Raw genomic sequence first — 144,179 nt, 5'->3', positions numbered from 1 at the left:
GCCTCTGCCCTCCGCCCCGTCCTGGGCCGGGCTGGTCCAGCGCGGGCGGGGCTGCCGCGGCGCTCTGGCGGCCCCTGGCGGCGGGAGGAGAGGGCACACCCCGAGAGCTGGGAGCGCGGCGGGGCGGGGCGAGGGGGCGGGGCGTCGCCCGCCTCTGCTCCCGGGGGCGGGGCCGCTGGGGCCGCACGGCGCATGCGTGCCGGCGGCCCTCGGCGCTCCCCGACGGCCCGCGGGGGCCTCCCTCGGGCGCGGGGGGCCTGTGCGCATGCGCGCCTGCGCCTGCGTGGCCCGGCCTGAGGCTGGCCCCGGGAGAGACTGCGGAGATCGTGGAGGGGGGGAGGGGAGGGACAGCCCGGCGAGGCCACAGCGCCTCCCCGAGGCCGCGGAGCCTGGGTGCAAGGCCCGCCCGCCCCAGGCGTCCAGCCGCTCACCCCCCAGGAAGTACAGCCATTTCACTTCTTTTTTTTTAGTTTTTTCAAGGTTTCATGGGGTGAAGCGGCTTGCCCAAGGCCGCACAGCGAGGTCATGATCAAGCGTCTGCGGCTGGATTTGAACTCAGGGCCTGCTGACTCCGCCGCGCCACCTGGCCGCCCCTAAAACCCTGCCCTGCTAATGCGCCCCACTGTCCTCTTATTGCGCCCCCTCCGAGAGTGGCCTTGAGAGCACCTCCAGGGGCTCCCCATTCCGCCCCGGGTGTCCTCACCAGCAAGGCCCCCTCAGACCATCAAGCCTCGTGATGAGGGCGGCCGGTGGTCCCGCGGAGCCAGGAGGACCTGGGTTCAAGTGCGGCCTCAGACACGTCACCGTGACCTAGCTGTGTGGCCTTGGGCAAGCGCTTCACCCCGCTGCCCTGCAAATGAAGGAATGAGTGAATAAGTAGATAAATAAAGAAATAAAAATACAGACTGCAGAGGAGACCATGCAGCAGAACTAGAATGGACCAGAGGGTCCAAACCCCTTGATTTGACAAGTTGGGAAATCGAGGCCCTGAAAAGCCAGGTGATTTGACCAAGGGAGGATGCGCCAGTGCCAGGACCTGAACCCCGGTCCTCCGCCTCCAGGTCCAGGACATTGACGGCTGTGCCATGCTCTCCAGTGTCCTGTTGCATGACAAGAGCTCTACCAGACCAGAACCTTCATGGCACTACGTCTCCAGGAGGATGACCATGAATGAACAGAGAGGAAGCGCCTCTGAGCAGTTGATGCTTAAAGTGGTGGGACTGGCTTGGGACAGCATCAGGATTATCCCAGAGAAGAAGGCAGCCACCTGGACCTGGAATTCCTGCCTCTCCTCCATCTCATTCCTGCCTCATCCCCACGATCTGCACTAAGGTCTCAGTGACAGTCTGGTTCCAAGGCCAAGAAGCCCAACCTCCATCCAGCTTCGGTAGACTCCTCCAGCAACTTTCCACTGGAAGAACAGCTTCTCCTGCCACCATATTGGGGATGGATCCGGAGGAATCCATGGGGTGCTTACACAAGTGCTCCCCAAGGGATGCCTGTGAAGGCAATAGTCACTTGAGACTAAATAGTTGATTGAGTCTCTGTTTCCCCCTAATTATTGCTTGCCGATTGATTGACGTCTCAGAGGAGACATCAACCACTCAGGGAGGGAGTCATTACAGATATCATCCCTGTTCCGGAGACTCTCAATAAATGTCTTACTAGATGGTGATGGCTTCAAGGGTCCAAAAAAGCAATCTTCCAGCAACCAGCCCACTCTGCTCCTCTCTGGTCTCAGTAGACCGGTCTAGGAAGGACAGACACAGAGACCATCAAGAGGCCTGTTGCCAAACGGTTCAGCCTCTTTTGTGTTTCCAGGAAGCAGATCTAAGAAGTTGCCAGCAAAAATTAGCCTAATCAGAGATTGAGGCCTACTTTACCATTAATAGAGAAATGTGGCCATTATTTCAGAGGATGCTGAAAGCATTTATTCCCTGACAACAGAAGCCCTTGAATGTTGATGATTGGGGCTGGTATTTATTGGCTAAAATTAGAAAGATGCCAAGGGCCTTCTCACAAGCCTGTTTTCTGGCCAATAGCTTTCAATGTTCTATCGAATGTGCAGAAAAAAGGTTTTTTTTTCAGCATGAAACTGAATTCTGCTACAAAATATAAGATGGCCACACAAGGCAAGGAATAAGGTTGCTTTTTTTAATGCCATAATAATAATAACATGTATAGGGCAGGTAGGTGGCAAGGCAGATGAACTAGAGTCCAAAAGACCTGTGTTCAAATCCTGCCTTAGACACTTTCTAATTGTGTGACTCTGGACAAGTTACTGTATCCTGTTTGCCTCAGTTTCCTCATCTGTAAAATGAGCTAGAGAAGAAAATGGCCAACCACTCCAGTATCTTTGCCCTGAAACCCCCAAATGGGGTCACAACTGAAATGACTGGAGAACAAATTTAGAATTTGTTTTGTGTCAGATACTGGCAAAGCATGTTACAGACATCATCTCTCTTGATCTACACCACAATCCTGGGAGGTTTATGCTTTCATTATCCCTGTTTTACATACAGATGAGGAAACTGAAGCAGGCAGAGATTAAGTGATTTGCCCAAGCTAGGAAGTATCTGGAGCTGGATTTTATTCTGAACTTAACAAATATGCCAAATAAATTGTCATTATTGTATGTGGAGTAGAACCAAAAAAGAGGATTCTACATGAAATGGAATCTCTATTATACACAGCTTTTCTTTTCAAATCTATAATAAATTCAACCTATAGCTTTCAAAGCTGTCCTGTCTTTTGGGCTTCTTTCTGGCCTTACTGAAGAAAGGAATAGTAAGGATCACTGACATTTATTTAATTTCTGTGGTGAGGATTCCAGGGCATCCCACGGAACTGAATAAGCCCCCAACCTAGGTCACTTTGAGGGGGTTGCCTTCAGGGGACGTAATATCTTAGGCAGTTTTCCCCTCCTTCACCCAGTCTACATTCCAAACAAACTCATTTGCCACTTACAATATTTTCCGATCCTCTTACCAGACTCAAAACCTTCCCTCCCACCCCCAAGCTTGGCCTATATTTTTGCCTCTTTAGAATCCTTCTCTTGGGGTCAGCTAGGTGGTCCAGTGAATAGAACACCAGCCCTGGAGTCAGGACTGAAGTTAAAATTTGACCTTAGATACTTGATACTTTGCTAGCTGTGTGGCCTTGGACAAATCACTTAATCCCATTGCCTCATAAAACACAACAAAAACAAAAAGAAGCCTTATCTTGCACAGTTCAAAGTTTAGCTCACCATCTCCTACACATTTCTGATCTAAGGAATTACTACTGCTCTCCCCGTGACATCTTTTAGTTTCAATTTTATATTTGATTTTCTAGGTAACAATTGTTTTGCCCAGTAGAGCAGAAGACCCTTCAAGGCAAAGCCTGGTGGTGGCTGTTTCTTTGTCTTTGCAAACTCAAGACCCAGCATAGAGCAAGTCTTAAGCTGATAATTTATTGAAGGGAAATGTAGTAAAGTCTCTCATTTTCTCATTCTAATAGTTGTTTTCAATATCCAGGATTCCAAAGTGGGACATAAACAGGCAATTATACCATATAAGTAATGAGGGAACCTCCATAAAATCTACGCTCTCCTTCTCTCCATAGACTCAGAATCAATCTCCTTATAGGTTAGCGATAATTATGATGATAGTAAAGTGTCCCCCTTCCTCATTCTTCCTACAGGGTTCAGAGTCCACACACACACACACACACACACACACACACACACAGCCCCCTCTGCAGACTCTGCACATTTTGTCTGGTCTTACATGAGCCTGTGACAGAGCTGTCTTCTCTTAGGGGTCTGGTGTTTATGTCAGAGAGAAGGGAGGGAGAAGCAGCTGAGGAACCTTCCTGATCTTTGAGTGCTGGCCGGAGGAGGTCGCTGGTGGAGACAATCTTGAAACCCTGAGGCCCTCTCGGCCCATGGGCAAGAGAGTGTTTTCACTCCAAGGGTCACCAGGTGGCGCGATGGCCCGCTGCAAGAACAGGCTGCTCATTTCAGCTTTTCCCCAATGCCTTTGGCCATGACCTATTATTCCCCATCAACCAGGTTTTGGCTTCTACAGTGTCCCAGATTCCCAGAATCTCTGAGTCACAAGGGATATCAGTGGTGATCTCAACCACTTTAAGAATTCCCTCCACAACATCCCAAACCAGTGGGCATCCAAGATACAGAATGGGAAAGGGAAACAACTCTCCCATAGCTCCAATCATTAGGAAGTTTGTCCATATTTAAATCACAAATCTAACTTTTTAAAGACTCTTTCCATGGGCTCCTGCTAACATGGGGAGTCAAGCAGGAAAAAACCATGATACAACATCATCTCTATTCTCTTGACCATGGAGCTGATGATAAGTATTACTATTGCTATCATCCTCCTCCTCCTCCTCACCATCATCTCTATCCTCTATGCCAAAGTGCTAACGATAATAATAATTATTAGTTATTATTATTTGTATCCACTACACCGTGCTGTCCCTATTGCTGCTGTTGCTGTTGCTCTATGAGCTCCCTGAGAAGAGAGATTGGTTTTGGCAGGCTTTGTGCTGCCATTGATTAACATGTGCCCTTGCCCTTCCACTCTCCATCCCTGAGTCTTCACTTCTCCAGACTACATACACCAAAGCTTCTGTGGAGCCCTCCACCAGCTTGGCTGGCTAGCATCCTCTGGATGCTCTCTGTGGTACCCACAACTGAACCTACACAACAAAACTGCCCTCTTCTCATTCATCCTGGGAAGCCTCCCAAGTTCTCTCCCTGAGATGATAATAAGCTTTTTTGGCCACCATATCTCACTGCTGACTCTTGATATGATCATTTAAAAATTGGCATTATGCTTCAGATCAAGGTTCCTGAATTCACTGTAGTTGTGTGTCAGCAAGATGAGTTCCAATAAGGTGTGCATCTACTCCCCTCATTTTACACATGAAGAAACTAAGGCTTCAGAAAGATTAAGTAATTTGCTCAAGGTCATAGAAATCCAAAATGAAATGTGAACCCAGATCCTACTACTACTATCATCCTCAGATTAAATGATGAAATCCAGTCTCTGTGGTCTAGGGGGAAAAAACAATGGCCTTAGAATTGGACTGGATTAAACTTCTCAGAGCTCATCTAACACTCTTCTTTATTTAACTGATGAGGAAAATGAGGCCTAGAGATGGAAAGTAACTTGCTTAAGGGGCTTAGAGCAAGGACCAAAATCCAAAATTTCCTCATTCCCAGGCTTGGGCTCTCTTCACTCTTTTTTACCACCAAGATAGAGAAAATCCCCTAGGAGAGTCCCAAACTTAAAAGTGGAAAAAGAATCCTTCCCTCCTCCCCTCCCCTCCCTCTGGGGCTTTGGAAGAACAAGAAGGTGGTTGAAGGACACAGAAATCTGAGTTTTCTAGCTCTGGTTGGAATTCTTGTCTTCATCTGTAGTCTGCCGAGTTGCAAAGGGAGCATGTCCCTTTGTGTAGATAGAAAATCATAATATTCCAGATTAATTTTTTTAGTGGGGAGAAAAAGCAGTAATTGCTTGTACTCAGGGATTTCAAAAAAGCCCCTTTGGGCTGATCAATGGGAATACTTTGAAGAGGATAATTATGCATGTGGAGGACACGAGGATTATTACTTTAATAGTATTAAAAGACTGATTAAGACTAAAGGGATTTGGAATCTGTTTGCTAGTTTCTTAACCAGTCCCTGAAGAAAAGGCTTAAAGTGTAAGGGATCTGCCGGGTAACGCCCAACCCAGGCAGAAGAGAGAACTGGCTGGACTCCAGTCCATTTTCTCCTACTCGTGGCCTTCCTGAGACTTGGCATTCTGACCCCCAAGGCTCTTAAGCTATCACAACTGCCAATGTGAAATAGCAAAAGAGCTTGCCATTTGGAGGCAAAAAGACCAAATTTGGCTTCCTCCACTGTGTGTGACCTTGGGCAAGTTACATACCTTCTCTGGGTCTCAGTTTCCTCATTTATAAAATGAAATGGAGAAAGAAATGGCAAACTATGCTAATTCTGCCAAGAAAACTCTAAATGGGGTTAGAACAAGTTGCACATGACCAAAACAACTGAACAATTCCATATGAATCTCCTCACCTAGTCTGTCTGATCCACCCCTTCAGCTCAATGGTGGGCAAAAGCTGGGTTCATTTGTTTTGTTCTTTAAAGATTGTATACACGTGTAAAGAAAATGTAGAATTAAGGTAACACGTGTTATAAACTTACTTCAATTTAATATAATATAATATATTACTAGTATAGTATAGCATAGCATAGCATAGCATGGGACAGGACAGGACAGGATACATAGTATGGTATGGCATGGTATGGTATGGTATGGTATGGTATGGTATAGTATAGTATAACATAATATAATATAATATAATTTAATATATGATGTAAAGAGATGGTAATTTAAGGTAGCTCCTGACCCAACCCAACCCAAAGACTATTGACCTCCTCCCAACTACCTAAGGAGTAGCCAAAGCATCCTCTTGCCCAGCACATCCAGCCTCCGCAAGTCTTTGCCCTAAATTGGTCATCATTGGCCACCCAGGTTTTAGTTGCCTCTTCTATTTTAGGTAGAGGCCCCTCCCTCACCTTCCTACTCACTTCCACATTCAGGAATCTGAGTTGCTCTTAGTTGGTCACATTAAACAGGGTTTTCTCAGTCAGGTGCAGTCATCTACCTCTCCCAGACAAGGGATGGTTCGTGGATGGTCCAGACCTCACAGAATGATGTGCTCATCCTCTTATACAATTCCCATTCCTCTGGCCACACTCTCCCTATTCTTCTAACATCTGGACAGCCTCATTGGCCACTTCACTACTCATGTTAATTCCTCTGGTCTTCATCACCATTCTTCAACCCTCTTCTCAGCCTAGAAGATGCCTCTTTTTCTTCCTCTAGTCTTGGTTGCCTGAGTCCTCTAAGGGAGTCACTTCTTCAGAATCAGGTGGAATGTGTCAGCCTCAGGGTTGGAATTCAAGTCTTTCTAGCTTTGACTTTTTTCCCATCATGCCCCTCAGATCCCAAAAGTCATAGGATCAACCTAGAAAGTCACCAGAATGTTTGCACCGGGGCATCTGGGTGTTTCAATGGATCCACTGACTTTAAAGTCAAGAGGAGGGAAGTTCAAATCCAACCTCAGGACACTTAAAACTAATTAACTGTGTGACCTTGCACAATTCACTTAACCCTGACTGCCTCACCTCTAGGGATATCCCCACATTGGTCCTGGATTCATATCTGGCTACTGGACCCAGATGACTCTGGAGGAATCTCTTTCCAGGAAGGGTAGAGACCAGTCATCCGTCCCTCATCTCCCCTCTCTGCTCTGACCCTTCATATTCGGCCATTGTGCCCCTTCTAATCAGTCCCTCCTCTTTTAACTCTCCCCCTCTCCCCCTTTTTTTTTTTTTATCATTTTCCACAATCAGTTTTCTTTATTTCTTGTCTGTGTTTCTCACAATGTCCTTGATAAATGGGTTTGGACATAATGACATCAGAGACCATCTCCTAGAGATTTTCACTTTTTCATCTTTTGGAACTTCACCCAGGGCCCCGGATGTCAGGATTAGGAAATGGCCCTCTTGACTCAATAGTTCGGAAAGGCCCATGGCATGCTCCCCTTTGCTTCCCATTCCCTGGCCATCTTTTAGAAATCATCAGTCAGTGGCCTGGCCATGTCTCCTATTTCTTTTAAGGCTCCATTCCAAGGCCCCCACTCTGGTTTAGGAAATCTTCAGTGGTCAGTCAGGACCTTTCATGGAGCACTTTGTACTGTGATTCTCAGATGTACTTACTTCATGTGATTACTACGGTCTCAGATTGTTCTTGAACACCCAGAGGGCAGGGAAGATGTATCATATAAATTGTATTGCCCCTAGCACCTCATGGACTTTGCCCATAGCAGCTCATTTGTAACATAGAGGAGCCAGAGTAGTACAGAGTCAGAAAGAACAGAGTTAGACTCCTGTTCTTGGAGCTGTGGGGGATCCTCAGAAAATCATTGCACATTTCTGAGCCTCAGTTTCCTCCTCTGTGAAAAGGAGAAAATAGTATCACTATTAGGCCTATACCCAAAAGAGATCAAAGATACAAGAAAAGATCCTCTGTGTGCAAAAATGTCTATAGCAAAAATGTCCTGTGTTGTGGGAAAAAAAAACAAACGTGGAAACTAATGAGATGCCCATCAACTGAGAAATTCCTTCATAATGGATGTGGTGGAATTCAATTGTGGCATGAGAAATGAGGAAATTGATGATTTCAAAGAGGTGCAGGAAGATTTGTGGGATCTGATGCTCAGGAACCATTTCCATGATAACATCAGTATTATAGAGATACACAGTTGTCACAACTTTTACAAACAGGTGAAGAATGACATGAGCAGAACCAGAACAGCTTAAATAATAACACTGCAAAGACAAATAACTGAAAGCTATTTGTCACAGACCCCTGTAAGAATTATGCTGAATTCAGTGATCATCCATGATTCTAGAGGACAGAAGAGAAACATTGCTGTCCTTCTCCTAACAGAGGGAAGAGAAGCACACATAGGCACACACATTCATACACATACATACATGTATGTGTATATAATGTGTATCCATTTTTATAAAACTTTAAAACTCTATATACATATTAGATATCATGATCATTATTATAAATATTTGTTGATTTAGTTGCTGAATTGAATCCCCTCACCCTCCTGTGATGATGATGATGTTTGTCCTTCATTTTTGAAGACCATGACAAGTCCATGAATTGAATTTGAGTGGGGGGGGGGGGGGGTTGTGCTAAGTCACCAGACACACTTTCTCCTCCAGAATCATCTAGGTCCAGTGACCAGACATGAATCCAGGATCAATGGGGATAGCCCTAGAGGTGAAGCAGTCAGGGTTAAGTGAATTGCCCAAGGTCACACAGCTAATTAGTTTTAAGTGTCCTGAGGTTGGATTTGAACTCCCCTCCTCTTGACTCCAAAGTCAGTGCTCTATCCATTGCATCACCCAGCTGCCCCAGTGCAATCATTCTGGTGACTTTCTAGATTGATCCTGTGACTTGTTGGATCTGAGGGGCATGGTGGGAAAAAAGTCAAAGCCAGAAAGACTTGAATTCCAACACTGAGGCTGACACATTCCAACTGTCTGATTTTGAAGAAGTGACTCCTTTAGAGGACTCAGGCAACCAAGACTAGAGAGCTTGTGCAATAGTTGTTCATCTGCATGGGTGGAGGGAGTTTGCTCACTGGGAGCTCCCCATGCCAGTGAAATTGCAGACCCATTACGAACAGAAAGACATATTTGTTATTTAGATTTTTGTAACCACAAACTCTGTTCCTTCTTTATATATAATGTGTATATAATATATGTGTGCAAGTGTGTAAACTATATAAACATGAAAAGTTGAATAATGCTTGCTTTTAGGAAAACCCATTTCCAAAGCCTTATCTTCTCCCTTCCACCCTTCTCCATTGTCTGGTCTGACTAGCATGTGGTCCACCATCTTAAGTCAATTCCTTGTGACCTAATTTGGGGTTTTCTTGGCAGAGATACAAGTACTTTGTCATTTCCTTCTCCAGCTCATTTTACAGATGAGGAAACTGAGGCAAATAAGGTTAAAGGACTCATTCAAGGTTACACAGTAAGTATCTGAGACCAGATTTGAACTCAGATCTTTCTGACTTCAGCCCACTGCATCATCTAGCTGCCTATAGCTAAAATAGTCTGAAATTATTTAGTTATCTACATATATCACATACATATAAACATATATTATGCTAGAGAAATTTGCTATTTTTTCTATGTGATTAAATACTACTACTTTTCCCTCTACATTTTAATCTCTAAGAGCTAAAATCCTATTAAGAGTATCTTAGTGACCATCTAATTAGAAAAGGGAGAGTCCATCTTACAGATTCCCAGTCCTCAGAATTTAAAGATGAAAGTCTCACAGACCCCCATCCAAGGTTATAAATAAAGAGAAAGGTTAAAAATCACCTTTCTATGTCCTGTAGTCTGTCTTAATGATTTATTGCTCTAGGTAAAGTGGAAAGCTGTAGGGGCATCACAGACATTTCAGATATAAGATACTTTTTCCTACATAAAAGCGTACTAAAATGGTGATGCTGTCAACCTATGAACTGAGTCTTGGGGTACTGGATATTCTCTGGTTTCTGAATTATCTACCACTTCTAGGAAGGTCACCCTTCAAATAGAAGTAAATGATTTATAGTAACCTTGTGCTCCACTCTTAAGACCTAATCAATTATAACCAGATTCTTCAAGAAATGTTGTCAGTTTACCTAAGTTTTGAGTATTTCTCTTCTTTTTTTTTTTAGGTTTTTGCAAGGCAAATGGGGTTAAGTGGCTTGCCCAAGGCCACACAGCTAGGTAATTATTAAGTGTCTGAGACTGGATTTGAACCCAGGTACTCCTGACTCAAGGCCGGTGCTTCATCCACTATGCCACCTAGCCGCCCCAAGTATTTCTCTTCTGACAAACTTATTCCATTAGCATCTTTTAGAAAGTATTCAATACTAAATGATGATGAATGAATAAGAGAGTCTGTAACACCTCTCCATCCTCAAAAAACTGGTCCTACAAACTCAGAACAAGTCCTTTAAATGTTCCTTTAAAGGAACTATCCTTTAAAGAATTCTCAGTGATGTTCTGGTCTCATCAGCTACGCTTAAAAGATGAAGAAAAGGCTCTTGGTGGAAATTAAATCCCAGATAGTATAGGACTACTTGACAGGGCAGAGGGCCATAGCAGAAAGAGTAGCAGCCGTGGATTGAAATCCCAATTCGGATATTAATTTACTGCTCACATTTCACCTTTTGTTTCTTCAGTTATGAAAAGGGAGGTACATTTCCCTTTACCGTATATGAAAGAAGCAAAAGGAGTTCTTTATAAGCTTTCAAGACCTCTAGATAGTGGAACTCTTATGGTTAAGCCAGAGTTATTCTTCAAATTGGAAGACTTCATGAGGCTCTCACATACTTTTGATGACAAATTGGGTCATATCCATACCCAGGCCACCAGCAAGCAGGGGCCCCAAAGTGGGTAGCCTGGGGTAGTGGAAAGTAGGCTCTCCAAGGTTTGTATGAGCTGCTTCAGAGGAAAGTGTGAAAGACCAAAAAAATAATTTATGCAATAATTCCGAATTTTGAAGAAAAACAGTGGTACAAGGTCAAAGAACTGATTAATGCAGTAACCAATGAGGGTTCCAGAAGACTGATGCTGAATCATGCTTCTTGCAAGAGAGGGAATGGATAAGAAGCATAGAATGAGACATCCATACACTCTCAGCCATGGTCAATGGATAAATTTGTTTCCCTTGACAATTCTCATTGGTTTAGGAAGACTTTTTTTTCTTTTTTGGAGGGGAGAGTTGGAGGAGAGTGGGGAGCTTTGATAAGGATGCTTTTTAAAAAAAATAGTAAGAAATTAAAGACTCAAATCACTAAAAATATACAGAAATGAATAAAAGGAAATTAAGAAGGGAATGTAGACAGGCAAGTCAGTATTGGAATAAGTTGAATAAGTTGAAATTGAAATCTACTTTAAGAAAAAGCTGTATATAATGGAGACTCACTCTCATGCAATCTTTTCTAATTCTTTGTATGGGGAAATTCTCATTTTTGTTGATTTTTCTTAACTTTGTGAAAATAAAAAGTATTTTTTTCTAAATGGACAGGATTAAAAATCCTCTTTTCTATTTGTGGCTCCTGGACTAACTCACTGTTTGACTTGGGGCCAGGCATTTTGTTTCTCAGGGACTTGGTTTCCTCCCCTGCCAAATGAGGGGGTTGGACTCAATTATTTCTAAAGCCTCTTCTAGGTCTCTATGTCCCTATGATAATAGATAGGGCCTGAACCATGAGTGGGTGGGACTAAACAATCTCTAGCTCTTATGATCTTGCAGTCAGGACTGGAGAAGAAGATTTAGGAATTCATGGTCTGGCACCAAGTGCTCTCAAGTAGATGAGTCCCCTGGATTTCCGTTCTCCATTCATCTTTCAAATTCTACCATCAATGAGGTCACCCTCATGATTTCTGTCCTCAAGAAACTGTTGTTGTGTTTGTTTTTTTGTGACCTCATTTCGTTCCCCAGCTTATTTTCACAGATAAAAAAACTGAAGCAAGCAGAATGAAATGACTTGCCCAGTATCACACAGCTACTGTCTGAGACTGGATTTGAACTTGGGTCTTGCTGACTCTGACCCAGTGCTCTATCCACTTAATTGCCTTATATAATATTTACTAAGTGCTTACTTGACTCTGCATCAACCCTGGGATAAATATTGCAGATGGTAAGCATCAGGACATGAATCTGATCACAGAGGTCTTCTTGCCTCCAAAAGCATTGGACATAAAGAAGCAGAAGATGCAGATTGGAAGCTTACGTTTACCACTTAAGACTTGTTTGACCAAGGCACTTCCCATTGGACCTCAGTTTCTTCATCTGTAAAATGATGTCTAGGATCCATTGACTTCCAATCCAATACTCTACCTACTCTGCTATGAGTAGGACCAGCAGGTGCTCATTTGGATCCCCTCTCCCATGCCTATCCCAAAGGTCTGCACAGAGAAAATGATGGATAATTGCTTATTAAATGGATGATACAATGAATGGATGAACTGGAGGAAATAACGATACTAAAGAGTTAACATTGATCTAATCAAACTAAACATTTTCCCAGTTCTCCCAATGAGTCTTCTGTCCTCCCCTCTGTTAAACAGCTTGTTAATTCTTTCTCCTGACTGCCACTGTGGATGATCATTTCGACTTCCTCCCTCACAACTGCTCCCCTGAAGCTTCCCCACCCCCACCCCTGAAATTTCCATTTTAATTGAGTAGAACATGGATTTGCTCAGGCAGTAGAAGGATGAAGGAAGGGAGGGCTGACTCACAGGTCTTCCGATTTCCCAGCATCAGTTTGTTCTCTCCACCCCCAAGCCCAAGTTGCTTCCTTGAGCTAGGGGGAAGAACCATAATGAAGCCCCTAGTGGCCTTTAACAATGACAGAAAATGGTTACCAACCAGAAAAATGCCCACCAGGATTTGCTCTTGATTGGACAAGAAATCATAATGGTTCCAAAAAGGCCCTTTTAGAAAGCTTTTTTTTTCTGTTTCTATAAACATAAGCTTCATTCACAGTCCCTTCCCTGCTCATCTTGTATCTTTTCAGCATTATGTCTATGCTCATCACATGCCAGCTCCTTTGAACTGTCTTATCGCTGCATCAGGAGAGGGGAATAAGTAAAAACATGGAAGGGGTTTCTGTCTCCCCATCTCACTTCATCAGAGTGGCAACCTCTCAAACTCCCATGTCTCATATTGAACTCCTTGTATTTCTTTTAAAAATAATGGACTTAATTGATTAATTGATCTTTTGTTTTCACATCAGTCATTTCCAGTTTTATAAATGTTTTAAATACAGAAGCAGAAAAGGCAGTTTAATTCTCTTAGAAGTTCCTCCAAGAATTTCTATTCCTAATTCAGGAAACCAATAGGAGAAATATAAATATAAGATATAAATCTATTTTTAAGATATAAATTTCCACGGACCTACCTTATCACAAAGAAAAAATGGTTACGTATACAGACGCCATTTTTATAAATGCTTCTAAAATGTAACGAATCGACAAGGACTTATGATGTGCCAAAGTAAACCCATACCATGTACAGTGGAGGGGAAAGCTGATCAACTGGTTTCTGTTGTGAACTGGACTGGATAGTGGGCCAGAGCATCAACTGTTTAACTTCTCTATTGGAACAAAATGAACCCTTTAAGGGTTCCACAGTTAACCAAAGGAGAGTTATGTAGCTGAAGATGGAAAAGGATATTCCACCAGCTTGCCTGCAGGATATCCTGAGTCCAGTCAGTGGATTGAAGCTCTTGTGTCTCCGTGGTGTCTCTTGTGTCTCCACTGTACTCAGGAGATAGGGAAATGGTACTGTTGGAATGAACCATGAGACAAATGCCTTATTGAACCCTAATTTATTTTAATAGTATTAATCAATTCAGTGTGATGCCACAATGATTATAAACAATTATTAATGATATAATTTTCTAATAACATATATTTAGTCTAGTCAACTAGTATTAGTGAAGAATAGCATATTAATGCATATTTCACACATATCATATAGGAATAAAACAGAGATGATGGGATAAGATAGAATCATTCATACAGGAGGTCTCAAACTTTGAAACTATGATTTTCTAGTTCAACATTTATTTATCAGTTATAAAATGAATTTGCAGGATCACTGGAATACTGACCAAGATACTTCCATCTTGTTTTCCTGCAATCACCAGGGCCAAGTGAAGTTTGAATGAGATGCCCTGAAATGATACAGCAAGTTCATCTCATGTTTTTTTGAGGCAGTCAAGGATAAATGACTTGCCCAGGATCACACAGCTAGTAAGTATCTGAGGCAGGACCAACTTGGGTTTTTATCTCCGGACCACCCTCTATTGCCAAACTTAAGGAGGAACCCATGTTATACTCACTTTTTTAGTGGAGGTGACCCTTCCTTTGCCCATCCTTGCTTATAAATCATTTCTAGCCCTCTCAGAAAGTCAAAAACAATGAGATTTTGTAATTTAATTTACTGCTTCTGTATGTCAAGCCCTATAAAACCAAGGCCCTGAGGACAAAGGAGCATCTCAGTGACAAAGATCTGAGATCTATTTCCTTAGAGGGGTCAAGGACCCTTTAATAAAGTCCTATTGACTTGGAGCTCAGCCTCAGTGGTTTTTCTTGCAGATTGGACAATTTTGGATTCTATATTATGGAGAGCCTAGATGGATTGGTGAAATATGAACCCCTATCACGTTCAAATTCTCCAAGGCTGAGGTAAGTATAAGCTGAAGATTGATATGCTTGCCTTTATTTACCCTAGATTCTTTTTAAAGAAAGATTCCTGATTGGGCTAAGGACTGTTTGAATTTATAAGCTCTGGAACACTTAAATTGAATATTTATAAAAAATTATATGGCCATGATTTTAACTCTTAAGGCATAAATTAATATTTTTCCTCTCTTTGCTTTCATTTGTTATGACTAGGGAGATTCAATCTGCAGTGGAACTGTTAGTTCTTTATTTTTTGGCCAGCTAGCAGAAGCTTAGAAAAACTTCCTTTTGACAGAGCTAACACAGGTCCTTATCTTTTAAAGAATAGTTTTCAACTAGGAACAATTAAGTCAGTTTTTTCATTAGTAGAGAAATTTCTCAAAATCATTGGTCAATCTCTTAAACTCTGAGCAGAGGCTCCCAAAGGGGTAGAGACCTTTTCTCAAGGACCCCATACCCTGCCCTTGGATGAGTAGGGCTTGGGAGAGTGATTCCCTCCCTCCACTTGGAAGGAGCAGTAATTCAGACTAGATCTAATACCTTAGGGTAAAGATTCCCCTCCTCTTTGGTAAACTGTCAAGTTGTATGACTGTCCTGGGAACAATCCCACCTTCTTCTGACTAGAGAAGGTTCATTTGGATTTTATAGAAATGAGGAAAAAAAGAAAGCTCTCTTTCAGTTAGTGAGTAAGGCTATTTTCATTTATTTTTACTGAGGATTAAGTCAGTTGCTGATAATCCTAAATATTTTAGGAAGCTATATATAACTATATAAGCTATGGTATAAATCTTGATGAATTATAATTTGACCTCAATCAATATTACCTTATAAAATTAGTCTCTGGATGTTTTCAGTATACTTAGTCACAACATGAAAGGGAAAGGCTGAATACTGCTGACAGCTACACCAGTGACTGGATGAGCATGTTATGTTATTCAGCTGCAACAGCAAGGGCTAATAGTAAAATCTTGTGATCCTTGAGTGAGAAAACGACTTAATATATAAATTAACTTTCTGGGTATCAGGACTGATTATAGCCCCACCAACGCCCTCCTGAGCATTTCACAGTGATGGTAGCTTTGAAAGCCAGGGTGATCATTCTGAACACCAGGAATAGCCAGGAGGGTGTCCTATTAGGGTTGGGGATGGACCTCTCCAGGACAGGGATTTCCCCCCTACTCCCCAAAACCCAAAGATAACGGGAACATTTTAGAGACCCACAAGCATTTCCAGAAACCAATCACCTAATTTTTTAAAAATTTTTCTAAATTTTACAATTTTCCCCCTAATCTCACTTCCCTTCCCACCCCCCCCAAAGGAGGCAGTTTGTTAGTCTTTACATTGTTTCCATGTTATACATTGATCAAAATTAAATGTGTTGAGAGAAAAATCACACCATTAAGGAAAAAATAAAATATAAAAGATAGCAAAATTACATAAGATAACTTTTTTTTAAAATTAAAGGTAACAATCTTTGATCTTTGTTTAAACTCCACAGTTCTTTCTCTGGATACAGATGGTATTCTCCATCGCAGATACCCTAAAATTGTCCCTGATTGTTGCACTGATGGAATGAGCAAGTTCAACAAGGTTGATCATCACCCCCATGTTGCTGTTAGGGTGTCCAATGTTCTTCCGGTTCTGCTCATCTCACTCAGTATCAGTTCATGCAAATACTTCCAGGCTTCCCTGAATTCCCATCCCTTCTAGTTTCTAATAGAACAATAGTGTTCCATGACATACATAGACCACAGTTTGCTAAGCCATTCCCCAACTGAAGGATAATTACTTGATTTCCAATTTTTTGCCACCACAAATGGCTGCTATGAATATTTCTGTACAAGTGATGTTTTTACCCTTTTTCATCATCTCTTCAGGGTATAGACCTAGTAGTGGCATTTCTGGATCAAAGGGTATGCACATTTTTGTTGCCCTTTGGGCGTAGTTCCAAATTGTTCTCCAGAAAGATTGAATGAGTTCACAGCTCCACCAACAAAGCATTAGCGTCCCAGATTTCCCACATCCCTTCCAATATTGATCTTTGTCCTTTCTGGTCATGTTGGCCAGTCTGAGAGGTGTGAGCAACCACCTAATTTTTTAATACTTCTATTCATTTAAATAGAACAGTTGACCTGTCTTAGGACCCCAGAGGTTAAGCCCTAAAGTTAAAAATTAAGGAACTAGAGACTTTTCCAAAACAAATCCCTGAATATTTGAGTGTTAGCTGTAGGAAAGGATTCCCATAAGGATGGTCTCAGATGCTTTAGTTTTATAGATGTTTTAAATACAGAAGCAGAAAAGGCAGTTCAATTCTCTTAGAAGTTCCTCCAAGAATTTCTATTCCTAATTGAGGAAACCAATAGGAGAGATATTAAGAAGAAACATGCATCCTAGAGGATCCCCAAGGAGCCTTGTTCTCCAGTCTTGTGATATTTGATAGCTGATGGGCCAGAGAACATCAAGTTTGGGGACACAGACAGACTCCCTGTTGAACAGAACAAAAAGTCGGTATAAGGAAAGCCATGTAGTCTAGGGTTTGAGGATACAAAGAGATCACAGGATTGTTTTGACCAAAGCATGGAACTTTTGATTACTTAGAAAGTTAAAGAATTTAATTGAATGATCTCCCCTGACCAGTTTAGAACAAATGAACTATTGATATTGCTAAATCCTTCATCTTCCATTGTTTGAAACTGAGTGTTTCAGTTAGGACTAAGCTTTTTGTGGATCCATGTGGATTTAAAAATTGACAGTATACATTAATATTCATTTTCTAGTCAAAGAAAAAGGAAAAGTTTATAAAGAAGGTAAGAACTAGAAAATAATTTCTAACCCTAGAAAGCAAGGCTCATCGTCCCCTTTTTAGATAAATAAATAAAAAGCCTAGAATGATGAGACATGTCAACTGCTCCTTAAAGTGTTCATTTGTGTAATTCTCTACGGTATATAATCCCTACTTCCTACTAACCAAAGCCAACAGTGTCTTTTTTCTTTTGGCATGATCAACCAAAAGAAGTAGGTTATAAAAAGTAAACTTTGAAAAAAAAAATCTTAAAAGAAGACAAATCTCTCTTTTTTCCTCTATTTCTAGCAGTGGCCATGTTGGAGACAGTTGAGATGGAAACATACAGAAAATTGATCAGAAACTACAAAAAACTTATTGGAATCCAAATTTGTGAAAAAGATTATTTCTTTTATTTCTAAATTGTATTTTGAATATATTTTTATTTTTAAATAAATATTTATTTGTTTTCCAATTGTGTACAATAGTAGATTCTACCTATCATTTTTGGTAAGGTTTTGAATTTTATAATTTTTCCCTCACTTTCCCTTCCCTCCCACCTCCCCATAGAAGGCAGTCTGATAATCTTTACATTGTTTTGGATATATTTTTAAAGTATTTTGATGATCTTAATGAGGTTCTAGCAAACTCTGTAGAGTTTATTGAAAACAAAAACTTCACACATCAGTTATTCCATAAAGAAACCTTTAAAATGACTGGAGATTGATTTATGTTCAGAAGAGATTCAGTGAAATAGTGATTCCGGGGATTGTTAAAATAAGAAAAACTTAGGAAACAATACAGGAGTGATTAAAATAAAACTCTTGGGCACCTAAAAACATTCCACAACTCAGAATTTAAAAAGAAACACATTGGCTAAACCTAAAGAAGTTTCAGTTAGTCATTCTCTAAGTCTGAAGTTTGGGAGCATCAATCTGTGGAATTGGTCTTAATTTTAGTATAGGATAATTGCATATTTATTTGTTTGTTTGTTTGTTTGTTTGTTTAGGTTTTGCAAGGCAGGTGGGTTAAGTGACTTGCCCAAGGTCACAGCTAAGTAAGTATTAAGTGTCTGAGACTGGATTTGAACTCAGGTCCTCCTGACTCCAGGGCCAAGGCTCTATTCACTGTGTCACCTAACTGCCCCAATAACTGTATATTTAAAACTGTGCTGAAAAGTTGGGATGTATTTATTAAAGGAAATAATTTTTATTATAAGGTGGCAGAATAAGAAAATTTTAGACTTCAGAAGAGAATAAAAGTGGAAAGAATCAGAGTTCATTTCACCTTCTGTTGTTTACTTCTTTTAAATTAAACTGAAAGCACCAAGCAAAGAAAAGCTTGTTTTGAAATTATGATGCAACTGAGAATAAATGAAGTTTAGTGATGTTACTGATATTTAAATCAATTATTTAGTGAAATATGTTCAAAATTGTATAAATATGGTTTTGGAAAGTAGAGGAAAAATTATGGAAGATGAAATTAAACAAGAATGTAAAAGAGAATTGTAAAAATAAATTCAATGTATTTGCACCTGATAGAGGGTGCTCAGATTAGAAAAGATCAAATTAAAATGAGCATATAGTTTAGAAAAGTATACAAAGAGAGCAGTTTTTAAAAAGCAAAGCAGAACATGCAAATTATTCTAAAAAGAGAAACTTTAAATCAAGAAGTTATTATGCCACAAATAAAATTATCTTTCTAATTCAAATAATTATCAAATACACATTAAAGTGAACACATCAATGATTTTGGACCCTGGAATTTGAAATCTTGGCAGTTTAATGGTCTTTGGGAAAGCTGAGATTTTCAAAGTACTGAACAATACCGTTTAGATCTATTAGTTCAATTAGTGTAATGTGAATTTCTGTTCACTTATAACCATAGAATATTGATTCCTCTTTTGATGACAGGTTGATCTAAAATTTCTAATAAGGAAACCTACAGTTCTGGAAACTATCAAAAGTTTGAAAAAGAAAGAGGCAATTAGGAATCAAGATTCATATCCAACATTTTCTCTCATATTATGAAGGCCTTGCCTTTTTTGATCTGAATGATCATAAATGTTATCTGATATAGATAAAAGATAAAAGAGAATGATAAAAATGTTTGAAACTGTTAGCATTTATAAGGACTGACACAGGTGATCTCTGTCCCTGGGAAAGTCAAGGAACAACTTTGCCAAGGTGAATGTAGGATTCTCTTGACCTATCCTCATCTTGGTAAACAAGATGTTTTCCCTCCTGATTAATTCTGAGCCTGGCTATGAAATCCTGTCATAAAACTGTCTGCCTATGACCACATGAAGATGATGATGATGATGATGATGATGATGATGATGATGATGATAATGTCTATCCTTCATTCTTGAAGACCATGTTATTGGGAAGTGTCCCTCATGAATTGGATTTGAGAGAGGAGATGCTGTACTAAGTCTCCAGTCTCATTTTCTCCTCTAGAGTCACTAGAGTCACTGGGTCCAGTGGCCAGTTATGGATCAGGATGACTGGAGATGTTTCTGTATGCCAGGCAGTCAGATTTAAGTGACTTTCCTGAGGTCACACAGCTAGTAAAGAAAAGTCTTAAGTGTATGAGGTCAAATTTGAACTCAGATCCTCCTGATTCCAGGTGTTCTAACCACTACACCACCTAGCTGCCCTATACCTGAAATCAAACACAGCTAATCTTTCTCCTGACAAAGTAAATTCTATTGATAAGGGCAAACATAAAAGAGATGAAACTTTTGATTAAATAATATCTGCGGGGGCGGCTAGGTGGCGCAGTGGATAAAGCACCGGCCTTGGAGTCAGGAGTATCTGGGTTCAAATCTGGTCTCAGACACTTAATAATTGCCTAGCTGTGTGAGCTTGGGCAAGCCACTTTTAACCCTGTTTGCCTTGCAAAAACCTAAAAAAAATAATAATAATATCTGCTAATATACTGTATCTACTATAGCTATCTACTATAGTGAGGAACCATTTTGAATTGGTCTATTTTGTCAGAGATTTTCAACAGAGAAGGGGATCTCTGCAAGTCACCTAAACCAGAGAAGCAAATGCCCCAGAAGCTGCTCTGAAGCCCCCCACTCATTCCAGTGTCCCTAAGAGAATATCTCCAGAGCACCAGAGGATTGCATCAGTCTCAGAAACCAGAAAACTCTAAGAGATGAGGTATATGAACCTTAAGATATGACAGACAGGGGCGGCTAGGTGGCATAGTGGATAAAGCACTGGCCCTGGAGTCAGGAGGACTTGAGTGCAAATCTGGTCTCAGACACTTAATAATTATCTAGCTGTGTGGCCTTGGGCAAGCCACTTTAACCCCATTTGCCTTGCAAAATTCTAAAAAAAAAGATATGATGGACTAATGAATGGTCAGTGAGAACAGGTTACTAAGAAAGAGAATTAATTATTATCCTCTGTAAAGTTTACTTGTCAAAGGGGACTTCCTCCAATGGCTTCAGTCAGTCGATCAGTCATTCTTTCCCCCTTTCCCCTTACCCTGTTAACTACCCATTCTGGTTTTGCCTTGCCCATAGAGGATTGACCATAGAGGCCTTCTATGCATCTAGATTGTGATGATCTAATCCATAAGGAGATAAGGTTTCTTTGTATTGAAGTTGGAAATGAGGAAAACAATTAATTTAGATTCCTTATTTTATTCCAAATTTATCTCTTATTGGTAGTAATCAATTTAGTGTGATTCCATAGGGATAGTGATTCTTGGCAATTAATTTTATGGAATCATACTAAGTTGATTACTACCAATTAGAGATAAATTTGGATGCATAGAAGGCAGTCCTCCATGGGTGAGGCAAAACCAGAATAGGTAGTTTAACAGTGTGAGGTTGGGTCCCTTGATGGGGACAATGGAGTCAGGGACAACTCCCTGGAGTCAGGAGAACCTGAATTCAGATCTGGCCTCTGACCCTTGATAGCTGTGTGACCTTGGGCCAGTCACTTAACCCTGTTGCTCCAGAAAAACAAAAATATGGACTATTGAAATAGTTGCTGATAAAGTCCATCTGACTCAAGTCTCTCTCCACCCCTGTCCATCCTCCATTCAGCCACCAAAAGGATTTTCCTAACTCACAGGTCTGATCATGTATGTCCCCTCCCCCAATAAACTCCAATGACTCCCTATTGCTTCCAGTATCGAATACAAAATTCTCTGTTTGACTTTTTAAAACCCTTCTATGAGAATATGAGAATCAGAATAGTTCTTCTCCCCTTGCTCCCCATTGCCACATCCTGACTCTCCCAGGACTATCATCATTCAGTAACCTCTTATCATTTGAGATTCATTCAATCCCTTTTTGTCACCAAACAAGAGTCTGGCAATTGTTATACTCCTTCCTTCTTCAAATGTCCAGGGATTAGCTCGTGATCTTTCCTGTCCATCTCCTGCCCATCATGTCTATTGATCCTCCTTCAAAAACATTTATAATTTCAGTTCCTCAATTTCCTCATTTCCCATGACCCGTGACTCCTTCCCCCGAGATATTTGTATCTATCCTCTCACCATCATTCACAACTATTCTACTTCCATGTTTATGAATGCTGACATTTCTTGACCTGATCATAATCTTCTATCGTTTCTATCATCCTCTTTATGATCTTTATTCCCTCCACTATTTAATTCTTTTGCCATCTCCCTGGCATCAGGTACATTCTCCTACCTTCCTCATCCTCCCTCCCTGATGAACCAATTATATACTATTCTCCTCCCTTGTTACCTTTTCTAATTACTAATAATGCCCTTTCAAACTCCAATCTTGAATTGCTTCCACTACATAGCTACACTATTTTTTATTTTTTGTTTTTGTGGGGCAATGAGGTTAAGTGACTGACCCAAGGTCATACAGCTATCAAGGGTACTCCTGACTCCAGGGCTGGTGCTCTATCCATTGGACCACCTAGCTGTCCCCATCTAATATCTATACTTAACACACTCATGATGCTGATGGGAACTGGAGAAAAATCACAAAACCATGATAATTGGGTCCACTAGAAAGTTATCTCAACTGGGTCCACACTGTAGCAAGGCAATTCTCTTATATCTCCGTAACTGAATCACTATGCAGCTCACCACATGGGCTTTTCCAAACCTTACCATCCATCCTCAGACTTCCATGGTTCTCTGTCCCCTTTCTCAGCTGAGAGCTTTGTTTCATATTTCTCTGAAAAAATGGAGGCCATTCACCATGAGCCTGGAGAGGAGGAGCATGGGGAATGCGTTCAAGCCTTGAAGGGCTGCCATATGGAAGAGCCATTAGGCTTCTCTTGTTTTGCTCCAGGAAGAAGCCGGAGTAATGGGAAGATGCTCCCAGGAGCACCAGGGTCTATACAGTGAATTTTGCAGATATTAGCTTACTTGATCTTCACAGCAGTCCTTGGAGGAGGGCTATCATGATCCCCATTTTACAGTGGAAGAAACTGAGGGAGACAGATTAGGTGCTATGTCCCAGGTCACACAGATAGTAAATGTTTTGATCTCTCCACTTTATCACCCCACTGGCTTAAGTTTAAGTTTAATGTCAGAAAAACTCCCTAACCATTTGGTATTGTTCAGTTGTTTCAGTGATGTCCAATTCTTCAGGATCCCATTTGGGGTTTTCTTTGCAAAGATACTGAAGAGATTTGCCATTTCCTTCTCCAGCTCAATGTATAGATGGGGAAACTGAGGCAACTAGGGTCACACAGCTAGGATGTATCTGCAGTCAGATGTGACCTCAGGAAGATGAGCAGGGAGTTCTGCTCTTCCACTTTGCCACCTAGCTGCCTCTTTCCTAATAATTAGACCTTTCCAAAAAGGGAATGGCAGCTCTGAAGTGAACTTATGAAGCCTTTTTTCAACCCAAAAGGGACCTTCTCCAATAATGGTTGCAAGATGAGAGTGAGGGATGCAGTTAGTTGGTGAAAGAGCTCCATGGGCAAAAAAAAAAAAAAAACACCAAAGAAGAAAAAAAAAAAGGAATTGTTTAGGTATGAAGAACAAAATGTTGGTATTTTAAAAGTCTCAGTATGAAGGAATCTCTTGTGACCTGGAAATCAGAATTAAAAAAAAAAAAACAACAAGGCAGTCAGTTCTTTGAAAGGAGCCTGGGTGGACAGGTTGTGACTTGTTGGGGAGCCACACCTTACTGGCACTACCACCACAACACTCCCCTTTAGGCTAAGCCAGGGCAATGAACAAGGTTACCTCCTTCTTAAGTGATTTTTGTGTTGAGTTGGTTAGTTAAACCCTTGTAGACAGATACCCACATCCTGGAAGTCCCCATCCTAAGTCACACACCTTTCCAGAGTAAGCAACTTGAAACCGGAAACCCAAGGCTCCTGCCTCTCCCTTGAGAGTGTCTCCATGCCTGTGGGTGAGAGTGCCTCCGGTAATGTCTGTCTAGTGGGGAGATAATAAATACTGTATCTTTCTGAATATGGGTCACCCCCAATTCAAGTCAAACCTCCCCAAATGAAATTTGTTTGAAAGGGGAAAAAATAGAAAAAACTAAAAAGAAACAAATTCTGGGGCAAACTGGAATTTTCTCCAAGAGAGATTTTGTTTATTTTCAGACCAATACAAACATTAACCTGGAGTCCTTAAGGAAAGCTAAAAGAAACTCGAATTGGGGGAGGAATGAAGTAGAAGAGCTAACACCTTCTCTCTTCTGATCCCATCTCTCACCTTTTTATAGCTTCATTTGTAATTTAATATCTCACTTAGGATGGAACTTTGTGATTCCAAAGCATTTTAGAAACATTACTTCATTTGCTAATCATCAGGGCAGGTGATTCATGGGTTTGGAAAGGGAGCTCTAAGGGAAACCATATGCTGTAATGAATCCCAACTAGATGGTGCTCCATCTGCTCAGGGATCAGCACAAAGTCATTTGCCCCTCTTAACCTCAGTTTCCCCATAACAGCAACTATTTCCATTTCTATATTACTGTAAAGTTTACATAATGTTTCCCTCACCACAACCCTACAGGGAAAAGGTGGCACAGAGAAGCAATATAGTGAGCTCAGGGTCAGACCCAGACAATGCTCCTCTTGCAACATCCACGATGGTGGTCATGGTGATGGGCAGGAACTTTAGAGGGCATTTTGTCCAATCTCTTCATTTTCTTTTTGAGGAAACTGAGACTAGAAAAATGATATTTGCCTGTGGCCTCACAAGAAATATTACAATTTAGTTGTTTTTTGTGAGGCAATGGGGTTAAAGTGATTCACCCAAGGCCACACAACTAGTAAGTATCAAGTGTCTGAGGTAGATTTTGAACTCAGGTTCTCCTGTCTCCAGGGTCAATGCTCTATCCACTGAAGCCACCTAGCTGCCCCCAACAATTCAATTTTAACCTCTTCTTCATGATTCTCAGTCACACAGGAGGTTACTACTTGGGGAATATTAATCAAAACCCAGCACCTTTCTCACTGGCCCCACGATGTCATTGGGTTTGGATTCCATATCTCTCCTGACTCAGTGATTTCATGGGAACCATCGACTGAATTAAAAAAACAAAACCCAACATGGGCCTCTCAGGCTCTTAGTCTCCTGACAGACCCAAGTTTCCAAACTTAGCCAGTCCTACCAAACCTGCTTAACTCCCCCCTCCCCTTGTCCTTTCCATTGTGGCCCAACTACACTAATTCTTTTAGTTTAGTTTAGTTTGGTTTTTTTTTTTTTTTTGGCAAGGCAAGAGGGTGAAGTGGCTTGCCCAAGGCCACACAGCCAGGTCATTATTAAGTGTCTGAGGCTGGATTTGAACTTAGGTCCTCCTGACCCCAGGGCTGTGCTATCCACCGGGGCTGCCCCCGCTTTAATTCTTTTTTTAAAATAAATTTATTTTTTCTCCAACTTCATATAAAGGCAATTTTAAATTTTTATGCTTTTTAAAATTATTTTGAGATCCAAATTTTAACTTTGCTTCCTCCCCTGGGATATTGAAAAATCTGCTAATAGTGTTTATATTACACTTGAATTCTAATAATAATGAATATTTCATCGGAGCCTTGGGGTTTACAAATGCTTTTTGCCTTGTAACCCTAGGAGACTGTGCAATGCACATATGATCGCGCCCGTTTTACAGAAGAGGTGAAGGGCTGTAGGCAGGCTCACCCGCGAAGAAGCGACAAGTGTCCGAGCCTGAGCCCAGCTCTCTCCAAGACGAGCCCGATGCTTTTGTCACTGCCTCACACTTCACTTTTCCCCCTGCACATTCTATTAAGACTCAGTGCTCAGCGAAGTGTAAAATTTGAAATTGGACCCCCATCCCGTTTAGAGTGAGACTCGCCCCAACCTGAAAGTTACTCGTGGGGTCACAAAACCTAACAGCAACCTCGATGGACTCCACATCCCGCCAGGGCAGCAGGCAGGGACACCTCGGGGCCGTCTGCCGGGGCGAATCCCGGCTGTGCACCGAGAGGGAACGGTGGGCTTGGAAGACCAAGGACTAGAGTCTTTAATTTAGGGAAAGCCCCTGGCCTTGTCCTGTAATTTTGCTGCCCGCCGCCCTTCTGCCTTAAGCATGTGATGTCTCTCATCACAGGCAACTGAGACCAGCGGATGCCAGGGAGCCGATGCCAGGCAGCCCGCCTTCCGTGGCAAACAGGATTAGGGGAAATTGCACAAGTCAAAATCACAATTTATTTAAAAAGCCCCCAGAAGAATGTAGTGGCGTGCCCCGCCTCCCACCCCGCCCCCCGGGGCACCAGCCGCGCCAGCCTCTCTGGGGAGCGGGCTCCGAGCTCGGGCTGGCAGCCTGCAGTCTGGGGGGCCGAAGGCCAGAGGGGTGGCACGCCGGGTGGGCTGAAGGGGGGAGACCAGAAAGGAGGAAGAGAGAGGGAGGGGCGGGGGTCCCGGGTGAGTGGGGGGGCTGCTCCGCCCGAGGGAGGGGCGGGGGTCCCGGGTGAGTGGGGGGGCTGCTCCGCCCGAGGGAGGGGCGGGGGTCCCGGGTGAGTGGGGGGGCTGCTCCGCCCGAGGGAGGGGCGGGGGTCCCGGGTGAGTGGGGGGGCTGCTCCGCCCCAGGGAGGGGCGGGGGTCCCGGGTGAGTGGGGGGGCTGCTCCGCCCCAGGGAGGGGCGGGGGTCCCGGGTGAGGGGGGGGGGCCGGGCCCGGGGCGCCTGGGTTCAGGGCGCTGCGGGCCGGGGGGGGGGGGGGGGGCCGCGGCCTTGCTTCACCCGATCCGGCAGCTCAGAGCCGGCCATGGCCAAGGGCGCCCCCCCCCCCCGGGCCGGCCGCATGTCTGGGTGTCGGGCCGGGCTCCCCTCAGGGGGCGTCACGGCGCCCCCGCCGGGCCCAGCCCCGCCGCAGGGGCGCGGGGGAGCCGAGGGGCGGGCAGCCGGGGCAGGGCTCGGAGCCGTGGCCGCCCAGGGCAGCCCGTCTTCTCCCCCCGCTCCGCCTCCTTTCTTGATCCTCTTCCCCCTTTCTCTCTCCCTCTGCCCCCTCCCCTTTATTGTTTCCTCTCTCCCTTTTCCTTCCTTTCCCCGCTTTGCTCCCTCTGCCTTTTTAGCCCTCTTTGCCCCTTGCCCTCTTCCCTTTTTGCTCTCCCCCTTTGCTCCTCTGCCTCTTCTCTTCCTCACCCACCCTTTGCTCCCTTCCCCTCCTTCCCCTCCTTTGCCTCCTTTTCTCCTCTCCCCGCTTTAGCAGGGCTTCAGGAATCGTGCTGGCCCCAAAGGCCCGCTGCCTTGAGGTTAGGGCAGCGGAGTCAGAGTTCGAATCTGCCCCAAATTGCACAATGGGTGGCGAGCAGCCCCTGCCTCCTGTGCCAGTGCTGAGGATCCAACGCTTCCTCAAGTGCTCATCACTGAGGTGGGCACACGGTAGGCATTTAATGAATGCTTATTTCCTTCCTTCCAAAAAAGAGATCACTTTGCAGCTAGCATTTTAATACTTACCGAGGGTCTTAGCATTTCAGTTGGGCTCCCCTCAAACAGCAGGTGCCCAGGCCCGTGCTGAGCCCTACCTTCCTGTCTCTGTAGGACAACCGAAGGATCTGATTTCTCCAGCACCACATTCAACTGAGATCAGTGTACACCGTGGAAACAATGTAAAGATGGACAAATTGCTTTCTGCGGGGGGCAGAGGGAGGGAAGTAAGATGGGGGGGATTGTAAAACTCAAATACAATCTCTAATTTAAAAAAAGAGATGGCGGGTTCTCCCAAAATGGAACTCGTTGGAAGTTGTTCCCAGAGTCACCCCCATGCCATGCCATGCCACGGTACCAGAGTAGGACGACAAGGTTCAGATGGGAAGAACAACTGACTTGATGCTTCATTTTAAAGTTGATGACGGCCTTATCTACTAGATCTGGGGTCTCCACAGCCCCCTGAGGGAGCTGGCACGACTGTGATGCCCATTTTACAGAGCAGATAACTGCCTCAGGGGAACCTTCTCACAATCACACTATAGGAGGCTGATTAGAACTCTAGTCTCCCAACTCTTGCTCTTCTGGTAAATAACCAGGTGCCCCATCTGGTTCCCAGTCAGTGGTAGGAACGGGCATAGACAGTCAAACTCTTAATTACCCTGGGCCACCACCCCGCTGCCACTCACCTGAGTCCCTTAGGTGACCAGCCAGTAGAAGGGATTTGGGGCTGGGGACTGGGGGGCCCTATGCCTGGCCCTGAAAGCTGAGTGTAAAAGGCAAATAGGACTGATCTTCAAGTTAATTGGTCTCTGTGAGCTGTGATATGTTATCAGGAATCGTCAGTTGATTTGAATTATTGATTCCCTATCATGGAAGATAATAATGAACCTACTGTGTGTCAGAGGCATGAACAGAGGGGAGGGAATTGGAATAGGAACTGGGCAAGGAATGATATAATCTCTTTGGGTTTCAATTTCTTCCCTTGTCAAACAGGAGAATAAGACCAAAAAGATCCCTAGGGTTCCTTCATGTCCTAACATTCGATGTCTTATGTCCCAAGATCCTATTTTCTCTTGTCCCTTCTAGCCCTTCCACTAGCACCTAGATCTGGAAATGGAAGGTCTGTTTTAACATTCTCTCTAGGGTCCCATCCATTTCAAACAGTCTGTGTTCTAAGATTCCTTTTAGCTCTAACTTTATTATTTTCTGTGTTCTTTTAAAAAACCTTTCTAGCTCCAGCATGCAGCTTTATGTTCTAACGTTCTAAGAGTTAAGGTTCCCTTCAATTCTAGCACATTATGTCTAGCATCCCATTGTTGTAAGGCTAATAGTCTGTTCATTAGTTACCTCTCAAGGTTGAAGGGAGGAACCCCTGAATTGATAGAATAAACTGCTTCCATTGACTGGTTTGCCTGAAGAAGTCTATTCTATCCCAGGCAGCCTGTTCTATGTAAACACCCTCACATGGGGGTAGGAATCCCATATTGTTAATGATTTTCTCACCAGGAAACTCTCCTCAGCCTTCTGTGCCCTCTCTCTCCCTCCCCCTCCTTTTCCAGTGACGTTCCCCGCAGAGACTCTGCTTTGAGGAGTTCCCTTCACCCGTGACTAACTCCCTTCTCACTCTCTATGCCTCTGGGGTTCATGGCTGAACAGGGCTCTCCTTTCTCCAGATCACTTACTTTCTTTGGGAAGGACTCAGCTGTCATACCTAAGGGAGCTTCCCATGACTACAAAATACTAGAAGCCCATGAGACCATTTCCCCCGTTTCTGCTATTGATGGTAAAGTAGATGGCACAGAGGATAGAGCCCTGACCTTGAAATCAGGAGTGAGTTCTAATGTAGTCTCAGACACTTGCCACTTACCTGCTGACTTCCTGGACAAGTCACTTCACCTTGACTGCTTCACATGCAGGACCATCCCCAGTCATCCTGTTTCATATCTGGCCACTAGACCCAGAAGGCTTTGGAGCAGAAAGTGAGACTGGTGAGTTAGCACAGCCCCCCTCTACTCAAATCCAATTCATGTGCTTATCATCGCATCACCTCCCTGATGTTGTGGCCTTCTAAAATGAAGGACAAACATTATTAATCATTCTTATGAAGCATGACAGGCATCCCAGGACAGTGGGAAAACCTTTGAAACCAGAGACCTAGATTCTAATCTCCTCTGTGCTACAGTTCTAGTTGTCTGATCTCAGGGAAGTCAAGATCCTCATCCAGAAAAGGGACTATCTGGAATAGAGAAGGGCTTTGAGATCATATACCAGGACAGTTGGAGGAAATGGAGATTTTTAGTCTGAAGGAGTGAAGACTGAGCAGGGAGGGGGCGTGATAATTGTTCTCAAGGATTTGAAGGACTTTCATGTGGAAGAGGAATTTGACCTGATCCATTTGGTCCCAGCTGGTCTATTCTGCCCAGTAACAATGGGTAGAATTTGCAGAGAGACTACTCTGGACCAGATGATAGGAAAAGCTTCCCTGCCAGTTAGGGCTGCCCCAAAGTGAAATGGATTGCCTTAAGAAATGGTGGGTTCTCCAGAAAAACATTGCACACCCTGACAGCAGCATGAGGGTGATGATCAGCCTTGATGGACTTGCTCATTCCACCAGTGCAACAATCAGGGACAATTTGGGGCTGGATGAATGGAGAAGACCATCTGTATCCAGAGAAACAACTGTGGAGTTTGAAGGAAGTTCAAGGACTATTTAATTTAGAAAAAAAACCCTGATATCTTATTGTCTGATCTTGTTATCTCTTGTACTTTATGTTTCTTCCTTAAGGATATGATTTCTCTCTCATCACACTCAACTGAGATCAGTGTATACCATAGAAACAATGTAAAGATAGACAAATTGCTTTCTGTGGGGGGCAGGGGGGAGGGAAGTAAGATTAGGGGGAAAATTGTAAAACTCAAATACAATCTTTAATTAAAAAAAGAAATGGTGGGTTCTCCAAGCAGAAACTGGATGACCACGGGGTTGTACTGTAGATTCTTTTCATGCATTGTGTGTTGGACTAGATGACTACCCTAACAAATCCTGGGATTCTGAATTATTTTATCAGAGCCTTGATTTTCCTCCCCTATAAAATGGGAGAGGTGGACTAATAATATGGCATGTTCCTTCCGATAGAATAGTTTGTGTTTTAAGACCCTCCTTATATTAAGATTGAAAATGGAAGGCCAAGAGCTTATAGGATCAGGACTTGAGAACTGAAAGAGACTGCTGAGGTCATTTCATCCAACCCCTTCATTCTATAGATAAGGAAACTGAGGCCTGGAGAAATTTGACTTGCCCAAAGACATTCAGGTATTATCAAGACAGGTATTAAAATAAGATTTACTAATTCCAAAGCCACTTTGGAAATGCCAGATTACTTCTAGGGCAGTTGGTGGCCCAGTGGATAAAGCCCTGGACTTCAGATCAGGAAGACCTGAAATTCAAATCCAACCTCAGGAATTTATGTTGGGATACCTGATATTTGACTTTTTTTTTAAATGAATTTTATAAATTGCTTTTTGTTTTTGAATTCCAGCCATCTCCATCATCTCCACCACCTACCACTGATCCCTTCCCTATGTTTTGGTGCCCAAAACTGGAATTCCTGTTTTAAAATGGTCAGGTTAAGGGGTGGCTAGGTGGCATAGTGGATAAAGCACCAGCCCTGGAGTCAGGAGTACCTGGGCTCAAATCTGGTCTCAGACACTTAATAATTACCTAGCTGTGTGGCCTTGGGCAAGCCACTTAACCCCATTTGCCTTGCAAAAAACTAAAATAAAAAATAAAAATAAAATAAAATGGTCGGGTTACCCTGAGTGTGAGCACATTCCAGAGCTCACAGATTCAAGGTCCGTCAGCTGTGTCTGTCCCTGAAACATGGCGGTCATTGGGGAATCACTTGAGTTGGGGCTGGAAGCTGCCTTCTTGGAGATGGTCTTGGCCAACCTCCTGAGTTGTGAGAGGGGAAAAAACCCACAGAGGGATAAAGACTTGCCCAAAGCTTGGCCTTCTGGTCTGCCCACTGCCCACCTGCCTTCCTCCTGTGCCTTGCCCCTTTTCAGACAGCAAGGATCATAATTTTCCCAACCAGCTATTTCCTAAGGGGAAAAGGCCTGTCCTTGCACCCGTTCCTTCAGATTCTCTGCTTGGAGCTTTGACATATTATCTTTAAGTGGCATCAATGGGAAAGAGCCAGGCAGCCGGTTTGAGTCACTGAGGTAGGTAGGACCTGACCAGAGAGTAAGCAGAGACCACCGGTTGACAGCAGTGTTCATCTTGTGCCAACCATGCTCAAAGTTCTTAGTCCTAACTCTGGATACTAAGGACAAGTTAAAAAGAAAGGGGAAAAAAGTGATTACAGCCAAGAAAACATGCCATGACTTCAGAACACTTAATGAAGCAACTTCCAAACTAGTGAGCCTCTCCAACAAGATTCAGGGAAGTAGGAAAAAGACAGGCCTAATCCTCCACCTGGAAAAAACAAAGTGTATGCAATATTTATGATGTTCTTTTAGATGGGGCAGCTTGTTGAGCTAGTCTGTGGCTTCATATTGGACAAACATTAGAGACAGACAGAAGGTTGGGAACTCAATTTTTCAATTCATTAAAAAGAAAATCATAGGATTTAGAACTGGAAGGGTCTTTGGAGATCAACTCATTTTATAGAAGAAAGTGGGACCAGGAAGTTTAAGTGACTTTCCTAGGATTTTTTTTTTATTTTATTTATTTTCATCCATTTGTACACGTATATTTCCAAATTACAGTTTCCCCTCCTCCTTCCCTTCCCAGGTTAGCATTTTACATACATATTTTGTTAAACATATTTGCAAATTAGTAATTTTTGGCATGAGGAATTAGGATTAAGGGAAAGATTCATAAGATTATTTTTATAAAGTGTTCATCAGATTTAGTAGGGGTGGTTTTTTTCTCTGTGTTTTGTTTTGTTTTTATTCCTCTGGTTGGGGATAATAGAGTCCATAATCTGTCAAATATGGTTGACCTAGCTCTCTGGACTGCCGAGAGGGGTTGCTTCCATCAAGATTGTTCATCTCATAATGTTGATTGTGTACATTGTTCTCTTGGCTCTACTCCCTTAGCCCAGCATCAGATCCTGTAAGTCATTCCATGCTTCTCTAAAGTCTGACCATTTATTGTTTCTTATAGAACAATAATATTCCATAGTATTCATGTACCATAACTTGTTTAGTCATTCCTCAGTGGATAGGCATCCCCTCAATTTCCAGTTCTTTGCCACCATAAAAAGGGCTACTGTGAATATTTTGGAACATGTAGGACTTTTCCAACTTTTTTATAATTTCTTCTATATGTAGTCCTGGAATTGGAATTGCTGCGTCAAAGGGTATGAACAGTTTTATTGCTTTGTGGGCATAGTTCCAGATTGCTCTCCAGAAAAGATGGCTCTGTTTACAACTTCACCAGCAATGCATCAATGTTGCAATCCTCCCACAACCTTTCCAACATTGATTATCTTCCCTTTTTCTCATCTGGGATAATCTAATAGGGGTGAGGTAACAACTCTTTGTTGTTTTAATTAGCATTTCTCTAATCAATAGTGATTTGGAGCATTTGTTCATATGTTTATAGATAGCTTTAATTTCTTCATTTGAAAACTGTCTGTTCATATCCTTTGACCATTTATCAATTTTTCCTAAGGTTTCCTAAGCAATAGGTGGTTGGGTGAAGAGTCATATTCTCAAGTATTCTCAAGTCATAGACCTAAGTCATAGACACATAGATCTTTAGAGGTCATTGTGTCTAGCTCTTTCACTTTGCAAATGAGGGAACTGAGGCAAACAGAGGCTAAGTGAATTGCCCAGACTTATACAACTAGTAAGTGTTGGAAGTCAATTTAATAAATATTTGTTAACTGGTTGATTGAAATAATAGGTTGAGGTTTGAAAAGTACATTTTATATATATATATATGTATATATATACATATATATATATATATATATTATTTGAACCTCTCCCATACTATATAGGTAAGATATGCAGGATTATCTCCATGATGAAGAAACAGGTTCAAGGTGACCCATGTCACACCTCTAATACCAATGGTGGAATTTGAACCCAGGTCTTCTTGACTTGATCTAGGGCTCCTTCCACTTTACCATGTCTCTGATTGTTAGTTCGTTGTAAAATCATTTTGTATTTATTCAGTTTACTTGTTCTCCTATTGAAATATTAACATTTCATTTTTTTGTCTTAAATCCCAGAGTCTATCACAGTTCCAGGAACATGGGAGGCTATAAGCAGTATGGTATATAAGCAGTATGGTATGTTGGGAAGTATTCAACTCAATTGATTCTCTTGAACATTTCTAGGGACCAAAAACTCACTACCTTCCAAGGTCATAATTGGACATTCTCCATCATTTGGAAGGTTGGCTAGATGGAGGAGTGGATAAAGCAGATGCCTGGCATCAGGAAGACTTATTTTCTTGAGTTTAAATCTGGGCTCAGACATATACTACCTGTATGGCATTGGATGAGTCACTTCATCCAGTTTGCCTCAGTTTCCTCATCTGTAAAACGAGTATGTTATGTAAGGCTTCAAATGACAGAGCAGTTTGTATTTGATCCTGAGGCCAAAAGGAGTCACTGGAGTTTGCTGAGGAGGCGTGACATGGTCAGACCTGCTCTTTAGGAAAATTGGAGGTTGAGCTGGAGTGGGACCATAATCCAGGTGTGAGGTGATGAGGGCTTGCACCAGGGTAGAGGTGGCATCAGAGGAGAGAAGGGGGTGAATTGGAGAGATGCTACAGAGTTGAAGCAGACAGTTCTTGGTATCAACAGATGGATATAGTAGAAAGAGCTCTGGCGATGGAACCATAAATCTTGGGTTTGAATCTCACCTTGAAACTGCTAGAAAGCATCATAGTGCATATGGAATCAGGACTGATGTCAAAGATCTGAGTTCAAATGTATTCTCAAACATTTAGCTGGGGAAGTCACTTCACTTCAGTCTGCCTCAGATTACTTGTCTCTAAGTTGCTGTGAGGGTCACACTAGATAATAATTGTAAGGGGCTTATTCCAGTATCTGGGGCATCAATGCTGGGAGATAGGGATTATTAGTATCTCCATTTTACAAATGAGGAAATGAAGGCAGAGGTTTCACATCTAGTAAGTGTCTCAGACCAGATTTGAACTTGGTTCTTCCTGTCTCCAGCCCCAGTGCTCTACCACTGAGTCACCTGGATGACCGTGGGTAGGTCATTTCTCCACAGGCACAAAATAGGAGATAATGAAACTTTTCCTACCTCATTGGGCAGTCATGAGGAAAAGACTTTATAAGATCAGTTAATTTCAGAGGTGTAAGGGACTTCATTGGTTGAAATCCTGAACAGGAATTTTTACATAGCAACATTTCCAACAAGTGGTCAGGCAACCTTTGCTTGAAGACCTCCAGTAAGGGAGAAGTCATGTTGCCTCCTCCAGGTAGCTCAACTGGATTTGGGATGGATGTTAGGAAGTCCTGATAGCAATTTACTTCTTTGCAACTTTCATCCATTGGTACTAATTCTGCCTTCCGTGGACCAAGCAGAATACCCTTGACCTCTCTGTCTTGTGTCACCCTTTCAGATATCTGAACAGACATCATATCTCTCTCCCCTAAATCTCCTCTCCTCTTCCAGGCTAAATGGTTCTCATTTCCTCAAATGTGATCATTTGATTGATTGACCCCCCTGTGTTAGGAATTCAAACATCTTTGCTCTGCTGATTTTCGACCTCTTCGAATCATCTAACTGTGGAACCCAGGTTGGAGCTACAGCTTCCAGGCATGGTCTGACCAGGCCAGAATGCAGGAGACTTCTTTCTGGAAATCACGTCTCCCTTAGCACAGTCCAAGATGGCCCTAGATTTCTTGGTTGTTGGAGCTCAGTGGTGACTTAAAGTACCCTACATGGGAGTTATGACTTATTGAACAAAGTTTTCTGATGACTGTCCTTGGGTCCTACTTGGCATTCCCATTTCCATGATTTATGAGCCATCATGGGCACGTCTTCCCTTTGGCCTCACCTGGGGCAGAGGCTGGGGCAGATAGAAGGGTGGCTAGTCTCTTTTCCAGGTCTGGGGAAGCCAATAAAACAAACAATAACTTTTCAGGCTCACTCTGTTTGCCTCAACCGTTGGTTCCTTAGTTCCACAGGCAATTTCAGGGGAGGTTGTGCAATGAAACCCGTTTGGGAAACTTCTCCCCGGACAACATTCCTATGGCTGCCAAGCATCTCGGAGCCCCACACTTGGTGACTCATGGTGCTTTCCCTCCCCTTGCTGGTTGCCCGAGCTGAATGGCCTCCCAGACTCCTAACAGCAGGTAGAGACAGGGAACAGGTATAAGCTCTCAAGTCAACCTGTCTGGGTGTTCTGAGTGGTCCAAGTCCCCACTAGGCTTACAGAGGTGCAGAAACATGGGCTAGGAGGTCCTCCTAATTATAGAGAGAAGGAAAGAAACTCAGCAGCCACTCAGAACAATCCCTACCTGAAAAGGGATCCCACTCTGACGCACTCCATGGGGAAGGACCTCACCACTTTAAGCACAGGAAGGGCTGGTATTTGGAAAAATATTGGTCTTCTGTTTGACATCAAATGGGAAAATTAGGTCAATGGGTGGTGATGGGGAGGTCGATTTCTTCTCAGTGTAAGGGAAGAGAACTTCCTGACAGTGGGGAGGGGGAGAGTAAAGAGAGGGGCCGCCTCAGGAGGGAGTGACTTCTGACAGACACTGGACCAGTGTGTTGTACAGTGTAAATATCAGGCACAATTTGAGACTATCTGCGATGAAGAATCCCATCTGTATCCAGAGAAAGAATTGTGGAGTTTAAACAACGACCAAACATTATTACCTTCAGTATAAAAAAAAAAAACCGTTCTCTTATTACATAATTTTGCTATCTCATAAATTTATTTTTCTTCCTTAAGGATATCTCTCTCATCACATTCAACTGACATCAATGTATTACATGGAAGCATCATAAAGACTAACAGAAAGCCTTCTGTGGGGGTGGGGGGAGAGAAGCAAGATTAGGGGAAAATTGTAAAATTCAAAATATATAATTTTTTTTAAAAAAACTGTTGTAGAGAGGATTCTTGTTCAGGCACTGATCTGACCATCTTCAGACAGATTTTCTTGGTCAAAATAAGTATAAAATAAATTCTAATTGACAGATCACCTTGATTATAGGAGGCCATAATAAATGCTTATTGGATTGGTTTTGCTTGTGTGACAAAAGCCTGGCCAGTGGGAACTCATCATCCCAGCATGCTATGCAACATGCTCTGTTTGTTTCCAGTCCATTGGGAAGAATCTGAGAAGTTTATTTCTGTACAGACCTGATGATACATCTGTCATAAAAAGGTCCTGGTCTGTGCTGGAAATATGCACTGCCGTTCTAGACTTCTATGAAGGATCCAACTTAAACTGGTTCAGAAGAGCTGAAGTGTTAACCTTTAAACCTTAGAAAATGGCAATTGTTAAATCAGGATCTGATTTACTGTTTTGTTGGTTGTCTACATTTAAGAAAATGATGGATAAAGTGTCAACAATATGGATTAAAATTAAAAGTGTGTTGTGAGTACATTTCCCAAATCTCTACATTGAGAGCCTATTGTTAAACTGACCAGCACAGTCCTGATTCCAGCTATGTAGTGAAGAGACTGTTGATGACTATTGAACCAAAAGGCACCAGTGGTGAAGGGGAGTTTCTTTTTTTTCCTGGTGAGAAGAAGATGGGAAGCAAAAAGATCAAATAATGTATCTTAGGAGCAGCTAGTCAGCCAGTGTGTGTAACAAATAAAAAAACTGGAAATGTAAGAGAGAGTCAGGTTGGGAAGAGCCTAAAAATTCAAACAGAGGACTCTAGCTTGGTGATAGGGAGCTATTAGAGATTCCTGGGTTGGGTTGTGGGTAGAGCTATGAGTTGTTATTTATTCTTCATGCTAGAAGAGGACTATGGCATCAGGAAGGTGGTGCCATGACTTGCAAGTGAATTTGATTTGAGTGAGAAAGGGAAAGTCACTAGCCTTACTCTTTCTCCAGACGCATCTCTTCCAGAACCAAGATATGGATCAAGACAATTGGATATGGCCCTGGATGATTTGTGAGTATAACATAGACCTACATATGAAGAAAATCCCTTTGGCAGCTCTGTGGAGGATGGTTTAAAGAGGGAACGGACTGGAGGTAGGAAGTCCAATTGTCCAGGCTAAAAGTAATGAGGGTCTAAATGAGAGTGGTTAGCTATGGGAGAGGAGGAAAGGGAATGTAGTTGACAGATGTGAATAAAGAAATGACAAGATTTGGTAACTGATTGGTTATATGGGATGAAAGAAAGTTGGGATTCAAGGAAGAGGGCCCAGGATAGAGACTCAGGGGACACCCCAAGAAGAATCAGCAAATGAGAGTAGGGAGTATGAATAGTCGGGTAGGAAGAGAACCAAGAGAGAGCTGAGTCAATGCAACCCAGAAAGAGGAGAATATGAAGGAGAAGGTGGGATCAAATGATTCAGAGAGGTCAAGGAGGATTGAGGAAAAGATTGGCAATGAAGAGATCTTTGGTGACTTTGGAAAGATGGTAATTTCAGTTTAATGGTGATGTAGGAAGCCATGGTTTCAAAGAGTTCAAGAGAAGAAACAAAAGCACCAAGTAAAGAGCTTTATGAAGAAGTATGGCTGAGAAGGGAAGTAGAGACAAGATGATAGTTAATGGGCATGGTAGAAAGTAGTGAGGTTTATTTTGGTTTGGTGAAGATGACATGTTTGTAGACCACAGGGAAGGAATTGGTAGCTAGTGAGGGATAAAGTCAACAAGTTTTTATTAAATGTCTTCTATGTGCCAGATGGTGGGAGATTAGAGAAACAATAGGGTGATATGGGAGGCAATCTGCTGGAGAGCAGGAAGGGATGGCATCAAGGGTGTGTGTAGAGAGCTTGGTTTGGCCTTGCCAAGTAGGACTACTTTGATAGACTAAAGAGGAGATGGTGATGGATGATATAAGAACAATGGGAGATGAGGAACAGGGAAGAAGAATAAGTTCAAGGGACCTCAGTTTTTTTTCCCCTAAGGGAAAAAGCAGCAGAGTTCTGGCAGCAAGGTAGGGAGACAAGGGTGATTCTAGGATTTTAAAGGTTACACCAACAGACTAAAACTCTGCCAAGTTCTACCAAGTAGAAAAGGGCTTTGTTGTGAACTGGGTGATGGCTGTTATCCACGTCCTCATCATCTTCAATTGGGCTGAATTGGACAAATGTTTTGCCATGGCAACTACTTTCTAGGGGGACTGGTTGGAGAGGGGACCCACAGATAAAATTACAGTTCACTGAAGTGTAAGTGGAATCAAAGGCAGGTGGGTGATGATAGGGTGCCCCATCCCTGTTCTCCCACCCCCAATGAGGAAAGAACAGAAGGAAGTCCAGATAGACAGGCAAGTTTTGAAAGTTACATATTGAATTTATGATCCTCTTAAAAAGGAGAGCAGCTTCTATATTGAAGAGAGATTTGCAGTTTCATCTATAATACTCTTTTTTTTTGTTCCATGCTATGCTTTTTTATTTGATATTTTGTCAAGTCTGGGATAAAAAAAAATAAATGAAAAAATGGACCTAGTGTGACACCTTAAATTTTTAAATAACTTTCTAGGTTCTCTCTTATATTAACCTGAAAATTTCCTCCCTTTTTAACTTTCTGCCTTATGAATTGAGAGGGATAAGCCCCCTCTTCAACAGGACTTCTTCCAGAATTTGACAGGGATCTAGAGCTACACATCTGATAGTCTTCCCTTTGTGCCGAACTGGCCCTCTGAGATGGGGAAGAAGTTGACTCCTCCTTATCTGGATCTGATAAGAATTTCCCTACCTTTCTCCTGACCCAAATGAATGGCATTCGTGAGTCACCTGGGTTCACAGCTGGACTTGGGGGATGGTGGGGAAGGAGGAGGAAGAAGAGGAGGAACAACTGGAGATGAATGAAAGGGAACCCAGAAGGGAAAGGCCCTTCAGCCTTGGAAGGAGGAGTCCTCATCAGAGGGACAAGGCACTAGTGTTCCCCATTCACCTTGGACATGGATGGGTAGGATATTAGGGAAAGAAAGGGTTTTTTTGTTTGTTTGTTTCTCTGGCCAAAGTGAGATGGAGAAACTGGACCCATTTTCTTGGAATATAAATGGGAAGTAGGTAGATTGAGACATATAAGTCTGATGGGTTGAAACATTTTAAATCATGATTGTTATAATGAAGCCTCAGCTTCATGGAATCTCTATTTCAAAAGAATTTGAAATCAGGAAAAAACCAAAGTCCTTCCACTACCATCTAATTCCCTTCAAAAAGATGAGGCTATCCCCACCTGACATTTCACTGAAGAAATTTCACTTAAGAATCAGTGATTGGGGTGGCTAGGTGGCGTAGTGGATAAAGCACCAGCCCTGAAGTCAGGAGTACCTGGGTTCAAATCTGGTCTCAGACACTTAATAATTACCTAGCTGTGTGGCCTTGGTCAAGCCACTTTTAACCCTGTTTGCCTTGCAAAAAAAAAAAAAACAACCCCCCCCAAAAAATTAAAAAAAATCAGTGATCATAGAATGTCAGAACTACCAACCTATCAATTAACAAACATTTTTCAGTGACTTTAAAGAAGTCATTTAAGAAAATCTATTTTTTCTCTTCTACTCCTCAAATCATTGGTTTAGAAAAAAAAGAAAAACTAATTTCCTTGAAGCAAATATATCTACGCAAGTAAAATAAATTCCCTCATCAACTGGAACTCGGAAATATCTCATTCTGCATGCACCCTTAGAACATGACTCTGACTAGGGGTGGGCTCCATTCTTCCTTACTGGTTCATCATTGAAATCAAGGATGATCATTGAACTGATCATAATTCTTATAATTTTCTAAGTTCTTTTTATTGCCATAGTGTTATTATTGTATACACTATTTTCCTCCTCTGTATTCTCATGTAGCCCTAGACCTGAGTTCTCCACCACTTGACTAACCTGCAGTTGAAAGGAACTCATGACTGGCCCAATTGCTCTTTTTGTGGCCAGGACAAAGGACTAAATATTCCTAACTAGTCACAAGGGGTTTCCTGTGAAGCATCATCTACCTTCCAATATTTAAAAAGTTCCATGATCCTTTCAAATTGACTAAGGGCTTATTCGTACATAGAGATGAGTTTATAGGAACAGTTTTTAATACCAAGTTTATTCTGTTGGTTGATTGATGGGAGGGATAGAATTCTACTGGTATACAGGTATATACGACCCCAAATGGGGTCATGAAGGGTCAAACACAACTGAAAAGATCTCAACAAAACTTAAAGGGGAAGCCACCAGCTTCTGGGGGGAGTATGAAAGATCTGCAGATGGCCTCTGGCCTGAATCTTGAAGGAACCAGTGCTTTTAAAAGATGCAGAGGAGAAGGGAAAGCATTCTAGGGACAAGGGAATCACAGATGAGAGCTAGTCTGCAGAATCCATTCTCTTTCCTTTTTTGAACATTAAGGCAGTATTTGTCCTTTAGTATTTTGCTGCTTCTCCCATTCTCTGCAATATTTCAAAGATTGGAGTGGCTAGGTGGCTCAGTGGATAGGGCACCAGCCCTGCAGTCAGGAGGACCTGAGTTCAAATCTGACCTCAGACACTTAATAATTACATAGCTGTGTGGCCTTGGGCAAGCCACTTAACCCCATTGCCTTGCAAAAACATGAAAAAAAAATTCAACGATCGCCACAGTAATGAGGCAGCCACAAATGCCAACATCCCAAGGCTCTCATTTTCCAGAGAAAGAGCTTTAGTATTGCAGACAATTCTTAGGGTGGTTGGGTGAAGGACAGAGAAGAAGTGAATGGAGTCAGTGGGCTCAAATTTAAATCCCTTTTCTTTCTCTTGGTATCTGTATGGCTCTACAAAAGTCACTCAGTTTTGTTCTTCATATGGTTAATTGTGCTTAAACTCTCTGGGCTTCTGGTTCCTCCTGTATCAAATGACAGGATTGTACAAGGTTCCTTCTCTTCATTTCCTCCCAGGTTTAAATCTATGATCCTCATTGTCTAGCTGTGGAAGCCAGTTTACACCCATCATGCTTAGCATGATCTTTTCACAACAAAAGTTTGTTGACAAGCTCCTTACTATCCACATTGTTTGCTTTAGGTCATTCTCTTTTCTCTTTCCCAAAATACAGAATGGCAGAATTTGCAGATGTGAAAAGATCTCAGCAGCCACTGGGGTCAACTCCTCTACTTTGGTACACCAACTTTGCTCTGAGCCTGTCAAGGTCAAGGCCATCCTTCTCCTTCTCTTTCAAACATGCAATAAGGAAAATTCGACCTCCTCTCAAGTTTCCCATCATTTCTACACCAGCATCCAGATCTTCCTTAGGGGTGATGCAATGGTAACAGACAGGAAAGCCAGAATCTAACCCCAGCTGTGTCCCTAACTAATCATTGTGGGTGTGGCCTTGGACCAATCACTCTCCCTCCCTCAATCTTAGTAGCCTCAACTATAAAAACAGGGAATTAGGCTAGATTATAATGTCACTCCCAGCTATAACATTCTGTTATGACCTCTATTCTAAGGATTCTATATAGGGTCTGATATTCTTTGTTCTACTGTATGTTCTAGTTTTAACCTTCTAGGTTCTAAAGTTCTTTTTGATGAGTTCCTGGGAGCAGCTCTCCTTGGGTCTTCTGTTACTTCTGTAACTTTCCATAACCCTGGGTAAAGTCTTTCTGAATACAAAAGATAGAAAATGACAGTAGTGACAGGCTTCACCAACCAGTTTCTTTCAAAACAAGGTAGGGCCACTGTCACACACAATGGTCCTGCCCCTCTCTGCTGGGTCACACCTTCTGCCTATCTCTGTCCTCCTGCATCCTGCTCCAGGGCTTCTCCAGGTGAAGCAGAATCGGGTCCATTACAGAAGGGACTAGCAGAAACTGGGCTGAGCAGACTCTGTCTTATCCGGGCTTCCCAGTCTGGGTAGGGAAAGAAAGCTCCTGTGTCTCATGCTTCTGAGTCTGGGTATCTGGGGGAGGCTGGCTGTCATTCCCCTCCTAGCTCCCAGCAACCAAGATCAGTCTATAGGGAAGTACCCCATGAGCAGGGCCAGATTTTGGAGCTGAAGGAATGTCGGAGATGGAAGGGAGCATGGACTGTAATATGCGACTTTAAACCAAATACCTAGAACTTAGAATGTCAGAGGTGAGATAGACCTTAGAACATAAACTGTCAAATCTGGGGGGAACTGAGGGATGTTGATGGTTATAACATAACATGTAAGGATTGGAAAGACTTTAGAATACATTTAGAACTTGGAATGTCAAAGTTGGAAGGAGATCATGAGGATCCATCTCTTGTTTCACTTTAGGGAAGTGAATAAGGGAGTCAGTGGGTGGGGGAGCCACAGTGATCAGTGTTGAACCAGGAGTTGGGAAGAACTGAGTTCAAATCTCTCTGCAAATGGGAATTTGCTGTATAATCTTAGGTAACTCACTAAACTTCTGCCTTCCTCAGTTTCCTCATCTGTAAAATAGGGAAAGTCATAGAACTGTTATGAGGAACATATGAGATAATATTGTTAAAATGCTTAGCACAGAGCCTGATACAAGTAGGTGGTTAATATTCTTGTTTTCTTACTTAAGGGATTTCCCCTTACATATTATGAGTTTCCATAATAAGTTAGTGATGAACCCAGGACTAGGCTCTAATACAGCCATGCCACCCTAAACAATTCACATTACTACTGAGCTTCAGTTTTCTCATTTATAAAATGGGAATAATATTTTATTTCCCTATCTCAGTGGGTAGTTACTAGGATCATGGGAAAATAGACTAGGAACTGGAAAGAGCCCGAGACATTGCCTAGGCCAAATGTATCACTTGCTAGATGATGTGTCTAGATTGATGCCTGGCAAGGCTAAATGATTTACCCAGCGGTCACAACAGCTGGTAAATAGAAGGTTTGGGATTTGAATCTAGGTCATGGGATTGGGGCTGTAAAGGACTTTTTTTTTTTTTTTGCAAGGCAATGGGATTAAGTGACTTGCCCAAGGCCGCACAACTAGGTCATTATTAAGTGTCTGAGGCCGGATTTGAACCCAGGTACTCCTGACTGCAAGGCCGGTGCTCTATCCACTGCGCCACCTAGAAGCCTCTGGAAGGGACCTGTTAAACCTTTTAAGTAAAACTTTTCATTTTACTGATAAGGAAACTAAGGCCAGGGGGACAGATAATAGGGATTAGAGGCAGAATTTGAAACTTGTTCCTTCAACTCTAGATCCCAGGCTCAAACTGCCCTGCTAAGGAGACATGGCTCACTTTGTGGGTCTGAAAGTGGTAGAAATGAGTTGTTTTTTTTTTTAACAAGTTTTTATTAAATAGTTCCTATATACAAGTTATTGTATTGGCTGTTAGGATATAAAATTGATCAATGACCCAGTCCCTGCCTTTGAGGACCTTACAAAAGGTAAAAGATGAGATATATACACCCCCAAATTCCCTATAATAAGCATTAGAAAATAAGGAAGTGGGGCGGCTAGGTGGCATAGTGGATAAAGCACCGGCCTTGCAGTCAGGAGTACCTGGGTTCAAATCTGGTCTCAGACACTTAATAATTACCTAGCTGTGTGGCCTTGGGCAAGCCACTTAACCCCATTTGCCTTGCAAAAACCTAGAAAAAATATAAGGACGTGCATAAGATCTGAGAGGCCTGAGTAATTTGAGGTAAGAATAACTAGCATGTAGAACACTTTACCACAACCTTGGGAGATAGGTACTAGTATTATTTTTTTTACTATGTTTACTCACTTTTTTTTTACTATTTGATTTTACTATTACTCTTTTTCAAGGGAGGAAACTGAGGCTGAGAGATGCTAAGTGACTTCAACTAAGTCAAAGAATCAGTATATTTGAGGCAGCATTTGAACCCAGGGCTTCTTGATTCCAAGTCTACTCCTAGCCAGGGGAGCTAGAAGGCACAGTGGATAGAGCACTGGCCTTGAAGTCAGGAGGACAGGAATTCCAATACAGCCTCCGACTCATCACTTACTAGCTGTGTGATGTTGGCCAAGTCACTTAACCCTGATTGCTTTGTATTCATGGTCACCTCCAGTTGTCCTGATTCATTGACCCACTGAGGAGAAAATGAGGCTTAGTACAGCACACTCCCTCACTCCAATGCAATTCATGTGCTTGTCACGGCATCACCTCCCTGAGGTAATGATCTTCAGGAATGAAAGACCAAACATCATCATCTTGCTGCCTCTGAGAAAGGATTCGCTTTTAACTGAAGTGTAGAAGAGGCTTCATAGAGGTGGTGGTCTCTGCAGTGATACTTGAACATGGAAATCATACCAATGAATATTTATTGTGAACAAGGTAGAGAGTCAGCATGAATAAAAGAAAGAGCAGAGGGCCTAGGTTCAAATCTTATCTCTGTTTCAAATTATCTTGGTGACCTTAGATGGTCATTTGATTTTCCTAGGTCTGAGTTTCTCCATCTGAAAAATGACCCTTGAATTCCATCTAGTTTTAGAACTACAATCCTAGGAGTCAGTTTCCAACAGTGTAATAATAATTAGTATTAGTAATACTAATAATTATTAATAATAGTTATTTCATATGTTTACTAAAATCACAGAAGTAGGAGGTAATTCAAGATTGGGGGAGAGGGGAGAGGCCAATTTGATTGTAGAACCAGTCCATGCTTGCAGTATTCAGGTGGCACGGTCTTGGGGAATGGGCCATCCCTGGGATAGGGGAGCCTCACATCCCCAATACACTGGTCCTGATGTGGCCAGAGTGAAGTCCTTGAAATCACCTGGGTCCCAGGACTTCTTGGGTTTCTGTCCATGAGCCTGTCCCAGGGAGGTCACAGGTTCAGGTTAATATTCAACTGGCAGCATTTCTTTTGATAGGAGAATTGCAAGATTGGCCCTAAAGCCAATAGTGTTGTGAAAGTCAGGATGGAGTGTGATCACATTTCACAGGGTCAGAGTGCTGGGGACTGACCTGCCATGGTCTACTGCTCTTACAAAACTGAGGGTTCAATTGAATAAAACAGACTTCAGTGGGACAAGACTCTTGCCTTGAGGAAGCTGGTAGGTGTGTTAGAAAAACAGGATTTGGAATCAAATGTCCTAGGTTCAAATCCTAGGTCTGATATCTATGACTTATGTGACCTCCTCTCTGCTTCTCAGTTTCCTCATCTTATAAAATGAGGGCGTTAGATTAGTCTTTAATATCCCTTTCAGGTTTGGATCTATAATCCTATTATCCATGTTCAAATCCTAGTTCTGCCATCTATTACCTGGAATTCAATTCTCCCAATCTCCTGTTTCAGAGTGATGAAATGAGGGAGTTGTCTTGCAGGACCCATAGGGTCTTTTCCATTCCTAAATCTAAGATTCTATGACTCTGGGCTCACTTGATAAGGGATATCCCCAGAAAGAGACCAGACAGGCATTCATGATGCCATCACTAGGCAGAGGTGTTCTAGGATTTTACTTGAAGTCTCTGATTTCCCCAGCTAAAGATGATCTCTTTCTCCTTAGATTTCTTGAATGCTTGTTGCCTTTCTTATATATTTACACATTTTAGAAAGTTAGTATGGTTTTCCTAATATTAAACCAGCTTTTCATGTAAATATAAACCACAATCTGATCATAGTGTATGTTCCTTGGGATATATTATAGCAATATACTTTTTAGTATCTTATTTTAAAATTTTGCATCAATATTCATTAGGGAAATTAGTCTATAGTTTTCTGTTTCTGTTTTTGCTCTTCCTGGTTTAGGTTTCAGCATCAGGATGATGTTTGTCCTTTGCTCTCAAAGAAGAGCATGACATCAGGGAGCTGATGCCATGACAAGCACATGAATTGGATTTGAGTGAGGAGGTGATGTGCTAAGTCACAAGCCTTACTTTCTCCTCCAGAGACATCTGGGTCCAGTGGTCATATATGAATCAGGACAACTGGATTTGATCCTAGATGCAAGGTAAGCAGCATTAAGTGACTTGCCCAGGGTCACAAAGTTAGTATCAAATGTCTGAAGCAGAATCTGAATTCCCATTCCCCTGACTCCAGGTTGCTCTAGCTACTGTACCATAATTGGTAAGACTTCTTAGCTTAATTTTCCAAAGGGTTTATATAGTATTGAAATTGTTATTTAAATGTTTGGTAGGATTCATATGCAAATCTATGTGGCCCTGGGGACTTTTTCCATTTCATTTTCTAAAATGGGGTTAGGATTTGTTCTTTGACCTACTTATTCTTTAGGATTAGATTATTTAGATTTCAATGAATTTTTAATCTATCTTTCTATGGCTCTTTATTAAATGTAATTTTTATTGCATGGTAATATAAAAGGATGCCTGCCATATTTCTGCTTTTCTGCATTTGATTGTGAGGATTTTTGTTTATATTTTCATCCATTTTGTTTAGATTTTTCAGATTTATTGTCATTTATTTGAGCAAAATAGCTCAGAAAATTACATTAATTTTCTCTTCTTTGGTGTAAACTCACCCTTTTCCTTTTTGACACGGATAATTTCATTTTCTTCTTTCTTTCTAAAAATCAAATTAACCAATGATTTATCTGTTTTTCTGCCCCCCCAAAAAACAGCTCCTAGTTTTATTAATTAGTATAATGATTTTATAACTTTTAATTTTTTAATCTCTCCTTTGATTTTTAGGATTTCCAACTTGGTTTTTAATTGGGGATCTTTAATTTGTTATATTTCTAGTTTTTTTTAGTTGTATGCCCAATTCATAGATTTGCTCTTTCTCTGTTTTGTTGATGTAAACATTTAGATATATAAATTTTTCTCTTAAGTATTGCTTTGGCTACATCCTATAAATTGTGGTATCTTGTATCATTGTCATCATTTTCTTTAATGAAATTATTGATGTGTTCTTTGATCCACTCATTCATTAGGATTGGATTATTTAGTTTTCAATTAATTTTTAATCTGCCTTTCTTTGGCTCATTATTGAATGTAATTCTTATTGCATGATTATCTAAAAAGGATGTATGTCATACTTCTGTTTTTCTGTATTTGATGGTGAGGTTTTTAATGCCCTAAATACATGATCAGTTTTTATGTAGGCACCAGGTATTCTCATTCAGTTTTCTCCAGAGGTCTATTATATTTAACTTTTCTAAAATTCTATCCACCTCCTTAAATTCTTTCTTGTTTATTTTTTGGCTAGATTTATCTAATTCTGAGAGGAGAAAGTTTAGGTGGTCTACTAGTATGGTCTGAATGCAGACTAAAGCATGCTACTTTTTACTTTATTTTCAAAACTGATTTTGTTTTATATTTTGGCCTGTTTTTTTTGTTTTTACAACATGATTAATATGGAAATATGAGTTATATAATTGCACACATGCAACCTATATGAAATTATTTACCATCTCAAAGAATGGGAATAGAAAGGCAGGGAAAGAATTTGGAACTCAAAATAAAAAAATGTTAAAAATCATTTTTAGGGGTGGCTAGGTGGCACAGTGGATAAAGCACTGGCCCTGGAGTCAGGAGTACCTGGCTTCAAATCCAGTCTCAGACACTTAATAATGACCTAGCTGTGTGGCCTTGGGCAAGCCACTTAACCCCATTTGCCTTGCAAAAAAAATCATTTTTATAGCAATTGAAGGAAATTATTCAAAATAAAAGAAAAGCAGACTTACCCCAAAGAAGTGATGAAAAAATGAACCTCCCTTCTTTTCAGATGTGAGGGAGAGAAATATTGCACATATTTTCACATTTAGTTTTGCTAAATAGATTTTTCTTTTTTATTACATAAGGACTAGCTGGGGGGGGCATTCATAAATACACAAAATATCAACATTTTTTTCTCTTGGATAAAGATCATAAGGAATAGGATATTTGTTTCTAGGAAAGTCCTGGATTCAGATCCTTACCATTGACACTTACTTGATATATGACCATGGATAAGTCACCTAACTTCTCAGTTTCTTTATCTATAAAATCTTCCCAGTCTTTCAGAGACCAGTGACAATGTCTTATCTATCATACCCACTAACAGACCAACCCTTTCACTTTACTGAGGACCTAAGAGTTAAAGTAAGCTATGCAGAGGCATACATTTGTTTCTTCAGGGTCCCCCCACCACTACAAAAAGGTTGGGGGAGGCAATTTCCCATTTTTTCATTGGGGCCAAGCTTGATTATACTAATGATGCAGCAGATAGTTTTGAATGTTCTTTCCATTTATATTGTTGTAGTTCTGATACACAGACTTTTTCCAGGTTTCTTCACTCAGCATTAATTTGAATAAATTTCTTGATCTTTTTCTTAATTTTTCACATTCATCATCTCTTGGGTTCTAGCATTATCCTTGTTGGTACAGATATCACAATTTATCATCCATTCTTAAATGGGTTCACCAGCATCTTCCAAAGATCATTCAACAGTGTCCAAGTAACCAAGTTCTTTATTTCTTTCTGTTCCCCAGGCTATGGTTGGTCTGGGTCAGATGACTTGAATTCATCAAGGGCATCCAGTTGTTTACTTGCTGTCTCTTTACTTACCTTGGGTATCATGTCTTTCTCAATCTTTTGGGTTCTGTTCACTCTACTCTAAGGGTCCTCCTATACAGTAGAAAAAAGAGAAACAAAAATGAGATGTGATTGACTCTACCTTTAAAGAGGTAAGATTCTATTGAATGGTACAGTGATACTGAGTCTAATCTCTCTTGGTTCTAACATTCTGTGAGTCCCAGGACCATGACAGAACATGTTCTGAGAACTAGTTATTGCCATTAGAAGCCGAGTGAAGTGGAGTGGGAGAAAGAAGTCAAGAAATTGTTTATATTCCCAGAGGATCATAGATTTGTAGCTGGAAGGGATCTTAGTGACCATCTAGTCAACCCCTCATTCTCCAGATGAGGAAATTGAGGCCCAGAGTTATTTGCCCAAGGTCTCATAGGTAATTAGTAGAGTCAAAATTTGTGAGAAAATTATCTATTCCTTGTTGATCCAGAGTGCTCTAACATTTTTTTCATCTGTCTAGTGGCTTCTTCCCATGTTTTTTCTGGAGCTGGGAGTCCCTTCCCTTTATCCTTTTGAAGAGCCCATCATAATGATAATCTATGAGGGGTGGTACTTTCAAAGTATTTGGTTGTTATTAATGAGATAGATATCATAGCAGGCCCATCCCAATTGCAACCGGGGAAGAAACTGCCATGCTGTAGTTTACACCCCTTGGTGTAAGAGTCGATGGTAAATTTCTAGAAGACCAAGTTTCCTGTCTTGTCCTCTCTAAGGGTTCCTCGAAGAATCTGATTAACACATAGAGCTTTTGAGTGTACAGTTGCGATTCAAGTATCATTCACCATTCTAGAGACTAGAAGACTAGGGCTATAAAGATAAAAAATAAAGCAGACTACCCTCAAGATTTTACATTCTGAAGGGGATTACATAAAGTGACTATGAAATATATACCATCTCTTTCCAAGAAGCAGAGAGCAGCACTAGCTGGGGAGGGGAGGGGATCCAAAAGGTCTTTTTTTTTTTTAAAGGTTTTTGCAAGACAAATGGGGTTAAGTGGCTTGCCCAAGGCCACACAGCTAGGTAATTATTGAGTGTCTGAGGTCAGATTTGAACCCAAGTCCTCCTGACTCCAGGGCTGGTGCTCTACCTACTGTGTCACCTAGCTGCCCCCACCAAAAGGTCTTTTGTAGCAGGTGAAGAAGCTGGAGATTCCAAGGTGATGAGCTGGTGGGTATTGTTCAGACTTGGGATCACTTGGAACAGAAAAGGAGATGGATTTTTTGTGCATGGAATCGGCTAGTAGGTCATGTAATGGAGGGTAGAGAAAGGTGAATATTGTGAAATAAAGTCATAGAGGCAGGGGAGAGCCAGATTGTAAAGTGACAGGATGAGGATTCTAGTGGGACGATGACATGGTCACATCTGGATTTGGGGAATATAACCCTCCTTCCTTTCCTTCCTTCCCTTCCTTTGCCTTTCCCTTCCTCCCTCCTTCCTCCTTCCTTCCTTCCTTCCTTCCTTCCTTCCTTCCTTCCTTCCTTCCTTCCTCCCTTCCTCCCTCTCATATTTCTTTCTCTTTGGAGTCAATAAGAGGGCCACACTTTAGGTAAGTGTCTGAGACTGAATCTGAATTCAGACACCCCCTAACTTGAAGGTTGGTACTTAATCTATCCACTGCACCACCTACCTGTCCCAGGAAATAGCATTTTGGCCTTTCTGGGAGAATAGATGGGAGAGAGGAGAGACTAGAAGCAGGAAGACCAATTAGGAAACTGTTGTGATACTCCACAAAAACATGGTAAAAGACTAATTTAGGAAAGAGGCTATGTAAGGGGGTAGAAGAGGAAAGATTGGCAACTTTACTACTGTGTGACCTTGACCAAATTCATTGACTTCCCTGGGCCTCAGTTTCCTCAGGGACCCCAGAAGATCCCTTCTAGCTCAATAACTAAGATTCTAAATTTCTATATCAATGGAGGCTCTCTGTCGTGACCTTATCAGTTCCCAAGAGTTCACTCATCATTTCTAAGTGTTGTGTCTTAGATCGCATCTCTTTATCTCTTAGAGATCCAGGATCCTATGACCTCTGGAAAGTCAACATGGCCAGAGCTGTACTTGCTATTTCCCATTGAGTTCATCTTCCACATTTGTTTCCTTCTTTCCACTCATGTGACTTATGACCCTTCTTCAAACTTTCATCACTGTAATTGGTCTCCTTTCTCCTGGTCTTTCCCTTTTCCAATCCAGCCATGGAGATACCAATAATATTACCTGGTCCAAATCAATATGAGCAGTGAATCCCAAGAAGTGGCGGCATACAAATTCACTCTATTTGAAGTTATAATTATGTAAAATACAGTTATTGGTTCCAGTCCAGGGGAAATATCATTGTTGGTACTCAAAGGACTTAGCTATAGTCCCTTCAGCCGCTCCAGAGTCAGGAAGTGCTCCCTATTGCCACTAGGATAAAAATGCAAACATTTGTGTTTGGGATTTAAAGCCCTTTGCAAGGTTGTTCCACTCTCTTTATCCTTCTGGAGGATTCCACCAGACCCTCCCTCCCTGACTGACTTGCTATTCCTCCTGGGCATTTCACCTCTTGACCACAGGCTCTTTCTCCTACCTGGCCTGCCTTCTTTATTCACCTTTGTCTCTTTAAGAACTCCTTGGCCATCTTCCACCAGGGGCCTTTTCCTGATCCCCCGAGTTGTGAGTAACTCCCCTTTGCCCCATAGCATCCTACCAATCTAGAGAGTTTATTTTATATGCATTTTTCATTTACTCTCTAGGAATGACACTGAGGCATTTATTTCCCTAGGAGAATGTAAGTCCCTCAAGGTTGAGGGTGGTGGTGGTGCTGTCATTGTATTTGTGTTTTCTGGAGCTGGCATCTAGCAGGGCCACAGGAAACGTTCACTCTCACTATCTCATCGATGCAGATGTAAAAATGGGGCTCACAGAAAGGTCATCCTGCCCCAGTCTCTCCCCATTTGGTCCATTTTCCACTCAGTTGCCACGTGACTTTCCTAAAACACAGATCTAGCCATGTCACTCTCCCTCCCCCAAGACCCTCCTATGGCTCCCTCAATATAAATGCTTCTGTTTGGTTGTTGACTGGTTGACTTCTGGGTACCAGGCACCCTTCTGAGTTCTGGGGAGTTAAAAAAAACCAAAGAAGCTCCTGCCTTCCAGAAACTTTCATTCCAATGCAGAAGACAATAGGTAACAATAATAATCATGATGATAATAGTCAACATTTTTATAGTGCTGCAAAGTTTATAAATATGTTCAGTTTAATCCTCAATAGTTCTGGGAAGCAGAAGAGGAAACTGAGGCAGACAAGGGTAAACTGACTTGCCCAGGCTCCCACAGCTAGTGAATGCTCTAGTTAGGACATGGGGGCATCCTGGATTTGAACTCAGGTTGCCCCAAGTTTTCTTTCTCTATCCTATGCATAAAGAAGAACACCCAAGACATAAATATGGGCTTTGTACCATACACTGAGGTTCCAAGCTGGCTGCCATATGGAGAGTTCTCCTCCAGTTGCCATGTCTGCTATATCTTTATCTTTATCTCTGTCTTATCCTTCCAATTCAATAAACCTTTAATAAGCATTTTCATATAGAACTTTTCATAGAAACTGCCCTCTGCTGGGCCTTGAGGAAGATCCAGAGATAACAGATGCAGGATGAGCACCACACAAAACAGAATGTGGGAAGGGGCAAAAAGAGAGGTCTGGGACATTCGAGGAAGGGGAGAGGGTGTTCAGCTGGGAAGATCAAGGAAGGCTTCATAAAGGAGGAGACACCCAAACTGATTATAAAGAAGGCACTCTCCACCCAGCAGAGGGGAGGAAAAGGACACCTCCCCTTCCCAGTTGGAGGACAACTTGGCTGATCTTTCAGGAAAGGGTTGGCAAGGGGCAACTAGGTGGCACAGTGGCCTTGGAGTCAGGAGGACCTGAGTTCAAATCCAACCTCAGACATTTAATAATTACCTAGCCATGTGGCCTTGGGCAAGCCACTTAACCCCATTGCCTTGAAAAATCTAAGAATAAAAAAAAAAATTAAAAAAAATTTCTTTAAAGGGGTTGGCAAGCTTGTGATCCAGTGGAAAGAGGGATGGGTCCAACTTTTGTGACCTGCACAAATCCCTTACTCTCTCTAGACCCAGTCTCCTCAGCTGTAAAATGACAGAAAAGGACTTTGTCAGCTCTAAATCTGTGACCTGCCAATGTCTCATTAAATTAATTGTAAGGGTGGAGAAATAATGCATATTTCCATAACATTTTAGGGATGACTACATACTTTCCCCATAGTAGGGAGTCCTGGTATTATTACTCCATCTTACAGAATAGAAAACTGAGTTATTTAGGCAGTTAACAAATTATCTCATTTGGTCCCCAAACCTACTATGTGAGGTGGAAATTATTATTCCCACTTTTACTGATGAGGAAACTTAAGGGAGACAGCAATTAAGTGACTTGCCCAAGGTCACACAAGCAAACAAGAGCCTGAGGCTTAAGCTCAAGTCTTCCTGTCTTTAGATCTATTCCTCTATCTACTGCAATACCTCCCTGTCCATCAGACATAAAAATTAAAGGTTTTGGCCATAAATTACACCATCAGGACCTTTTGTTGCGGATTTTGTTTTTGAAAGAAATTTTAGACAAAGAAATGAAGGAATATCCTAAGAGTGAACCCCACCCCAGGTACTCAAAGTCAGAATATCAAGAAGAAGAAAATCCGAATGGCCTGGAGGGTCTGACCAGCTCACTACTTGTTCAGGCTCCTTAATTATAGCCAGGCCCCTCATTAGCTGGGGCTGCAATGAAGGGTGCTGGCACTGAAACTCCATCCAAATGACTACTCTGGCCATGCCAGGTCCTGAGCCTCTCATCAGAGAGCTCTCAATAAACATCATTATCCCTTGCAACAGTTGGGAAAAACAGGGCCCATTGTGGGAAAGAGGAAGTGCCCGGGCAAGGAGGAGGTTGATTTGGGACCTGGCTTCCAGTAGCTCATTTCTAAATTTCCTTTTTATACCACATGTGAATTAACTTGAGGCCAATTCCTTATTGTAAAATTTTATCGATGCCTTTTGCTATTACATCACCAAGATTTGAGGCTACTCATTTTCCCAATACTCAGTGAGCTCTAATAGTATAACAAGCATTTATTTATTGCCTACTATAAACCACAATTAACAAATATTTATTAGTGTGGGTCACAAATTTCCTATCTGTTGCTCCGATAGAACTGAACATGATGAATCAATTTATTAGGGACCCCAGTGATCCCTAATCAGTTGGGTCCAAGACGTTCTTCACAGGCAGGATCCCCAATGCTAAGGGGCTGAGGGGCTTTATAGATCTTGAGGGAGTCCCTGAGAAGCCCCCTAGTGCTTGGGACACTCCTGACTGTGAAAGGCCTTTCACAGGTCATTAGCTCCAGGTAATCAACTGCAGACCATGTCAACAGAAGCTTTCCACATGTCATACTACTGCTACTACACATTACATATGACACACAACACACTACTATCTGACCAACAGTATCCTAGGATCCAAGGAAGCTGTGGCTGGGTGGTAATAAATGATTCATATGGTGGAGCAGTAAATGCTCCTTATTATAAGGACTGCACTGGAAGGGAGGGGTGTAGTGCAGCAATTTCAATTTCATAACAGTTCTAACTAACAGTATGAATCTATCTGACAAATCAAATACAGTTAAAATAATCATCAATACATGGTGGATTAATCATTTATAATGATTTACAACATAATTATCTCACCCAATTCTATTCTACTTCATTCACAAATACAATTACTGATACCCATCTGATTAAATTGAGTAGGGGTATCAAAACTGGCTTCACATAAGTCACCTACTGTCTACCACGATCGATAAAGCTATTAAGCACCTGCTGCATACCACAGCCTATAAGAATTAGTAGCCCACAGCATACTACAATCAGTAAGTATTTATTAAGTGACTACCATATTCCACAGACTATGTGCTAGATGCCAGGAATACAAAGACAAAAATAAAACAATTTTTGCCTTCAGGGGGCTTACATGTTATTGAGAAGAAAAAGAATTAAGCTAAATTAAAATAGAGTAACATTGTCTGATAGCAAATGCAATGCATTTTATACCCATAGGCCCCTAAAATCTCTTCTGAGAGGGCAGAGATATGCTTTAAAATAGCTTCTCTGGAAGCAAGACAGACCAGGCAATCTTCACCTTTGCAGTATATTGGACCCTTCTGGCACTCAGGTGGACCTATGGACTCCATCTCAGAATAATGTTTTTAAATGCATAAGATAATACAATTACATTGAAAACCAGTGATTAAAGCTAATGATACTGAAATGGTGATCAAAGTATGAACAAAACCAAGGTCTCCCACCCCAGGGTTTCAGTCCTGGGCCTTCTCCATCACTGTCAGAGAGATGGAATTCAATCCATTCTGCACACTGATGCTAAATTAATTTCCCTAGAGGATGAATTGCAGGATAGATGGGGGAAAAATGTACTCTCCTCCCTGATACATTTACTAGAATGGAAGCTCCCAGAAAGCAGGAATTTTCTTGGTTACAGGTATTTGTAACTTGGCTCCCACTTTCACTTTGCTGCTATCCTGGACTTCAAGGGCCTTACATGGATCTGGGGAAGGGGACACAAGAGAGGGGAAGGGCAGGGTCCACTGAGAGGGAGCCTGGAGCTGGGGGCTCGGGGGCAGTGGGGGGGAAAAAGAGTCAGAATCTGAGAAGGGAGCCCCAACTGAATGAATGGGTCAGGCAAAGGGTCATCCAGCTTCTACTTGAAGATCCCTGAGGAGGAGGAACCCCTCACTATGGATCTGGTTACTTCCTTCTCAAACCCTCAGTGCTTCCCCAATACTTTCCCCAGGGCACTCAAGACCCTGCACGGGGGCTCCACTGGAATTTTCTCTTTTCTAGAGAAGCTAAGTGATGCAGTGGATAGAGTATTGGCCTTAGAGTAGAGGACAGGAATTCAGCCTCAGCTCTTTCTAGTTGTGAGCCCTTGGACTGCCTCCCATCCAGGGCCATCTCTAGTCATCCTGATTCATATCCGGTCACTGGACACAGATGGCTCTAGAAGAGAAAATGAGGCTGGGGACCTAGCGCAGTCCCCCATCACTCCAATCCAATCCATGTTCCTGGCACAGCGACACCTCCCTGCTGTCATGGTCTTCTTCAGGAACAATGGACAAATATCATCATTAGTATCATCAGCATCATCAGCATCTCTTCCCCTCTTCAACTAGATGTTAAGAAGACATGCTCAGATTTCATCTATTGCTTGGGGGAGGGAGCCCCTGAGGGATCCTCTAGCCCCATTCCTTTATTTTACAAATGAAGAAACTGAAGCCCAGAGAGGAAAAATGATGTTCAAGCTTGTCCAAACAAAGAAGCAACACAGACTAAAAAGAGCCATGTTCAATTCTTGCCTCAGCCCAAATCTGGGCAAGTCATTTCCCTCAGCCTCAGTTTCCTCATCTATAAAAAGAGGATGATAAGAGCATGTGCCTCCAGGGTTGTTGTGAGGATGGCTTGACTGGTTGGGCACCCAAATATCAGGTCAAATGGGACCTCAAAGTTCATTCCACTCAAGTCACACTAGAATCTTCTAGATTATCAAATCAAATACATCCAGTACATTCCAAGATCTTGGAGTTCTAAAGCCACCTTGATTTTTTAAAACTGTCAACATTTTTTGTTCAAGACACATTTTTCAAACCTATTTGCAGTTGCTGCTCAGTAACTTCATGAATTGCATTTGTGAAAAGAAAAAAGAATCAATCAAATTAATTAAGAGTTAAATATTAATTACATTAATACTTGAGAATTAATTATTAATTGATTAATAGGGTTCAGGGCTCTCTCCTCTCTGAAATGGGCTGCCCTGAAAATGCACAGGCTTCCCCTCACCAGAGGTCTTCAGTGGAAAGCTGGGCAACTGCTGACTTGTTGAGGGTCACTGGTCAGGGGATTATTGTTTAGATACAGGTGGTTGCTGTTAACTAGCAGTTGGACCAGTTGCGATGGGCAGGATGCCCAGGTTCCTTTAAGTTCTGAATTCTAGATTTTTTATTGAAATTGTCCTGTATCCAGGCCATTTTTCTCTCCTGAACCTTCCCTTAAGTCTTATGTGGGATCATGTTAGGGAACAATATTTGAGGAACCCCTCAAATCTTCAGGTTTAAGATGGGGAGCCGGAGGGAGGAGGGAGGAGGGGGAGAGAGCAGGGAGTAGCCTAGAAGTGGATTCTCTTTTCTGCATACTTCTCATGCTCAAATAAGCTGAGGGAGCATGGAATGGGGTGGGGGGAATGGGATTCCTTCTCTTTTGTCTTCTCCCCTCTGAGAGAGCCCAGAGCCTATATGGAAAAGAAGAGGTCTGGTGGGTTTGGTTCCTCCCTCAAGAAGGTATGACTCGCCTCAGCCATAGGATTGGGACCTGGATACACAGAATGTAGGGTTCCCTGGAAAGGATTCTCATGGCTGGCTGGGCACCAAATATCAGGGTCAGATGAGACCTCAAAGGTCATTCCACTCAAGCCACACTTGAACAAGAATCCTCTAGACAGCATACCAGGTAAGGAAATAGAGGTCATCCAGATGGTCCTTGGAGTCTACAGTAAACTGAGCCCGAGGATTTCCTGTCCTTGGCCTGGGTGGTTTTTTGATGGGATTAATCAATGCCTAGAGAATTATCAACATATAGACCTGAATGAATCCTACCTCCCAGCACTGCTTCTGGTCCTACCCATCAGGACCAACGAAATAAATGGAATCCTCCTTCCATGTGCCAAGCCTTCAAATACTTTTTGCCTCCCTGTCCATATTGGTCCCTTAGAGAAGCTAAGGTTGGCTAAAATTGTGGTGAATGAGGGAAATCCCTAGATGAGGGTCAGAAAGCTCAGTCTGAATTCCACATTTTTTTTTAATTTTTGCAAGGCAATGGGGTTAAGTGGCTTGCCCAAGGCCACAAGGCTAGGTCATTATTAAGTGTCTGAGGTTGGATTTGAACTCAGGTCCTCCTGACTCCAAGGCCAGTGCTCTATCCACTGCGCCACCTAGCCGCCCCCCACAACATTCTTTCTGTGACTTTGGGCAAGCCACTTGGCCTTCCTAGGCTCTGTGAATGAAAGAACTGAATTAGATGATTTTTGAAGTTCCTGCTCATAAACTTTTTTAAAATTAATTTTTGTCACTGAATCATTTATTTTCTCTCCTTATCCTAAACAGAAAACAAAAACAAAAACAAAAAATACCAGTTGCAACCTTAGAGTCAAGCAAAACAAATTCCCACATTCTCACATCCCAAAATGCCTGCATGTCTCATTTTATTTATTGAGACTAGGAGATGGGTACCATGGCTCCTCAACTTCTAGGGTTTAAATCCAGGGTTTCCTGACTCTGAGTTTAGCACAAATCTTCTTCATCTTGCTTGTCTGAGGATACAAGTCCAAAGAGATCCAAGGTCCCACAGATAGTGAGTGGGAAATTCAGAGGGCAGTGAGGAGAGTGGAGGACTGTCCTGGGGGAAGGGGTCAGACTTCTAGGCCAATCCAATCAAGTTGAATCTAGTACAAGAAACATTTATTCAGCACCAACTGTGTATAAAACACTTCATAAGATCTAAGAATACTAAGGAAAAACAAAATATAGTCTTTGCTCTCTTACATTCCACTTGGGAGGATAAAATGTATTTTGTCAACAGATTTTTAATATTATTATTTTTTCCAAACAAAAATACACTCTCCCTCTTATTCTCCACCCTCTCCACTCCCAATTGAGAAATCAAGATAAACAAAATCCCTCTTATAGACTACTATAGTCAAGGAAAACAAATTTCCTCATTGGCCCTATCCAAAAACATCATGTCTCCAGTCTATATGCTTAGTGTATCACTTTCTCTCAGGAGGTGGGTGGCATGTTTCATCAAGAGTCCTCTGGAGTTGTATCTGGTCATTATGTTGCTCTAAGTTCCTAAGTCTTTAAAAGTTATTTGTTTTTACTATATTGTTTCTAGTGTAAAAACTCTTCTGGGTCTGCACTTCTTTCTATATTAATTCATACAAGTCTCTCCAGGTTTTTCTGACACCAATCACTTTTGTACAGTGGTGTTCAATCACATTAATATACTTTAAGTTGTTCAGCCATTCCCCAATTGATGGGCATCCCCTCAATTTCCAATTACTTGCCACCACAAAGAGAGCTGTTATAAATATTTTGGACATATAGGTCCTTTCCCTCTTTCTTTGATCTCTTTGGGGTATAGACTCGGTAGTGGTACCAAAGGGTATGCACAGTTTAATAGCTTTTTGGGCATAGTTCCAAATGACTTTCCAGAATGGCTGGACCAGTTCCCAGCTCTACCAACAGTGCATTAATGTATTTTGCCCCTACAGCCCCTTCAGCATTTATCATTTTCCTTTTTTGTCAGCTTTGCAAGTCTGAGGCATATGAAATGGAACCTGAGAGTTGTTTTAATTTATATTTCTCTAATTATCAGTGATTTAGCGAATTTTTCTATATGGCTATTGATGATTTGAATTTTTCCCCCTAAAAATTGCCTATTCATGTCCTGAGATCATTTATCAGTTGGAGAATGGTTCATATTTTTATAAATATGAATCGGCATGTTTACTTGTTTCTCTTCAAATTTTAGCTGCATTGGTTTTGTTTGGGCAAAAGCTTTTTATGCAATCAAAACTGTACATATAACTAACTTCCTTGACATCCCCTTTCCCCACTGGCTGTCTGTCTGTCTTTTTCAGTATGAACATTAGATACCCTTCCCTTCATGGATCTGACAAGTACTCTCTCCCATACCCCTCTAGTTTGTTTCTGATGTCACATACAGTTCTTGTCTGGAGCTTATCTAGGTGTCTGGTGTGAGATGTTGGTCTAGACCTAGTTTCTACTAGACTTTCTAGCTATCTACTGGGGAGCTCTTGCCTCAATAGCTGCCATCTTTCTTTGGGTTTATCAAACATTAGGCTCTAGGTCATTTGCTTCTGCTTATTGTGAACCTAATCCAGTTCACTGATCTACTTTATTTCTTACCCAGTCCCAAACTGTTTTGATCATTACTTCTTTCTGGTATAGTTTAAAGACTAATGTTTGCTAGTCTTCATTCCCTCCCACTTTTTTCCTTCATTATTTTCCTTTTATTCCTTCAAATAAATTTTGTTATTCTTATTTAGCTCCAGTTCTTTGTTTGATTGGCATGGCACCGAAAATGCAAATTAATGTAGGTACTACTGGAATGTCAGGAATGAACGAATGAGTAATTAATTGGATGCTTACTATGTGCCAAGCCTCAGAGATATGAATTGAAAATCAAGGCAGACTCTCCTCCTAAAGAACTCACATTCTAATGGAGGAGGGCAGAAGGAGACAACCTATTGGGGAGGTCTCACTGGTGAATCAGATGATAGGGTGAGCCATGTGTAATCGGCATGTCAAAATAGGTTGGAGCTAGATTAGATACTAAAAAGAAGGCCATTTCACCAACTTTCTATTAGAAAGTTGATGATTCATGGATCAGAACCCAAACCAGGAAATAGTATATTATTTCAGGTTCTATTATACACACTTGATTTCCTCTCAGCAAATTCCTGGGAGTTTAACTCTGCTGTTTATCTACCTGGTAACTGGACCACTCCCTCCACAGTTAGGTCCACTTGTATTCAAAGGAAGATCTAATTACAAATAAATAATGATTGTCTTTGGGCCTGAATTCAGATCCTCACAATGCTTCTGTGTGATTCTGGTTAAATCCTTGGACCCCTCTGAATCTCGTTACCTTCATTTGGGTGTAGCATTGCCTCTTGGATGACTTCCTAGCCCCCACCTGCATTGGCAGATTGAGTCCTCAGAATGTGGCTCATCTCCTCAGGGCTCTGAGAGGTTCACAAGCCCCCATATAGTATGTTCTCATTGATTCTTAATTAACCAGCTAAAGTTAATTAGTTTTTGAAGAAGGTTTATTTACTGAGATAGTCTAGTAGGAATGGTTGGCACAAACACCCCCCCCCCCAAAGTCTAGGGCATCCTCTTCCACAAGGGCTGACAGAGGAAAAATGGGCTCAAGCCATGAGATCATATGTGGCAAAAGGGGAACTCAAAGTCCCTCAGTAGATGGAAGTCCTTTTCTCCTCATGAATTTCCCTTTACTGGACTCCATGAAGAATAAGGGTAAGTTGGAGAGTCCATGGGACCCTAGATACAGAGCTAGTTGGGAATAGAAAATCATCCAGTGATAATCATATTAATTTCATTTAAAACAATAACTCACAATTATATGGCATTTGGATGCTTCCAACTGCTTTGATCCTCTCATCATAAATTCCTATTTTATTTTACAGATGAGGAAACAGAGGCACAGAGAGGTTGTCATTTTCCTTACACAGAGTAAGTGTCTGAAGCAGGATTTAAATGCAGGGTTTAGCACAAATCTTCTTCATCTTGCTTGTCTGAGGAAACAAGTCCAAAAAGATCCAAGGTCCCAGATAGTGAGTGGGAAAGCCAGAGGGCAGTGAGGAGAGTGGAGGACTGTCTTGGGGAAAAAAGGATCAGAAAGGCAAGTTTCTGTTTGATGCACTAGAGGGAGAGCTCCCTGGTCTGTGCCTACTAGCTGTCATGGAGCCTCCAAGTCAAGGCCGCAGGGCCCCTTGTTCACAAGGATGCAGCAGAGATTCCTTGCTTGGGGGGGGGGGGGCTATGCCGGTTGTCCACTGGGCTCCCTTCCACCTCAGAGGTTCTGTGGTTCTCTCAGGTTCCACTTACTTGACTCATTATTAGAAGCAACTTCAGAGGTCATCTGGCCCAGTCTCTCACTTAATAGAGAAGGAAGTGGATACCTAGATGGGGGAAATCTTCTACCTTTTAAGGACAGGAAAGATGTCAACTGAATAATGCAGAGTGGGAGTAAAGACTGAGAGGTGGGATAGTGTAATATCTGTCTGAGAGCAGCGAGAAGAAGGAACAGGTGGATGGTGGATCATCGGGGCCAGGTGGTGTGGAAGGCTTTGAATGTTGTACCAAGGAAATGGGACTTCATCCAAGAGTACTGGGATCCCTTAAAGAATTCAACAGTAGAATAATGGGATAGGACATGTCATATCTGGGACAGCTGTATGGAAGATGGATTAGAATTGGACCCTGGAAAAAGGCAAGAAGTAATAAAGACAAAAGGGAGACAATCTGGAAGCTGTTGAAATGATCCTTCCTGGGGAAGGATGGTAGTGGGCCAAACATCAAAGACAGGACAGAGGAGAGAAACATTGAAGAGGGAGTTAACAGGATTTGTAACTTTCTGAGCCAACCCCAAAGCTGTCCCCCTCTCTTCCTTCATTCTGTGAACAGTGAGAAATTCTCATCTGAATGCATTGCATAAAGTCATCTGAGGAGACTCTGGACTAGCCTTCCAGATGATCTCACCCCATCTGATGAGGAAGGAAGGAAGCAGGATGAGATGGGACTCATCAATATTACTTCTGGAAGCAGTTAAACCAATCTGGGCCCAGAGCCTGCCAGTCAATATGAAGTCATGGGTCTATTTTTGAGCAGAAATGGCTTATAATTCTCATTCCTCTAAATAAATGGCATCTGTATTGTGGGGTCATTTGTTCATTGACAATAGAGCAGATCATCTAGGGTACAAGGGCCCTAATCTAACAGGAGAGAGAGGCCACCTTGCCTTGGTAAACAGGGCCCAGCTCTAATAGGCAGGAGACTGAGTTTTGAGCAGAGCTGTAACCAAGGTCAAGTGCAAATTCTTGTATCTACTTCCCAGATGATCCAGGTGAAGAAGTTTAATGGCCACAAATTCAATTCTTCCAAATGACTATTGTCTGTACTCTCCAATCTGGAAGTTCCCTAGTCATATCACAAAAGAGGTTACAAACACAAATGGCCACACTGTCTTTTTTTGGAACTAACAAAGAAGGGGAAACAAAGTAGAAAATGGCTGAATGAGTGATGATACATGAATGGAAGGACACATGACTGTAAAAAACAAGGAATATGACCAATACAGCAGAGCATGGGAAGACTCAAATGAACTGATTACAAAGTGAAGTGAGCAGAACCGGAAAGACAACCATGTAAATGATGAAGATGCTAACAACCTAGTAACAAGAATTGCAAACTTGCCTGCAAAGAAGAGCGTTTCATTGTGCTCCTTCATCAAGGTGGTGAACCACATGCAGAATTCCTTATCTCCTATCAGATATTTTTTATCCTCCTACATGTTGGTTATTTTTGCTGAATGGTTTTCTTCCTCCTCTTTATTTGGTGGCATGTGATTTCTCACTAGGAGGAGGAGAGGCAAGGGAAAACACGGGCAAGGTAAAAATAAAAGGCAGTGATAATATGTTCTAAAGATTAAGTGTGGTTTTGAAGGAGAGTTGAGAAAATACATCTCCTTTCCTTGAAGAAATGGGAGCCTATGGATGTGAAATATTTCATATACCATCAGAAATGGCTACATGTGGTTGATTTTTCTAAATTGCTTTTTGTCCCTTTCCTTTAAAATCTTTTGTTACAAGGGATGTTATAACATCGATTAGGTTACTGAGTGGAGGGGAGAAGAGGTGTATTTGGAAAAGCAAAATGTCAGTGATGTGAAATTAGAATACATCAATTAAAATAAGATTCCAAAGCCACTCTATTTTTGGATCTTAGTGAAAAGCTAAATGAAGCTGCCAATTCCTGGGGAGATGCTAAGGCCAAAAGGAAGTGGGTGAGGCCTGGTAATGGGAGCCAGGACATATGCATTCAACTACCTGGAACCCAATCAATCAATCAACAATTATTAAATGTCTACTATGTCTAGGCAGGCAATGGATACAGGGCCTGCTGGATCACAATGCCACCTCTTCCACAAAGTCTTCTCCGATTTCCTTGGTAATAACTTTTGATGTCAGAGAAGCAATACTAGATTTGGTATGAGAAGAGGACCACATCCTGAATCCAATCACTAGTTATGTGATTCTGGGAAATTAATTTTATCTTTGTGTACTTGCATTTCCTCATCTGTAAAATGAAGGGTTGGCCTCATAGATTTCTAGGACCCCTCCTGTTCTAATATCCTATAATAATGATTATGATTGCCCATTACAAGTAAGAGTCAACCCAAATTTGAATCTGGGTTCCCTGACTCCAGATCACTTCTTTATAGGAGAATATTTTGTAAATTCTTATGTATTACTAAGTATCATGTATTAATATATCAGTTTTTGATTCTTAATAGTATTTTATTTTTTTCCAATTATATATAGTATTAGTTTTTAACATTTACCTCTATAAGATAGAGCTACAAATTTTTCTCCTTCTCTCCCTCTACCCCCCAAGACAGCCAGTTATCTGATATAGGTTATACATGAACCATCAGGCTAAACATATTTCCAATTAATCTAGTTCTTACAAGTACACAGTTGTGTGCATGTTGTTTCTACCATTAGAACATCAGCTCCCTGAGGACAGGATGTTTTTACTTTTCTTAATATAACAAAATGCTTAGGGCAAGCTTGGCAGATAGAGGTGTCTCTGGATTGACTATGACTTCATTTTGTTCTGTGTGCATTATTATCATATATTATTACATGTAATTATACATTATTACAGAGGTTTAGAAATAGAAGGGACCTTAGCCCTTCCAGTAAGATATTAGTTCCCTGAAGACAGAGCCTGTTGGATTTGTCTTTATTTTCAACATTAGTAGGGTGCCTGGGATGGAAGAGCCCTGGGATACATGCTAAACAGAATTGAGATGAGGATCCTGAAGCACAGAAAGGAACAGTGACTTATCCCACTAGTAAAAAGTAGATAGACAGCTAGAGTCCTGGGTTTGAATCATGCATCTTATGCTTAATGACTCTGGAGAGTGTTGGAGTAGATAGAAAGAATGGTGGAGGACAATCTGAGCATGAGCCATCATCCATGTGGGTAAGGCAGGTTAGAATTCCCAACCTGCTTTCCAGATAAGCTTAACAACTTGCCTCTAGGTCATATATGGGAAAACTGGTATTAAAAATAAATGTCAAAGTAACTAAACTAACTCTATCCTTTGACTCCACACTCAGTATTCTCTAATAATTCATTTGGCTCCCTTTTCAATAGCCCAACTTCTCTGGGATTGGAATATTCCCTTAATTTTGCATAACCTTGGGAAAACTACTGACTTTCCCCTTGGGGTATCCATTTCCTTCTCAGTAAAATGAGGATTAGTACAGCTGAACTCTAAGTCTGCTTTCAGTTTGAGGAAATCCATGACTTTTCATTTCCTAGGCTTAAAGAGAAAGAAGGAAGCCTCATCAAGGTTGCTAGGGCTTGGCTGGGTGGGCCAAGCCCAGAGAGGGTCCTTCCTAGCCATGTCCTCTACTCAGAGCCCCATTGTGCTTCCTAAATGAAGAGCCATGAAGATTTTCAAAATATATGGGGATGTGTTTTCTTTTGTTCTTCGAAGGATAGGGTTAGTTTAGTCACTTTGACATATTCATTCATTCATTCATTCATTTATTTATTAGGTTTTTGCAAGGCAAATGGGGTTAGGTGGCTTGCCCAAGGCCACACAGCTAGGTAATTAAGTGTCTGAGACTGGATTTGAACCCAGGTACTCCTGACTCCAGGGCTGGTGCTTTATCCACTGTGCCACCTAGCCACCCCGACATATTTATTTTTAATACCAGTTTTTTTGCCCATGTATGACCTAGAGACAAGTTGCTAAGCTTCTCATCTGGAAAACAGGTCAGAAATTCTAACCTGCCCTACCCATATGGATGACAGCTCATGCTCAGATTGTCCTCCACCATTCCTTCCATCCACTCCAACACTCTCCAGGGAGATCTCAGGGTTAGAAACACTCTTTGCCAGACTGGAAACCAAAGATGGGTGCTCAAAGACAGGACATGGCTCATCCGAGCCAGCTCAACTCATGGAAGAGCTCTGAAACCTCTTGAGACTTGGGCCAAAGGAGCCTGAACATTCTTCATCTGGTAGCTGGTGATCCTCACCTCCACCTAAGTACGAAAACTCATTGTTTCCACATGTGATCCTTCAGATGAGATCTGACTGAGCTAACATTGAGCAGGGCACAATTTCCTGGCTTCTGGGAAGCTCCATCTTACTGCAGCCCCAAATCAAGCCTTTTTGGCCATCATATCACCAAATGACTCAAAGAATTAATTCTTCAAAATAATCTTATCAAAATCTACACCAGAAATTTCACTATGATTAAAAGTGAAGCACTGTGAACCAGTGATGATGAGTACAGGGAAAACTTGGCTTCAGGTCCTAGATCTCATCCTAAGGCTATGTGACCAACCCTAAGGACAAATCCCTTTAAATCCTGGAACCTCAGTATTTTCATCTATTAAAAAAAATGTTATTGTCACCATAGCAGGGGATTGAATTAGGTGAACTCTAAGGTACCTCCCAACACTAAAATTCAGTCAAAATAGAGTCCAGTTCTCGGATCATGAAACAGAACAGCTGCAAACCTGTTTGTAGGGTATTAAAGGTAGAGAATTACAGGGAAAATTACTCAATTTTTAGAGCCAGACCAATTTGGGTTTGGCCATAACACAGTCCCATCCCCCTCTCCTCTCTTTCTCTGCCTCCCCTACCCCCAATCATAATGCTACCTATTGTGGGGCAGCTTGGTAATGTCATGGTGAATGGAGCCCCAAACTGGAATCAGATAGTCCATGACATTTGAGAAATAGGTATTTTCTAAATCAGAATTACCTAAGTAAATAAGAGAGTTTTAGATAAGGTAGGAAACACTCCAGGCATCATTCCCAAACCAGCAAACAGGCTGACCCCCAGTCAGCCTCTTGTTTCTCCACTCAGCAGGACAGAGACCCATTAGTTCAAAGACATTGATTTTGGGGTACAAAGTACCCTCTGCTTCACGACTGCTGTTGCATCTTGTTAGAGCTAGTCTCAGTGACTAGCTTTTCAGTATAGCTATGGAATGAAGTATGAAACCTGGAGCCCCAGCTCATGCCACCATTGGCAAACTCCAAGAAGGATCCAGAACCCAGAACATGGCCACCATCTTCTGCCACCTTTCTCATTTCCTCCTCCAATATCATACTCTGGCATCTCACTACCTCATAGAAGGCTCCCTTCATTTTAAAAGTGACTCATGGAAAGAATCCGTCTTCAATCAGAGACCATGATCTTCCTAATATGGCCATGTTTGGGGCCTGATACATAGCATTCTTAATTCAATACAAAGAATTTTTCCTAATCAATGAAGTTTTCTCAGGTACTGGGGGAACAAGGAATCTTTATACAAATGGCACCTCCCCTCCTACATACCTGCACTGTCTATCTCATAGGGTCAATGGAAGAATCAAGACCTCTTTGCTCATCTGTAAAATGGAGATAGTATTTAATTCTATTTAGTCTGTTAGGCTACTGTGAACAATCATCATGCCCATGGGCATTGGGGCATCTGCCCCCCCTTTAAGGAGGACAAAGATCTGATTTCCTCCTACCCACTGCACACTGGCAGTCAGATTCTTTTTTTTTTTTTTTTAGATTTTCTTTTTCAAGGCAATGGGGTTAAGTGGCTTGCCCAAGGCCACACAGTTAGGTAATTATTAGGTGTCTGAGGTCGGATTTGAACTCAGGTATTCCTGACTCCAAGGCCGGTGCTCTATCCACTGCACCACCTAGCCACCCCTGGCAGTCAGATTCTTGTTGGAGGAACAGGTCTGGCCAGGGTGCAGTTTATTTTTCCATCCTCAATGGGGAAGAAATGTAGGCTGAGTTTAGCCAGTGAGGAGAATCAAGTTCCTGTCTTCACTTGGGGATTTCCGAGTGAGGAATGGGCTTGGGTTGGAGAAGTGGAGCTGGGTATCTCCTCTCTCTTCCCCCATTAACTCCATGGTGATGGCTCACTCCAACAATTTTTCTAGAGCATTTTGTCTCCATCTCTTCTTTAACTCTTATGACTTCAATCCTACCTAGCTTTGGAAATGTCACCTCAAAGGATACCTGGCACAGGAGGCATGGGAGATAGAAGGCTGCCAAGACCCGAATTCAAGTCTGCAGGGGTTGGCTGATCAGATGCAAATCCCTTGGAACCTCTCTGTGTCCAGGCTACTTTTTTTTTTTTTTTTGCAAGGCAAATGGGGTTAAGTGACTTGCCCAAGGCCACACAGCTAGGTAATTATTAAATGTCTGAGACCAGATTTGAACCCAGGTACTCCTGACTCCAGGGCAGGTGCTTTATCCACTACACCACCTAGCCGTCCCCAGGTTACTTTCTAAGACTAAATTATAGCCATATTGAAGATCTGTATTAGTAATGGGAGTATCTAATGGGTGAGTTCAGACTCAAAATTTACAGAATTAAACATTTTTTTATTATGCCTTTTCCTTTGACATCACAGTAATTTCCAGAGATTCCTTGTCCTTGGTAATCTTTCCTTATAATGAAGGAAAAAATGTAGCTCACCAAAAGCAATTTATGCCTTGGTCACTTCTGAAAATGTAGGGAGTATTCCATATCCATATCCATAGTCCCTCACCTTGTCATCCAAAAGGGAGATGTGCAATGCTTAGCTCTTCTGTGATGGTAGAATTCTAAGGTTGAAGAGGACTGTCCATGTCCACTTTGATGGCAATTAAATCTGGACTCTGAATTGTCCAAAGTCATTCACCAGCATGAATCAGAGCCTGGACTCAAAGCTGGGGCGCTCCTGACTCCAAAATCCAGGGCTCTTTTTGCTACGTTGTGCTATCTCAGATTATAAGTTTCTCAAGGAAGAAAGAGGAAGGAAGGAAGGAAGGAAGGAAGGAAGGAAGGAAGGGAGGGAGGGAGGGAAGAGAGAGGGAGGAAAGAAAGGGAAGGAGGGAGGTAAGGGAAGAAGGAAACAAGAATTTATTAAGCCCATTCTATATGCTAGACAATGTGCACATTTTATTTCGCAATACCCTTGGGAGGTAGGTACTATTATCCCACAGATGAGGAAACTGAGACAGACAGAGTTAAGTGACTTGCCCAGGGTCCCATTGCTAGGGAGTGGAATTTGAACTCAGATCTTCCTCCTTTCAGGTCCAACCCTCTCTTTACTGTGCCACCAGCTGCTTCATTTTCCCATCTTTCTACCTCACACAACAGATAGTTAATAAAAGTTTCTTGAACTGAACAGAAGTAGTGGGTCCATGGATAAAATCCAATCTCTCTGGACCTGTTTCTTTGCCTGCAAAATGAGATGATTGAACTGGTTGACCTCTAAGGTTCAGGCTAGCTCTAAATTTAAGACTCTAAAGTTATCCAAGGTATGATCAGGACGGAATTCAGTTTGGGAAAATGGATCCATTTATTTGTCTGATTTCACCATGAGACACAGAATAGCCAAGATGAGGCAGAACTGAAGAGAATGACTTCAGTCAGGGAGGAAGAAGGCCTGCAAGCCTCCCCAAAATGGCTTTCTGGTCTGGATCCCTGTACCAACTCCAAGTTATGTCACCCTTCTGATTGGAAAATTCAATTCAATGTACTACAGTTCTGTCACACTTTAGAAAAAAACATCATCTTTTGGAGAGAGTTGCAACTAAACTGATTTTCCATGCTGTATTATCCTGGCCAATTGGCCAACTCTGTGTGTTTACCCCCTGTTCTGAGCTAGCTAAAAGGGACCTTGGAATTATAAATTGATCTAAAACCACATCATACCTGATTTGGAAGGACTCTCTGACTTAATAGAGGAGAAAAATGTTGAACAGAGAGAGGAAGATCTTTCCCAAGGTCATCTATCTTGGGAAGGGTGGCAGAGATGAGTATTAGCAAATACTCATTTAAAAAAATAAAAACCTAACTATATAGACTAATTGGCTAAATGATTCTTAGCTGAGAATCTTGGTAGGGAAGCTCACTGATGGGGACATTAACCACAATCACTAGAGGAATTCCCCTGGCCCCTCAAGGGAACTTCTGAACATTAAGAAAAAGATGTTGTTAAACTCTGGAGGCTTAGCTCATCTGAGAGGAGGAGCTAGGAACAGAGTCCTCAAAGCTCAAGTGGGCTACATCCCTATCAGAACTAGCTGTAGAAGCCAGGGCCTGACTACCTCCATTTGGCTCCATTTGAAATGGTGCTAGTACATAGATAGAAGGTGTTGTGAGCCACTGGAAAGATATAACTCCCTGGATTCAGCCTCACCACCTTTTACACACTTGCCTAGAATGAATATTGTAAGCATCCTAGGATGAAGGATGATAGGAACTGGAGAGGACCTTAAAGTTCATCTTGTCCATCACCCTCTCTATCCCCTCCTCTAAGCCACTATTTTACAGAAGCAGCTGGACTGCTCAGTGGATAAAACTCTGGAGGAAGACCCAAGTTCAAATTTGACCTCAAACACCTAATAATTATATGACCCTGGAAGTCACTTAACCTCTGTATGCTTCAATTTTTTTCATCTATCAATAATCAAATCAATAGACAGTTATTAAGCTCCTACTGAATACCACGGTTGTGCTATCTATGGATAACAATAGCATATACTTCACAGAATTAACAAAGTAATGAGATATTAATTACAAAAATTCTTGGTCCATAATGCCATTTTTGCTTATTTATTTTTTAAAAATGGGAGTTTTTGAAAGGTTGTCACTTGCCAACATCTTGAACACATGCCCTCTGACTCAAAATCAGACATTTTCTCCCCTGTGCCAAATTGACTCTGAGATAAAAAGAATTGACATCTATCATCTTTAGGTTCATGAAGACGTTACATATCTACAGTGAAAGTACTTTTTTTTTTTTTGCAAGGCAAATGGAGTTAAGTGGCTTGCCCAAGGCCACACAGCTAGGTAATTATTAAGTGTCTGAGATGGGATTTGAACCCAGGTAAGTACTCCTGACTCCAAGGCTGGTGCTTTGTCCACTACGCCACCTAGCCACCCCTGAAAGTAATTTTTAAGAAGCTAAGAAAGTTCTTAACATAAGAATCTAAAGCACCACCCGAACGTGGGCTCTTACATTTAGCTCTATATTCCAAGTGGGCACTGCTGACCCATCTTGTGACTGGCTATTGTGATCAACATTCAGTTGAAGAGATGCTTCCTAGCAGATGAAGCTTTAGGGGCTGGGAGAACTTTTAAAAAGAAAGTAGACTTGATAACAGGGGCCATGGTCTGATGGGTCTAGCTGTCTCCTAGAGCCCAGTCATTCATAAATCACCATACCACAGCAGGGCCCATAGTAAGGGACAGGTAGGCAGCATGGCATCATGGGAATAGAGTTGGGTTAGGTTCCTCCACTGCCCCAGGACTCACTTTCCCTCATCTATAAAATTGTGGCTGTGTTATTACAAGTGAGGTACAGACTAACTTAGCACCTAGAGAGTCAATCTCAAAGTCGAGAAGAGCTGGGTTCAAGTTCTTCCTTTGATTCATGCTCTTAGTGCTCTAAGCAAGTCTCCAAGAAGCTAATTTTCAAAGAAGGGTTGACCTGCACTGATGGAGGGCACTTCCTCATGTGGTCAGCCTTCTAAGGCTGAAATCACATAGCCCACATTGTAAGAGGAGAGATGGAGTAGTATCATGGGTAGAGTGCTGGCCTAGAGGACAAGACCTGGTTCAAATCCCATCTCTGACACAACTGGCTGTGTGACCACAGGACAGTCAAGTAACTCATGACTAAATCTGTAGGTCAGGACACAGGCACAGATAGCCATTGGGGGAGTGGGTTTCTCACTGAGAGACTTTAACACCTATACAGATGAAAACTTAGGTCTAGTTCATAAGGTTGAGTACAAAGTTTTTTTTTTTTGCTTGTCATTTAAATTTTGTTTCTTTGCTAGTTTATTTTTTCCTAGGTTTTTCTTTTGTAAATAGCATTTTATTTTTCTTACTTACATGTAAAGAGTTTTCAACATTCGTTTTTGTTTATTTTAGGTTTTTGCAAGGCAATGTGGTTAAGTGGCTTGCCCAAGGCCACACCGCTAGATAATTATTAAGTGTCTGAGGCTGGATTTGAAATCAGTCCTCATGACTCCAGGGCCGGTGCTCTATCCACTGTGCCACTGAGCCACTCCTCAACATTCATTTTTATAAGAATTTGTGTTCCAAATTTTCTCGCCCTCCAAACCCTCCTTTCCCAAGACGGCAAGCAATCTGACATACACTATACATGTATAATCATGAAAACATTTTCACATTTCACATTAGTCATGGTGTGAAAAGAAACAAACATACACACATTCACACATACACACTCTCATACACACACACACACACACACACACATATTCACACATATACATGCACCATAGACAAACACATAAACCCCAAAGTGAAGAATAGTATGCTGCTGTCCACATTCAGACTCCATTGTTCTTTCTCTGGATGTGGAAAGTATTTTCAGTTATGTCTTTTGAGATTGTCTTGGATTGCTGTATTACTGAGAAGAGCCAGGTCATTCACAGTTCATCAATACATTACTGTTACTATGTCCAGTTTTTCTCTGGTTCTGCTCACTTCACTCAGCATCAATTCATGTAAGTCTTTCCAGGTTTTTCTGAAATCTGCCTGCTCATCATTTCTTGAAGAATTTCTTTTTTAGGTTTTTTTTTTTGCAAGGCAATGGGGTTAAGTGGCTTGCCCAAGGCCACACAGCTAGGTAATTATCAAATGTCTGAGGCCAAATTTGAACTCAGGTCCTCCTGACTCCAGGGCCAGTGCTCTATCCACTGAACTACCTAGCTGCCCCCTGCTCATCATTTCTCAAAGAACAATAATATTCTATTACAGTCATATATCACTATATATCATATATCACTTGTTCAGTCATTCCCCAATTAATGGGGAATTCACTCAATAATTCTTTGTCACTACAAAAAAGAATTGTCATATTTTTGTACATGTAGTCCTTTTCATTTTCTTTTTCCTTTTTTTACAGACACAGACTTTAAGATACAGACCCTAGGAACGGGATTGGTAAAGCACAAAGTTCTATGTGAATTCTGGGGCAAATAAACTCAATTTCAACTAGGAGAGATGCCTCCCTATGCTGATCATTTCAACAAGAAGAAAGCATAAGCAGGATGATAGAAGCTCCTGGAGGGCAGGCACTTCGTCTATGCATCCCCCACATGTTGAAGAATTAGATCAAACTGAACCTGAGGCTGCTATTATTGGCCATTTCCAAAGATTCCTGCATTCCTTTGACTAGACCAGGTAAGCTAGGCATCAGTATAGGGCTTAGGTGAATGCCTACCTTCAACAAAATATGCTGTCCCCCTAGGTTCATTTACACCAGCCTACCACAAGTTTATGGACTGGGAATGGTCTCTTAAATTACTCACTGTAACCGAGTGCCCTCTAGTGGTTTTAACTGGGTCTCCAAGTGAGCCCCACTATTTTCATTAAAATCCTATACTACATATGGCATTTCAACTCATACAGGATTTGGAGCTGGAAGGGGTCCTCCCTAATACAAGATTCGAATTTGCAGAGATCTTAGAATGTGGAGCATCAGTGTGTGAAGGAATTTTATAGATAATTTAGTTTGATTCCTCTGTATTATAGAGTAGGAAACTGAGACCTACCTCAAGAGTAAGGGTCCAAACTCACACAAATAGTAACAGGGATGGAATTCAAGGTCCATTCTGCTGACATCCTCATCCATCCTTTCACAGAGGCCTTGTTCACCTTGGGTGAAGGCAATGTTGGCCTGGGCTGTATTGATTAGATTAATGCACATTCCCAATCTATTCAATGCTTCCATAAATAATCTTCACAACTCAAGGAGTTCCAAGAGAAAGAAAAGTATGTTTTAAGTTGAAATACATTAACACTGGCATCCAGCAACACCCATTTAGAGTTAGAAGATTTTTCAGATGATCTAGTTCAAGGTTTTCATTTGACAGAATAGAAAACTGAGGTAGAGAAGCTGAATAGATGAGTGAGAAAGAGCTCATTCAACTCTTATACACTAGCTCTATTACTCATTTTAAGGTTTTTTTTGGTAAGGCAAATGGGGTTAAGTGACTTGCCCAAGGCCACACAGCTAGGTAACTATTAAGTGTCTGAGGCTGGATTTGAACTCAGGTCCTCCTGACTCCAGGGCCGGTGCTCTATCCACTGCGCACCTAGCCGCCCCTCTATTACTCATTTTTAAAGCTAACAAAACTGTAGTTCAATGTCTTGCTCAAGATTTCAAAGCTAGTGAAAGTCCATTGTTCTTTTCACCACACTGTGACTGCTCTAGTTCGGAATAGCACCAAATCAAATGGAAAATATCCATGATTCTAGGATAAAAATACAAACTCCTCAGCCTGAAAAGTTCGACTCGATATGTCTTCCAGGTCTAATTTCCTATTATTCTCCTTTATATACTCTCCAGTCCAACTGCCTAGTTGTTTCCCATAAACAATGCTCCCTGGAGGCTCTTGCCTCCATCCTGGCCCAGGACAGAACTCCTTAGGAAATCCTTGTTGGATGGAAGCCGGAACAACTCAGTTATTTTTTTAAAAATGGTTATAAATTGCTAACTTCATTTAAAGGAATAAATTGCTGGTTTTTCTTCTAAGATGAGGCTCCAATTTCATATCCATGACTATCCTCTAAACCTGCAAATAGGATATATGGTTTCAGAAAATTCTTAGAGAGACTGAGATTTTTGGTAAGAGTCCTCCAGCTTTATTGAATACAGAGGTGGATTTTTGACTTTTAAAAAACTTTCTCTTCAGTTCATCACAAGTCAAGAATCCACAATGTGAATTTTGAACATCAGTCTCTGAAATCCTGAAGCAAAAAAATAAAATAAAATAAAACACCACCTTGTGGCAGATGGAAGCTAGTTAACAAGGAATCAGAAAAAATGAACTCAATTCCTTGATTTTTTCAATGTGGACACTAGCTATCTTGAAATTATCGTTTAAGTGTTTTGGGCTGTTTTTTCTACCTCAACAGTAACATACTCATTATATGCTGAGCCCTACACCAAGCACTGATGGGGATACTGATAAACTGTATGATCTAGAAGGGGAAAGAGATTTCATTTACAATTTATATACACATACATATACTAATAAAAATAAGTGGGTATATGTGTACCTATCTATCTATATGCTACTGGAAAGGAAGGCAGGGACATGGTTAGGGAGTTCTTATTGCAAGTGGCACTTTTGGTCAGGCTTAGCGTAGGATGAGACCTCTACGGCCAGTTCCTTCAATCCTGATACCCTAAGTGCATATATATATATATATATATGTATATATATGTTACACACACCCCAGATGAGTGGTCAAAGGTCAGTCAGCCATTGTTTGAAGCTCTCCAAGAAGGGATAGAATTTCAAGATAAGAATGGGTATAAGGCAGCCTCCTAGATAGTGGGAAGATTAAGGGAAGATAGACTGGCAAAGAAGGTTGGAGGATCTTTTTTTTTTCAAGTGGGATTGATAGGGAATAACCTTAGAAGAGTAGTGCATTGCTGCCAGATTAGAGTGAGTTCATTATCAATGGATTCCCTTTTCAGTCTTCTGATCCCAAGTACAGAACTATTATTTCCAGAGAGAAAACCATTCTGGGGCACAGAAACATGGGGAAAAGAGGTCCCACTAGATATAATGTGTCTCTACTGATTGGGAAATCTGAATCAGTTTGTGTAGGAATGATTAGTAACTGATTAATTAATGATGATCCATAACAGTGACTCAATGGCCAGGAAGAATAAACCCCTTACCACTGGACCATTCACTCTGACCCATGGAGCCCGGGGATCCTCCAACATGGTTTGTGTCCTGAAGACAGGTCTAAATATACTCGAGTTCAATGCTGTAAGGTCACCTACTAAGTGACGCTGCCTCTCAATTAGCCTCCCTGTCTCCAATCTCTCCCTCTCTCCCTTCTGTCTGCAGGGTAACAGTCATTCCCGTGTCTTACATCATTTTTCTAGGCTGACTTCACATCCCTCACCCTCCTGAATTCTATGGCCTAGGCTTCTGAGCCTACTCATTCTGTCCTCCATACAACAGCCCATTTCTGGCCTCTAAGAAGAGGTATTTTCAGATAGCCTCACTATTAGTGACTTCCTCTTCCTGCAAAATTACTCAGTATTGTTGGACTGGTGCATATGCTTCTTCTCCCTTGAGGGTTAGAAACTTTTTTTTTTGTAAGGCAAATGGGGTTAAATGGCTTGCCCAAGGCCTCACGGCTAGGTAATTATTAAGTGTCTGAGGCCAGATTTGAACTCAGGTACTCCTGACTCCAGGGCTGGTGCTTTATCCACTGCACCACCTAGCTGGCCCTAGAAACTTTTTTTAACTCTTAGCTCCAGTAGGTCTGACATACACCAGAACAAATGCTTTTTTGAACAAAAGAAAAAAAAGTCAAGTTTGGTTTTCCATCTTTTTATTCATCTTTCATCTTTGGAGTTTTCCCCCTTTCATTTCTTGAACAAACCAACAGGTGCCCCAAAAGATTGCTAGGTCTTCCAGCATATTCTACAGCAGGTTACAAAGAGGAGGTCCACTTATCATGATGAAGACCTTGCATATTTATTTCTACAAATAAATGCTACTGACAGACAGTACAGGTCTATTCAGCATGGCTTTGTGCGTATAAAATGGCCCGAATGGAGGTTTCCTTTTCTGAGGACGCCGAGCATTCGGGGAAGGAGCTGCAGGAGAATCAATAACCAAGAGATGCCACAGATTTGAAGATAGTCAACAACACAGGAGAATCTCAATTCATTTTAGTTAAGTGCATGTTTAAAACACTATCCCAATAGCAGGCCTGCAGCCATTCCTTAGGAAACAAAGTTGTCTGGGAGTGGCGCCTGAGACTGTCCAGTCAGGGCTTTCTCTTGTTTGCTGAACACTACTGGACCAGTCACATCCAGGAAAGGAGGCTGAGCCTTCCCTGGGAGCCTAACCTCACAGCTGGTTAGACCTTCTCAGACGTGGCACAGCCAAGGTGAGTCCTATGGTTTTAGGACATGTCATCTACAAGAGTCATTGGCTCATTGATTCAGTGGGTGGAACATCTTATTTTCCTGCAGTGAATTTGTTTGGGAGTGGAGGGAGAAGATGGAGGAAGGGACACATTCCATTTTAAAATTCACAATATATTGAGTTGGATAAATAGATGCTATTGCTTTGGGCCCTTCTGATCTAAAGTTCTCAAGAGGCAGTGATTTGCCCCAAATGACACAAGCCCTGAGAGCCTTCAGAACAGGTTGCCTTGTCTTAGAATAAATGCAATTCCAGGCTACCAGAATTTGGCTTAGGGAGAAATCCTCAATTATATAGGTCTATTCATGCTCAGCCTGGGCCCTCTTCACTCCACCTGGTCAGTACAACCTTCTCCTCTAGGGCCTCCCCTCTTTATTACTGTTGCTCAAGAAGCTTCCAGGGTTCTCTCCTGACCTCAGCACAAAACAAACACCCGTACTGGAAATTAAAGCCTTCTCCTGCTGATCCAGTCCGTCCTCCGAGGCTGATGGCACATCACTGCCCCTCAAACTTGACACTCTAACCTCACAGGCCAATAAATGATTATTGAACAGGCCATGGTCCTTCCATAAACAGAAGGCAGTTGCTGTCTAGCATTCCTATGTGAAGCCAAGCACCTGCATGGCACCTGGTAAGTTTTTGCTGATTGATTATTAATTAGGATGAAGGGGAGGGCAGGGAGGAATGGAATTAATCACATTTTCTTAGTAACAGGATTAAGCAGAATGCCTTAATTTCAATCAATTAACTAATCAGAATTTCTGCCTTTGTAAATATTGTGCAGGGAACCTAATTGCTTTGTACAATTGAAAGCCTTGCAGGGATTTTCTTAGGATGGAAGATCAATCCCCACTAAAGATGAGGAAAGTCTAAGAGATTGTCCCAAACACAGACTGACCCTGGAATCCAAAAAGACACAAACAAAAAGAATCCTAGACCTCGGTATCCTTTTTTGTTTAGAAGCAATAAGGAGAAAAGTTTTTAATGTTGCTTAGTGACATAACCAACAGTAAAATTATTTTTAATAGAGGAGAAATCAGGGAATCTTCTGCAGCCAAGGACCAGCCTGACTCTATACTCCTCAGTTTTTCTTTTAATTTTAACAGCAAGTGGCTACACATGATGAAACCTTTGGCTCCTGATTTCTGGGATTCCCACCATTTTCTAAGGTGAAAAGACCACGCGCACACACACACAGACACACACACACACACACAGACACACACAGACACACACACACACACACACACACACAGACACCCCTTATGCAAAAGCTCTTTTATCTGTTGCCCATCTAACTTTCAATCCACCACCTACCTGCCTGCCCCCCTCCTTCCAGGAAACAAAACTAAAAAACTTCATGAGACTGAATGGAAAGAACAAACAAATGAAGAAGTTCACAGAAAACAGAGGGCAGAAACAATAGTACCAGGCTCACCAACTCAACATGTTTCACAGCCACACCTCTTAGCCACCTGGACAGTAGCCACAGTCCACCTTTAGTGAGCATCCTCAAGGCAAGAGGCCAAAGTTATTTGATTGCATGTGAATTTATAGGATTGATTTGTTTGCTATAGTCTGCCACCGCTGCCAGATAGTCTGATGGGCAATTGCTGCCAGATAGTCTGATGGGCAATTGTAAACATTTTGCAGGTGGGATTTTCATTTTTTTTTACCTTTAAAATGAAAATGTCCAGTTGGAAAACTATTCCAGTGATAGCGGTGGTGGCCATCCAGGGCAGCCCTCTGCAGCTGTGCCCTTCTCTGCTTGGCTCCTGTACTGGGAGAGGAACAGATTCTCTACTTGGCTCAAGAACTCCTCAGCAATGTGGCAGTTGGTCACTTTGCCCAAAGTCTTCCTTAGACACTCCAAAAGCTGGTTTAAAAAAAAAAATGTTGGTCTTAGTACAGAACAGATGTGTGAAATGCTTTGCAGAAATGAGGCTAGCCAGGCTTTCAGGGGAGCGGGTGGATACTAACGTTTTGCATAATCCTTCTCACGGAAGGCAGGAATGGGAAGTTTGTGGGAACTAGAACCATTGCTACAAATGAGATCATTTCAAATGAGGATGTCATTGTTTTCTAAGCCTTCCCTGAACAACTATCTCATGAGCAGGACAGACCTCAGATGAGGGAATGCAACTCAACGTCCTCAAGGGGCTTGTCTCTTTACGGATGACCTGCCACTGCCAACACTAACAACAAAGGCCACCTGGCTAATGGTGAAAATCTTGTTTTTACACTTTTCTCCTTTAATGTCCTTTACCAAAAGGCCTTGAGAAGACACACCAAATAAGAACCATTCTTCTTGGAGTAGAAAACCCACTTGTGCTTAATGACTGGGCAATAAGAGACATGGACCTCCCTTCCATGGAGGCAGGAGGAGGTTAGGTGATTCTTTTTTTTTTTATACACTTATTCTGATCCCTAATTCTTGGAATGTGACTTGATAATGGAGGGTAGGGGCTCAGATGGGTGTGGGAGAGAGCTATCCCCATCCTCCCAGGGGCTGCTGTACACAGATCCAGGTTGGACAACTCTCTACTAAATGAGAGAACTTGGGTACAATGTTCAGAATACACTGAAAATGTCCTATCCCCAATGAAACTTTCAAAATTGTAGCTGTGCCTCGATTAAACTCGACCCCTCAAACAAGAACAAACCTTAGGGGTGACAGAAAACCAAACCCCTCTTTTATTTCTTCTCTCTGTGCTATCTCTAGCACCCGAGTCACTGAAAGGTCCATAAGCTTGAGGGTTTCCCCACCACCAGAAGCATCGCTCTCCTGTGTGAGCCTGCCCCAAGCACCTGGCCGGGGCCCCCCTGGGAGCCCCCTTCCATTTCTGAACTGTTTCCAGGGGGCCAAAGTCAGTCTTCTGAGATTCATCAGGTTACCACCATGTCTGATCCCAAGCTAGCCTTTCAAAGACAGTTCTTTAGGATTAAGACCCATGTTCTCTCTCACATCTCACCTGGGAGTCTAAACACTGCTTGGCCTTCCCTACCGCTGGTCCAGCTGGTCGGGGTCCTTCCTATGCTAGGGTGCACAGTATTGAGCATGATGTCCTATGCAGGGTCTGACCAGGGTGACCTGTCATGGCTGGTCCTTTCTGTGGGCATCTGCTGCTGCCTGGGGTGACCCAGATTTCCCTAGCTACCACAGCTCATTGATCCCAAGATCATACAGGTCAATAAAAACATGGCTTTTTCAAATGAGATTCCATGGGATCAGAGCCCTGCATGCCTTAGAAAGTGTAGAAATGCTGATTATATAATCACCATCACCATCCAGCTCATCTAAGCTGGCTTCTCTGCACAGGGCCATCATCCTGCTTCGGTGCTGACAACTTCCCTTTAGCCCAGACAGGAGCTTGGGCTCTATCGTACACCTCTGGAGACCACTCGCCCAACCCTGACCATCACCACACATCTAGGGAAGCTACTGTGGCCCCACTCTGTCATTTGCTTGGCTTAAGTTACGCCTCCCAGCCAGACACTAGGAAAGTCATTGATAAAAATGCTCTCCAGAAAAGAATTAACTGACAGTTCAATTGTGAGGTTTAGGCCACCTTTCCTCAAGTGATCAAATGCAAAGTGGAGACTTCACCATAATACTCCTTATATTTAAGAAAATGAGAAAAATGTCATCTATCCACTGTATGTGATGGATAATCTGTGAGAAGTTTATCCCCCAGTGCTACAAGTGTGTCTTCTTGGGCATTGTCATTTCATATGTAAGCGCAGGCACCAAAACACATTTCTAATTATCTCTTGGAAATTAATTTTAGAAAGGGAGAAGCAATAAAAGGAAACTACAATAAATTCATCCATGAAGCACTTGGCACCATGGGATAACACACAGAGATGAATAGCTTCTGATTCTATGAACAATGAAACCAATTTTTAAAAGGCTGCTTACTTTTTGCAAACAAGTCAGGTCAGAATCCCGGTGAAAGATTTTATCCATGGGGACACCGCTGTGGAAGAAGAGAAAAAGAGAGTAAGGAAACAAAGAAGAGGAACTCATCAGGTCCAGGGTGGCTGAGTCCAATTTTACATCAAACTTGGGCTTTCTTTAAAGCATGACAATGCAGATTCATGGTAGCTCTAGGGGAGGGACTCTACCTGGGGGAAAGTCGATATTTTTCAATCATCCATCTTGTTTTCTCAAACACCAATTCCCATCGAGGTGCTCCTAACATCTGCTGTACATCAAATTTGTAAGGAACACCTAGGAACAAGGACAAAAGCATCATTTCCATCAACCACTGTTCTTGATTTTTCTTACAATGAAGGAGCTGAGCCTGACCAGCTTCCTGGGGCCTCCCAGCAGGCACTCACTCAACTGGGCAAGGACTGAAAAATACAATTTTACCAAAATACAGAAGAGGTTTACCAAAAACTCTGTTAATAGATGAGGAAATTCTGTCTTGGAGAAGCAAAGGGACTTGCCCAGGAGTGCCAGCAAGTGTCCCCCCTGGGAACCCATTTCCCAGGTTCCCTGCACAAAGTCTCTTGGAGATGGGCTCTGAGGGAGACTGCCATACACTGCTCTGGAGAAGGAGGGCAGAACTGGGGAAGGGGGAGGTGTAAATGGATGCCTCTGTTGTTGGCATGCATACAAGCATATTTGTATGACTGTCTATATATTATATATATTACATACATTTTTATGTAAAATCCATATATATATATATATATATATATATATATATATCCACATACAACTAAATCTGATTATTTAAAAAAAAATTCTGCCTTTTTAGTTAACCAATCAGCCAGGATTTATTGAGCACTACAGATGGCAGACAGCAGGCTGGCCACTGGAAATACAGAATAAGATGGGCCCTGCCCTCAAGAAGCCTACATTCTCTGAGGTACCACCTCACACCTCTCAGACTGGCCAATATGACCAGAAAGGACAACGATCATTGTTGGAAAGGTTGAGGGAAATCTGGGACACTAATGCATTGTTGGTGGAGCTGTGAACTCACCCAACCTTTCTAGAGAGAAATCTGGAACTCCGCCCAAAGGACAACAAAAATGTGCATCCCCTTTGATCCAGCAATACCACTACTGGGTCTATACCCTGAAGAGATGATGAAAAAAGGGTAAAAACATCACTTGTACAAAAATATTCATAGCAGCTCTGTTTGTGGTGGCAAAGAATTGGAAATCAAGTAAATGTCCTTCAATTGGGGAATGGCTTAGCAAACTGTGGTATATGTATGTCATGGAATACTCTTGTTCTATTGGAAACCAAGAGGGATGGGAATTCAGGGAAGCTTGGAGGGATTTGCATGAACTGATGCTGAGTGAGATGAGCAGAATCAGAAAAACACTATACTCTAACAGCAACATGGGGGCAATGATAAAGCTTGATGGACTCGCTCATTCCATCAGTGCAATAATCAGGGAAAACTTTGGGGTATCTGCAATGAATCATCTGTATCCAGATAAAGAGCTGTGGAGTTTGAACAAAGTTCAAGGACTATTCCCTTTAATTTAGAAAAAAAAAACTGATATCTTATTGTCTGATCTTGTTATCTCTTATACTTTATGTTTCTTCCCTAAGGACAGGATTTCTCTCTCATCACACTCAATTTGGATCAATGTACAACATGGAAAAAAATAAAGACGGACAAATTGCTTTCTGTGGCAGGGTGGGGGGAGAGAAGTAAGATTGGGGGAAAAATTGTAAAACTCAAAATAAATAAAATCTTTAATTAAAAAAAAGAAGCCTACAACCTATACATGATTGGAGACAAATTAATGTAGGATGTACATAAAATAGATATGGTGACTGGAGGTAGGTGGGAAGAGGAGCATGAGGGAAGGCCTCTCCAAGAAGGATTCATCCATTAGTCTTTTTTTCCTTTTGTTTGTTTTAGGTTTTTGCAAGGCAACTGGAGTTAAGTGGCTTGCCCAAGGCCACACAGCTAGGTAATTATTAAGTGTCTGAGATCGGATTTGAAACCAGGTACTCCTGACTCCAGGGCCGGCGCTTTATCCACTGTGCCACCTAGCCACCCCCATCCATTAGTCTTAAATGATGTTTTCCTCATGATTTCAATCTGCCTGGTACGGTTATCTGGGACAACCTTTCTCTCTCTCTCTCTTTTGGTTCTGTAGGTGAGATACATTAAGTGAAGAACCCTAAAACTGGGAGTGACATTTAAGGTCTATTCTTGAAAGTTTAGTAAAGAAAATTAGGGCTAAAAGCAACTGCTTTCATTAGTCAACTGCCCATAAAAGGGAATGGGGGGAAATCAGGAAGAAAGAAGAGATCATAATGTCCAGGAAACTCTGAAAAACCCATTTAGAGGATGGAATTCATGTGCTAAGCATTTGTTCACCGGCTCCTGGAGGAATCTCAATTTTAACTAAGATAGGAAAAAGAAAGAAAAGGAAGGAATGGACTCTATTTGTGGTCCCCAAGGAGGAGGGTGAGAACAGATCTACAGAAACCTCAAATGGTTCCCCAAAATGCCAAATCATCTTATTAAAAATATTATTCTGATGTGAAATGCAGCATGTAAACCACTGAAAACCGTCTGCCAGACATAATGTTTTCATCCACTAAAGTATTCAGAGAAGAAAAAACTCTTGGGCTCCTACTCTGCCTATTAATACTAAGCTAAGTGCTTAACCACAAGAGACTAAGTTAGGAAGAGAATTAAAAGCTGAAAGTTAAAGAGAAAATGATCTTTTTCAGGGCACTTGATTTCTCAAGGAATCCTGAAATGTCATTAAAATCCAGAGCTTGCTTGCTCCAAGGTCCATGCCAAAGCTTCCCTTGCCTTAGTGTCACAAGGCAGCAGGACAAGGGTCATCAGCCCCTTTTCAGAGGTGTTAAGATAAGTTAAGGGGGCTTCTACTGCTGCCCAGATTAGATGCAGTCTGACCCGGGTACAGTACTCCTCTTTGGTCAGAGACTAGAGACAACCTAACTTCTCAAACTATCATTTGGAAATCAGAAAGTAATCTCCAATGAAATAATGTCATACGTTGTTTTAGGGGTTTTGGACAGGACTGGGTTTGGCACGGTTGTGAAGATGAACCCTCTGCCAGTGCACCTGACTCCCTGGCTCTGTAGCGGCATCTTAGAGATGGGCTTGTGGCATCAAGAGAAGAAGTGACTGGGGGGGGGCAGTCAGAGGCAAGCCAGGCCTGTGTCATCCTGACCCCAAGGCCTGTTCTCTCTCTGCTCTTCTAGACTGTCATACTCCAGAGTGCCTATTTATATACCTGTCTTAAGTTGAGCATCCAATTTTGAGCTTTGTGAGGGAGGAACCAGGCTTTTCCTTACTTACAGACCCATTTCAAGCTAGAAGGCATATTACTGATGAGAAATATAAAGCTGGAAGTCAGTAGATTTCCCCAATGGCAATGATAGAACTGGCCTCTGTCCCCAAGCTTCCTGCCTCAGCGCCACCATTCCCTCCCATTTTGGATGCCCCTTGTTTCTTTGAGTAGTCAGGACCACTCACCGGACAGTCCTGGGTCACCCTGACCTCCCCACAAGATATTCTGTGCTTTCTGGGGTCACACCTCATCCCCCTACCACCAATCAGCCAGAATCTTGCCTGCTCTGGAAGACCCCTATATAGCTCCACTTCTCTTCTTCCTGAACTGGGGGGGACCCCTTAAAGCTTTTTGGACCTTTTCCACAGGAGCGTGTGTGTATGTGGGGGGCAGCCATCTCCAAGTCTGGGTTGTCTGAGAGATACCACTAAACTCCCTGTGGGACAAAAAATTCCTTATCTGTCAATTCCTCTGCCTTGAAAATTCCACTGAAGAGAGCTAGGAGGGAGTTTTCATCTGATACTTACGGTAAGAACCATCGGAACTCATTTCATCACTTATAACCAGGCAGGTCATTTGGGAATATGGTAAAGGATTGTTTCGATTATAAGGGCTAATGATCATCCCAATGAACACTGCTCCACCTCTGGAGAAATAACTCTAAAACAAAGAGGAAAAAATGCCGAGTTACAACTATATAATTTAAGAAACAAGTGTTTATCCCCACCAGTAAATATAATTAACATCTAAGAAAAGCAGGAAAAAAATCCTAATTTGCTCTTAGCATCAGAAACAAACAGGCACCTCCTGATTCTGGGAGTTGCTATAAATAAGAAAACATTTCAGCTTTCAGGGGACTAGGTAATTACAAGCAAAGGGGGCTGGGAGGGAGGGGGTGATGACGAGGTGGGAGGCCTGTCCTCTTGTACCTCCTTCCTTCCCCTTTGGTTAGCTGGAGGCAAAGGAAGCCTGGACTTAAGAGCTCCTCAGAGGGAGGGGTCGGGGGGAGCTGTGGAGGTCCCCCCCAGCAGGGCTGGAGGAAGGGGAGCAGTCTGCAAGTGTAGGTATGTGGTGGGCAGAGGGATGGCCTTGGGGTCAGAAAGACCAGGTTGACAGCTGTATTTTTGCTGTGTATTAACTATGAACCCTCAGGGGCTATATATGGCCCTTGAACCCGTGGCCAGTCCAGTCAACAGCACTAAGAGTGGCTCCTCACACAGTGACCTCACAAGGGAGATCAAACACTTCTCAGTGATCTCAGAGAGCCCCCAGCTGCCTTAATGAAAGGAAGGGACCCAGGATGAACATGCACCACCTCCCATCGGGCTGCTCTCCTCTCTCTCGTAGTCACAGACGCACAGACACACACCCAGACAGACAGACAGACAGACAGTTTGACCGACCTGGTATTTGGCTTGGGTGTCAATGTCCCGAAGTGAAGGGTTTGGATCAAAGGCAGGATGGGAGTGGTACCACCCAATCACGCTGCAGCCTCGCTCGGCCAGGGCCTCGGATGCCTGGGTTTGGGACACAGGGTCCATCTCGCACTGCAGTCCCGTGCTCAGACTGTTGCAGGGCTCAGCGGCACAGACCTATCAGTGACAAGCCTCTAAGATCACACTGGGCCATGATGCAGTTTCCATCTTCACACACACACACACACAAAACCACACGATCTTTTTCATCCACCTCATGCTCTGATTAGGCCTGAATTGCCCAACATGGCTGGGGGCACTCTCCTGGATGTGTCTCTCAAGAAAGAAGGCAGGCCCTAGAGGGTCTCCTCAGGTCCACAGGCACTCCCCACTCCCACCAGAGATAAGGCAGACTCCTCTTGTTCCATTCTCTAGCCCCCCCCCCCCCCACTGAGCGCAAGAGCTCATGGCACCTTTGCCATAGCCAGTCTGTCCATAAAAAGGGGGCTACTGAGTCGTCTTCTGCCTCACTATTTCTGAACTTCATAGAAAGAAGGGCAGGAAACAAAACATCAGTGTGAGTTCAAGGACGAAAAGCGAACTCACCTCAAGCACCTTTTCCGCTTCCAAGTATCTTCCTCCTAAGAGACCAATGACTTCTGCCATGGACACATGAGCATGCTGTAAGAAACACAGAACACACTCAGAGTGGGGGTGAGCTGTTCAGATCAGTGATCTGCCTCCAGGGGAGTTGGGCCTGGGGAGTGGACAGTGCAGCCCAGAGGGAAGGCCAGGGGTGGGTGGGGGGGGATCTGGGCCTTCATTGGCCCCTTCTAATGCAGGGCTGCTGCCCCCACTGGCTTCATGCACACCCCAGAATGTCAGAAGAACAGGGCAAGTGAGACAACTTGCAAGATCTTGCCATGGAAGAATCAGCCTCTGGAGGAGTGAGCCAAGCATAGCGCTCCCTGTGATGCTTCAGAAACAAGAAACTCCCAAATTACAGGGGGCTGGTTTTGTTGCAGTTATCCAAGGCAGCAGCCAAGGGATATTTGGAAATAAATGAAACTTAATAGGATAACAATGATGGTAAAGAGTTTGCAAAACCTCACATTAATTTATTCTCTCTAAAATAAGGGGACATGCAAATGTTTGGCTTTTCTCCAAAAGAAAAATCTTATTTTTAGAGTCTTTGTAAAGATAGTTAAGTTCCAAAATACAAGTCTTTCCAACTGTCCCTTAGGCCTGCCACAAAAACATATAAGAGTGTAGATCAGACTACCTAGAGTTGGGTCCTTACCAAATCCATTATCAAAAGTGCTTCTGAAGCCACTTGCACCTGAAAGGGCTCCTGAAATATAAAGGGAAAAACAGCATAAAGACAAAGGCAGGGTCGCTGATAGTCCCCACTTTCTCTCCCCGACCAGTGCTGATGCCCCCCCAATCTTTGCCATGACCCCTCTAAATGTGCTCACTCGCTCTGTACTGATGCTGTGTGGGCCCCCCCCCCACTGCAAATCCAGTGCCTTGAGTCTCCCAAGGACCAAAGAAAGCCCCATGTCAGGGGTCCAATGCAGAATGGGGGTGAGGCATGTGCAGGAGGTGGCAGGAGGCTGCCGTGGGCCACCAAGGGTGAAGGACAGTGTAGGATTGTCACAATGAGTGAGGGGGCTGGGAGCAGTGCACTAGGAGGTGGCCAGGTAGGAGGGCCTGGGGAGCGCTCCCCAGGAGAGCATGGGCTGTCCTCTGGCTCATCCAAGGATTGTTCCTTTTCTTTCGAGGTACCCATGGCAAGCAGGACTCCTGGCCTGTGGCTCATGGAACTTCCAAGGAATTCCCAGATTTGGATGGAAAATAAGGACAACTCCATTTTCACTCACCTTCAGGTCCTCTGTGATCCTTGTATTTTACTGCCTGCCTTTAAAGCCATGTGGGCCTTATCAGGACCCCTGGCCTCTGGCTGAAGGAAGGGCCCAGTCCACAGCAGCCTCCACCAGACAAATCCCTGAGTCTGACTTCCCAGCACCCACCCAAGTCACACACCGAGGGCAACAAGTACCTGCTTTGCTTCACTGAAGACACTGCAAGGAATCAGCTGGAAGGGGTCAAAGGAACTGCAAAAGAAACAATGCCTCTCTTACTACAAGTAATGGGAGAAGAGCAGCAAGGTCACATGATTAAGCAGCGGGAAAGCAGCAACATTAACAGAAACGTCACATGAGAATAGGCCAACCACAGTAACTTTGGCCACAGATAATCCTATGGTGTGGATACCAAGACACAAACAGCAGACACTAGAGGAAATTTCCCAGTTCAGAGTCTGTGACTGCCAAAATAGTGGGGAAAGACAAGGGCAGGAGCCCCGAGCCCTAGTGAAAATCTTCCTGCCAGGTAAAGGTCTGTGTGCAAAGACCCAGACATGATGACCCCAAATGGGAGAGCATAATGAGCAGATGGGATGGAGGCCTCCTCAGCCTCCCTGCCTTCCTTGGATGGGGGGGCACCACATGTACTCTGTATGAACCCCTCAAGGCCAAAGGCTAAAGACGCTAGAGTGGAAGTGGTAAAGACCGCACGTGGCAGGAAGAACCATGGCCTGGGTATACAGGCCAAATGAGGGTTCACACTGTCTGAGCAGAGGGCCACTCCCCAGCAAAGACTTACCAAACACTAAAGGAGCTTAACGGATCTGTTCACCTCTGGGGACATTGTTTCCTAACATTCCTTCAATCATTTACACCAAGGAAATCTTTCCAAACAGTCAAGGGATTACCTTTTGGGTTGCTTGGGAGCTTTGGGAGACTTCGTGGGTTTGTTTTTTTCATCTTCCCTCCTTCTGGCCAACTCTTCAGCTGAGAGATGCTGGAAACAAAAGCCTTCTTAATCAAATAGCCCCCAACGAGGACAAACCCACTGAATCAACGCTAGAGACATATCTCTCCCCCGCACCATGATGCTCCTGCATATGCCACTGACATCAAGAACATCCTTCAGCCTGATTGGTCAAGAAATGGACCAGTAGGAAACTGGGGGGCACTGAATGCCAGGTGAAGGGTAGTCACCACAAACACCAAACCAAAAGGCCCCTCAGCTTCCCACACAAGAAAAGCCTCCCTATATAGACAGTTTGCTCAGATGCCTCCCCCTGGCAGGAGCCACAGTACTAGTGAGGTCCAGAAAGGGATGATTGCTAGGTGAGGTCCAGGAAGGGATGGTCACCATGGCCCTGCTCCCCACCTTAGGAAGATCACTAGGAAAGCTAAGACCAGTGAGTGCCCAGGCAATGACCATCCTGGAAAAAAGAGCCAGGGGCTTAGGCTTCGATAACAACCCACGGCCAGGGGCAAAGGACAATCGGTTGAAGTGACAACCAAACCCTGAGCACAGCCACAACAAAAGCTTGGAGGTGGGAGATGGAGGGACAGAGGAAAGGTGGGGAGCAATCATGTTGGCTCAGATCTCTTCCTTTGACTACTCTAAGAGAAGCAGGACAGAAGAGGATCCCACCTCCAGGAGTAGGGAGGGGAGAATGGGTAGGGGAGAGTGGTGAGGGGAGAGCCAGCCTCTGCCCAGACATAAATGAGGTGTCTGGAGGTCCAGGGATCCTAGGGGAGGAACCTCCCTGGCTGGGTCCAAGGTCTCGATGGACTCTAGTTCGCAGTTAACAATGCTCTCCTAATTCAGAGAAGGACAAGTGCTACGGGAGGGAGAGGGAAGGTGCTCAGAGCTTTAAGGGCTCAGGGAGATGTTACCTCAAAAGTCTGGCCTTCTAAGTCCCTGGCGTCGCACCAGTTCCCCCATGGGTCTCGTACTCGTCGCCTGCGTGTGCGCTGTAATGAGGAGACTGAAATCAATCAAGTGCTATCAGCTGACAGCTATGGGTTTCACCTGATGATCCACTGGGCCATGCAGTTGATCCAATTCTTTTATTTCTTTAATTTTTTTAAATTTAAGGTAATGGGGTTAAGTGACTCGCCCAAGGTCACACAGCTAGGTAATTATTAAGTGTCTGAGGCCGGATTTGAACTCAGGTCCTCCTGATTCCAGGGCCGGTGCTCTATCTACTGCGCCACCTAGCTGCCCCTAGTGGTTCCAATTCTAACAGAATCCTAGTATCATTGTGGAAATGAAACATCATTGGTTCAATTAACTCCTAAGCAAAATGGGTTGATCTGGGAGTAGATCTACATATGAATGTGGTAAAGATTTTCTTGGTTTTTGTTCAGATTTTAGCAAAATTATACAGAAAGAGGCACCGAGTGGGAGCTGACAAATGAAAGGCCAAGAGGGATGTTGGTCACCAAAAAAGACCTGACACCTGCCAACCTACTGCAAGAACATTTGACCGAAATGACAGACTGAAAAAGGAAGAGAAGACAGAAGGGCAGGAGAGGGAGAGGAGAGATGGGGGAGAGGAAAGAGGAAGAAACAGATGGGAAGAGAGAGGGAGGGAAGGGGATAGGTGGCCAGGACTGAGGAGGCCTCTGAGGGTGCTCACCATCGACTGCAGCCGCTGTGCCAGCTGGTAGGCTTCTTCGGCATCTTTTCCTTCTCTGCTGCGTGTCTTGTCAGCAGGCTGAGGTCTATTATACACGGCCTGCTCTATTGGAAGCCAGACAGTGTGGACGAAAACCGTTTTATGAAACAATCCCAGAGAAGACTGATCGACATCAGGGGTTGAAGGGGAAAGCCCTGGGGCACCTGCAGCTCCAGCTCTGAGGAGCCTGTCCAGAGCAAGAGCTCCTGGCCCTCTATCCTAGGCTCTATGAGCCCTCAGGGCTGGGGATGTGCAGGGGTTGCACAGGTGGCTTGCTGGTTCTGCAGCAACAGGAGTTTTCAGAATAATGCCTTTTGTCCTCACGGTACTTTTGTCTAACTGAGAGCTAAGGAAGCACTTCCACTGTTCCAAACCGGTCAGTAATGTCTCTACAGTCTGGTCCTGGGGTTGGACGGGGGTATTTTGTGTCTGGAAGCAGAAGTACAGAGCAATCCCCCTTCAGGAGTGTCTGATGACCAAGTTTGAGAAGGGGGCAGTGGTCCAGGCAAGGACACCCTGAAATGAGCTCCCTTGTTGCCCATGGGCATCCTGCTGTGACAAAGGGATACCCCTTCTATTCTGAGAAGCTTCTGGTCTGGGAAAGTTTGATCCAATTATTTCCTCATGTCCCAGAATATACTGTGATGCCCAATCAAAGATAAAAATGCAGTTCTGAAAGTCACCTGCAGCTGGGGGTGGGAAGGAACCTTCTTGCAAAACTGGTAGGGTACTGCTCTTTTAAATGAAAGCTGAGTGGCTAGTTTCCTGGAATAATAATCTGGTCACTAAGGCTTTAAACAATTTTTAAAAGGGGGTTCTGGTTTCTAGGAGATATTTTATGGTTACTCTGAGGACTGGTGACTGCTTTCAATTCCTTTTCCTTTATCTGATTTTTAAAGAATAGTCCTTTTAAACATGGTGTCAGATCATCTTGAAGGAGAAATTTTCAAAAGCAGGTCAAAAAGAAAAGGTTAACAAGCCAATCCAAAGAAACAATTTCTAGTCGACTTTGAAAGAAAATGTCTCTTTGAAGTGATCAAAGGCTTTAACAAGATAAAAATACAAATAAAATTTTTTACCACATCCAAAATTGATCGCTCCTATCAACTCCAGGTACGTGTGGATCCGTCCAATACAGTTAACATCACCACAGTTCTTCAGGCCTGGACGTACTGAGGTCTTATTCAAATATTTTGGTTTGCATTTTTCCCTAATATTTTGGAATAAAAATAAAAATTTCAATTTGGCAAAACATTTTAATAATTTGAATTTTTTTGTGTTTCTTTCACAGTGTAGAGTAAAACTGCAATGCTTTCCTAGAATTTTCCCAAATGATGCTAGCTTTCCTTGCAGTCTGAAAGGTCCTCAATTCATTCATTGGAAAAGTTAGGCAGTCACTGACAAGATACATCATCATTTTTTGCAACTGGTTTCTTTCAACAACAGTAAAAAAATTCACTGGATTTTAATTGCAAAAAGGCTGGAGATTATAACCATATGCAATTAGAGATCGGGTGTTTTTCAGAAATAAGCTTAGCTAACTGAATTTTAAGTTTCATATTATTTAAGGTTTTTCTGCAAGGCAATGGGGTTAAGTGACTTGCCCAAGGCCACACAGCTAGGTAATTATTAAAGTCTGAGACCGGATTTCAACTCAGGTACTCCTGACTCCAGGGCTGGTGCTCTATCTACTGCGCCACCTAACCGCCCTCATATTATTTTTAATATATATTTGTAGTTTATTATTAAAGACTATCTATTCCTGTCTTGATGCAGAGGGAATTTTAAAGTTGAAATTGAAGGCAGTATTAGACTACAAATAGAAGACTGGCTCTGGAGTCCCAGGCCTGCATTCCAGTCTTGGCTAGGATGCTTATTGCTGATGTGATCATACACCAATCACCTTTTCCTGCTCTACAAAATGAAGGATTGGGGCTTTAAGTCCACCCTCTGGGCTCCCCTTCAGTTTTAGGTCTACAATACTCCTCCATCTCTTGGTTCTTTGCTTAGACTATTCCTAAAGCCTAGATTTTCTTTTAAAATTGCACCAGTTATTGAGAACATCAGCTACATTAATACTATAATGATGTCCCTCACCTAATGTCCAACACACAATGTAGTTAAGGATCATGGTTAACAATCAAGACAATAACTGACATCTATAGGATGCTTTCAACACATGACACCAGTTGGCCATGGAAGCAGCCCCCATTTGGACACCATCTCCCCAACTCTGAGCCCAGAACCTATGGTTCCAAATGGACCTTTCCAAATGAACATTTTGGGGGATCTTGATTTCCACTTCTCTCCCGACATCCCATTTTCATCATCGCTCCTTCTCCCCTGGCTCCTTCTATTAAAGCTGTGCCAATCTGCCCCTGCTCTGCCCAGATTAGTGTGGTGTCCTTGAGCACGGCCAGGACACTGGCCAGAACTCTCCATTTCTAGTCAGAAGATGGATGGGCAATACAGGATCTTGTGGGGCCAATAAGGAGAGAGAAGACAGGTATGAACATGAAGAAGCCGCTGCTGGGGAAAAAGGTCAGTGCCAGACCTTCCATGCAGTCCATTAGAGCTAGACTGCAGGGTGCCTGAACAAGCCTGCCCATGTGTCTGACATTAACAAGCCTCTGGTGAGGGGCATCCACAGGTGGAACCGAGAACTCCGGTGCTGGGCAAACAGGAGGCCGGGGCTCATGCTTCAGAATCCTGGGTAAATCTCTTTCACTACCTGAGCCTCCATTTCCTCCTTTGAAACCTGGGGCTCTTCTACTCAAGAGGGCTTGTGGGGGAGGGGGTACCTGTGTGGGGAGAGGAGCACAAGTCTGTGAACTTGAGTGTGTTGGGTCACCATCAGGTATCTCCACAGCTCCCTCTGCCTCCCTGCCAGCCCCATATTACAGATGGCAGATAAGGAGGCTCACAGAAGCCACAAGAATCTCTCCTGGCACATGCTTGCTACCAACAACCATGACCCAGGGTGTGTGCCACTGGACAGAGCCCTCTTGAGTCCTTGTGCCTCCATGTCCAGTCTTCTTCCTTCCTGCCTCTGATTATCACTCTCCCTCACCCCTGCCCAGAGACCAGGCCCTCAGTCCTAGGCCTCAGCTGTCCCAAGGGTCCATCCTCTACACTGCTGCCCAAAGACTTCTCCTGAAGCTCAATTAGGACCAGGCCTCTCCCTCGGGCCTCCCCTATTGAGCTTGTCAAGCCTTGAGCTCTGACGCCTCCCTCAGGCCTGGCCTATGCCTCTGGAGATGGTGCCTCCTCCATGAGGCTGCTCTTGGTCCCCCCATTCTCTTGTCCTGAGGCCACTCAGGCTCATTTGTGCTCTAGGGGTCTCTCCCCTTAGAAGGGGACCTGGAACAGTGACTGGGCTAGCTGTGACCAGTTCTGCTGTCTCTTCTCTTGTCTTCCTTCGGGACTCAGGGTGAAGGAGACCAAGCCCACAGCCCGGCCTCACACCCCTCCTAAGAAGCCGTGGGAGTCTTAGTTTCTCCTCTACCCAATGGAAATGTGGAAGCTCTCAGGACATATGCTGTCTCACTGTAGTCAGCTAGTTCACCACCCGATCTGAGTTCCCTCTCACCAAAAGCACAAACTCCTTGGCATGGCTTGCCCTTGCTGACCCTGCTTGTCTTGAATGCATTCACTGATGTCTCCCTAACAAATCTCAGATTTTTCTGCCTTCACACCTTTGTTTGAGATAATTCTCTCCACTTCAAAAACTTCCTCCTAGCCCCCTTCAAAAATTCTCTCCACCTACAAAGCTCAGTCCAAGACTGTATCCTCATGAAGCCTTCCCTGAGCCTGGATCCTTGGAAAGAGGAGAAAAGATGCTAAGTACATACTGTTCTATGAGTCAGAAATCTTCTACCTATTTTTACCACCCCCCCCATCCACCCCCTCTAAAAAACAGATGCTGGGCCAAAAGAACATTTCAGGAACACTGGATGGAGCTTCAGGAAAAACAACAATGAACTGGGAAGTCAGAATTCTGTGAATTCTAATTATGAGCCTAATTCAAGTGCTTCCAAGGACCAACAAAAGCCAACTGGAATTTCAACATTCATTCAGATGATTGTTTCTTACCACTGATCCAAAATATAATTCCTAATCTTCAAATAGCGTTCCGGTGTCTTGGCCTGGCGACCCTCAAAAAATTCAGGGATGGCCTGCTTCTCCTCCTCCTGAATGGTGTCTCTGTTGACTTCTACCTCCTGCTCGGGCGCTTTGAGTGGTTCCCCATCCTCTGGACTCTCCTCGTCCACTTGGCAGGATGGGTGAAAAAGCATCTCGTGATCGAGGACTTCCGGGCCGGTTTCCTGCTCCCTATCTCCCCCAGCGCGTCCATCCGCACCGCCTCTGGGACTAGATGTCTGATGGCATACCTGCTCACAGTTCTCACCGTTGCTGTTGGACTGCTGCGGCCAGGAAACAATTCCCGAGGCAGAGAGCACTTCCCTCCGCCCTTGCAAGGAGTTGGGAAGGTCCTTCCCAGGAACTGCAGAAATGGCATCTTCTTGTCCCTCAGAAGGAATGACCCCCTGGGGGTCTGTTTTATGGTCTGTATTATTAGGGACATCGAATAAAAGAACATTGCTGGGATTCCTTAGGGGGCTTTGGAAAATTTCGTCTGTTTCATCTGTTATGTCCACTTCTTCATCATCGGATAACGTCTCAATTTTTACAGCATTCAAGTTGGGGTCAATATGCCCTTGTAGGGCTAATGATGGCCACGACTTCACCCCGCCAAGCTCCTCTGGGGGCTGGTGATGGCCACTGCTCTTTGGCTTGGGCACGCTCTTCCCCAAATCATCTAATTTTGTCTTATCAATTTAAAATAGAAAAAAAAAACAAGAAAAGATTTTACAACTGAAATGAGAGGCACAAAACAAAGGAACACTATTAATCTCAGTCTCCTGAGTATCCTTAAGTTATTAATTTTGCACCCACATGCACTCATATACACCCCCCCCACTTCAAGTTCCAAACTTACTCATCAGCCTCACTCACTCACTCACTCACTCAGAGGTTGGTCATTCCTCTTCATCAAGTAATTAAGACCTTGTGAGTGTGGCCCTATTTCTCTATCTGTGTAGAATCTGGTATCCAGTTCTGGGTGCCAGGTTTTAAAGATACCAAAAAACACTAGAAGCCTCCAGAGGAGGGCAAAAAGGAATGGCAGTGGGTGGGAGGAACTGAAGGGACAGGGAGACAAAGGGAAAATAAGAGGAATCTGTAAGTATTTAAAGATCTGAAGCCAGAGGCCTGTACCCCACCTGTCTGGCCCTGGGCTAGTCATGCCCCTTCCAGCCCAGTCTCAAACATCTGTAAGAGGAGGGGCAGGGCCTCGGAAGCCTCCAAGCAGATGGACAACCTTGGCTAGATGTCCGGCAAAGGACCCTATGGATAGAAAAGATGGCTAAAGGTCTTCAGGTAATGTCTCCCCTTGGTGGGGGGCGGGGGGAATGTGAGGGCAAACCCCACTTAATACAGAAGGGACTTGGTGCTCCCTGATGAGGGGAGGGGTAGCTACAACAGACAGGTTCACATGAACAGGGCTCTGGTTAATAAATGTCCACACCACATTCTCTAGGCTTCACTAAATTTTGTGGCAGGCTGAGAAGGGCAAAATATTCAAATCTGGGCAGGTTCAATGTACAGTATCAAAGAATTAAAAGAAAGCTGGACTTGCAAGAGGAAAAGATGAATAATCTTCATTTTTTGGCGATTAATCTTGTGGGGTTTTGCTAATTCAAAACTATATGTTAAAACCCATGTTGTAAAGTTAAAGAAATTATTCAATTCAACAAATAATTCAGTGGTCATTTATTCCTGCCCAGGGTGTGCCAGGCAGGTGCTGAGTCATTCTATTAGAATTTATGAGACCTGTCAGGGTCTGAGCTAAGAGTTGGGGCTGATGTTATGAAATGGGGAATGATCTCCATGTACTCTACACTTTTATCTACTCGTCTAGCTCAGTACACTTTGACAGACTGACAGTGGTGCGGCAGTGGAGGCCACTCTGCAGCTGCAGATTCAGAATGATATTTTATTGCAAGATTTCAGTGCCTGAACCAAAAATACTTGTTTACTATTTACAACCTTCAGTGGATGGTGATTTTTTTCTTTGTTTTCCTAATATCACAATTTCCCAATAAGTACCCGATTTAGGTCCTCCTTACCTTCTTCTTCAAGTACTGTCTGGCGTAACTCCTGACTTGTAAAACATTGCGGCTTCCTATTAGCTTTGCAATTTTGGTCCACCTGTGGCCAAACTTAGCCTGCCCATAGCAAAAAGAAATTTTAAAATGTTTGTGTTAGTTTAAAAATATAGCCTAGATAGGCATGTCTTCTAAAAAAATTAGAACAAAAAAGAGGACCAGCCATCACAAAAACTATTTTCACTTTCCTTCTAAAGCTAATAAGCGAGACCCCAATGAATCCAGTCATAACTACTTTTGATCTGTGAAAGCAGAGGACCCTGGGCTGTTAAATGGCACAGATCTGGAGTTAGAATGAGTCTAGATCTTGTCTAAGACACCTGACCACATGCTGATGGCCAGGCCACTTCTCTTTGAGCAGCTTCCTGTGAAATGGGGATGATACTAGCCCCTTATGGCATGGGGTCATTGTGAGGATAACATGAAATAACAGGGGCAAAGTATTTTGCAAATCTTAAAAAAAAAAAAGATTCATGACACCCTAGCCTAAAAAGTGCAAGATATATGTTTTTTTTGGGTTTTTTTTTTTAGGTTTTTGCAAGGCAAATGGGGTTAAGTGGCTTGCCCAAGGCCACACAACTAGGTAATTATTAAGTGTGATACCGGATTTGAACCCAGGCACTCCTGACTCCAGGGCTGGTGCTTTATCCAGTGTGCCACCTAGCCGCCCCAATATATGGGTTTTTAAAAAACAAAACAATCCACCAATTTTCTACCTATCTATACAGAACAGCTTATATAGACAGAATGAACCTCTAAGGACAAAAGGCAGACAGTAAGTATTCATGAGAAAAGATAACAGGTTTAAGACCAACCAAATACTGCCCCTTCTGCCCAGGTCCAAGTCTTTCACAAAGCCCCAAACCCCTGATGACACCTGTCTACATGTCTACACTGGATTCTCTCTCTCTAATCTACGGAGGTGGGGTCTTTGGACCAATTAAAACACGACAAATGGCTCAGAAAAAAATGGGAAGAGATGTGGCTATATCTGCACTCATATTATAGAACCTCACAGTGAAGATGATATTGTAAAAAAAGCTTATATTTAAGATTCAATCATATTAATTTCATTGACTAATCTCTGAAATATAGAAACAAATTTCCAAAGGCCTGAAAAACTTCATTCTGGACATTCAACTGGATTTAATAGTAAATACACTCTGAATGTGGAGACACATATAGAGGATACATACAGGGAGGAGGTTTCACAATTGTACTGCTATGGACACTGATTTCCCCACAAACATTTAAAAAGATCTTTATGAAGCATTAATGTAAATAGGCTGCTTCTGGGTTCCAACCAAAATGAAGGCATCTTAATTGCTTACAGAATTCTAAACACTTGAATTAAAATGAAAATTTTTTTCCTTTTTTTTTTTTGGCAAGGCAATGGGGTTAAGTGGCTTGCCCAAGGCCACCCAGCTAGGTAATTAGTAAGTGTCTGAGGCCACATTTGAACTCAGGTACTCCTGACTCCAGGGCTCTATCCACTGCGCCACCTAGCCGCTCCTAAAATGAAAATTTCAGGCAATTGCTAATATATCATTGCAATCCAGATGGGCTGGAATCAGGTAAAGAAAGAGCTAAGAACTAGGAGGATTTGTCATCTTTTTCCTTGACATTTGGCATCGTTGAGCCTAATTTCTCTAGGTTTGTTCTAGGTCAGAAAAAACCTTCTTTGGTGGGTCAAAGCTGCTTAAAAGAAAACATAATGATTTTAGTGGCCTACTATGTCAATCTAATTTGTTATTTCATTCATCTCTAGAAAAAAAATGTGAAAGTTGCAATTACAAATACATTTTGAACTGAGGAACATTTGATCTCTTTACTACCAGCTATCACATCTATCTGTGTCTAGGAACAGCCAGAGCTTCTGGAAGAATTTTATCTGAAATGATGAAAAGGTTCTTCTTTACCAGGCCTTGCTCGAATAGCTCTTTTTCTCCCACAGTCCACTTGACTGAGTGACTGGCTGGCTTTGTAGGTGACTGAATTCTGAAAAAGAGAGGAAAAGAGATTGAGTATGGAAAAAAAAGTTTGCAAATAAACAAGTCGCATTCTATACAACTCTAAATCACATGGTCATAGTTTTCACTCAAATTCCAAGGTCCAAATCAGGGGAAAATTCAAGTTCAGGGGCACTTGGGAGGCATATTCTTTTGGAGGGACTGGGGGTAATACTAGGGAATAATATAAAGGAACCAGAGTGCCAGGCAACAGGCAGGAAGCTACAAAAACCAATACCTGCTAGCTCTTCAGATCATAAAAGTAAAAGCCTTGAGATTTGGGTCCAAGTTTTGCAGAAATCAAGTTCTCTTTTCTTCTCCCCTACCCTCCTTTCCAGAATTTTGTCTCCCTCCAATCTCTCATGTAATTAATAAGAAAACCCAAATGAGATAAAGGAGCTATAGACATCGACAAACTTTTTATTTATTTAGAATATTAATATCTCTCTCCAAATAAATAAATAAATGAAGAAATTAATGAATAAATCTATCTAGTCAGTGGCCTAGTTCACCATGTTTACCATATGACCTTAGGGAGGTAACCTAACCTGTCCACCTCAAATCGCTTTTTGAAAATATTGTAAACTACTCAAAATGTTCAAATCCATGGCAATTATGAGATGATTTTTGACAGGTCTGTGCCTGAACAAGACAAACGGAGCCCCATAAGCTCCTTAAGAGAGGAATTACATGGGCTTTATGAGGAATGTGAATGTACATCAAAATCTCTGGGGTAGAAGAAATACATTCAATTCTTCTCTTTTCTCTTCAAAGGAAATGACAAAAATGTCAAAAGGCAGGTGATCCCCAAGATAAGAAAGGAGACCTCAGTCCAGCTAAATGACACGCTTGGGGTCCAGGGTCCCAGAGAACTGGCAGACAGTTTAAAATAAGCCCCTGTCAGTGATAGATTAGAAGAGATGGGAGAGGTCAGACACTGGAGAACAGCAAATATTAACCTGATTTTAGAAAAGGAAAGATGAGTGAACCTGCCTGATTCCTGGAACAATTCTGCACTGAACATTAATGAGAGAGCTAGAGAATGGCAAACAGGAAGCCAAGAGCCAGCTCTGGTGTCCCCAACAGCAGGCAGGCAAGGCTGAATTCCCTTCCTTTTTTGATGTCCCAGAGATAGTCTTACTGAGGTTGCAACAAAGCTTTTGCTAACGTATCTGGCACTCTTCTTGTAGAGAAGATGGACAGACACAGGAAAGACAGCAATACAACCAGAGTGGGGCCTAACCACTCAGACAGCCAGCTTCCAGCCTGTCAGGTTCTGGCAGACCATACTAAGGATCTATGTATATATACGCGTGTGTGTGTGTGTGGGGGGGGGGGCTGAGTGATTTAGTCCTTTTATCAGAGACTTGGATAAAGGGATCAATGTAAAGTCCTGTCAAATGAGATAAAAGTAAAATGCTTGGCCCATTCCCTGGCCCAGAGAAGGCATTCTCAAAGTGCTTATTTCCTTTCCTCTCTTAAATGTAGATGGGGGAAAAAATCCATTTTACAACAGAGCATTTAGAGATAGAAAGTTTTGTGAAAAAGTTTTGAGGCCTGGGAGCTCGAGGAGTGCCATATGGGCAGCAGGAGGGGCAGAGCTTCCAGGATGGAGGTGGCAGTGCCATTGTCTTCTGCCTCACCACTGAGGAGTTGGAGGGTACAGAGGAGGAAGACCAGGATGAGGAAGAGCCTGCAGTCCATGGGCCTGGGTATGCTCAACTTGGCGAAGCCACAAAAATTATCTCCAAGGCTCTCATTTGGCCCCATCCACAAGAATTTCCAAGATTGGAACAGGAGGCCTCAGGTACCCCCTTTTGGAGATCTTCAGGCAGAGGCAGGATGCCACTCCATCAGGCACATGACCACAGATTCCTTTCATGTCCGTATCTGGCATCCTGAGGGCTGAGCTTCCTCCTAACTCCCAAATTCTGTGATTTTGTTCATTCCTTTTGCTTACTTAAGACAATTTTTGTCATTCCGTAAATTCATTGCTATGAAACATCCCAGAGAATCAAACAGGTGGCACCTCCTGGTGTTCTGTTCAGATTTAGCAAACCTTCTTACCCATGATCCAGATAAAGTCACTTTGACATTGCAAATGTCATTTTCCTGACTGACCCACAAGGCCTTGAATACAAGAGGCACACCCTATTGTCTGGCTGAAATTAAAAGCATTCTTAGACAAGTAAAGAAATGACACGCCTATTTTTATATTTCCAAAGGAAACCCAAGTTTCTCAATGTCTCTCATACTTTTACATAATCCATGGTCAAGAGAATTTTATCATACGATGGTTTACAAATTACTTTGAGGATAATGTGAAGTAAATCATACAGTCAAAAAAGACTTTAAAAATACAAAAAATACATACGTGAGTTTTCCTGATTTTTGTGGACTGTAAAAGATAAAAACAAGAAAATTATGGTTTCTGTAAAGTTTTTTTTTACTTTAATTTTATCAAATTCACTGTATTCTCCCAAGGTATTGTCCAACTGATTTTATTTTACCTTTTCATGTACTTTTTATTATTTTCCTTACAATCAAGCCAAAATTTGCCTGGAAGTGATTTGTTAGACATATAATATCTGTGAGGTTACTAAGGAAACTTCCTGAAAACATGAAATAAAAAATGAGGAGCCTTTCACATACATGGTAGACGCTAATATCTATTGAATGAACCTCAATTCAAATGCAGTGAATGGCATATGTTTATTGAAAATATGAATTAAACTAATTTTTCTAAAACCATATACTAATGATAAAGTGAATTATAGAAATCCATTTCTAGTTCAAATGAACTGATACCTAGATTTTTAACAGCATGGAAAGAATAAAGAGTCCTAGTAAGGCCTGACCTTGTCTGAACTTGAATGCCTCAGAGGGACTGAGAAGAGAATAAAGCAGTCTTATTCTCCTCGCCTCCCCCTCTCCTCCTGAGTGGATGAGATGGTCCAGTTGGCTTCATGAGGATTGATGGCTAGAATCTATTTCCCTCACATCAACCAAAGACATCAGAGTCACCTTCCTCTACAGTAGATATATCCAAGTGGCATGTGGCCCTCATATGGCATCATTACATTTTATTATTATACTTACTGGTAATATGGGTTACACTGAAGTCATAAATAAACATTAAATTCTATATGCAACCCTTGACCAGTTTTTGTTGCATGATGCAGCCCAAAAGAGCTAAAAGGTTGGACACCCATGCTCTTCAGTAAGGGCTATTAAGGGGTATTTTTATGGCATTAATATTTCTGACATTCTGGCGAAGCCTAGGACCCCTTCTTAGAATAACGTTTTTTTAAATGAATACATAGAATCACAAAGGACACCAAAAGTTTGTGAAGTTAAAGACTTAATGTTTTTCCCCACTTAAGTTCAGAGACCTGAAATCTGTGCTCCTTGGCCACCAGGTAACCAAGGATCCTCCCCCAAGTTTGTAAATGAGTGAACCACAGCATTTACAGGCCAGAATAATCATACCAATGGAATTCTATAACCTTATTCTGTCTCCCCAAATCTGAGGGCACAGTGACTCTCTAGATGACTGCTAAGATGGTTTGGGGGTCAGGGATTAAGAGAACCTCATGAAAACATGTCTGCCTTTCCTTGGTAAAATGAGAAATGCTGATTCCCTAGAAGAAAAAGCAAAAATGACTACTGAGGATGGGGTAGTGGGCGGCTAAGAGAGATGCTCTGATGTTGTCACAGCAATGACTGAGGATTTCAAGATCAGAATGCTACAACTGAAACAAACTGTGGTGGAGAGAGTCTGAGTCCACCACTGTCATTTTAAAGATGAAGCCCCAAAGACTCAGGGTGCTGATGTAATTTGAACAAGGCCGCACACAGCTTTTGTCAGTAGTAGAGATCAAACTTGAGTCAAGGTTTCCTGGTTTCCTATCTGGTGCTCTCCCCAGTGAACTCCTTACTACATGACTCTCAAGTGCCAGAAGTTTCTTTGTTCTCTTGAAGAAATAAGATCAGATTCCTTTATTCTATGATGTTTTGCTTTAGACCTTGAAGATTAACTTAAAGAGAAATGGTCAAAAATTAAACAGGAAAAGATGTTTTCACATAAGTGACTAGGAAGCAAGAGGCTTGGCACAAACGTCAACCTTCCCTTGACTTGGCTAAGTCTGAGGTGATCTGGGCCCCCAAGCACATTCTGTTTGAGGCTGCCTCTACGAAAGCTATTTTTCTCTCTAAAATGATACCTCGAAAGCGTAGTCAGGAAATTCTACTGCAACAGCATTTGATCAATCACTTTATTAGAACATCATTCTTAGGGGCATACCTGAGTAACCATGTTGCTTTGTTTTAACCGAATGTATCCAAAGCATTAGCAAACAACATGAGGTAGAGAATGCTTAAAATACAGTGGAGATGCCATGGTTTCTGGGAGTTACCATGGACTTTAAAATGTTGGTCTTTTGAGGTGAAAGCTTTCTCTTAATAGGGAATACAGTGGGAGACCCTAAAGACATTCAAAGAACCAGAGGCCTTTGTGACTTTTTCAGAAATGACCTACAGAATGACCATTAGTGTTCAATATTTGTAGCTTTTAAGATCTAACTTGATGAGCTTTTTCCCACCTAAGCATCAAAGGATACTCTTCTTCCAGTAACATTTTCTCGATGACAGCCTTGTTCTCAGCACTGATGGTATTATCCAGAGTCCAAGGCTATTAAAAGAGAAAGGTAATTTTTTTAAACTATAATTCCTTTTTGAGAAAATGTGCTTTATAGCAGATAAAAACGTGTGATGTCTAAGTGAAATGTTCCTTTATGACCTTCTTCAAGATCAAAAGAAAAGAGGTTTCTCATATTGTTTAAAGCAAGGAGAATCTCCCAGAGCGCTATCTACAGGGACTGAGAACCAAGACAGAAGCAGAAAAATGCGGGGTTCCAAGATAGGAAGCATCTTTCCAATGCATATCGAAAAAGCAAGGGGACAACCTTCTCATAAAACACTTACAATGAGGCCATTATCCGTTCTCCAGGTGGAGTCCAGGTAGTGATCTTGCTGTAAACCTGGCGCTGTATTTTCAGGGTTTCTGTAATCGATAAGAAAACGGGCACAAAGATGCTTAAAGCGGGTCAGCCTGGGGACTGTGCGTCCGCCACATCGGCTGGCCCCAGAGAGTTCTAGGCCCAGTCCCCGGGGCTTCTCTCGGGCGCCCGCCCCACTTCACGGGGACACACAAGTGCCGCCACGAGGACGCGGCGAGCACGGGTGGAGGCCTGGAGGCGAGGGGGCAAGCGGCGGGGCGGCGGGACGCGAGGCGCGTGTTCAGGCCACGAGAAGGCGGAGCGGCGCCTCCGAGCCAGAGGACACCCGGCACCGCGGGAAGCTGCGCGGGGCCGCTCGGAGGGCCGGCGGGGCCGGGGGTGCCGAGGGGGCATCGGCCGGGGGCAGAGCCGAGCCCCGAGCCCCGGGGGCCAGGCTAGCCCGCCTGCCCGGGCTCCGCTGGGGGGCTTCTGGCCGGCGGAAGCGGGGCTTCCCCGGCCGCCGCCCCGGCCTCGGCCGCCGCCTCTGCGCGATGGGGGAGGGGCCGGGCCCGCAGCCACTTCCGGGAGCCCGCGCCGCCCGGCCCCGACCCCGGCCGCGCAGAGCGGACCCCGCCCCCCCCCGGCCCGGGCCCCGGCCTCACCCGCGTGGAGGGGGCGGCGGCGCCACCCCCGGGTCCCCCTCGACATCCACATCCGCCTCCTCGGCCGCCATGATCGCCACTCGCGACCCCGCCGCGGCCCCGCGCGACCCCGCACGCGATCTCGCGAGACTTCGCGCACCGCCCCCCCATGAGAACTGGGCGGGTCTGCACTCGGGGGCGGGGCCCTGCCGGCAGGGTGGTCACGTGCCTCCGGGGGAGGGGCCGTGGCCAGGAAGCGCGCCCGGTAGCGCCCTCCCCGCCCCCCTCCCCCCGTGCCCGGCAGAAGCCGAGCTTCCCCCCGAGGCCCGAGGGGCCCCCGGGCTGACGTCATTTTCCGGGGGGCTGCAGCAGCCTCCCCAGCCCACCTGGCGGAGGAGGGGCTCCCGCCTGCGGGCCCCCCCCCCGTGGTGCCCCGCCCCAGGGGCCGCGGGCGGAGGGAGCGGGAGGCGGGGGCCGGGAGGCGGAGCCCGGGGAGGCGGGGCCCGGGAGGCGGGGCCCGGGGAGGCGGGGGCCTGGGAGGCGGGGCCGCGGGGCGGGGCCCGGGAGGCGGGGCCTGTGAGGCGGGGCCTGGGGAGGCGGGGCCCGGGGAGGCGGGGGCCTGGGAGGCGGGGCCTGGGGAGGCGGGGCCCGGGAGGCGGGCCCTGGGAGGCGGGGCCTGGGAGGCGGGGCTGCGGGGCGGGGCCCGGGAGGCGGGGCCGCGGGCGGAGGGAGCGGGAGGCGGGGCCCGGGGAGGCGGGGCCCGGGAGGCGGGGCCTGGGGAGGCGGGGCCCGGGAGGCGGGGGCGGGGCCTCGGGGCAGGAGGCGGGCCGAGACCCGCGCGGGGCACCACGGGGGCGGGGCGGGGCGCGGAGGGCACCAGGGGCCCGGGATGGACTCGGGCCGCCCCCACGGGCCGCCCCCACGGGCCGCCCCGGACTGGCCCTGGGCGCGTGGCCGGAGCTGCCCCGCGCGGGTCTCCTGCCGCGGGCCGGGGGAGCCGGGTTCAAGTGCGGCCGCACACGCGCGGCGCGGGCGGGCCGTGGGGAACCCCCGTGGGTGAGACCACCGTGACGGCGCCAGCCCGGCGCTCCTGCGCGCCGAATGACTGCAGCCGGCCGGCACCCCCACTTGTCGGGGATCGGAGGGAGAACGGGGTTCTTCAGGAGGAGCCGAGTGTGAATCCTGCCTCAGGCCTTGGGGTCCCCACGGGCCACACGGGGATAATAACGCTGAGGAGCCAACAAGCCCGAGCGGTATAAAAATGCCGCCGTGGCAGCGCCGCGGACCAGCCCTCGAGGTCGGCGCCCGTGTGACGCGTGGGGAGCCCCAGCTTCGGGGGCGGCTTAGCCCCGGCTTTTAAAGCACTGTTTGCATCCGGGTCTCCGCTCAAGTTGGCATCCCTTTCCGAGTTATTGCCACTTCTCCGTCCCACCCACGAGGAATTTCTAGTCTCGGTGGGCCAATGAGCTAGATGCCATGAAACAAAGCCGTGCCCCTGGCAGCGACATTCAGCAAAGCGCCCGTGGTGAAGGTGGCACCGCATAAGGCAGAGAGCCAGCAAGTGCCCAGAAGAAGCGGCGCTGCCGGGAAAGGGGAAGGGACATGCTAGGGATGGGAAATCCACGGGAAGGGTGGTCACGGGGCCTCCCTGGAGCAGAGGATCTGTGTGAGTGGGCTTGCTAGGGAAGGGACAGGGCGGGCGAGAAGAGCCTCGAATGCCAGCCTTGCAATAGAGCAGCGAGTAGGCTCGTGGTGCTTTAAGGCTTACAAAGCACATGGCGAGTGTCCTCTCGTTGGGCGTTCACAATAGCTGATACGCGTGGATATGCTTGTTTTACAGATGAGACTTATGGGCCTTACCCAGCTACTCCATACAGAGGTGAGATCCGAATTCTTTTCCGACTGCAGCTGTAGGGCTATGTCCACTGTGTGACCCAGCTGGCCCGACAGGGGACTCTACAGAAATAGGGTGACGATCAGCTGTTGTTGCTGTTCACTTGTTTCTGACTCTGTGACCCCCTTGGGGTTTTCTTGGTGGAGATGGGGAGCGATTTGCCATTTCCTGCTCCAGCTCACTTGACGGATGAGGATACTGAGGCAAACAGGGTGAAGTGCCTTACCTAGGGTCACACAGCTAGCACATGCTGAGGTCAAATTATGAATTTGTCTTCATGACTCCGTGCCCAGAACTATTACCCCACCCGGCTGCCCAATAATATACAGTATTGGATGTAAATCTTGGCTCTGTCTGATTGATGATGATGATGATGATGATGTCTTATCTTCCCAGCAGAGACAGAGACAGAGAGACAGAGAGAGAGAGAAAGAGAGGTAGCTTTAAAGCCCTGGCTCACTGTTCTGAGTTTCAAAAGAATTTTGTCTCTGAGAGCTTAGATTCCAAGAGCAACAGACTTGTATTGACTCAGACCTAAGACTGAATATATGAAGGTGCAGTTCTAAGAGAGCCTCTGGGATTGAAGTGAAAAGAAAGCTGGCAGAGACCACTCTTCCTCTTAGGGACAAGAAGGACCATCTCAGCTGCCCAGTCCAGCAGAAGCCTAACTGGGACAGTGATGAAAACAATGTATGATTGATTTGGCACCAAATACACTCATAGCATTATAGATTTTAAGTAAAAGAACCTTAGAAACCATCAAGTCCAGCCGTTCAAATAAGGAAACCAAGATCCAAGAGACCAAACTTTGTGTTCTAGGTCATAACTATAGGTAGTAAATGAAAGGATTAGCTTGTGACCCCAGGTCCTCCAATTTGAAAAGGAGTAGACAAGGCCATTTAGAGCAGATTAATTATATCACCAGAAGACCTTAATCACCCAAATAACATGGGGAATATGCAGTGCACCTTTACATACAGGATTAGGTCACATGTGTTCCCTATGTGGGTCACCACCACATGTGTCTCTTGACCAAACATGTGCAATTTGCATGTGTGATTTTAATATGTGGCCTTTCTTCCTGCAATGATGGGCATATTTGTGGGAGAGTGTGCCCCAGGATTAGGTGAGGGGGGACTGCTCTACCAGTATTTTTCTTATTATGATAATCTATTAAAACCCTCCTTTTTTTTAAACCTAATTATATCCTTTGGCCAAGTAGTTAAAGGAAGCATTTGGGAGAGGGGCGCCATTGAGTTTTGGTTCTGAGTCAATATAGATTCAAAGACGCCTTTAATACGAGATAACTTTTCTTGGTGATTTATGTGGGAGACAAAGCTTCCTTGGTTCTATACTAGTATTTCTAACTCATATTCCTCTTTCCCCCTCTTCTCTACTCTCTCCTTTATCTTCCACCTCCCACTTGAAGATGACTCCCCCTAAGCCTGTTCTCCAGACTGCTCTGCCTCCTCACAAGCCTTGCTTCCTCCCCCATAGTTCCCCTTTAGGTTTTGTTTTTCCCCATGAGAATGTAAATTCCTTGAGAGTGGGGACTATCTTGTTCTCTTATATTTTTAGCCCTACTCTTTAGCACAGGGCTTGGGACTATGCACACCAAGTAAAGGATCTGTAGATCTAACTTTTTTTTTTTAATACCAAAGGGATTTTTGTATACAATACATATTTGGACAGTTTACATGTATATAGACACGTGGGAATAAAGGGCATATAGATGCATATACATACGTGCACACACATAGAAAAATCTCTGTCTCTCCCTCTCCTCTCTCCTCTCTCCTCTCTCCTCTCTCCTCTCTCCTCTCTCTTCTCTCTTCTCTCCTCTCTCCTCTCTCCTCTCTCTCTCTCTCCTCTCTCTCTCTCTCTCTCTGCCTCATAACCAGAGTCAGGACTTACCCCCATCTTTGGAGGACAGCTTACCTCTTCCTCACAGCATTCCAAAGCTAGATAGCCCCATGCCTCCCATCTCCAGGTCCTCCGCCAAGCTGTAGCACCCCAAGGACTGGAGGTTAAGAAGGCAGATCTTAGGAGGGGAGCCCAGAACAGGGTGATTTCTATGGGTGGAATTCACAGCTTTCTATTTCTTGTGAAATCTTAGTCTTCTCTGTTAATGCCGTCATCTCTCATTGTCTTCTCCAAGTCTGACTGCTGATCTCAAACCCCCTCACACACAGGGCTAGTAGATGATTGGGAGCTTATTCCTTTCTTCCCTTTGCCATTTTCAGCTGGTTCTTCTATCACCATAATTCAGCACTTGTGTCTCCTCCTTTCAAGTTCCCTCCAATTTATGCAAGGTCTTGTGACTGCCACCTCTGACCCTTTATCACCTTCCTTCCTAACGAGGGATTCATAGACTTCTCCTTTCCAACCCCTGCCCCCTTCAAGCACTTTGGCTCACTACCTGGATCTCCTCATTTCCTGTGACCTTTGACCACACAGAAGTGGTCAAATTTTAGACTTTCCATCTCCAGTTGAATTTATCCCAAGGGACAAAATTCTCAAGGACTGATTCTTTTCACAACCCAGTATAAATGTCATTATTGCAGAGACAGCTAGCTGTTCAAGTGGACAGACAGTGTTGGTCTTGGGTTTCAATGACCTGAGTCCTGATCTTGCCTCCTACATACTTAGCAGTGTGAATCTTGGGAAATCTGTAAAAGGAGAATAATCATAGCACACACCCCATGGGATTGTTGTGAGGATCAACTGAGCTATTGTCCAAGTCATTTAAAGTATGCTATAAATGGCAACGTCACTATGATTATTTAACTTTGACAGGTGAGGAAACGGAGGCTCAGTGACATGCCATAGCTTTCCCAGAATCACACAATTAGAAGATGACAGACGGAGCAGGCCTCTTTAACAACTTCTGGTGAGTAAAATGGTCTAGGATAACCTGAACCACTTGGGATTAATCAAGGTGTTTTCCAAAATTTCCCATTAGAAACTTCTAGAATTGGACTCTTATCATAACAGATTGAAAGCAATGGTCCATAAGCAAAAGTAGTATGAGATTTCCAAAACTTAGTCTTCACTGCTAGAAGTTAGGGGAAAAGACTCCAAAACCCACAAAGTGGGCCAGCTCAAAATTTCTCCTAAAAAACTTTGTAACAACAAACTGAGTTTAATGGAAATTCATCACTTTCACAAAGGTGGTTTTTCTTTATGATGTCAGTCATATTCCCTAGTCTAAGAGAGAGAGAAAAAAATGAAAGCGGGTGGGGAGGGAGAACTCTGTCTTCTAGAACACACCTACAAAAATACGAGATCTTTCCAAACTTATAAAACTTTATTTTCTTGCATTTTTGACTTTTTTAATTTTCAAAAACTACAGTTACAATGTAATGAATATTGAGAAAGCCAAAGGCATATTTGCCAGCCCAACTTTGACATTTATGAAATAAAAGCCGCCTTGTACAAAATAAATGACCTTGAACTTAAAACCCGTGAATTTTCTCACCATGTAAACTGCTAGAATGGCCTGTTTAGACTTTTTTTTTCTTTTCTAGGCCTTGTTTCATCAATTCAATTCAAAGAGTAATAGAAATTCCATTTGCCCAGCTTTGCAGGTGTCCTTTAAAAAATAAATCTCAATCCTTGGTGGAAAAAAATTGGCTTACTGCTTAAATTACTATTGTTGCTTATTAAACAATTATTATTGTTTAAAAATCACTTTTCCCCCCCTTTTTCTTGCAAAAGCAGAATTATAGATTCATAGAGTTTAAGAGAAGCCCAGAGGTGATCTAAGCCAAGCCTTACCTAAAGCATCAACAATCTTTGCAATTTCTACAAGGTAAAGGCATCCTTTTGTGGTGGCTATTCAACCATGTCATACTTTATGATTCCCATTTGGGGTTTTCTTGGCAAGGATATTGGAGTGGTTTGCAATGTCATTTCCTTCTCCAACTTATTTGAAAAATAGGAAACTGAGGACAGATTTGATCTCAGTTCTTTCTGACTATCCAGACCCAGTACTCTGTCCACTCTTTCCATAAAGGCATCCAGCCTCCACTGAAAGACCTGCAATGATAGAAAACTTGGAGAAGGCAACAGATTATGAAATAATAGTAACTTCCATTTTGATAGCATTGTAAGGTTTTAAAGTATTTTCCTCACCACAGCCTTAAAAGGTAGATAAACTATGGATCACTGCTCTCATTTTATAGAAGAGAAGGATGAGGTTTGGAGAAATTAGATGAATTTCCCATAGTTGCCCAGCTAATAAGAAACAGAGGATGAATCAGAGTCTCTCAGGATTCAGAGCTCACTGTTCTTTCCTCTTTGGGGAAAGCTATAATTATGAGGGTCTTCTTTCTTATGTGACTTTGAGGTTTTGTATCCCCAGCATCCAGCATAACATGGTGCTTACTAGATATTGGTTGAGTTTTGTTTGTTGTTGGATTGATTGATTGGGAGTCTTAGCAATGAAGGATTGAATTACAGGATTATGTTGGTAGTGAAAGGGATGTCAGAAATCTTGTGATGATTGAGTCAACAAGACCTGGTGTCTTAGGGAGGGGAAAGAGTCATGCTTTTATTCCTGGGTACCTGGGAGAACCGTTGTTGCCCTTCACGGGTTGTGAGATGGCCCTCCCTGTTTTCCCACCTCTCTACAGACTATTAGATTGTAAACTACCTGAAGTACCACTTTGACCCAAAGGGATCAAAGAAAAAGAAAAACTCTGATATGTATAAAAATAATTATAGCAGCTCTATTTGAAGGAACAAAGAATTGGAAACTGAGAGAATGTTCATCATTTGGGGAATGGCTAAACAAGTTGTGCTTTATGATTGTGATATAGTACTATTGTGCTGTGGGACATGATGAGGGAGCAGTTTCAGAAAAAACCATGGCAAAACCTCTACAAACTGATGCAAAGAAAAGAAAAGAGAACCAGATGATCATTGTGATAGTAACAGCAATATTATAATGATGTTCAACTATAAAAGACTTGCTACTCGGAGCAAGACAGTGATCTAAGACAACTACAAAGAAGCCATGATGAAAAATGCTATCTACCTCCAGAGGAAGAACTGATAAACTCTGAGTTCAAAATGAAATACAATTTTATCATTGTCTATATTTTTTGCAATATGGCTAATATGAAATATATTTAGCATGATTTCACATATATAATTGATACCATATTATTTGCATTCTTGGTGGGAAGGAGGGATGGGAAGGAGGAAGAGAATCTAGACACCAAAATTTTTTAAAAAATTAAAAATAAATAATATTTTTAAAAGTAAAAAAAATAAATAAATAAATTTCTTGAAGTCAGAGACCAGCTTTTGCCTCTTTGTACCCCAGTTTGTGGTACAAAGTAAATACTTATTTTATTGATTGATTGATTTAAATGGACTATTCCCAAACCTTCCCTGCTCCATTCTCAATGAGAAAGTGGCTAGAACACTAAACTGAGGGAGGAGAGAGTTAGATCTGGGAAGGACCATGGAGGACTGCAGAGAGTGTCCAATACAAATCTCTCATTTCAAATATCAGATAGGAGGCAGGTGCTTTACTGACAGCAATCTTCTGACACCATCCAGGGGTCTTGCAGGTAAGAATCCGTTTCTAATTTTGATTCAATAAAGGCACTCTACAGAATAATGGGGGAAAAAAGAGAATTTATGACTTTGCATTAAGGCTAGCTCACCTTTATTATATTTATGTAGCATTTATATATATATTTATCATATTTGTAGTTAAATACTATAAATATATATATAATCTCTGTATATTTATGATACTTTAAGATTTATGAAATACTTCAGAGATTTTATTTCATTTAAACCTTGAAACAGCTTTATGAGGTAGGAACTCTTAATTGATATCTCTGTTTCACAGATGGTAGAAGCTAGGTGGTGCAGTGTAGAGCTCATTGGACTTGGAAAAGGAAGACTCATCTTCATGAGTCCAAATCTGTCCTCAAATACAGACTGTGTGACCTTGGGTAAGTTACTTAACCCTGTTTGGCTCAGTTTCCTCATCTGTAAAATGAGCTGGAGAAGGAAACAGCAGATCACTCTAATATCTTTGCCAAGAAAAACCCCAAACAGGATCACAAAGAGTGAGACATTTCACAGATATCAAAACAAGTCCACCTAGATTAGTTGCTTGGCCAAGGTCACACAGGCAATAATTGGGATTCAAACTGGGATTTAAACTTATATCTTCTGACTTCACAGTCAGAATTTTCTTCCTTGAATTATGAAGAATCAATCTTAGTTTATACATTTCCCAATTATAGGAACTATCCAAGTCTCTGTTCTCTGTGGATAGGGACTGAATCTCTTTTTTATTGATACAGGAAATTCTCAGGTTAGGAAACTCCACTACTAACAGAGGTCAGCAGTTTCCTCAGTAATTTGTAGTCTGGTACATTTTAAATGAAGTCACTCCCTATTCCAAATTACTCTTTCTTACCTGTGAAATGGGGTCATCACAGCACCTGTGTCTCAGGGTTGTTTAGAGCTCAGGTAAGATCGTACCCATCAGGTAAGCACTTTGTCTTCCTTGGAGTGCCGTATACCTGGGAACCCAATTCCATCAATTATTTTGTCTGAAGCACTTTCCCTAAATGAAAATGAGTAGTGGACACACTAATCTGCAACTTCCCCTGGATGGGGTTGGAAGAAATTAAGCCAACAAAGAGTCTACCTCATCTTTCATCAGTGTGAAAGATCCATGGGGAGACGCCCTTTATTCAGCTCTCTTTTCTTCTTCATGCCAACCAGATCTCTACGTTGTTGGGTTTTTTTTTTTCTGAGAGCAGCAAAACACAATTACAATATCAATACTGAGAAAGTTGGCATGTTTGCACCCGTGTTAATTAGGTGATATTTGCAAAGTGCTTTGGAGCCCAGAAGTTGTAGCTCTGTATCTTAAAGCTCATCATAATTACATGATGGCTCCTAACTGTCAGGAAAAATGATTGTTTTGGATGCTGAAGAGTTTACATTTGAAAAATAGGGAGGGGAAAGACAGGGTGGAATTTATCTGTAGAGAGGAATGGTAATGGAGAAAGTCATGGATTTAAGTAATTGTAGTTGGCAGGACATTTAAAATGATTTGGATATTTCCAGTAGAGGCAAGATGTGATATGTGATGGTGTGATGTGAAGTGATATAGGGTGGTGTGGTATATAATGTATATATGTGGAATAGCGTGGGGTTTGTATGTGTGTGTGTGTGTGTGTGTGTGTGTGTGTATTTCTCTTCCCTGAAACCACAAGGCACCCCTTTCCAAAAAGATATTCAATATGTTAAAGGAGATTCTGCCAACAATCTTATCTTCATGATGATAATAGCAAGCATTTTTGATTTGCAAAGCATTTTGCCTGAATTATCTTTTTTGAACCTCACAGTGGGTCAGTCTATATTATTATTGGCCCCATTTCACAGATAAGAAAAATTGAGGCTTAACAAGATGAATTGACTTGCCTGTGGTTGCATAGATATTAATCAGAATTTGAATACAGATCCCTCCTGACTTCAAGGCCAGTCCTTGTTCTGTGACATCAGGTAGTCAGTCACCTTAGAACATCTTGTTTATCTGGAATCATTGAACAATAGGAGCTTCTGATATAGAATTTCCCCCTTGGAGTACAGACACTTTTACAATTTTTACCCCATTGGGGAGTGACAGCTTGCTAGCCTTTCTAAATTTCCCTTCATGTTAAATATCTATTAACCTTTTCTTCCTGATTTGGGGTCACCCTTATGCATGTGATAAAGTATTCTCTGTGATGAACTGATCTAAGATTTCAAGTTAGAAGGTACTTTGATATAATCTGATTACTTCATTTTAGGAAGCTGAGGCTCAGAAGGGCAAAGTAACTTTTCTAGGACACACAGCTAATACATGGAGATAATTATTACATCTACTTGTTGCTTGATGAAATAGTTTAAGAGCTCTACAAACTTTAAAGTGCTATAAAAGTCTGTTATCATCATCATCACTCCCCTAGAGTCTCAATTCTTCATTATTTAGTTAGTTGGGTACAACAGCAAACTAAAGAAATATCAGTTGAGGTGATGGACATCCATAAGGGTCTCTCGACCCACAATGGTAGTTATGAGGGACTCTGGAACATTCATAAATCAAGTTTTGGCAATGTTAATGGTTGCATTACCATAAAAGTCAGTATGATGTAACTATTCATGAGAATTTCTTTAAAACAATTTTTTCCAATTACTAAGCATTTATGTTTTTCCCCCCTTTCCTCTTCTACCTAACACTAGGAAAAGAAAACAAAAACCCTTCTGACAAAGAAGCATGGTCAAGCAATACAAATTCTCACACTGGCCAAATCCCAAAGGTTCTCATTTTGTGTTATTCTATCATCTTTTTGGTGGGCCCCTTCTTTATCACAGATTGAGTATGACATCAATCAGTTCTTAAATCTTTCAAAATTCCTTCTTTTTTACAGTGTTTTTGTTGTATAAAGTTTTCTCCTGGCTCTGTTCACTTCTTTTTACATAAATCAGTTCATACAAAACTTCCTAGGTTTCTATGAAACCATTTCTTTGATCATTATATGCAGTACCAAAATGGCATAATTTGTTAAGTCATTCCCTAATTAACAACAATCCCCTTAGTTTCTAGTCTTTTGCCATCACAAAAAAGGGCTACTATAAATTTTTTATATATACAGATCATTTTTCTTCTTTCTTTAATCTTCTTTAGGCGCATAGGCCTATAAATCAAAGAAACAGATGAGTCAATGAAGGGTCACAGGCTGGCCCCACTTGAAATTGTTGTGATGATCAGCTTGGAAAGAGAAACTAAAAAGAGAGTTACCTCTATCTCATCTTCTGGTACCAGAAGAGGTGAGATACAACAGGACATATCAGAAGTGCCTACACACCACCTGCTCCAAATGCTTCAGTGAAGATGGCATTAACCACATTAACTTAAGCAATTAGAATGTATGAAATGTACTGAAAAATATAAATTCTTTAATTATGTGCTTGTAGTATGTCATAATGAAACTGGACTCAGATCTGAACAGATATCAGTTGATCAAATGATCTTACTAAGCAATGTAATATAGGCAGACTTTATATTGATTTATCATATTGCTTTTTTGGCAACGATATCTTCAAGCTGCATCACAACATGTTACAATCAATTCAGTTCAATTATAAGGAATAATTTCATTCTTAAACTCATATTATGTGAAATTTGACCAGAAATTGAAGTATTACTTAAATCTGAAGAAGAAAAAGCTAAAGAATCTGATGGCATTCACACGAGTTCCAGAAGGGGCTACTAATAATAAAGTAAACAGATGGGAAAAATCAAGCCTCATTAGAATCTGAAAGAGTGATGGGCACACTCAGAATAGAATTTCAAAAAGCCCTTGAGTTTAATGGCACAAATTCAACTAGTTGACTAACTATATTAAAATAGAGTAAATTGAAAAAGCTGGTGTCTGCTATAGCCATTAGGAATGAGTGCATTTTTCTACAATATTTGCCAGAGTGTAAAAACATTCCAGAACCCACAGATGTGATGATCACCATCATGGTAAGGAGAAAGGTAAAACTGCTCAGAAATAGTGGTAAGAACAAGTGTCAAATCACTATGGCAGACCAGCTTGAGAGGACAATAAAGGGACTGAAGAAAGTGTTGAATGATTCTATCACCATTTAGCCTGACCATACTATGCCGCATAATTAAAAACAATGCAACAACTAAAACAACTATGGAACCCAGAAAAAAATGGTATATGACAAATTCTTGATTAGTTTTACCAACAATTGAAACTAAAGACAAAGAATTAAATTTATTCAAGGAGTCAAAAAGTCACAACAAACAAAATAAACAAATGGACATCAATTCAAAGTCATAATAGAAACCTGGGAAGTAAAGAAATTAGAGGGAGGAAATTCCTTAGGGAGGAAGATGCAAAGAATTTTTTGGATCTTTTTATGACCAAAAGAAGTCAACAAAGTGAAATCATAATTTGTCTCAAGTATAGAACAAAGCTTAAAGTAGCATTAATATCATGGACAAGAGAATGGTAAAAGAAAGGGAGGTGGTTGAAACTCATTTGTCTGTGAAATTAGAAAGTGGCAAGTGCAGATAAAGTCCACAATTATTGGTTTAAATGTCACATAGCAATGTAAGAATGCTAACATGACCTTTTACTAGACTCTCTCTGATGTGATCCTGATCCTATCTTTATTTTAAATTAAATTTTATTATTTTCAATTAACACTAATTTATTTTCTCTCCCTCTAAACTCTTCCCATCCTCCACTGGGGAGGGGGCAGAAAAAAAAACAAGCACAATCAAGCAAAACAAATTTCAATAGTTGCCTTGTCAAAAACTTTGTCTCATTCTGCACATTGTGTTTATCATCTCTCTATAAGGAGGCAGGCATCATACTTCAACATTAGACTTTTTGAATATTGGTTAATAGCTTTATTTTAGAAATTTGGTGGACTCTGGTTCAGGTCCTAGTGATCTAGGTGCTGGATTATCTCTGAGTCACACAAAGTATCACATACTTCTGGTCTAACCTCATCTGCTTACTAAGGCTTTCTTGCTTCTCTCTCTCTCTCTCTCTCTCTCTCTCTCTCTCTCTCTCTCTCTGCTCTCTCTCTCTCTGCTCTCTCTCTCTCTCTCTCTCTCTCTTTGTCTCTATCGCGGTCTGTCTCTCTCCATCTCCCATCTTCCTAGTTGTGACTACATTCTTTCCTGGCATTCCAAATTTAGTGGTCAATGATAAATGGTCAGTGAATAGACAGTTTTAAAATGAAGGAATTAAAGCTATATATAACCACAGGAAAAAAATGTTTCAAAAAATTATTGATTAGAGAAATGCAAATTAAAACAACTCTTGAGGTATCACCTCACATTCATCATATTTGCAAAGATGACAGAAAGGGAAAATGATCAATGTTGGAGGGATTGTGGGAGAATTGGAACATTAATGCATTGTTGGTGGAATTGTGAACAGATCCAGCCATTCTGGAGAGTAATATGGAATTATGCCCAAAGAGCAATAAAACTGATTATACCCTTTGACCCAGCAATATCAATACTATCTAAAAGAATATCACAAAAGATATCCGGAAGAAATCACAAAAAATGGGAAAAATCCCACATGTTCCAAAATGTTCATAGCAACTCATTTTGTAGTGGCAAAGAATTGGAAATTGAGGTGATGCCCATCCATTGGGGAATGGCTAAATAAGTTATGGTATGGGAATGTTATGGAGTACTATTGTTCTATAAGAAATCATAAATAGTCAACTCTAGAGAAGTAAGGAAAGAATTGGAGGATCTGACATTGAGCAAAGGGAGAAGAACTAAGAATATTGTGCATATTAACAATAACACTGTAAGATGATTAATCCTGATGGATGCAGCATCTCTCAGCACTTCAGAGAGTTTAGGACAACCCTAGGAGTCCGACTATGGACAATACCATCCCCATCCAGAAGAAGAAAAACAAAACAAAAAAATTCCTTCAGAATCTGATGAACACTACATTCATTTTTTAAAAAAAAATCTCTTACATATTTCTTTCCTTTAATCCTAATTTCTCATACTGAAAATGACTAATTTGTAAACATGTTTAACACAAATGGAATTGTGTCAAATGTTAACCTGACTGTTCCCCACTGAGGGAAGGGGGTGGAAGGAAATTTTGTAACTTAAAAATATTCATAGGCATATGGATGAATGTTGAAAAGCTTTTATATTATGTATTTGGAAAAATAAAATATCAACAAAACAAAACAAAAACAACAAACTCAGTGGGCTATTTTGCCTTGCAGTCTTTAAAAAGGCAGCATAGTGGTTCAGTGGATAACAAAGCAGATTTGGAGTTAGAACAACCTTAGTTCAAATCTTTCTTTGGATACTACTTTGCTGTGACCCTGAGCAAATACTTTAAATTCTTAAACTCAGATCCCTAATTTGCAAAATAGAGAATAATATCATCTACCTCATAGCACTGTTGTAAAGATCAAATGAGTTAAAACATGTAAAGTCCTTTGTAGGCTTTCAATCATTATATAAATAATAGTTATTTTAAGGGGAAGGGGATAAAGAGAGTCACTGGCACCTAAAAGTAGAAGGAATACACTGGTGGGGGCTCGAGTGAATGGTATTGGGGAATAATCATAGCAACCCTAATGGGGTACCCATAGGACATTGAGGGCTTTGAATGAATAAACCAGGGTTTGCTCACACTTCACCAGTCCTACTCAAATCTCAGTTCTGCTGGTTTCTGGAAGTTAATTTGTGAACAGGTAGAAACCACAAAAAGGAAAATTTTGGCTTAGGGAAAGGAAAATATTTTCTAAATGTTAAATCTGTCCCCAAATGGAATGAGTTGCTTCAAGAGACCAGGACTGCGCTATACTGGGGATCTTCTACTAGAAGTTGAATCACTCACCAGGGATGGTGTCAGGGAAGGACTTGCCACAGGTCTCAGTAGCAATAGTCACTTTCTGGGCTCCCTCCCAACTCTGAGATCCCAAGAATCTATGAATAATAATCATGGAGGGTGAGGATGGGAAAACATGCTCCCCCCCAAAGCATCCTCTCCTACATTTTCTGAAATGGTTTAGTTTCATATAAACCGAGTGATTAAAAAAAGACTTTTGAATGTAAAAAAAAGATGGTGTGAAAACGAATAAATACTTGAGCAAGGACAAATTTAAAAATATGTCCCTGTGAGATTGCAATGTTTTTCTTTGGAAAATGAATAGCACATCCTTAACCTCCAAGATGCAACAGATTTGGCTAATTATTCCACCACTTTCAAAAGCTTATTGACAAATTCAGTTGCACGATTCAAAGGGAATATATTTTTTGTTTGGAGTTGGATGGATTTGAAGTGTTAATTCTAAAAATTGTGCTATAAATGCAGAAAAATTAGTGAGAATATTAGAAACTTGCATGTGTGTATGTGGGGGGGGGAGGTATTTGTAAGAGGCTTCTCAGAGTTCAGTGGAGTTCAGATCACCAAACTCTTGGGTCTTCCTCAAGGCCCCTTACCATGCTGGGTTCCTTCCTGGATTATCATTAATCTTCCTAAATCTTGGTACCCAGGAGATGCCAATATATTCCAAATGAGGTCTTACATGGGCAGAGCACATGGGGAGTTTTACTTTCCCTCCATTCTCTATTCCTGGAAGTTCTGCCCGTTTTAATGCAACCCAAGGTCATGTTACTTTGAGAACTCTCCCATCCATTGTGGACTCTTGTTGAGTTTGCAATCCACTAAAACCCCCAGATCTTTTTCAGACATATTACTGATGATATTACCCACATTACCCAGACATATTAATCATGCATCTGTACCCAATCAAAGATACTTCCAATTTACACATGGTTAGCAGACCAAAACAAAGGAACAGCTCACACATGCCCCTAGGTTCCTCCAAGGGGCTTTTATTTCATTTATGTCATCACAATTCTCCCAGGAGTAGATTAGCCAACTTTTTCCAGTTCACCCTTACAAAGAAAAAAGTTCCAGCCTTCAGGGAGCTTACATATCACTACTAATGTATCTGCAGTGGAGAGAGCACTGGTCTCTGAGTCAGGAAGACAGGAGTTTGAATTCAGCCTCAAACATTTGACTCTTCCTAAATGAATGATCTTGGGTAAGTCACTTAACCCTGATTGCCTTGGATCTAGGGCCATCTCCAATGAACTTGATTCATATCTGGTCACTGGACCCAGATGGCTCTGGAGGAGAAAGTGAGGCTGGGGACTTAGCACAGCACCCCCCACTCAAAAAAATGCACGTGTATCTCCCAGATGTCATAGTCTTCTTCAAAAATGAAGGACAAACAAGCATTAGAACCCCCTCTCCTAGAATGGACTGTGAAGCAGGTGGGCCATGAAAGGTCTTTGCTGCCACATGGAGGGAACCTATTCAATGGACTTCCATACCCATCACCAGGCTAGTCTAGAGCTCTGGTTCATCACATACCACTTTTGCCTTCTCTCCCCCATTGCCTGAGGAAAGTCACTGGAGCAGGAGTCCCTCTGGTTAGCCCCTTTACCATCTGCTCTACCAACCAGCAGGTTCCAAGTCTGTCACCCTTCTTCTTCAAGGGAGCACATCCTTTTAGATATCCAGCTCTGGGCCAAATCCCTCCCATTCCTGAGGGCTATGGATTTCCCCTTCTTTGTCTTTAGAAGTATTTTTCTCCTTCCTCTTTTTTTCCAAGGGGAAACCTTTCTTTCCTTCAAGGTACATTTCATTCTTCTTGAACTCCTTCAGAAGCTCATTCTTTCTTTCTGAGCTTAATACTTCATTATTGGTGAAGACTATTGTATTTCTGTTCAAATACAAATTTGATTAGATGGTCTGTGAAGGCCCTTCCAAGGCTGAGATTTCATGATTTTGAGCTAACAAAGGAACTGGAGATGAAGTGGACAAAGAGGAGGTACTAGAAATAACCAAGGACAAAGAAAGTATCACACATGGCCTTGAAAGTTGACCTCAGTTATGCACCTGCCTGGACGTTATTCTTTCCTTTCAAGTGAAAAAGATTAATCTAGAACCTTCAAAACTTGGGCATTTCAAAATAGCCAGTGGGTCAAGAGTCTGGGGGGGTGTCTGGGAGCTGAATTCATGCTTAGTGTTTCAACCAGATCAGCATCAGTGCTTTGTGGATCAAAGACTTTAGTGCTTCAGCCCAGAGGAAGCTGAGATAAAGACTAATTCAGTATCTGTGCTACATTTGGAAATGAACTTAGTGAGACCAATGCTACCTGGGAATTGTGCTGCTTGAGCTCCCTCTCCCCAGAGACTGGGGTGGTATAAGGGAAGATGGACCCTGAAAGTTTTGGGGGTAAGGGAAATATCTGTAGTTTTGTTCTTGTCATATCTTTGAAGGAAATATCATTTTTAGAAGTTTATTGTTGCTAAGTGCTTAAATGGAAATGGAATTTAGTCCACCATTGGCAATAAACACTCAGGTGAACATACCCAAGAATGGGGGCTCAAGCTAATAGCATTAGGGAAAATGCCACTGGAACCCTAAGATGTAGCAGACTTCTACAGTCCCTTCCCTCAAGGAAAATATGTGCCAATAGGAGAAGACAACATATGAGAGGGGAAATGAGGGGAGGAAATATACATGGGAAAGTTGGGGAAGTTGTGGGAAAGATTATTTTTCAAGTTTGGGTTAGACCAAATGCTTTTGGGAGTACCCTCTGAAACTAAGGTTTTATGAATAAAATTGGAAAACGCTAAAGAATTCATGTATGCTTTTGCTACTGTGGATATTTTCGATTCATTTTTTTCAATCTACAAGGACAACTACCATCATATGGGATGAAATTTTGATGCATTTTTTACATAAAGCAATGTATTTTTGCATAAATACATAATATAATCTTTTCATTAATATTTTACAAATGTATAATATTAAATTTACATTATTGTAGTGGATAAAGAATCAACTTTGGCACCAAAGAGACCTGGGTTCCAGGCCTGAGGAAACCTACCAGACTTGTGACCTTGAATAAGTCACTTAATCTCAAAATACCCTAGACAACCACTTAGAGATATCTACATTGGTAGGAGGAGTTTTATCAATGGAAATTCTCTATCTCAGTGCGACTACACATAAAAGAGTCTTCAGGCTTGAAACTACAATCTCATAAGACAATCTTAGTGAAATATTGGATCTAAAATATTGACAGTGGGTGTGGGCATTTTATGGGTACAGTCCTGGGTAGGAGGAAAATCCCACTAATAACTAGAGCTGCCCAAAGGTCATTTGATTGCCTAAGGAAAATAATTTGTCTTTCACTTCACTATTTGTGAAGACTATTGTATTTATGTTCAAATATAAAATTTTATTTCAAATTTAAATATAAATTCAAATATAAATTTGATTAGATAGTGAATTTGATTAAATGTGAAGGCCTTTCCAAGGCTGAGATTTCATGATTTTGAACTAACAAAGGAACTGGACATGAAGTAGACAAAGAAGAGGTCCCGGAAATAGCCAAGGACAAAGAAAGTATCAAGAAAGAGGGAGTGAAAGAGATCAAGAGAAGAGGAAAAAGGAAGCATAGGTGAAATAATTATTTATAGCTGTCCTTACTGCTGTGACAAGGAATTGGAAACAGAGAGTACCCATTGATGGGAGAATAACTGGACAAATAATGTTACTCAAATACAATGTCAAATCATTGTACTGGCAGAAATGATGAGGAGCGTAGTTTTAGAGAAACCTTGGAAGACTTGTATGAAGAGGGGTAGAATAAAGTGAGAAGAACCAGAACTTTTTTTTTAACAACAACAATATTGTAAAAACAAATTATATTAAAAAACTTGAGAACTCTGAGCAATTCAATAATTCTAGGGGACTCTGAGTCCTCACCCAACTTCTTGTTACCCACCTTCTGATAGAGTCAGTGTCTCAGAGAATAGACTGAGACATGCAGCTTTTGGACATGGCCAACTCAGAAATTTGATTTTTGCAATAGTTTATCAGTTGAGGGAAGGGTGAAGAGGTAGAAAGAAGAGCAAGAAGATTTTCTAGATTAAAAAAATTAAAAAAGATGATCAGTGGCTGGTTGGTACTATCAAGAGAGATGGAGAAAACAGTTTAAATTAGGGGTTCTTAACCTTGTGCTTATGAATTTGCTTTTAAAATATTTGTTACATATATATATATGTATATATATGTGTGTGTGTGTGTAACTATCTAAGTCCAAATTTCAGTTTTAATAAATTTCAATGATGCCTAACTCACTTGATCCTATTTGGGGTTTTCTTGGAAGAAATACTGGATTGGTTTGCAATTTCCTTTTCCATTTCATTTGCCAGATAAGGGAACCGAGGCAGACAGGGTGAAATGACTTGCCCAGGGTCACACAGCTAGTAAGTGTCTGAGGTCATACTTGAACTTATAAGGAAGAGTCTTCCTGATTCCAGGTTTAGCATTCATATAGATATATAGATATAGAAATATATAGCTATAGATATATAGATATAGATAGATATGGATATATAGATAGATATAGATATATATATATATAGATAGATATAGATATATACATATATAGATAGATATAGATACATAAAAATATATAGCTATAGATATATACATATATAGAGATAGAGATAGAGATATATTTTAACTAAATGTATATAGTTATAGTTTAGATATAGATAGATATGGTTATAGATATCCATATAGACATCTATATGCATATATAAGACTACATTTCAATATAACTGGTTCCTTTGTAGTTATTTTCATTTTATTTTATGAATTTGGAAACATGCTGCTGAGAAAGGTTCCAATGTTCATCAGAGTTTAAAGGGGTCAGGATGCAAAAGAGGTTAAGAACCCCTGGTTTTCATAATTTGGTGTGGATCATGCAGGGCCAGAAACAGAAACAGCCTGTACCTAGGATTAGGAAATACTCCAGGTTTACTCTAGAAGGTGAAATCCTCTTTATGAAGGAAAATGCAATCCACATTCAGAGAAGGAACTATGGAGTTGAATGCAGACCAAAGCATATTATTTTCAGTTTTTAAAATTTGTTTTATGCTTTGTTTTTTCCCTCTCATATTTTTTCCCTTTTCTTCTGATTCTTTTTTCACAACATGACTGATATGGACATATGTTTAACATAGTTATACATGCATAACCTATATCAGATTATTCTCTTTAAGGGAAGGGAGAGAGGGAGAAAACTTAACAGGAAAAAAAAAGAATGCTCAAAGCTTCCTTTGCATGTAGTTGGAAAACTTAATTAATTTTTGAAAAGGAAGCAGAATCCTTGGTGGAAGTAGAGTGAGGCAAGAATCAAAAGAGATAAACTGAATCTTAAAGCCAATGTCTTAGGAGGATGACCACAAAGTATTGACATCCAAGGGACCAAGACACATGGGTGACTGTCTTGCCAATTGGGACTCCAAGATAAGGGAATATGCCTGAAAAATAAGTCTCTAAAATGTAAAGAAGGCATTGCCAGACTTCATGCAGCTGCCAGGGGCTTAGTTCTTTCATTCTGAAGGAGTTATACCAATGCTCCCCTTGACCCTGGGTGGGCCCACTGCCTCTTGCTGACTTCAACTCCCCCACTGAGCCCCTGGCTGGCACTTTGGAGACAGCTAGGGGTGGAAGTATAAGTGGGACACAGAATATCCTTTCCAGAAGTTCAGCAGTGAAAACATGGTGAAAGACAGGACAATGGTTTAAATGGGGAGAATGGTTGTGTGTGTGTGTGTGTGTGTGTGTGTGTGTGTGTGTGTGTGTGTGTGTGTGTGTGTATGGGTATATTTTGAGATAGGGAAGCATTGAGCACATTTGTAGTCTAAGGGGGAGAAGCCAATGAAAAGTCAGAGATTGAAAATGTTTATAAGTTGAGGAACCAGGAATGTTTATCCTGAGAAGGCAAGTCTCACAAAAGGCTTGTTTCAAGGGAATTAAGATTGTTCTGGTGAAAGCTGCAAAAGGGGAAAATCTATAAAATTGTGACTACTAATGTTGTGTAGGTGAGAGCTGTCCCCAGATGACATGGAGGGCCTTAGAAGGTAACAGGTCCCCCTTCATGGGGGTTTTCCCGCAGAGCCTTTGATGCCTACTCTTTGAGATTGTTGTAGTGAACTTTCTTTTGCATAAGGCTCCTGAGGTCTCTTCCAGCTCCCAGTCTGTGATTCTGTCAAGAGAAGATGATGGTCGCTGTCCAATGTCCTAGAGGAGACAGTAGGGGACGGGATGGTGTAAAGGAGAGCCACTTCTTTCTGAGACTAGAGGGAAAGTCCATGGGATTTAGAGCCAGCTGGACATGTAAGAACTCATTTAGTCTAAGCTTTCCATGTGACAGAAGAACTTGATGGCCAGAGGGCTGAAGGAAATGACTCAGTACCACTGGATAGTAAGAAGCAGAGTTAAGATTTGAGCTTGGTGTCTGGCAAAGAGTTCTAAGTCAAGTGCAGGATTCTGAATCCTTTTTGTGTTAGGGAGTCCTTTGGCCTCCTTGTTCTACTAGATGATAGATGTAGTCATAGAGAGGTTTAGGAGACTGAAAAAAAAGTGGAGGAAGGTATTATCAGGAAGGGAAGGGGTATAAGTGAATAACATGGGACTAAAAATGGTCCATAAGAAATCTGGTCTCAGTCACATAGACCTGGGCTTGAGTCACCACTAATAACAATTGGTTGGTGTGATTCCAATCTAGCCACACTGTAATGAAACAGTATTTCTGGGGAGGATGAAAACACAAACAAATCAGGAGCCTTTGGTGGACTGCATACTCATTTGAATCCACAGTGTGATATAGTAACAAAAAAAAAAAAAAAGAAAATTCAGTTTTTGTCTACATTGAGAGGGAAGTGGCTCCCAGGAATGGGGAGGTGATAATCCCACTGTAAAATCCTTTCTCAGACCTCATGTGGAGTATTGTGTTCTGTTCTGCATGCCACAGTGTGATCATTGCCTTCATGGATTTTAGAACTTTGGAGGGGAGATAAGGCAAATCATTAGAATACAAAATTGTGTGTTCTATGCATGAGAGATTCAGAGTATTCTGCAAGGTCATGGTATGTGTTTGTGGGGAGAGGGGATTAGAGGAGTCCACATGGAGGACTGGAATTGGATATGATTTCATCTGGCAGAGATCTAAGGGCCAGGGTTGGGGGCAGGCATGCTGGGCATAGGGAATACCATTAAACAAAGACACAATGGTGAGAAAGCATGGAATGTGTTTGAGGGAACAGCCAGTAAAGAGTCTAGTCTGGCTAGAGCCCAGACACATGAGGCTGAGGGGGAGCCAATGAGGCCAGAAAACGCAGGTTGGAAAAAAAAGGATGAAATGCACAAATTGCCGTCTAGCTGCCAACAACATATCATCTTCCCATTGCATCTTTGTATTTTATCTTTTTATATCTCAGAACAACTCGAAGACTTAATTGTCATAGAGAGAACTTTAAAGTCAGTTGTTACCAAGTGGTTTACATATGTTTTTCTTTGCTCCATGAATCATATCATATCACACTCATAGAGAAAGAAAAGGTCTTTTGATTTATTCCCCTTAAAAAAGTCATTGTTTCACATGTGGAAGGAAAAAAATCCCCTTTCCAAGTATAGGTGCCACATTAATTGTTTACATGTGAGGGGGTGTGTGGATGAACACATGGGCTTTTAACTTCTTTAAGTCTTAAGAGATTTACTTTGGAAAAGAATCTTGGACATTCTGGAGTTGTTCATACACATTTTCTGTGGTTTTCATTTAAGACAGGAAGAGATTTCTGAGGTTTTTCCATGGTTTTATTTGATTTAATTTCATGCTCACTGAGGCCTGTTTCCATCCCAGCCCCGACACCTTGAACTTGTCTTGACTTTACTCCACTCTGTGGCCCTGCTGGGCTTCTGAAGAGCTTTTGGCTTTTAAGCCCCTTGCCTTGGAAACAGCCTCGGCAGCCTTAATGGAAATCACAGGACATTTTTCTAACTGATCCTAGCTAAGCCACTGAAAATACCAGAGGACCCTGAGGATTCTTCAGCCTTTGCCTGGGTCTGTCTTGAAAAGGAATGGAGACCTTGGAGGGTTTTAGCATCTGGGTTGTTGAGAGCCCAGTTCATTTCAAGCCAGAGCAGGGATTACTGTTCAACTTTTCATTGGGGCCCACCTTGCCCCACCACTTAACTGGTCTCCCTTCCAACTTTGGATCTTGCCCTAGAAGAGATTATTAAAGGCACTGTGGAAGGTCAAGGTGTGTAGTAATTTGCTCTCTCTCTCTCTCTCTCTCTCTCTCTCTCTCTCTCTCTCTCTCTTCCCCTCTCTCCACCTTTTTTTCCCTTTGTCCCCTCACACAACCACACTTCTGCCTAGGGGATTTATAATAATAATAATTATCATCATCATCATCATCATCATCATCAATATTATAAGTGAAGCAGTAAGTAGATAGAAAGACAGACTTGGAGCCAGGAAGACCTGGATTTGAGACTTGTCTCTGACGCATGCTGACTGTAAGACTCTGGACAAGTCACTTAATCTCTCCATACTCCAGGAAATTCTAACAGTATATGTTTTAGAGAATGCACTATCCTACATTGCTAGAGGTAGTTCCCTTCTCCCTCCCCCATCCTGGAACTAGTCCCCTTTGCCATTACAATCAGAGAGGATTAGTCTCTCTCATTAGCCACTATTACAGTTGTTAACATTTTGGTGGCCTGCTCCTTGTCCTAGCCTAAGACTTCAGTTTGTTTCCACAGATAGAAACAGAATAGGTTTAGAAAAGGAGGATCTGATTCTTCCCTTTCTGTAAATCCTGATTCAAATGCCACCTCCTCCTTATAGCCTTCCCTGATCTTTCCCTCCCTGGATCGTTGACAGACTCACAAAAAAGTATGCATTTAATAACTATCAGCCAAAACAAATAGTTCAGTAAGTATCAAAATAAGGAGTGATATACAGAATTGCATTTAACAATATACAATCCACTAATGGGTAACAAAATCCATAAAGGGTTCACTTCCCCTTTCTAGGTCCATCTGAAATTGCTATCATTATTTTGGGTTTTGTTCTCTTTCTTCTTAAACACAACCAATCAACCAAACAACCAAAATCCCAAATCATTTTAGTCAATGTATATACTGTTTTGGTCTTTCAGTTCTGGTCTTCTTCTCTTCCTATAGGTTTCTCCACATTTCCTCACAGTCTTCTCAATTATCTGTTGATATGGAAGACAAAGTTCTAGAAATTTAATTTATCTTCTTTCTTTCCTCATGCCTCCAGTCTTCATCTGTGGAGTCTATTAAACACCCAGATAGTTGGTGGTTTTAGTCTCCTCCCCAGACTCTCTTCATTTCTATAATGAGGATGACAAAATTGGTCCACCAGGGTTGCTGTGATGCTCGGACATGGTAAGAGATTTGACCATAAGCAGTAGGTCTCAGACCTTGCTTCAACTCCACCAACCCTAGGCATCTCAAGGCAGTTCATAGCCACATTGCCACAGCAGGCAGCCTCCCATCTGCTTTGCATCTCTTGTTCTGAAAACAGCCATCAAATCAGCTTTGTCATTGCTTCTGGAAAGTGTGTGTGTCAATAGACTCTAATATTTCTACTGTCCATTCTTGTGACTCCCCAGACTCAAATTCCTTTCCTTAGCCCCAATACGCATATGTTTTTTACTGTCTCCCCTTTGTCTTTGCATCCTCAGAACTTAAAAATGCCTACCCAATAAAGATCTTTTCTTTCATTCAGATTTTTAAAGTGCTAGAGAAATGTAATTATAATTATAATATATAATATAAATATATATAATATAATTATAATATTTATAATTATTTCTAGGTTTGTTTATTTTATGCTATTACAAAAAACCCTGCACCTTACTTATAAAGTTATACCATCCCTTTTAAATGATCAATCGTTGCAATTTAATTCAATTAGCATTTTCCTAAGCATTTTGTATTTGTCAGATTTTGCGCTGATAGACTAAAACACAAATAAAAAACATCATCTTCATTTAAAAAAAACTTTTATTTTTTATTTAGTAATCATTTATTTTCTCTCCTCCTGAATTCCTCTCCTTACAAAAAGAAAAAAGAAAAAGCGCAAACTTTTGTAATAAAAAAGCAAAACATTCTCACATTGTGCTTTCTTTTGTACCTTGAACCCATCACCTCTCTATCAGAAGTTCTGATAGTCTGCTTCCCCACTGGTCTTCTAAAGTCATGGCTGGTCATTGAATTGACCAGATTTCTTAAGTCTTTTAAAGTTGTTTGTCCTTACCCTGTTGTTGCCATCATACACATGCTTTTCCTGGTTCTATTCCCTTCACTTTTCATCAGTGTGTATAGATCTTCACAGACATTTCTGAACCCATCCCTTTAGTCAGTTCTTTTGGTACAACAGTAGTATAACACATAATAATTTAAATAAGCCCCAGCTGATGGATACCCCTTTAGTTCCATTGCTTTGCCACTACAAAAATAAGTGCTTAGGATTTCCCTCTCTTATTTCTTTGAAGTAAAGTATTTGAAGCAGAGTATTAAAGAACTTGGTTACTACTCATCTTAGTGAATTTGGGGGCATGATTCCAAATTCCTTTCCAGAATTATTGGAAATATTTACAGCTCTAGTCCCAGCATTTATTTGCCTGTTTGCCCATACCCACTTCAACTTTATCATTTTCCTTTTTTTCATCTTTGCCAATTTGATAGATGTGAGGACCCTCAAATTTACATTAGTTTGCATTTCTTCTTCAAAAGATTTCAATAACAGTTAATGGAGTGCCAGACTTAAAGACAGAAAACCCTGAGTTCAGATCCCACCTTTCATACTTCCTAGCTATTGAGCAGGGGTGCTTTACTTCATCAAACTTTACTTTGTTCATCTAGAAAATGGTGATAAATGCAGTGTTATAAGGCCCAAACAAGCTCCTGGTTAGAGAGAGTACTTTGTAAACTTTACTTCACTAAATAACTTACTATGTTACTGAGGGATACCACCCAAACCTTTATTTAGTAATATAACCCAGGCCAGGGAGCTCCAACAAAGGCACTCTTGGATCACAGCCTATGGACACCAGGCCCAAAGAAAGTCAGGCTTTGGGGGATCTGTTTGAACCCTAGAATAACCAACTCTGAGTATTTCTCTAATCTAAAGGTTAGGTAGAGCTTGTGCCTAGGGTCTCCCCAAAATGAAGGTAATAAGGTTCTTGACCAAAAAGATACTCAATATATAATATGGGTATTGGGTATGGTACAGCCATTGTTTCTTCCCACCAAAAATACTTAAGATGTGTTGAATACAAAATGATAAAGTACTCAGCAAGCATATGAACTTCATTCCTTCCTAGAAAGGAATGAATTTGGCATTGCCATTGGCACAACCATCTGTTATCCTTTTCCTAGAGAGTCCTCTGCAGTTTTCCCAGGACTCACAAAACTGATCCTGTGACTTATTCCCCTTCAAAAGGTAAACATGTTTTATAACTCTATGTTGAACCTTGCAAACCGTCTCTTGTCCCACTCCCTTTGTCCACCTCTCACTGAGTTTGTACTACAAACAGGACATGCCTCAGGAATGAGATGGTCTACCTTCTTCCTTCTATTTAGGAAGTCTAGTACCTGAATATATCATTTCATTTATTTTTGACCAAATATTATAACTCAAGAGGCAACTGACAAAACTCTTGATATCCAGGAATTTTCCCATCTTAGATGTATGGCTAGATTCTGAGATCAAGCTACCTGGAAAATACAATGTATGCTTTCTCTATCCTAGAGGCTGGAATCAGCAATTTCTATCGTCAGGCTGCGTAAGCATGTCTCCTTCTCCCATGTATCTCTGCTGTCAGTAGGCCTTGCTGCTCTGAGGTGCAGATGGGTTATGGAATCTCATCTCCTTCCTTTCCATCACTTCCCATCCACTCCCAGCCCATCCTGTCCTGTCCCATCCAGTCCCATCCATTTCATCCCATTCCCTCTCTTCTGCACTCCCAAGTTCAAAGAAAAATGAAGACAAATCCTCAAGAGATGAGAGCTCTCATGAAAATAGTTCATTCACTAGAATTCTCCGTGTCTAATTGGACTGAGACATTCTTCAATTTGAAAAGATATTGATAATGTCCCACATCCTTGAATTTCACCAAATTTACCAGGAGAATTCTTCAATTTGATCAATGTCTTCCCTGATCCCCTTCAACCCAGTAAATTTAAGATAATGAAAAGGGAAAGATGCAAACAAGGAAAGCTATATAGAGACAGAGGCGGTGGAAGGTGAGGGGGGCCTTGGGGAGAAAGAGGGGAGAGATAGAGGAGGAGAGAGACAGAGAGACAGAGACAGAGAGAGAGAGATATAGAGATAGAGAGAAAGAGAGATAGACAGAGGGAGAGACAGACAGACAGACAGAGAGAAAGAGAGAGAGAGAGAGAGAGAGAGAGAGAGAGAGAGAGAGAGAGAGAGAGAGAGAGAGAGAGAGATGTGACCAGGAAAGACTTCCTTTGTATAGGACATGGCATTTTCAGTCAGTCCTTTATCTGTCACTATTTGAACTCGGATAATTCACTTCATCAAGTGTCTGTTTTCTCTTCTATACAATGGAGATTCAATTTAATTTAGCAACTTAAAAAATATTTTATTAAACATCTGTTTTCCAGCACTGTGGAATACTGCAGATACAACCACCAAAAGAAAAAAACGAAAAATGTTTCTGCTCTAAAGAAGCAAATACTGTACTGAGAGATAACAGTGGAGTTGATTGAATCAACCTAAATTCTATTCAAAGTCTAAAGTGGGAAGGTAAGTAGGAGAAAAAAAAATGGGGATCTTCAAGAGTTAAATGAAGCAAGAAAGGTCTTGTTTAGAAGCAGAAAGGCCTTGTTCCTGAGGTGAACCTTGCAGAAGGCTTAAAGATTCTAAGAAGTAAAGGTGAAAAGAAAAGGAATGCTAGGCATAGGGCACAGCAAGGACAAAGGCATAGAGATGGAAGATGGGATAGTATACATAGGAAACAACAAATTGGACAGTGTGGCTAGAACATTGGGAATGTGAAGAAATATGAGAAATGAATCTGGAAAAACAGGCCGCAACAGATTATGCAGAAACAAGTGCTAGACTGAAGAATTTATCATCTATCCTTGAGGCAAAGGTAAGCCAATGAAGGTTTTTGGATTATGTTGAAACATGTCTCTGATTGCACAGGAATAAACCTTAATTTCTTCAATTCATGAACCTTTGAACAAATTCTTAGCAGGAATCAGACTTCAGCCATTTCATGGCATCTGTCTATCTTTCCTTTGGATCCAAGTTAGCCTAAATTTCCTTCCAAATGTTTATAATTTCTGGGAACCTCTAGTTTTGGGAAATCTACATTGCAGCTTCATCTTCTTTTCTCCTCTAATTGTTTAATGAGAACAGGTAAGAATATTCTCAAAGACAATGTCAGAGGAGTCAAATTAGAAAGGTTTAGAGAATAGGCCTGGTGATGGCATATGTCCATCATCTGAGGACCAGCTTGTACAGTGGTAGTGAGCCGCTGTGGAAAGACTTTTCCATTAGACTTGGAGGAACTGATGCTGAGTAAACTGAGCAGAACCAAGAGAACATTGTTCACATTAACCACAACACCATGAGATGATCAACTCTGATAGATGTGGCTTCTCTCAGCAGTTCAGAGATCAAGGACAGTCCTGAGAGACCTGCTATGGACAATGCCATCTATTATCTAAAGGACTGTGGAGTCCAAAGCATACTAGGTTCACCATTTCAAACTGTTGTTTTTCTCTTTCCTATTCATGTATTCTTCCCTTAACTCTAATTCCTCTTTCACAGCAGCACTAATCTGGAAATATGTTAAACATAATTCACACATACAACTTTTGCCAGATTATTTACTGCCATGGGAGATACAGGGAAGGGAGGATGGTACGAAAATGTGAAACTCAAATTTGCAAATGAATGGATGTTGAAAACTATCTTTGCATTTAATTGGAAAGCTTATCCATTTAGAACAAAAAGACACAGGTCCAAATCCTAGCCTTTCCATATCCTGGTTGTATGACCTTGGATGAATCCCTTTTGTCCGCCTGAGCCTCAGTTTCCTAAGCTTCAAAATGAGGCAGGTAGACTAGACAATCTTTAAGGTGCTCTTTTGCTTCAGGGCTACAGTTCAAGGATAAGTGCACAGATTTTCCAGAGGAAAAACTTTTTTTGCTCAGAGCAATTCATGAAGTCCCTAAATTAAAAGTGAGGACAGTTGCTAAGGAGCATGGTATGGGAAAAAGAATACCTGGAGTCATTTATGCCCCACTTAGTAGCTATGTGACCATAAGCAAGTCATTTTATCTCTTGGAATCTCTATTTCCTTAGCTATAAAATGGGTTTAGTAACACCTGCAGGGTAATGCTTTGGCTCAGGTGGGATACTCCCAGTATGAAGACTCCCTTTACCAAAGAAGGTCACAGATAAATAGCCTTCATATGACCTAGAAGATAATTCCTGGAGAGTTACTTATCTGGGACATATTAAGTTTGTAGAATCCCATAATTTTAGAATTAGAAGAAACTGTCTGTCTAGCCCAACTCAAATTTGAAAATGAATTCCCTATTATAATATCTCACAAATAGACATCTATCCTCTTCTTGAAGACCTCTAAACCATCAAACCCACTTCCCACATCTTGAGGCAGCCCATTCCACTTAAGGACAGACTTAATCATCAAAAATTTTTTTCTTCCTGACATCGAGTCTAAATTTGTTTCTTTGCAATTTCCACTCATTGCTTTGGGTTTAACTGTCTGGGACCAAGCAGGAAAAATCTTGTCTCCCCTTCACATGATAAACCTTCAAATACTTTCAGATAGCTAGCATATCTCTCCAGTCTTACCCTTTCCATCCAGAATCATCTTCTGTCTGAACAGATTTAATTTCTTTAACTAATCTTCATTTGATATGGTCCGTCACTATCTTGGTTGTCTTCTTCTGAGCACTTTCCATCCTATCGATGGTCTTCCTCAACTCGTTTCTAGAAGTGTTTTCCTGAAGGTCCTCTAGGCTCAGAAGTGTCAGAAGTGAGACTTGAACCCAACTCTTCTGATTTGAAGTCCAAACACTATCTAATTAGTCACACTGCCTCCTACTCTAAGTTTTAATAAAGAATCTTCATAAGTTGTTGGGTGCACAAAGTACAATTTTGATGTTGGCTATTATTAGGATGACAATTGGTGAGGGTGATTCCTACATTAATGGAACCACACATCCTTGAAACAGTGAAGTATCCTTTTTATTAGAATTATAGATATGCCTCCAGAATAACTAAGTAAATCTCCTTCATTTTCCTGAGGCATTTATCTTGTTAAGAACATTTTTTTCTTCAACAAGGTCACGATCTGCTCTTGGCTCTCCGCAAAGGTGCCCTCTGCCACCTGCAGAGGTGTTTTCCCAAGACTGTTGATGGCTTGTAAGTCAGGTTTCTCCCTCTGACAATAGTTTATCAGGGAAGTGACGGAATTCCAGTGTCCAGTTTTGCAAGCACAGTGTAATGGGGTATCTCTGTTGTTGTCTAAGGCATTCACTGCAGCCCCACAACTCATCAGCAATCTGACCAAGTCCCCGTGGCCCTGTTCCACTGCTAGGTGCAAGGGAGTCTTTCTGTAGATGTTTCGCTCATTGATGTTTTTACTTTTACCAGTTTCCAGTAAGAGTTTCACCATCTCCAGGTTGCCCCTGAGGGCTGCATAATGTAGAGGAGAAAAGCCATCCATGTCTCTAACTCCAAACCTGACCTTGTGGATCAGCATAGATTTCACTACATCAAGATAACCCCCAGAAGTTGCCCAATGAAGTGGGGTCTTCCTTTCTTTGTCAGGCATATTGGAATCAGCATTAGAATGGAGGAGTAATTCTACCATAGCCTTGTCACCTGCCCGAGCCGCCAGGTGTAAGGGGGTCATGGATAGTTTATTTTTCATATTGACATCTGCTTGGTATTGGATCAGTTGGGCAGCAGTGTCCAGGTTCCCCCTTTCACTTGTGATATGCAGTGGGGTGTTATGCTCACTGGTAAGGGTGTTGATCTGGGCCCCTGCATGGATCAGCAAGCTGACCATCTCATGCTTATTGTGCCAGGCTGCAACATGGAGGGGAGTGTGGCCATTCCACCCTGTGACATTAGGATTCATACCTCTGTCCAACAGGAGCTCTACAGTATAAATGGCACCTGCCTTAACTGCCAGATGCAGAGCAGACTCCAAATAGACAGTCTTTGCCCCCATGTCAGCCCCCTTTTGGATGAGAACTTCTGCACACATGGTCCTATCCATCTCAGCCGCCAAGAGAAAGGGTGTATAGCATTGATCATTCTGCACATTGAGGTCAATGCCTCCATCTGCTAAGGCTGCCACAACTTTGGGAAGATTCTTCCGGACTCCTTCAAAAAGGGCCTGTTCCAGGGTTTCAGAGGGCAGGGTTGCTGAATATTTTAGCAACAGCTGAATGATGTTTTGGTCATCATGGTGGAAAGCATTGTGGAGAATGCCAGAGTCTGCATTAATCCCAGCTGTTAGCAATATCTTTATAGCTTCCTCCAAACCATTTAATTCAGAGGAATCTGAAACTAGGTCTTCCTTGTTATATATGGCATCCAGGAGATGATCATTTTCTGGGAACACCTGGCTTTCTTCTTGGAGAGTTGACAAGTGCTGGAAATGGTAAGGATTTCCAATGTTTTCTTCTATCATTGATCTCATAAGGGAGTGCTGGCCACCTTGTAAATTGAAACCCAGGGGAATCGTGATGTCTCTTTCTAAGTTATTACTGTTCATCCCTCCTGGGAGAATTTTCACTGCATCTCCCCGGGCCCTTTCAGTGGCTCTTTGCAAAAGACACTTCTCTTTCCCATCCTTTTCTTCTGCCCTAGAGCCTTTGGTTATTGGATAATTGAGAGTTTCATTTGGGTCACCAGCCATTGCCACACCCAATGGGCTTTCTCTTGGGAACATTACTTTACTGGCATTCTTGTCTTCTAGAACCTTCTCTATATCAGCTACATCTCCCTTACCTGATGCAGTCCAGAGATAGAGGGAAGGAGTGGGACTGTCTTGAGAAGTCGAAGTTGGTCTCATTTTAGTGGCTTCGTGAGAAGCTATCTTTGACTTGACTGAAGCTTCCTGGACCCTTGTGCTCTGCTTTTCATAGACTTGCTCAGAAGATTTTTCCAGGTTATCTTTGTCCCTATCCAGCCACGGACCCATTGGCTGCACCCTGGCCCCTTGAGCGATCACTTCTCTGTCCATGGTATATTTCCTTATGATCTTATATGTGTCAGGCTCTAGTTGTTTCAGACATGGGTAAAAAAACATTTGGCAAGCATGCTCCCCTTGGGAAATCAGGATGTCCAAGATCCGGGTCACTTTTGCAAGGTGTGTCTTGTAGTAGGACAGAGTCAACTTTTGTTCAGGTGTGAAAATCCCATAGTCCATCAGTCTCTTGATGACAGCATCTGGATCCTTAATGCCTGCTACCAACTCCCCCTTCTTCATCTTCATTACTTCAGTTGCATAAGGAGTGCTCTTACCATGGGTCGGAGAACACATCGTGAGATGGTTAACTCATTTGCGGGCTGATCGAAGGGCTGGTCAAAGCTGGGACTTGAGATGCAAAGATCAAAGGAAGGATGATATTTCACAGATCCTTGTCTCAAGAACAACTGGGTCCCAGAGAGTCAAGTTTCAAAAACGAATTATCGGAGACAGGGGTAAAGAAATACAGATCTGCTTTCCTTTGTCAGAGCTGCCGTTTGTCATTCTAAATCCTTGACAGTTCAGGACTATAACCAAACAGAAAGAATAATAACTGGAAAAGGAGGACCAGGAAATTTAAAAAAACGAACCAGGCTAGGAATTAATTTGGCAAATGCACCTTATTTGATCCACAGTAACTTGGGAAGCAAGGTGACAGTTTTCTGGGGGTGGCCTGACCAGTTAGGGGTGAAGTCTCCCCATCCTTCTGTGGCAGCTTCCCTTTAGTGGGAAGTCTCAGGTACCCTTTTGGTAAGTAGCATTGTAAGCAGCCTTTCATGATGACAACAAAAGCCCTTAGTGACTGTCGCTATGATGGCTTTCCTTTTATGCAACATTGGGAGAAAATGGAAGAAACTATGAGCCACACAGAGGAGAGAGTCCATGTAGGCAATTCCCCTTCATTTGGTCCAGTTTCATTCAGGTCAGTTCCATTCATATAAATCCAATCCAATCCAGTCCAATTCCATTCATTTATTAGGTATCTGTTCTTTGCCGGGAACTGGGTTAGATGCCAGGGATACTAGGGCAAAATGGAATAGTCCTGGAAGGCAGTGCAATTGGATGGGAAGAGTTCTGCAGTTGGAGCCAAGAGAATTTGCATTTGAATTTGACCTGTTCCTTATTACCTGGGTTTAAACTCTATAGGCAGAGTTTACTCATCTGTAAAATGATAAGAATGGATTAAATGTCCTCTGAGGTTCTTTTACCCAAGAGCCAAGATCCTATGAACTTCAAAGAGTTTCTTCTACTGGGGGATGGGGGAGGTGGGGGAGGCGGGGATGGATGGAGAGAATACAATATGTGTGCAGTTAAGGAAATATGTGTAATCTAATACAAGGTTGTTTAAGAGAGAGAGGACACTTAAGGAAAGCATGAAATGTCTAGAGTAAACAGTGGCATTGGAGTGATGCTCTGTAGGGAACTAGACATTTCAAGAGGCAGAGAGGAGGAGGAGGGATCAGCCTAAGCAAAAGTGTGGAGGTGGGAGATGTGTTCTATATCAGGAATGGCTTGAAGGTCAGTTGGGTTAGAATGGAAAGTGTGTGAAACTGGGGATGGGGTGGGAAGGGAGGAAAGTTAATAAATGGGACTTGAAAGGCAGATGGGAGTCAGATTGGGGAAGAGATTTGAATGTCAGGCTAAGGACTGGTATTTTATCCTTGTGGAAATAGGGACCCAGGGGAGGGTTTGTTTCTGCTTTTGTTTTGTGGAGTGACATGGTCATATTTAAAGAACTGATAAAAAAAATCTAAAAATATTTATGTAGAGCTTTACAAGTTTGAAAAATATTCTGCAAATATGATCTCATTTAACATAACAATTACTAGATCAATGGTATTATTATCATTCCATTTTATAGCTGAGGAAAGTGGGGTAGATAAAGGATTGGTGACATGTCTAGGAAGTGCACAATTAGAGTCTGGGGCAATATTTGAACTCAGGTCTTCTGACTCCAACTTTGGCACTCTATCCCATCTAGCTACCTTAGTGTAACCTATCAGTGTATCCACTCATCGTACTCTCTCTCTGGTTCAACTTCAGAAAAAGCTCCTTGAGGACAGACAGTTTTTTGCTTCTTTTTGTAGCTCCAATACTTAGCACAGTGTGTGGAACATGGCAAGGATTTAATAAATGAGTGGTCATTGAGTGGTCTGTTTATTAACTTCCTCCACCAATGTTGTTTTGGGGTCTGAAGATGATCTTGAAATCTAGAAATCAATGTTAGAGGACCCTAAGGAACCTCTGGCAATTCCACCTACTGGTCTTGGGGAAGGGGTACATCTGAGTCATCTTCCCTTGAGGGAAATAGAGAGGATTAAGAAAGAAGCCAATTACATTAAAACCTAGTTATCAAAATTTACTTTAAAAAACATGATTTCATTTTTGTCTTTGCATCTTCAGCCTAGCCTGGTACTCAGCATGTAGTATTACTTAATGTTTATTGATCAATTGATTAACATGGTTGGCAACCCAAGCTAGGCTCATTGGAATTTCCCTTTAGCTGCTAATGCAAGAGACTGGATTGGTACTTTCTAAAGTTCAGAGATGTCATGTTCATTGGATGTTTTCATTAACAGGCCTGGGAAGTTCAGTGGGAAAAGAAGCTGTAGATAAGACTCCAGCTGTAGAGAAATGAGGCATCAGGGCAGCTAGGTGGCGTAGTGGATAAAGCACCAGCCCTGGGGTCAGGAGTACCTGGGTTCAAATCCAGTCTCAAACATTTAATAATTACCTAGCTGTGTGGCCTTGGGCAAGCCACTTAACTCCCATTTACCTTGAAAAAAAAACTTAAAAAAAGAAAAAGAAATGAGGCATCAGAACTAAGGACAGACAAGGGTTTAGCCAAATTTGTGAATGTGCGACAAGTCAAAATATAGTCATGGTTCCTTGGGGAATCAACTTAGAGAAGTGAGATTAGTGAAAGGAAAACTAGGGTTGAAATAAAACTAGGTCAAGGTCACAATGAAAATGTTCAGGAACATCCAAGGTAGTTGATTGCCACAATGAGACATCAAGTGAGATAGTCAATTTGTTCACCTTAGCACTTTTGACTCTAGGGAGTCTTAGTTTGCTAGTCTACTTCACTTTCCTCAACTATAAAATGGGGATGATGATAGCAATATTTACCTTCCAGAGGTTGCTGTGAGGTTAAATGAGATCATATTATAGAATGTTTTTCAAACCTAAAAAAGTGATTATTTTTAGATTTTTTTAAATCAGTTCTATAAATGTGACTATGTTACTCCACATCATCACCTCCTATAAGCAACCCCAGACACTCATTTTTTTAAGGGTACCCATTTAGTGAATCTAGATTCTGCTGTTATGGTCTGTTTTCTTTTAGATTCATAAAACAAAATGAGAATGAATAAAAGAACATTTATAAGATATTAATCAGTAGTCATATAAAGGCAGTCCTTGGCCTCAGGGATTTATATTCTAAAGGCAGAAATCAACCTCAGAGAGTGATGGTAGGGGTGCTTTGGTCCTGAGAGCTACAGGATGGTAAGTGGGGCCCTTGGCATATAGATTGACACAACCTATCCATGGACAGTAGTAGAGTGGATTTGATCACAATTCATGATTCTAGAACATTGGGGTTAGAGAAGAGGAAAGAGTGCCCATGCCCCAGAAAGGAGGTCAGTGAGGAGGTCTATATTAAAAAGAGAATGAAGAGGAGTATGAACTGGGCTTTCCTGAAATAGTGCCCTCAGAGAGGCAATGTCTGGTATATTGTACAATGCCCTCATTTTATAGAGAATATCATGGAACGAAGCCTTAGAATTGAAAGAAACCTTTATGAGTTCATGTAGTCCAACTCCATGACATTTTTTAATTTGAGTTAAACCAGAGAGGGTCTAGACCCAGAGAGGGAAAAGGATTTGCCTAGGGACACACAGTTGGTGAATAGCTGAATTAGAGCTTCCCAAATTTGAGTATCTAACTCATTCACTCATCAATTTGAAACCATTTATAGGCACTCCTTAGACTAATAATATAAGCTAATCATAGCACTCTGAAGTTTCTAAAGTATTTTACCTATATTATCTCATTGCAACTTAGATTCTCTGAGAGAAATGGAATAATGTTAATGTAAGTGAAGTAGCTAGATGGCAATAGACCCAAATTCAAAACCAGCCTCAGACACTTCCTAGCTGGTGACCCTGTGAAAGTCACTTAATCTCCTTCTGTCTCAGGTGACCTCATCTTTTTTTCTTTTATTAAAGATTTTATTTTAGTTTTACAATTTTTCCCCCATCTTACTTCCCTCCCCCCACCCCCCATGGAAAGCAATATGTCAGTCTTTACTTTGTTTCCATGTTGTACATTGATCCAAATTAAGTGTGATGAGAGAGAAATCATATCCTTAAAGGAAGAAACAAAAAGTATGAGATAACAAGATCAGACAATAAGCTATCTGTTTTTTTTCTAAATTAAAGGGAATAGTCCTTGGTCTTTGTTCAAACTCCATGGTACTTTATCTGGATACAAATGGTATTCTCCATTGCAGACAGTCCCAAATTGACCCTGATTGTTGCACTGATGAAACAAGCAAGTCCATCAACATTGATCATAGCCCCCATGTTGCTGTTAGGGTGTACATTGTTTTTCTGGTTCTGCTCATCTCACTCAGCATCAGTTCATGCAAATCCCTCCAGGCTTCCCTGAATTCCCATCCCTCCTGGTTTCTAATAGAACAATAGTGTTCCATGACATACATATACCACAGTTTGCTAAGCCATTCCCCAACTGAAGGACATTTACTTGATTTCCAATTCTTTGCTGACCTCATCTTTAAAATGGAATTGAAAGTAATAGCATCTACCTCTCAGGGTTGGTATGAGAATCACATAAGATATGCAAACCTTCAAGTCTTAAGTAATTGCTATTATGAAAAACAAAGACCAGACAAGGAGTTACTAATGTTTTAGAGAGCTTTTATTTCTAAAATAATCTCTCTAGGATACTATTTTTTCCCAGATATAATTCATGCAATTATCATCTCATGTGTGTTCAGTAATCTATTCCATGTACAAGTCATGTCCATCTCTACATCTATAGACGTAGCTTCTAATCCTACTACATTCCCAACTTCCTGCTGGACATCTTCATTGGATATCTTGTATTTATCCCAGACTCTACATGTCCACAACAGAATTCATTATCTTTCCTCTTTAAACCTCTCTTTATCCAAACTACCTTATTCCTGTTGAAGAATCCACCATTCTTTCAGTCACTCAGTTTCGTAAACTAAGAGTTGAATTCAAGTGAAGATCCAACTTTTGTCTCTCCTCCCCAAATCCAGTCGTGCCAAATATTGTCCATGACATCTCTCATATCCATTCCCTTCTATCCATTCAATGACTGTAATCTTACTGGGCTATATTGGTCCAGTTTGGACTGAGCTCAAGAGTGTTATGGGCTATATAGAAGCAATAGGTCATTTCTGTTCAAGGCAACTCAGTAAAACCATAAGTTTCAGAGAAAGTGTTGGCCTGTATTGGTAGAGGGAGTTTCTCCATATGGAAGTTTCCAGTGCCAGTGAAGGCACTCTTTCAATCCCTGTCCCTAGGCAATAACTTCCTAATATTGAAGCCATAAGTTTTTAGACATGTAATCTGGTATTACCACACACTTAAATATAGAATACTAGTCCAGATGTCCTGTGGATAAAGATAACTACTTTAAAAAAAACCCAAATAGACTGAGTGTTCTCTTCAGATTGTTTTCAGTATTTATAGGGAGTCTAGTGATTTTGTTGCTGGGAAGAATGCAAAACAAAGGACAGGGGTGGGAGTGGATGTCCCTAGCTCTCTTGGCTCCATCTGGCCTTTTTGTTCTTATTTCAACTGGGATGTTCTACATTCTAAGGTCCCTTCCTGTTCCAAAGGAAGGGACATGGTGTTGTGGAAGGAACACTGGACAAAAAGTCAAGAATTCCATGGAGTTCTGGCTCTACTGTGGATTTTCTGGATGGTTTTAGATGATCTTGGATCCTATTTTGCTTACCTATCAAACCAGGAGGTTGGATTCAATGTTTTTAGGTCCCTTCCATCTCTGAATTTCATCGATTCTATGATAAATGGCCAGGCCACGTATTGACCTGAAATATTAAGCTAATAGAACATTGTCCCAGCCCTAGAACCCCAAGGATAGGCAATAGTAGAGGGAGTGTTTGGGAAGTAGGGGTCTTGTCTTTGATCTAACTGTTAGTTTCCAGTTTGCTGGTCATTTGGGGGAATCCAGGGTGCCTTCTAATCCTTTGTACTTCTAATTTTACCACGTACTCTGTGAATAAGTGCATGCATGTATATGTATGGGGGGAAGAGTTCTTCAAGAAGTTGGGTGGATGATCATTGTCAAGGATTGCTATTCACATACTAGATAGCTAGATGACCTTCATGGTCTTTTTGAATCTGAGATTCTAAGATTTTATGATGAATGAACTCCCAGACTCAGGTTTGGTGACTTCTTTCCTGCCTTTATATCATCTGATGTTGTGAACTCAGCCAGGAAGGATCCTGAAAAGTCTTCCAGTTTAACCCCTTCCTTTTAAATTGGGGAAACTGAGTCACTGAGAAATCATATGACTTGTTCCAGATTACACAGATAGCCAAGTCACATCTTCTAGTTCCACACCTGGGGTACCACAGCTTCCCCCCTTTAAAGTTGTGATTAAAATATATTTAAACCTCATTTTACCTGCATAGAAGTGCTGAAGTGGAATATTTTACTTTGGGACCCCACATGCCTTAGGAATATCCTTGAACTTTTTAGGGATACTCCTGAGTCAGAAAGGATAATGAGAAACTTTTAAAACCAGGACTATATTGATTTTTTAAAATTGGAATGATGTAGATGAATTGATTTATTGATTATAAAAAAAGTTTGAGAGAGGCTTGATTTGCCAAGGGCACATTCCAGTGTCTGTAGGCAAATATAGGAGGGACCTTAACATCTTCCCCTATCTGCAGCCAGGTCATTACTCCATTCTCTCACTCTCTTTTTTGGATTGCCCTTCTCTCCCAGCCCATGAGGAATGCAAAACATTGGGTCATAAGATCAGGAGAAGGGATTGTGAAAGAAAGGAAAAAGAAAGGAAGGAAGCAAGTAATGAAGGAAGGAGGGAGGGAGAGAAGGAGGGAAGGAAGGAAGGAAGTAATGAAGAAAGGAAGGAGGGAGGGAAGGAGGGAGGGAAGGAGGATAGAAAGGAAAGAAATACATCCTTTGATACTAGTTCCTGGAGACAAAACTCTGATTTCTCTGCTTTATTTACAATCCTCTCCAGGCCACACAATTCCTAGAAAGAACCCTTACTCCCACATCTCTTGGGACCCACACCCCTTATAGACACAAATATTATTCTTTCAACTCCTCTCCAAAGACATCTTTGGATCCTGAATCCCTCCCCACTAAGGTGTCATCCTAGGCCCCTTTGGTATAGCCTTGGAGCTCTCTACATACCCAGGTAGGGTCCTGTCACAGTGATGTTGAAGCAGTTCCAGATTACAACCCTCCAGAAAAGTAGAACCAGCCCTAGCAACTTCTCTGTTCTAGTTTCTGGCTCTGACTAGAGCCCAGTCTACATTCCTCCCATACCCCCCCCCCCCATGTCTGGGGGAGAAGTGAAAGCCTTCATCCCCTTGTCCACATCTTTTCTGCACTGCTGTCAAAAGAAGATGGGGGGGGCAGAAGAGAAATTCATTGGTACATGTGTTGTCTTGTCTGTTGGCGAGCATGATGTGATCCCCACATTTTATATAAAATGGCAAAAAGTGGTGTCTCAGCAAGAGCCAAAACTTCATCTTTTAGCCATGAATGGAATGGAAGCCCTGAATGACAACTTTTGTTCCTAAGTTTTGGCAAGAAAGGAAAATGAGTTTTGAGTAAATGCTTCTATAGCATCGAACTCCAGGATTTCAGGGCTAGAGTAATTATATTTATATGGTGTTCTGTGGTTACAAAGCACATGAAATTTTAAAACCAGACCAAAAAAAACCCCAAACGCTAAAACATTTTGCATTGGTAGAAGAGAAGAAAAACTAGGCTGTGATTTGTTGCTGGAGAAAAATGAGACAAATACTATCAGTCTTTTCCAACCATTCCACCCATTCAATAAATCAGAGGAGCGTCATGGGGAGGAGGAGAGGATAGGGCTACTAAACTCAGTTTCCTCAGTAATTTCACTAAACTCCTTTCTTCTTTCATTTGAGAGCTCGGAGTTGTAGGAATACTAGCCTCAATTAGGGAGCATATATTAAGAACTAAGAAATGAAGTTTCCTGATGATAAGCCAAAAGATAATTCAACTGAGGGA

At 42.2% G+C, this 144,179-nt stretch overlaps 2 protein-coding genes and 2 long non-coding RNA genes across 13 annotated transcripts in view; 2 read left to right on the top strand and 2 right to left on the bottom strand.

The window, feature by feature from the left end:
• Window positions 1-48,275: 48,275 nt before the first annotated feature.
• MYSM1 (Myb like, SWIRM and MPN domains 1) lies at window positions 48,276-104,295 on the bottom strand. 8 transcript variants are annotated; one of them, XM_074221317.1, is made up of 21 exons: window positions 104,208-104,295; window positions 103,532-103,610; window positions 103,168-103,238; window positions 101,059-101,136; window positions 100,923-100,946; window positions 98,459-98,537; window positions 96,501-96,599; window positions 94,405-95,141; window positions 91,392-91,522; window positions 90,274-90,377; window positions 89,528-89,605; window positions 88,549-88,637; window positions 87,835-87,889; window positions 87,076-87,126; window positions 86,382-86,456; window positions 85,764-85,952; window positions 84,888-85,020; window positions 81,181-81,286; window positions 80,975-81,032; window positions 78,732-78,931; window positions 48,276-49,132 (listed from the first exon to the last, which is right to left on the bottom strand). In XM_074221317.1, the coding sequence occupies exons 1-20, from the start codon at window positions 104,276-104,278 to the stop codon at window positions 78,761-78,763; spliced, it is 2,478 nt and encodes an 825-aa protein (XP_074077418.1). In that variant the 5' UTR covers window positions 104,279-104,295; the 3' UTR covers window positions 48,276-49,132; window positions 78,732-78,760. The 8 variants fall into 8 exon arrangements, with proteins under 8 accessions (XP_074077418.1, XP_074077419.1, XP_074077417.1 ...); XM_074221318.1 differs by lacking the exon at window positions 48,276-49,132 and adding an exon at window positions 53,144-76,721; XM_074221319.1 differs by lacking the exon at window positions 48,276-49,132 and adding an exon at window positions 53,148-63,384.
• An 823-nt stretch (window positions 104,296-105,118) lies between these two features.
• Window positions 105,119-111,293, top strand: LOC141510934 (uncharacterized). The gene is made up of 3 exons (XR_012475199.1): window positions 105,119-106,065; window positions 108,877-108,970; window positions 109,608-111,293. It is a non-coding gene; the product is annotated as an uncharacterized LOC141510934 (long non-coding RNA).
• Window positions 111,294-133,821: 22,528 nt separating this feature from the next.
• Window positions 133,822-136,624, bottom strand: LOC141512409 (CARD- and ANK-domain containing inflammasome adapter protein-like). Its single transcript, XM_074221315.1, has one exon. It carries the CDS (start codon window positions 136,152-136,154, stop codon window positions 133,908-133,910), a length of 2,247 nt encoding a protein of 748 aa, XP_074077416.1. The 5' UTR covers window positions 136,155-136,624; the 3' UTR covers window positions 133,822-133,907.
• Window positions 136,625-136,688: 64 nt separating this feature from the next.
• LOC141512410 (uncharacterized) overlaps window positions 136,689-144,179 on the top strand; it is a 49,010-nt gene continuing 41,519 nt past the window's right edge. Inside the window, exons 1-2 of one of the 3 annotated variants that reach the window (XR_012475488.1) lie at window positions 136,722-136,782; window positions 144,077-144,179. The exon at window positions 144,077-144,179 is cut by the window's right edge and continues 61 nt beyond it. This is a non-coding gene — a long non-coding RNA (uncharacterized LOC141512410). Of the gene's footprint in view, window positions 136,783-144,076 lie in introns of all 3 variants that reach the window. The other 2 variants (XR_012475487.1, XR_012475489.1) reach the window with 2 other exon arrangements.

The sequence above is a fragment of the Macrotis lagotis genome, chromosome 2 (assembly GCF_037893015.1).
Source record: "Macrotis lagotis isolate mMagLag1 chromosome 2, bilby.v1.9.chrom.fasta, whole genome shotgun sequence".
Classification (NCBI taxonomy): Eukaryota; Metazoa; Chordata; class Mammalia; order Peramelemorphia; family Peramelidae; genus Macrotis; species Macrotis lagotis.
Note: the sequence above shows the minus strand (reverse complement) of the source record. Positions and strands in the feature narration are given on the sequence as shown.

Coding starts and splice junctions, on each gene's coding strand:
- LOC141512409 (XM_074221315.1), bottom strand. CDS start 136,154: ATGTGTTCTCCGACCCATGGTAAGAGCACTCCTTATGCAACTGAAGTA.
- MYSM1 (XM_074221317.1), bottom strand. CDS start 104,278: ATGGCGGCCGAGGAGGCGGATGTGGATGTCGAGGGGGACCCGGGGGTG. Junction 101,137..103,167: donor AAAATGTTACTGGAAGAAGA/GTATCCTTTGAT, acceptor GTAACCTCACAG/ATATTATATGTCTAACAAAT. Junction 98,538..100,922: donor CAAAAATCAGGAAAACTCAC/GTATGTATTTTT, acceptor TCTCTTTTTCAG/AATTCAGTCACCTACAAAGC.